Source organism: Misgurnus anguillicaudatus, chromosome 22 (assembly GCF_027580225.2).
Source record: "Misgurnus anguillicaudatus chromosome 22, ASM2758022v2, whole genome shotgun sequence".
Classification (NCBI taxonomy): domain Eukaryota; kingdom Metazoa; phylum Chordata; class Actinopteri; order Cypriniformes; family Cobitidae; genus Misgurnus; species Misgurnus anguillicaudatus.
The window spans coordinates 13,990,279-14,134,457 of NC_073358.2; the positions used below are offsets into that span (position 1 = coordinate 13,990,279).

General features: G+C 41.4%; 1 long non-coding RNA gene across 1 annotated transcript; it reads right to left on the reverse strand.

Annotated features, from left to right (window-relative positions):
• Positions 1-24,925: 24,925 nt before the first annotated feature.
• Positions 24,926-87,059, reverse strand: LOC141358961 (uncharacterized). Its single transcript, XR_012365533.1, has 3 exons — positions 86,932-87,059; positions 40,713-40,773; positions 24,926-25,419 (listed from the first exon to the last, which is right to left on the reverse strand). It is a non-coding gene; the product is annotated as an uncharacterized lncRNA (long non-coding RNA).
• Between the last annotated feature and the right edge of the window lie 57,120 nt (positions 87,060-144,179).

Here is a 144,179-nt window from a genome sequence, read left to right on the forward strand (position 1 = left end):
TGAATAAAAATAAAAATGTGTTTGGTCTGATTTAAATATATATATATTAAACGAATTTGATTGGTTTGTCAGTAGTGAGCACGGAAATGTTTGGTTGTTTGCTAAGCGCGCCACCGCTTAATGTTAAGATACGATTGAGTGCTGCCTGCAGTGAGACTGACACGTTATGGTTCTGCTGTTATCTTTCACTATTTTCGCTGCTGAAACAACAAAAACAGTCAACATTGCGTCTAAAATGTAAGTGGCTTAATATTAATTACTTGTTTAGTGAACTGTCATTAAATCTGTCACATTTTCAACCGTGATATGATGCTGCTTAACTGTATCATGTTATTAAAAAATCCACATTTTTACCGCAGTACATTTAACCCACTTTGTTAACACACTTTGTGTTTGCTGTGCTTATTTGTTTAACTTTTTTAACGTTTTTACATTATGCACTTTCGGTCGCCATTGATTAAAGGATGCAGAATCATTATCATGTTTTGGTGATTGTTATTGGCGTTTCTAATCAGACTAACGTTAGGCTACTTGTTCGGTCGAGCAAGTAAAAGTATCTTTCACGTGGCCTTTTAAAAAATCCACTTGTCTCTGATATTAACCGGACAAGCGTTGATGTCGAGCTCTGCGACGTGTTTTATTTGCGTTTAGATTGCTTCAGTAAGCTAGGTCCAATCTTTACGACTTCTCCGTTGTATTGCGTTAATGGAGAGGTATGTTAGTTCTTCCTCGCTTTTTTGTCCACTTAATTCATACTTAATGATATTATGCATTGCAGTGACGTTGCTCTCATTTGTGCCCCCCCTGAAAAATGAAATGCCCGTCCGTGAATTTGTGTCTGGCGCCGGGTCTGTAGATACCCCTTGATAAAACTGAGTCAAAAACACAAAATTTTGGTGATAAAGCTGCAATAAAATAATTGCACTCTTTGCTCTGTGACTACGAGATTGTATCTGATTCGTAGATTTTTCGTTGATTGTCTGTTTCAAAACGTATCATTTCTCTTCAAGCAAAATCAAACAATCCAGGAGATCTGCTTACAGAAAAAGATATGTTTTTTTTGTATATAACAACACACTTGACAGATAATCTTAAAAATCTCTATTACTGTAATCACACAAGTTTAGTTCAGTGAATGTAGTGAATACTTCCTGTACAGTAAGTACTGCAAGTAATAATCAGTTTTCAATATTGCTGTAAGCAGGACTTTGTAAAAAGTCAGCAATTCAATGGCAAATTTTGCCAATAGCTTGTTTTAGGATTCTACGGAGCCCTTCTGGTCACCCCCTGGAAAAAAAGAAAACAATCCGTGATCACGGTTTTGTAATTCGTCCCCTCAGTTTATAAACCGTACTCACGGATTGTTGAACTGTTCCCTCAGTTTTACAAACCGTGCGCTCGGATTGGTGAACCGTGCGCACGAGTTGACGGTCCGTGCTCTTGGATTTGTGGACCGTGCCCTCGGTTTTTGCAATCCGTGCCCACGAGTTTGTGGACCGTGCGCACGCTTTTGCAATCTGTTCTCACAGTTTTGCTAACTGGATTTGTAGCCCCTCCATCATTTTAGAAATCGCTATTCATTCTTATTCATTCTATCCAAGTTTCCTATTAATGTTTGATATTTTCGGAAATTAATAAAGTTTAAACCGTGTTGAGCTGTTTTGTACGTTCCTAGCTGGAAACGTGCTTTGATATTTACGAGATATTTTGGTCGGATGCTGCAGTGAACAGATATCTTTGTGTAAGATTGACATGTTATTTGGATTTATTCATCAAATAAAATGGGTATTTAACTAGCAAATGATTTCTACATATCCTATATATTTTAATCAATAGGCTTGCTATATATTTTCGTTTTTAATTGCTCATTTCAGGTTCATATTTTATGTGTTTGGCATCAACTTGTTGGGTAAGATTAAAAGATTATTAAGAGCTGCACAATTATAAACATATAAGTTTTATATACCTATAATTCTTAATTATTGTAAATCAATATTATTTGCATTTAACATCAACTTCATGCCAAACTTTTATTATGATTTACTTAATTTTTTGGTGAAACATTTTTACATTATGTTTATTATCTGAGCTAATGTAAGCAAAAAAGTAGTTAGAAATTAAGTAGATCACATGTTAATTTAAGGATCAATGAGAAAATAATCATCAAAGGAAACTTCTGGGATGACAAACATGAGAGAAACTCTTTAAAAAATCCAGATAAGTTTGGAGTTTATTAATATTTAAACTTAAAATTTGTACTTTTAATTAAATATTGTCTTTGTCCTTGCGTAAAGTTTTTTTTATCTGAATACTTGAAGTTATACTGTTATATTAACTGGGTAACAGCTTTCTGTGCAAATACTGCTAGAATAATCGTGACTATTTGTATTGTACGTATTTATTTAGGTCACCAAAGTGTTAAAATAGCTGTGCTCTTTGAAATGTGTGTAAAAGAATCAATTTCTGGTCATATTTTTAATGCACAATGAGCGGGTATATGAGCCACACTCTGTAAAACATTTACTATGATTTATTCAATTTTTGGTAAAACATTTTATACTTAAGAATACTGAGTAAATTTGAAAGCTTTAAATCTGGTATTAACAATAATTAAATCGATTTCCTATTAAAAATAAAATTGAGTAAAAATAAGTAATTGCAAATGTTAAGTAGATGTAGCTGTTTTTTATGAATTTTATATAAATAAAAAATGAGTTGAATTTACTTAATGTAAAGTGAATTTATTTCATACCATCCTTTATGAACGATGAACAAAGCAATTGTACACAATTATTTTATTGAACATTTATTTACACATGACATAACTCTACAGTCATCATGAAACTCCAAAAATGCCAAACAATACATGTTACAAATACAATGAGCTGAATAAACTCTGAGAGGTTGCAGAATCACTTCTTAATTCCAGACAGGTGGATCAGCAGAATCCTGCACCTATATTGTAAATGAAATTACTCATACTCCACACTTACCAGGATTTTTGAGGAGATTCGGAGATGTTTATTGTCTGCAAAAGACACAATTTCATCTGCTGCTGAATAAAACCCGTTTGCTTTGTTGATTTTTAAATTAACACGTGATCTACTTTGTTTGCCTATATTTACTCAAATAATAGGCTACAGTGTAAAAATGTTTGATTGTCGATGTTATGTTGATGTTAAATACATAAAATATTAATTTTAAATGAGCAATTATTATTATAAGTTTTAAAACGTGTAATTATTTAAGTGTGAAATTCTCAAATATATTGATAATCAGATATAATAATATTGATTTACAATAATTAAGAATTATATGTATATAAAACTTATATGTATATAATTGTGCAGCTCTTAATAATCGTTTAATCTTACCTAATAAGCTGATGTTAAATACATAAAATATGAATTTGAAATGAGCAATTAAAAACGAAAATATATAGCAAGCCTAAGTGTGGCATTCTCAAATATATTGATTAAAATATTAAGGATATGTAGAAATCATTTGTTAGTTAAATATTTATTTTATTTGATGAAGAAATCGCGATTTCTAAAATGAGGGAGGGGCTACAAATCCAGTTAGCAAAACTGTGAGAACAGATTGCAAAAGCCTGCGCACGGTTTATAAATTCGTGGGTACGGATTGCAAAAACTAAGGGTACGGTTTACAAATCTAAGAGCACGGATTGTTAACTCGTGCGTACGGTTTATTAATCCGAGCGCACGGTTTGTAAAGCTGAGGGAACAGTTTAATAATCCGTGAGTACAGTTTATAAACTGAGGGGACGAATTACAAAACCGTGATCACGGATTGTTTTCTTTTTTCCAGGGGGTGACCAGAAGGGCTCCGTAGGATTCATAAGTGTGGATTACTAAACTAAACTAAACTAAACTAAACTAAACTAAACTAAACTAAACTAAACTAAACTAAACTAAACTAAACTAATAAATAACATGTTCTAGAAGTGTTTGTTGTGTCAACTCTCACTCTTTTCTGCTATTAATTGGGTTTAGTGCTTTTATGGAATTTGGAGTTGCTATCGCTACATATTTAAAGGCGTGCAAAGATGGGTGGTATTTGTAATTATACACTGCAAAAAATTATTTTCAAGAAAAAAAATCTTAGTATTTTTGTCTTGTTTTCAATAAAAAATATCTAAAAATTCTTAAAATAAGATGGTTTTTCTTAATGAGCAAAATGACCCAAGAAAATAAGTCTAGTTTTTACACCAAAAAAATTCAATTTAAGTGATTTTGTGCATAAAACAAGCAAAAAAATCTGCCAATGGGGTAAGCTTTGCATTTAGTGTTTAAGAAAATGTTCAAGATTTTTTGCTTTGCTGCATTGGCAGATTTTTTTGCTTGTTTTATGCACAAAATCACTTAAATTTGATATTTTTGGTCTTAAAACTAGACTTATTTTCTTGGGTAATTTTCATCAAGAAAAAGCATCTTAATTTAAGAATTTTTAGATATTTTTACTGAAAACAAGACAAAAATACTAAGATTTTTTTTCTTGAAAATAATTATTTGCAGTGTAGTGTGGGCCGGTTTGGGCCAAAATGCCAGGGCCGAATTTTTGTCCCAGTCCAGCCCTGGTATCATGTAAGTGTAAACTGTCGATGTCCTCAGCCATCTTAGGAGATTCTAACTTTATACACACAAAATACAGGCAAAATTTCTCTGTTTGCTGTGTAGTCAAGAAATGTCTAAACATTAAAAGGTGAACATGATACAGTACAGAATCTGTCACATAAACTTTTACCTGTTTTAACATAGACAATATTTCAACTCAATTGGACAACACATTTGTATTTTAATACTCCTATCTAATGTGGGCATATTGAGACCATTGAGTGTTAAAGTGATGAGCTGTGTCCTAATGCATTAATGGTTCACACATGAAAAGCATTAAATGGTGTAGGATCAGTTTGATTCACTTATGTGCATTTGGGTACAACACACATAAATCAGCATTAAATGCTGTTGTTCTTTGTTGGTAAAGCATGTATGTGTTAAAACATAAACAAATGTAAATAAAATGTGACATTCTGTACTTCTGACATACTGACATACATTCCTCTTATCAATTTCTGGTCTCCACAGCAAACAGAAAAATCTTGTCTTTACGGTTCTGATACTTATGGAGGTCACTGTAAATACTGTGTGTGTGTGTGTGTGTTTTCAAGAGTAACAAGTAACTCGATACTTCAGTTTTTTTTATTGCATACTTTTTTACTTTCACGCAAGTAAATTTTAAAATCTTTGTAATTATTTATTTAGTTACTTGTACTTTTACTAGTTTTTGATTAATCTTTCCACCTCTGTTAAAATCTTCATGAATCCAGGCTGAGTTTGCCATGTTTATTATATTAAACTCATGATTTACTCACACCTAAGCCGTCCGAGATGCATATGTCCATCATTTTTCAGATGAACACATTTTCAGTTATTAAATTTGGAGAAACCTATCAGTGACTTGGATTTTTTTTTTGGGGGGTGCCCTTTTTTTTAGGTCAGAGCAACTGCCCCTCAAAATTCCTGTGTACGTCCCTGATGCTTAGCTGCTGTTGAACGGGAACACGATCGATTGCATTATGCTGTCCATCACTGAGTGAAATATTTTCTTTTATCGTCAATTTCAGAGAAACAGTTGTTTCAATTCTGTATAAATTTCTCTCTCTGTGTGTGTGTCTCAAGAATGCTTTCACGTATTGAAACCAAACTTTGTACATGAACTTGGGACTCCAATGTGAGGATGCACAAGATAAAAAAAACATTCTAAAATTTTACATTTCACAAATCACATTAGTGACCGCACCAGAGCAAGCACACTTTTGTAGTTCCTCCAGAAATGCATTTTCTAGTTATATTCATGATTGAAAACTACACCCTCCATTTCTCACAGCAAAATCAAAGCACAACACCTGGTGATACCAATATATACACCAGCAGTGTACATTTAACACTGGTGATTTTACTATGCTCTCTCCCTAAAATGCAAATCTGCGCAATTGAAACACATTTTTAACACCCATTTTCTTTCTAGGCATGGTGGTTTGCTAAAAATCCTCTTGGCCCCTGTGAGTCTGGTATAATAAGCTTGTTAATAAATTAACTATCATTTCTCATTCCTTTATCAGCGTTTAAATTAATAAGGACAGTTAGAGTGACAGGTTAATCTAAATCAGATTGCTCAAGACTGTGTGTGTGTGTGTGCGTGTGTGTGTGCGTGCGTGCGTGTGCGTCTGCGCGTGTGTGTGCGTGTGTGCGTGCATGCGTGCGTGTGTGAGAGTATAGATATTGCCACCTAAAATAGCCCCAGCAGTCAGATGTCAAAAAACAAAGCCAAAATGAGAAGATGAGGGTACCCTTATGTTAAGTATCCCACTTGCTTCAAGCTTAGTATTGGCCATTTATTTATTCGAAACCTTTTATAGTTAAACACTCTTTCTTACACACCTGGTTGAAGTGGTCATTTAAAAGTGCCTCTTACCATGTATAGATGCTACTAAAAATATAGCTGTAGACAGCGATACGGGGCCAAGCAACAATGGTCCTGCAACACGCAACGAAGCTGAAAGGACATGCAATTGAAGAATGCAATGTATAATATTTATTTGCATGCTGAAAGAAGGACGGATTAGTCCAATGCTGACCTAGAAAACAATTGAACCACTAAAACATCATACTTGTTACACATGAGACTTAAACCAAAAGAGCACAAACGAAATAAAATAATAAAGTAAAACACAAATAATGAATTGAAGCTTTTGACTCTAAAGTAAGAGACTTCAATTGCTGCCCTAGCCAGGATTCGAACCTGTGATCTCCAGGTTTCATGCATGTCACTCATCTGGTTGAGCTACAGGGAAGACATACTTACACACAGCTGCTTAAGTCACGATGTGTATGTTCAAGTTAGGAGAGATTTTTCTCAAGAACAGAATATTTTTTTTAAATCCCCTGTAAGTAAGTCAAACCTGTTTGAACATTTGACTCTACATGACACAAATTTGTCAACCATGCTGCCCTACGCTGGATTTGAACCCGCAACCTCTGGATTTCATGCCCATCACGCATTTGGTTGAGCTACTGGGAAGGCATAGATTATCCCATCAAATATTCTCCATAGAAGTTTAGTTGATTAAATGGTTTAAAAGTTATTCCTGTTGACAAATGTATTACTTTTGAACAAAGATAAATATCAAAATTCTGTTTGGTCATTTCTATGTGGCTCAGTCCAAAGATAATCTGAGACAAATTGTGTAACAATTCAACAAACACTGCAAAAGTAGTAGCAAAAAAACTGAATACTGTAGTTTTCAAAATGGCCGCTACTGCATTTTTGAACTGGTGATGATGCTTGGCCACCAAATTGCAAGCCGTGCAGAACATGGAAAACAGACTGGTTGAGAATAATAGGTGAGAATAAACTCAAAACAAATATTAATAGAAAAACATAACACATGCGTCAGACGGGATTCGAACCCTTAACCTCTGAGTTTTGATGCATGCGATTTAGTAGACTGAGCTACACAGGCAGTGTAGCTAGCCGAGCTTTTTTCAGAGCTGCAAGCATTCAAATGGAGGAAGGAAGGTGCAGACATGACATTGCAGAGCAGAAATAACAAAATTACAATTTATATGAGAATCAGATAGTTTAAGTGAGAAGAGTTAAAGTTTAAGTCAAGAAAAACATGTAGTATAGGAATGCACAACATGTTATAATATTATAGTCATAATAATTTAATATGACAAAGAGACAATGTCACAGGGACAGTCAACTTTGGACAGGTATTTCTCGGGAATGGCAGAGAATATCAAAAATGTGTTTGGTCATTTCTGTGCGGATTGCTCAAAAGTTATGTGAGCACAGCCTGGCATAAAATAGACTTAATTTGCAAAAGTAGTAGCGAAAAAACTACTTCACATATGCTATGAAATAAGATATGAACAGAATGTTGAAAACTGACAAATGAGATATCGTTGCAATCGACATAAACCAGTGAATAAAAATTCACAAAGAAAATGAATATCAGACAAAGTTTTCAGAAGTTATGGGCTGTTTTATATAGTTTATGAACCCTAGGTGGCGCTGTCTTCAGATTTGCCAGGTACCTTCAGGACATCATACCGATGCTTCCTACCGATTTTTGTGCCGATACATTATATAGAATAGTAGTTATCCCAATTTAAAACAAAATTCAAAATAGTGGACAGGCGGTTTGGTCATTTCCGGCATAATATATATCGACAGATTGGTCATGAGCCAAGGAATCCATAGACACCAAGATCATAATTTTCTATCAAACATTTCAATAGTTATGGGCAAAAATAGCCATTTTTCATATCTCATGACCCATAGGTGGCGCTGTCCTCAAATTTGGCATGGTACCCCTGTTCATGGTCCTTATGAAGGGTACCAAGTTTCATTTCAATTGATCAAAGAATGACCGAGATAATGACTCAGAACGAATTTTGGGTCGACATCGATAAATGTACGCATTTATTACTTTTGAACAAAGATAAAAATCAAAATTCTGTTCGGTCATTTCTCTGCGGCTCGGTTCAAAGATTATATGTGCCAAATTGCGTAACAATGCAATGAACGCTGCAAAAGTAGTAGCGAAAAAACAAAATACTGTACTTTTCAAAATGGCCGCTACTGTAATGGGTGGAGTCTTAATGTAAGGTGGTCATTGTGATGAGCGTGAGGAGAGGAATCAGATGTACTAGGTAGAGTTTTTGTTGATCAAATTATTCTACAGTTATAACCATTTGAATATTGAATTTTTGAAGTGTTGGTGGCGCTATAGAGTTAATGCTAGAGACCCCATAGTTGGTCACATGACTATTTAGGACCACCACTACAAGTGTGCCAAATTTGTTTCATTTTCCTATGTACGGTTCATAGGGCTGCCATAGACTCCCATTGGGGTAGAAGAAATATAATAATAAATATAGCTGCAAGCAGCAACTCGGGGCCAAGCACCTTCAGCGCAATAATGAGCACCCAAAGCAAGCACAGCAAGCACACAAAACACAGCAAGCTCACAAATCACAGCAAGCTCACAAACACAGCAAGCATACAAAGCACAGCAAGCTCACCAAGCACACAAAGCACAGCCAGCACACAAAGCACAGCAGGCACACAAAGCACAGCAAGCACACAAAGCACAGCAAGCTCACCAAGCACAGCAAGCACACCAAGCACAGCAAGCACACCAAGCATAGCAAGCACACCAAGCACAGCAAGCTGACAAAGCACAGCAAGCTCAAAATGCACAGTAAGCTCAGAAAGCACAGCAAGCTCAAAAAGCACAGCAAGCACACAAAGCACATTAAGCTCACAAAGCACAGCAAGCACACAAAGCACAGCAAGCACACAAAGCATAGCAAGCTCACAAAGCACAGCAAGCACACAAAGCACAGGAAGTACACAAAGCACAGCAAGTACACAAAGCACAGCAAGCACACAAAGCACAGCAAGCACAGCAAGCTCACAAAGCACAGCAAGCACACAAAGCACACCAAGCTCACAAAGCACAGCAAGCACACAAACACAACAAGCACACAAAGCACAGCAAGCTCACAAAGCACAGCAAGCACACAAAGCACAGCAAGCTCACAAAGCACAGCAAGCACCATAAAGCGCATCAAAAACGCAAGGCTCAGGAATCATAGAGCAGAACCACCACAATGCAGAGCAACAACAGCAAACATGGAAAAATATAACATATGTGAATTACAGACAGGTTGAGAAGAATTGATGAGGAAGAACAAAACATTAATAGAAAAACCTAATACATGACTCAGGTGGGATTCGAACCCAAGAACTCAGAAACTCAATGCATGTGATTAACTGGATGCGCCACTCAGTTGACACAGTTCATCGGGCAGCAGAAAAAGATTAGATATCTGCAAGGATTGACATATGTCAATCACCAAAGATGCAGAATTGCCACAGCATAAGTAGAAATAACAGAAATACAATGTACATGAGTTTAAGTGAAATTGAAGACAAGCAGATCATTATGTGTAGTAATGTTAAACAACGTAATATACAGTCATATTAATTTACTATGACAAATAGACAACGTCACAGGCACGGTCAACTTTGGAGTGGTATTTTCTAAGAAAGATAACAAACATTATACGAGCAGAACCTGGCAAAAAATAAAAAAAATTGTAAAAGAAGTAGCGGAAAAATCATCTAGCAAATGCTTTACAATAATATATGAACAGAATGTTGGAAAATGACAAATGAGGTATCGTTGCAACCAGCATTAACCAGTGAATACAATTTCAGAAAGAAATTCATATCAGACAAAGTATTCCGAAGTTATAAGCAGTTCCATAAGAACTGTTATAGTTTATTACCCCTAGGTGGCGATGTACCTCCCAGGTACCTTCAGGACATCATGTCGAAGCTCCTTACTAATTTTTGCGCGGATATGTCCAATAGTTCAAAAAATATAACAAATTATGTGAAATTTCAAAATGTCGGACAGGCAGTTCGATCAAACCCGGCATAATACACATCGACAGATGCGGCATGAGGTAAGCAATCCATAGACATCAAGATCATAATTTTCTGACAAACAGTTCAGAAGTTATGGGCAAAAATAGCCTATTTTGTTATCTCATGACCCATAGGTGGCGCTGTCACCAAATTTGGCATGGACCCCAAGTTCATGGTCCACATGAAGTGTATCAAATTTCATTTCAATTGATCAAAGAACGACTGAGCTACAGCTTCAGAACCATTTTTGCGTCAACCTCGTTAAGTTTGCGCATTTATTACTTTTGGACAAAGATAAATATCAAAATTCTGTTTGGTCATTTCTGTGCGGCTCACTCCAAAGATCACCTGTGCCAAATCTCATAAGAATTGAACCACATTTGAAGGAGGAGTAGCGAAAAAACGAAATACTGTATATTTTAAAATGGCCGCTACTGTAATGGGTGGAGTCTTACTGTAAAGTATCAAATTCAATAAGCACGATGAGAGCAACCACGTGTACTAAGTAGAATTTTCATAGATCAAATGGTTCACCAATTATAACAGTTTGAACATTGATTTTTTGGACTACTGGTGGCGCTATAGAGTTACTGCTAAAGACCCCATTTTTGGTCACATGACTATATATGACGACCTCTACATCTGTGCCAAATTTCATCATTTTCCTATGTACGGTTCATAGGGCTGCCATAGACTCCCATTGGGGAAAAATAATAATTATAAATATAGCTGCAAGCAGCGATACGGGGCCAAGCACAATCAGCGCAATGAGCTCCCAAAGCACAGCAAGAAAGATACAACTTATCAATCACTCAGGGCGCATTGAGCACCCAAGGTGCATCAAGAACACAAGGCTCAGCAAAGAACCCAAAGCGTAGCAATGACAGAGCAGAACCACCGCAGTGCAGAGCAGCAACAGAAAACATGGCAAAAACAGAACATATGTGAACTACAGACAGGTCAAGAAGAATAGGTGGGAAAGAACAAAACTTTAATAGAAGAAATTTACATCTGCCTCAGGCGGGATTCGAACCCAAGAACTCAGGATCTCTATGCATACGACTTGACAGATGCGCCACTCAGTAGACACAGCTCAAGGGGCAGCAGAAAAGAGCATACATGCCATACAAAGAATTCAGAAGTTATAATCAGTTCTATAAGAACTGTTATAGTTTATAAACCCTAGGTGGCGCTGTTCTCTGATTTCCTCAGGACTTCATGCCGAAGCTCCCTACCGATTTTTGCGCCGATATATCCGATACTTCAAAAGTTATAGCAATTTATCACAGATTTCAAAATGGCGGACAGGCGGTTCGGTCAATCCCGGCATAATACATATCGGCAGATGCGGCATGAGCCAAGGAATCCGTAGACACCAAGATCATAATTGTCTGACAAACGATTCAGAAGTTATGCGCAAAAATAGCCTTTTTTCCTATCTCATGACCCATAGGTGGCGCTGTCACCAAATTTGGCATGGACCCCCATTTCATGGTCGACATGAAGCGTACCAAATTTCATCTCGATTGATCAAAGAATGACCGAGATACAGCCTCAGAACCAATTTTGCGTCAATCTCATTAAGTTCGCGCATTAATTACTTCTGAATAAAGAAAAATATCAAAATTCTGTTCAGTCATTTCTATGCGGCTCACTCCAAAGATCACATGTGCCAAATCTCATAAGAATTGAACCAAATTTGAAGGAGGAGTAGCGAAAAAACGAAATACTGTACATTTCAAAATGGCCGATACTGTAATGGGTGGAGTCTTACTGTAAGGTATTAAAAACAATAAGCATGAGGAGAGCAATCACGTGTACTAAGTAGAATTTTCATAGAGCAAATGGATCACGAGTTATAACCATTTGAACATTGAATTTTTGAGATGATGGTGGCGCTATAGAGTTACTGCTAGAGACCCCATTTTTGGACAAATGACTATTTATGACCACCACTACAACTGTGCCAAATTTCATCATTTTCCTATATACGGTTCATAGGGCTGCCATAGACTCCCATTGGGGAAGATTAAGATTAAGAAGATTAAGAAGAATAATAATAATACTAACAGAAACAATAGGTGCCACAGCACCATAGGTGCTTGGCCCCTAAATATAGCTGCAAGCAGCGATACGGGGCCAAGCACAATCAGCGCAATGAGCTCCCAAAGCACAGCAAGAAAGATACAACTTATCAATCACTCAGGGCGCATTGAGCACCCAAGGTGCATCAAGAACACAAGGCTCAGCAAAGAACCCAAAGTGTGACAGAGCAGAACCACCGCAGTGCAGAGCAGCAACAGAAAACATGGCAAAAATAGAACATATGTGAACTACAGACAGGTCAAAAAGAATAGGTGAGAAAGAACAAAACTATAATAGAAGAAATAAACACCTGGCTCAGGTGGGATTCAAACCCATGAACTCAGGATCTCTATGCAAACGACTTACCAGATGCGCCACTCAGTAGACACAGCTCAAGGGGCAGCAGAAAAGAGCTTACATCCCATACAAAGAATTCAGAAGTTATAAGCAGTTCTATAAGAACTATTATAGTTTATACCCCTAGGTGGCGCTGTTCTCTGATTTCCTCAGGACGTCATGCCGAAGCTCCCTACCGATTTTTGCGCCGATATATCCGATACTTCAAAAGTTATAGCAATTTATCACAGATTTCAAAATGGCGGACAGGCGGTTCGGTCAATCCCGGCATAATACATATCGGCAGATGCGGCATGAGCCAAGGAATCCGTAGACACCAAGATCATAATTTTCTGACAAACGATTCAGAAGTTATGCGCAAAAATTGCCTTTTTTCCTATCTCATGACCCATAGGTGGCGCTGTCACCAAATTCGGCATGGACCCCCACTTCATGGTCGACATGAAGCGTACCAAATTTCATCTCGATTGATCAAAGAATGACCGAGATACAGCCTCAGAACCAATTTTGCGTCAATCTCGTTAAGTTCGCGCATTAATTACTTTTGAATAAAGAAAAATATCAAAATTCTGTTCAGTCATTTTTATGCGGCTCACTCCAAAGATCACATGTGCCAAATCTCATAAGAATTTAACCAAATTTGAAGGAGGAGTAGCGAAAAAACGAAATACTGTACATTTCAAAATGGCCGCTACTGTAATGGGTGGAGTCTTACTGTAAGGTATTAAAAACAATAAGCATGAGGAGAGCAATCACGTGTACTAAGTAGAATTTTCATAGAGCAAATGGATCACCAGTTATAACCATTTGAACATTGAATTTTTGAGATGATGGTGGCGCTATAGAGTTACTGCTAGAGACCCCATTTTTGGCCAAATTACTATTTATGACCACCACTACAACTGTGCCAAATTTCATCATTTTCCTATATACGGTTCATAGGGCTGCCATAGACTCCCATTGGGGAAGATTAAGATTAAGATTAAGATTAAGATTAAGATTAAGATTAAGATTAAGAAGAATAATAATACTAACAGAAACAATAGGTGCCACAGCACCATATGTGCTTGGCCCCTAAATATAGCTGCAAGCAGCAATTGCGGGGCCAAGCACCTTCAGCGCAATGAGCACCCAAAGCACAGCAAAAACCACACGACGCAGCAACTGTGCAAAGCGCAGAAAGCGCGCAATACAGAGGCCGAAGCAAAGCAAATGCAGAGCAGAACCACTGCAGTGCGGAGCAACAACAGTAAAGATGGCAAAAATATAACACCTGTGGAAAACCAGACAGGTCGAGAAGAACGTGTTAAAGGAAACGCAAAAGGAAATCTCAATAAGTGAAAGTAAGAGCTGGTATTCGAACCCATGAACTCAGGTTCCCAAAGCACAGCACTTACCGCATGCGCCACTGAGTAAACGATTAGACCACTGAGTTGGTGTGTCCAAGCTATAGAATAGAGATTTAGATCTGTAAACATTGATATCCAGCAATTACCAAAAGTGCAGAAATGACAACAGAGAGCACAAATAACTGAAATACAATGTATTGTATGAAAATCACAAACCAAAATACCACTGCACATGGGATTCGAACCCATGACCTCAGAATCTCATGGCATGTGGTTAACCAGATGCGCAACTCAGTTAACACAGCTGAAAGGGCAGCAAAAAACAGCTTAGGTGCTGCAAGGATTGACATATGCCAATCAACACAGATGCAGAACTGACAGTGCAAAGCAGAACTAACAGAAATACAATGTATATGAGAATCAAAAAGCTCAAGTGAGATTGAAGACAAGAAGATCATTCTGTATAGTAATGCTATACAATGTAATATACAGTCACATTAATTTACTATGACAAATAGACAATGTCACAGGCACGGTCAACTTTGGAGTGGTATTTCTAAGAAAGAGAACAGAATATCAAAAATCTGTTCGGTCATTTCTGTGCGGATTGCTCCAAACATTATACGAGCAGTACCTGGCATAAAATAAACAAAATTTGTAAAAGGAGTAGCGAAAAAATCATCTACCATATGCTTTACAATAACACATGAACAGAATGTTGGAAAATGACAAACGAGGTATCGTTGCAATCGGCATAAACCAGTGAATACAATTTCACAAAGAAATTAATATCAGACAAAGTATTCAGAAGTTATAAGCAGTTCCATAAGAACTGTTATAGTTTATAATCCCTAGGTGGCGCTGTACTCTGACTTCCCAGGTACCTTCAGGACATCATGTCAAAGCTCCTTACCACTTTTTGCGCGGATATGTCCAATAGTTAAAAAAATTATAACAATTTATATGAAATTTCAAAACGGCGGACAGGCGGTTTGGTCAAACCCGGCATAATACACATCGACAGATGCGGAGTGATGTAAGCAATCCATAGACATCAAGATCATAATTTTCTGACAAACAGTTCAGAAGTTATGGGCAAAAATAGCATATTTTCATATCTCATGACCCATAGGTGGCGCTGTCACCAAATTTGGCATGAACCCCAAGTTCATGGTCCACATGAAGTGTACCAAATTTCATTTCAATTGATCAAAGAATGACCGAGCTACAGCTTCAGAACCATTTTTGCGTCATCCTTGTTAAGTTTGCGCATTTATTACTTTTGAACAAAGATAAATATCAAAATTCTGTTCGGTCATTTCTGTGCGGCTCACTCGGAAGTTCACCTGTGCCAAATTTCATAACAATTGAACCAAATTTGACGGAGGAGTAGCGAATAAACGGAATACTGTACATTTCAAAATGGCCGCTACTGTAATGGGTGGAGTTTTACTGTAAGGTATTAAAAACAACAAGCATGAGGAGAGCAATCACGTGTACTAAGTATAATTTTCATAGATCAAGCGGATCAGCAGTTATAACCATTTGAACATTGAATTTTTGCACTGCTGGTGGCGCTATAGAGTTAGGACTAAAGACCCCATTTTTGGTCACATGACTTTTTAAGACCACCACTACAACTGTGCTACATTTCATCATTTTCCTACGTACGGTTCATAGGGCTGCCATAGACTCCCATTGGGGAAGAAGATGAAGAATAATAATACTGACAGTTCCAATAGGTGCTTCAGCACCTTCGGTGCTTGGCCCCTAATAAATATAGCTGCAAGCAGCAATTGCGGGGTCAAGCACCTTCAGCGCAATGAGGACCCAAAGCACAGCAAAATTCACACGACGCAGCAAATGCGCAAAGCACAGAAAGCGCGCAATACAGAGCCCGAACCCGAAGCAACGCAAATGCAGAGCAGAACCACTGCAGTGCGGAGCAACAACAGAAAAGATGGCAAAAATATAACACGTGTGGAAAACCAGACAGGTCGAGAAGAACGTGTTAAAGGGAACACAAAAGGAAATCTCAATAAGTGAAAGTAAGAGCTGGGATTCGAACCCATGACCTCAAGTTCCCAAAGCACAGCACTAACTGCATGCGCCACTGGGTAAATCATTAAACCACTGAGTTGGTGTGTCCAAGGTACACTCTAAAAATGGCTGGGTTATTTTTTAACCCAAAATGCTGGGTTGAGTCTGTTGGGTTGTTTTGCTGGTTTTTTTTTTTACATTTTAAACACTTTTTGGGTAGTTTCAGTTTTCTAGGTGTTGGGTTAAAACTGCTGGGTTATTATGTTGGGTTGTTTGAAGAGGCTCACGTGCTTCGCGCCCTTGATGTTTGAATGTGCTCAGCAACGGTTGTCGCCAAGGACAGAGCCACTGGAAGCAGTTGTTTCAAGGTAAGTTTATATGTTTTTGTGAACATTTCATATGAATATAAACAAGATTATAACATTTTGCGAGACAGCAACGTGTTAAGTTATACAGACTAGGACGACGGGTGTAATTTGGAGGAATGACGACTGTTACCTCAGATCGCCATTTACACAAATTGACTCGAATATCATTCTAAGATGTTTGATATGGCATATTAATAAAATTAATAAAAACGGTGTTACAAAATCCCCATCACACGGTTGATTACATTAACTCATGACAATTTCTGTAAGCCTTTAACAAAGCTAGTCAAAACCGGTACCGAGTCGACCTCCGCAACCCCCAGGCTTCTTGTGTCACACACGCGCACAGTTTTCCCTTTCCCAGCTTAACAAGCGAAAGCGACGCTGTTAAATTAAATTTAGCGACAAACGAGTTGCTTTCTTGTCATTCGATATGTAAAGACAGACCGCGAGGCGCGAGCACATGTTAACCGGCGGCGGCGGAGGATCACGGAGGCTCGGCTCGAGCCGGCGTCTACTCTGTGAGGCAGGGACGATAAGCACATTCATTTCACAGTCGGTACGGCAGGTAACGCGTCGATAAATGAAAACGAAACAGCGTTTCCAAGAACCGGTGTCTTGTATGTATATTGCTGGTTCCTCTCTTTTAAAATGAAACAATAATTTAAGTGTTTGGACATGAACTTGAAAATATAAACGTATTTGTCACCAAGACGGAGGCTGCGTGAAAGTGACTATCGGTTAACAAACATGTATATGTGTTATATGCATTTAGATGTGTTATTGAGTCGTATTTAGTTACTATTTTATATTCATTTCATAATATTTTTGGGTTGTCTTCTGTGATTTCAAATTTATATTGACCAACCCTCTGATCTGTGGCTGATACTGTATCAGAGATGTTATGTTTTTAGCAGAGATCAGATGTGATGTTGTTTTCCAATTCTTTTTTTAGAGTGTGCAGAGTTTTAACGTCCATCCATTGATGAGGCTAGCAAGACCTTCATACAACTTCAGCAAGTAAGTATAACATTTAATAATTCCTATTTAAAATGTATTGGGAATGTCTTAATTATCTGCTACATTTTACTTCTGCAGCACTTTATTCTTTATATTCAGATCATCCTATTTGTCAGTCTGTGTGGTTTGCAGCCTTTGTTGTTGGCACAACAGTTAAAGGAGTGTCAAGTCTTATGCATACTGACAACAGGCCATTGCATTTTTGGAAAAAAAATCTCACACGTGGCGGTAATGCAGCCAGTGATGCAAAAGAAAGCCTTATAATTTTTACAAAATGTATAATTCACTTGGCCCACATGGTTTTCTGAATACTTAAATCTGATAATTCAGTTCAGACCACTAAAAGTTTTTTCCTCTTTTGTAGATTGCAACAAATGTGGTGGAATTTCTTCTCTGGACAGAATCCTCGAAACCCTTTCCTTTCGTCCTGGCCATGGGAAACATGCAGCAGATCTCTCAATCTTTTTTCTCAATCAGTCTCTCTGAATACGGAAGTGACTTAAACTGCAATTCGGCCAAGATGGCGATGGCACGCACCGCCTACTTTAAGCTTCAAAAATGCTCTTCACAAACCAGTGGGTGACGTCACAGACACTACTTGCATATTTTTTACAGTCTCTGGTTTAAAGGCATTTTAAGTGCTTGAAAATAAATACCCCAGGCAATGTGCTTCTATGGGAATTCCTGTAGTCTGTCATTTTTCAAATGGATGAATCCTCTCCTGTTCGAATCCTTTGTACATCTTTGTTCGTGACAAGAAACTTTAATAAATGAAGTATTTTAGTCAAATACATTCCATTCTGTGAAACTTAAAACATTTGTTCTGTTAAAAACTTTACAAATCTATGAAGGATTTTACTTTTAATTTAACAATTAGAAGATGAAGAATAATAATACTGACAGTTCCAATAGGTTCTTCAGCACCTTCGGTGCTTGGCCCCTAATAAATATAGCTGCAAGCAGCAATTGCGGGGTCAAGCACCTTCAGCGCACTGAGGACCCAAAGCACAGCAAAATTCACACGACGCAGCAAATGCGCAAAGCGCAGAAAGCGCGCAATACAGAGCCCGAACCCGAATCAAAGCAAATGCAGAGCAGAACCACTGCAGGGCGGAGCAACAACAGAAAAGATGGCAAAAATATAACACGTGTGGAAAACCAGACAGGTCGAGAAGAACGTGTTAAAGGGAACACAAAAGGAAATCTCAATAGCTGAAAGTAAGAGCTGGGATTCGAACCCATGACCTCAGGTTCCCAACGCACGGCACTAACCACATGCGCCACTGAGTAAACGATTAAACCCCTGAGTTGGTGTGTCCAAGTTATAGAAACGAGCTTTAGAGCTATAAACATTGATATCCAGCAATTACCAAAAGTGCAGAAATGACAACAGAGAGCACAAATAACTGAAATACAATGTATAGTATGAAAATCATAAAACTGAAGTGAGAAAAAAAGTTAAGACAAAAAAAAGCCACTGCACATGGGATTCGAACCCATGAACTCAGGTTCCCAATGCACGGCACTAACCGCATGCACCACTGAGTAAACGATTAAACTACTGAGTTGTACTCTGACTTCCCAGGTACCTTCAGGACATCATGTCAAAGCTCCTTACCACTTTTTGCGCGGATATGTCCAATTTATGTCAAATTTCAAAATGGCGGACAGGTGATTCGGTCAAACCCGGCATAATACACATCGACAGATGTGGCATGAGGTAAGCAATCCATAGACATCAAGATCATAATTTTCTGACAAACAGTTTGGAAGTTATGTTAAAAAATAGCCTAATTTCATATCTCATGACCCATAGGTGGCGCTGTCACCAAATTTGGCATGAACCCCAAGTTCATGGTCCACATGAAGTGTACCAAATTTCATTTCAATTGATCAAATAATGACAGAGCTACAGCTTCAGAAGCATTTTTGTTTTAGGTTTTAACCTCAGATGCCCCTGAATGTAGGCTGCAATTCTGGTGGATGAAGGGCCCCAGGGGCCCCCTACAGTGTTAATGCAGCCCTGCCTGTTCGGACCTTTCAGCCATGGCCAGAAGTTCAGGAGACTCAGGTTCAGACTTTGCGTCTGTGAGAGGAAGTTCAGGAGATTCGGGTTCATGGACTTGAGAAACCTCTTGTGGAACCAAGAAGCAAAAAGCAGACCATACACACCACAGCGCTATGGCAAATACAAGAAACACAGAAGTCAATGGACATACCTCTGTGCATCATCTGTTCCACAGAACTGTAGACCATAGGCAGGGATGGGCAGTATTTCAAATACATGTATTTAAAATACGTATTTAAAATACAAAGTATTTTGTATTTTGTATTTTAAAGCCTTTGAAAAAAATGAAATGTAATTTGTATTTAAATACATTTAAGATGAGTATTTTTGTATTTTTAAAATACTCAAAATACCTTGAGCCAGTCAACCAGTCAGGGTGCTGTTTTCATGCATCAACTAGTTCAGACCAGACATCAGAGTTCAGGTAAGCAAATAGCTTTATCTGTGCAGCTTTTAGTGGGCAATAATTGAAATGTTGGAGTGGGAAAAAAGCACGGGCAATTGAATTATTGGGTGTGGTGTGATTTGTCTTATTATAACTGTCGCGGAAGGAAATTCAAATTCACACTTGCACGTTGGCAGGCAGTTGCACGTTGCACTTGCACGTTGCACGACTGAGACAGAGTGTGGAACGCTGACAAATAGGCCTACACTTTTGACTTAAAGGAAAACCACAATTTTTTAATATTTTACTATGTTCTTACCTCAACTTATACAAATTAATACATAAAACCATCTATTTTCAATGCATAAGGGAAGAGCACTTAGTTTGCAGCATTTCGACCTCAGCGCGCAGTAACATCTTCACAGGAGTGATGATGTTACTGCACCAGAGGTTGAAGTGCTGCAAACTAAGTGCTCTTCCACCATACAATATAGTTCTCATTTTTTATTCACTTAAAAATCACGTTTTATTTTGTGTCACTATACCTACTCGTGTAACTACTCATGTAACAGTCTTTGAATGGGGAAAACATGGAAGTGTTTGGTGCCTTCTAAATTCTTCCCTGTTTAGATCCTAAGGAAAAAATGGGACTAGGCTAAATGCTAACACATTCATGACACGCTGTGCAAAGATGAAGTGCACATATTGAACAAAGATAGGCATGTATTCATTCATCTAAGTTGAGGTAAGAACATAGTAAAATATTGAAAAATGGTGGTGTTTTTCTTTAAAGGCGCTTTCACATGTGACGCGGCAAGTGGTGGAATTAGCACACAGTTGCTGATTTCTTTTTAGCTTTGTGCAGTTGAAACCTTGTTTACACTTTTGTTCAATTATGTCATTTTTATTGCAAAGATGACATTGTTTGAGATGTCTTTGTTATGACAACTTGACATTAACCCATACATCATAACTTGTCATGACAACTTGACATAAGACAACATAACTGACCACTTTTTACCAGTGATATAAATTGAATTTGTAATTAAAATGTCATTAAGTGTTAATACTCTGTAAAATAGTTTTATAACAGCATCATGAATATTTTTCAGTTCATAATGTTTATTTGACCGAGTATTAATAATATTTACATAGTATTAACACTTAATGACATTTAAATCACAGTTTAATGTAATGTTAACCCACAAAACTAGGTAGTTTCTTAAGTTTGATAATTATTGTTTACTGTATGATTTATAACAAGTTGTGTTGTATTGGTTTATGTGTCAAGTGGTCATAACAAAGATATCTCAAACAATGTCATATTCGCATTAAAAATTACATAATTGGACTTCCGGTGGTGCTATGAGCGAGTAAGCAGCACAAAACGGAGCTCCGTCAAAATACATAAAAAAGTAAAGTGACAACGATCATTTTCAGTTCATAAAAGAAAAGTAATCGTTCATCGGTAAAATGAGTTCAACTTCGAGACAAAAAACGGGAAGCAAACAAGAAAATTAGAGAAAAAGAGAAGATAAACGGAGAACACCGAGTCCAGCTGGCACAGAAAACGCTAGCAACGAAGGTCAGCCGGATCAAGAAATACTAGAAGAGTTAAAGAAACTCCGTAAAGAAAACCAAGAAGGACACAACCATACAAAGATATCCCTTGAAAGAGTGGAGCAAACAGTAAAAGATATAAAAGACCAACTAAATGAACACGAGGTGAGAATCGAAAAAGCGGAAGAGAGAATAAGTACTGTGGAAGATACAACCATGCAACATCAGAGGGCGCTACGGTACCTGCTTCATCGTGATATGGAGCTCACCGCAAAGTGCGATGATCTTGAAAACAGAATGAGGCGTAACAACAGGAATGGACATCATGATCGAGAGGGCACACCGCTCACTAACGTCAAGACCGGCTGATCCAACGCCCCCCCCCCCCCCTAGGTCGATCAATGAGTACGTTTACATGCACAGAATAAGCGGATTACTATCAAAAATCTGCTTATTACAGAAAACTGTTTTCATGCGTTTACATGCAAATCAATAAGCCGGCTATGCAGACAATTGCGTTTACAAGGGAATTGAAGAATGATCAGTTTTCTCGCAGGCAGTGACGTCACCACCTTTAGTACACAATAGTCATTCAAAAAGTCAACGGCATATCTGTCTTAAGCTGTACTGTTGTATCTCTTCTCGTGTCTGCAGAACCTGTAAATGTAACATGAGCTGCTATTTTAACAGTTTCTCTGCCAACTGCTTTAGTCAAGCGGAGACTTTTATGCGTTACTTTGCGCTTACTTCCGCGTGTGACATTTATCTTTCATACGCGGAGACATGCGCACATGGACAAAACCGTGAGAAAGCCGGTTAAGGTGTTTACATGCCACGCGAAATTGGCGTAATGAGCAAAAAACTACCTGTGCCGATCGGTTTTTGCTTACTTATGGGCTTCCCCGATTAAAGAAAACCGATTTACGCGTTTACATGACCCCACGTGTTATCAGTTTATTAAGCATAATTGGTGTAAGACTGTGCATGTAAACACACTCATTGTAAGATTCCTGGATGCAGCAGTAAAGGAAGCGATCATAAGGCAAGCATGGAACCAGGGTCGGATTCATTTCCAAGAAAGGCGAATATTCTTCGATCAGGATTACTCTCCTGACCTCCAGAGGAAAAGAGCAAAAATCTACGAAGTCATTAAACAGTTACGAAAGAAGGGAATACCGGCAAAATGTATATACCCGGCGCAACTAAGACTGAAACTTAACACTGGAGAGAAAACATTTGCAACGCTGACGGATGCAACAGCAAAGCTGAAGGAGCTGGACATTGAGGTACGCTGCGGGGAGAGAGATACGATAGAAGAGGAGCTGAAAGAAAGGCCAGGTAGCAAGAGAAGACGAAACACAGTACTGTCAATACGTGACATTAAGGCTCTGATTCAAGAAGAAGTGTAAAGTATTTCAAAATAAGACAATAGTAAATTCGAATTGTTTCCCAGACTGAAGTAAATTCGGGAAGGTTAGTTCTATTTCTACAAATAGAACACAGAAATATAAGCATTGTTATACCACTAAGAGTACAGTTAATAGGGATGCTCCGATCAGGATTTTTGCAGGCCGATACCGATCACCGATTTGTTGTCTTCGTGATCGGCCGATACCAATGCAGATACCGATTTTTCAAGCTGATATGCAAGCTCTTTGATGACTGTAACTTTTAACATTTTTTCTAGACAAAGTTATACCATAGATGTTGCCTTTGTTATATTACTTGCAGTAATTAGGTATATTATTGTTTTAATAGAGAATCAAATAAATTAGCACAACAAATATTTCTTCTGCAAAGAGAAATTTAAAATGCCTTTAAAAAGGCTTATGTCTGTAAAAACTAATGAAAATAAAACACTTCGCAGTCTTTACTGTATGAATTAAATATACACGCATTCGTATGAAGTACAACAGTTCTTTAGTGAAGAGCAGAGAGTGATTTTATTGAGAGATGAATTAGGTTACTGCAGCTTTAAGACTTGACAGAGATCGCTCTGTTCACGTGCACTGATGACAGGCTGCTGCTCTCACTGCGTTAAAATGGTCTCTAACTGCAGCCGCATTGAGGAGCCATATGATGACAAAAGTAAACAGAAAGATCGGTTCACGAGATCGGCAAATTTAACGAGGACCGATCGAGTCATTTAATGCCGTTATCGGCCGATACCGATCTGCGGCCGATCGATCGGAGCATCCCTAATAGTTAAATGTTATGTTGCTATACTTTATGTTAAAAAGTTAGACGGATGCTAGATCAGTACGGTACATGAGTGAATCACACTCAATTAGACCTCTTTTATGCATGTGCAAAATGTTTAAAGGGGTCTTAACAGCACTGTGTGCAATGTTTTCCCCAGAGAGGACAGGCCACACCTCTCTGCCACAGTACCACCTAGGATTAGACTCAGAAAATGTTTGAAAGCTGTGTCTAATGGGACATATGGAAGCTCTTGTTCAATGTAATGTTAATGAGGGAGCCTTTTTCTTTTTTTTCTTTTTTTCTTTCTTTTTTTCATCTTTTCTTATCTGTCACTATGTACATACAAGACAGATACAAACAAGGAGGATAGTATATATAATATACAAAGGGTATGGCTTCTGTGAATTTTGTTAGTTACAATATAAATTGAATTAATAACCCAATAAAAAGGAAAAAGATCTTTGGACAATAAAAAAAATGGCAAAGTGCGGTAATATTACTCCAGGAAACACATTTATCTGAGATGGAACACCTGAAACTAAAAAGAGAATGGGTAGATCAAGTGTATAGGTTATCATTCGGAAATAAGAAAAAAAGAGGAGTGGCTATCCTGTTTAGTAAAGTGATGTGTTATAACAATGAAAAAACCTTCCAAGACAAGGAGGGTCGATATGTTATGGTGGTTGGAACACTTAGAGGCATACAAATAACAATCGTAAACATTTACGCCCCCAAATGAAGACTGCCCTCTTTTCTTCAAAAAATTGCAGCATTAGTTGTGGATAAAAGTGAAGGGATCTTACTTATTGGAGGGGACTTTAACTGCATATTGAAAACTAAACTAGACAGATCACCTGTAATAGCAAAGCCTCCATCTAAAATGTCCAAGGAAATGATAAACCTAATGAAAGAAATGGGGTTAGTGGATGTCTGGCGACATGCACACCCTAAGGAAAGAGACTTTACATTTTTCAATTCAATTCAATTTTATTTATATAGCGCTTTTCACAATTTGGTAATTGTATCAAAGCAGCTTTACATAATAGATGCAGTGAAAAGCACAGAAAATCGACAGATAGCACAACATAATAAACGATAGCACAAGCAGTTAAATTTGCTATGGCTATAAATCAACATTATAAGCAAACGTATTACTAATGTAACGTATAGAAGTTAAGCCCAAAAAGGCTGCCTCCCCGGGTTGAAAAACCCCCTAGGAGAAAAAAACCCCGGAATTTTAGCCGGGGAAGTAAAAAAAGTCATAGGAGGAAAAAACCCTTGGGAGTTATATATATATATATATATATATACACATTGAAACGGAAGGAGATTAAGCGGAGATTAAGCGGAGATTAAGCGGGTTCTGCCGGTGGTCTTTGGTCAGGCATCAGGTGGACATCACGTTGAAGAACAGCTAGTAGATCAGTTGTGTGCCGACTTTCACATGTACCGGAACTGGATCTGTTTGTCAGGGAGAGAGAAACAAAATCTTATTAGCGTAGGGGCCGTTCACATAGAAAACAAGTGTCACACAGTAATGTGGTTTTAGTCAGCTCGGTTCCGGACAGGCTAACTATTGCTGGTTAAGTGTATTACATATAGTTGATGATTTTAGAAACGGAAACAGAACTCGTTTGACTAAGGCCAGAGGCCCCACTGCCGTCGTTAATACTAACGTACAGTGGCAAACGGTTCTGTATGACATACTATTTTAAGGTCATGGGAAAAGGCCAAAATTGCAAGCCGGCCATATTTGGCAGTTAAGACTCAATCGAAAACCAATTCAAAGTTTCAGCATATTACTAAAGAGTATTAATGAGATTTACCATGCTTTGAAGTGTTGACGAAAAAAAAGGTTTTAATTTATTCATTAATTTATTTATTTATTTCTATCTCAAGTGCATGGGAGCTATTCGAGGATAGACTACTTTTGTATATCAAAAGCAGACCTATATAAAGTAAGAGAGTAAGAGAATGCAAAATTGAGCCAGTCACCATTTCGGATCACAACCCAGTTATCATGAAAATGAATCTAGGGTTAGACAAACAGTTTAGATATTGGAGACTAAACGTTTCAATGTTAACAATTCCACAAACTAAACAAGAAATACAAGAAGCATTGAAGGAATACTTTTCCATTAATGATGATGGTAATGTCTCCCCTTCAATACTGTGGGAGGCAGGAAAAGCCACAATAAGGGGTACAATTATATCTATTGGGTCTAGAATAAAGAAACAAAGAAACTCAGAACAACAAAAATATGAAAATGAAATTAAGAGGTTAGAGAGGGAACATAAAATAAATAAAAAAGAAGATACACTTAGGGAGTTAAAAGAGAATAGGAAAAAATTGGATGAAATACTAACATACAAAGCAGAAGGAGCCTTTAGATACATAAAAAAAAACATACTATGAAATGGGAAATAAAGCTAGCAGACTTATGGCTTTTCAACCTAGGAAGGACCAAGCTAGTCGTATAGTCCCTAAAATTAAACATCCTGTAACGAAAAACATTGAGACCCAACCCAAAGCAATATCAGATGCTTTTGCTGAATATTATCAAGAGTTATATAGAGGTCAAAACCACGAATCTAAAAAAGAAAAAATTATAAAATTTTTGAAACCTCTTAATTTGACAAAAATATTGAGGGTAGAAGCATGTAAATTAACAGATCCTATAACAGAAGAAGAAATTAAAGAAACAATTAGGAATTTAAAAAACAATAACGCACCAGGAACAGATGGATTTTCTGGAGAGTATTATAAAGTTTTTATGAATGATCTTTCTCCAATACTATGTAAAGTATATAATTATGCACTACGATCAGGAAACCCACCAAAATCGTGGTCCGAAGCCATAATTTCAGTATTGCATAAAGAAGGTAAAGACCCCATACAATGTACTAGCTATCGCCCAAAAAGTCTTCTATGAGTGGATTATAAAATACTAACATCTATTGTGAGAAGGGCGTTAAATTTATAATCAATAGCTATAAAAAAATAAAAGGAATGCAATGCTTCTCAGCCTTGATGCTGAGAATAATTCAGAACAGAGTTATTAATATGCGTATTTGGCGTGCTGTCCGAGGAGAGGGCTCCGAGCTCGTTAATGGACTGAGCCCGGAGCGCTTCCTAGCGGGGAGAGGGTTCCGGGCTCAGCCTTAGGCCCGAACCCAGAACAATCCCCCCTGTTCTGGTTAGTAAGGTGACTATGCAATCGTGCGGAGAAGGGGAGGTGGAGGGATGCTGAAACTATCGATGAATGAGGGTGAGTTGGTTTCCAGTCTATATAGGTTTCTGTTGATGCCGATCAGGTGGATAGCTGATTGCTGATTGTCAACAGCTGGTCATAGTTGAGGTGATTAGGTTGATTATTTGAACGTGTTCCTCCCGAACTTTGTTAATTAAACATCATTTCACGAGTTCACACTTACAAATAATTCAGAACAGAGTTATTAATATGCGTATTTGGCGTGCTGTCCGAGGAGAGGGCTCCGAGCTCATTAATGGACTGAGCCCGGAGCGCTTCCTGGCGGGGAGAGGGTTCCGGGCTCAGCCTTAGGCCCGAACCCAGAACAATCCCCCAAAAGATCGCAAACTAGCATCGGACAGCAGCCGGGAACTGTGTGTGTCCCCCCAAAAAATTGCTGAATGTAAAGTGGGAGGTAACGGGGCTCCTGCGGGATAGTAGAAAACATCACTGCTGTGACAGTTGGAAATTGTGAAAAGCAGGGCTCCTGCGGGAGCAGAGAAAACAGCACCGCTGTGGCGGTGGAGAAACAGGGCTCCTGCGGGAGCAGGGGAGACATCACTGCTGCGGCAGTGGGGAAATTGTAAGAGCAGGGCTCCTGCGGGAGCAAAGGAGACAGCACCGCTGTGGTGTTGGAGAAATAGGGCTCTTGCGGGAGCAGAGATTGTGAAAAGCAGGGCTCCTGCGGGAGCAGGGAAAGTGACACTGCTGTGGCAGTGGAGAATGTGAGAAGGCATGGCTCCTGCGGGAGCAGAGGGAATAGGACCGCTGCAGCGGTTGGGAAAATAGGGCTCTTGCGGGAGCAGAGATTGTGAAAAGCAGGGCTCCTGCGGGAGCAGGGAAAGTGACACTGCTGTGGCAGTGGAGATTGTGAGAAGGCATGGCTCCTGCGGGAGCAGAGGGAATAGTACCACTGCAGCGGTTGGGAAAACAGGGCTCCTGCGGGAGCAGAGATTGTGAAAAGCAGGGCTCCTGCGGGAGCAGGGAAAGTGACACTGCTGTGGCAGTGGAGATTGTGAGAAGGCATGGCTCCTGCGGGAGCAGAGGGAATAGTACCACTGCAGCGGTTGGGAAAAACAGGGCTCCTGCGGGAGCAGAGATTGTGAAAAGCAGGGCTCCTGCGGGAGTAGGGAAAGTGACACTGCTGTGGCAGTGGAGATTGTGAAAGGTGGGGCTCCTGCGGGAGCAGTACAGACATCACTGCTGCGGCAGTTGAGAAATTGTGAAAATTAGGGCTCCTGGGGGAGCAGAGGAAACATCACTGCTGTGGCAGTGGAGAATTTGTGAAATGTAGGGCTCCTGCGGGAGCAGAGGAGACAGTACTGCGATGGTAGTAGAGATTAGTGGAAGGCAGGGCTCCTGCGGGAGCAGAGGAAAGGCACCGCTGTGAAAAAAGGGTTCCTGCGAGGGCAGGGGAAACATCACTGCTGCGACAGTGTAGGAAAATTGTGGAAACGGGCTCCTGCGGGAGCAGAGGGAAACATCACTGCGATAGCAGTGGAGGTTAGTGAAAGCAGGGCTCCTGCGGGAGCAGAGGAAACAACACCGCTGCGGCGGTGGAAAACAGGGCTCCTGCGGGAGCAGAGGAAATGTCACTGCTGCGGCAGTGGAGAGTAGAGCTTCTGTGGAAGCAGGGGAAACATCACTGCTATTGCAATGGGGATTAGTAAAAGCAGGGCTCCTGCGGGAGCAGAGAAAATGACACCGCTGCAGCAATGGAGAACAGGTCTCCTGCGGGAGATGGTAAAAACACCACTACTGCGGCAGTGGATTTTAGTAAAAATCTGGCTCCTGCGGGAGCAGAGGGAAAAATCAATGCAGTGGAGAGAGTCTTATAGTTTGTGTTGTCCTGGAGCTGGTGGGATCAGCTGATGAGGGTTCGTTGGGTTTCTCTGATGTGGGAGCGGTTTGATGTGAGAGTAGAGGAAACATCACTGCTGTAGTGGTGGAGAAATTGTGGAAGGGAGGGCTCCTGCGGGAGCAGAGGGAAACCACTTCCATAGTAGTGGGGGTTAGTAGAGTTCATGGAAAAAAGGGGGGGCTCCTGCGGGAGCAGAGAAATGTCACTGCTGCGGCGGTGGATAAAGTCTAATAGTTTATACAGTCTTGGAGCTGGTGGGATCCGCTGATGAAGGTTTGTTGGGTTTCTCTGATGTGGGAGCGGTTTGATGTTAGAGCTGAGGAAAACATCACTGCTGTGGCGGTGGAGAAATTGTGGAAGGGAGGGCTCCTGCGGGAGCAGAGGGAAACCACTTCCATAGCAGTGGAGGTTAGTAGAGTGCAGGGGAAAAAAAGGGGGGTGCTCCTGCGGGAGCAGAGGAAACATCACTGCTGCGGCAGTGGATAAAGTCTGATAGTTTATGTGGTCTTGGAGCTGGTGGGATCCGCTGATGAAAGTTCGTTGAGCTTCTCTGATGTTGGAGCGATTCGATCGAATGTAGGTTTTGGAGAAGAGGTCTGCTGGGAAGCCAGATAGGAGTAGGACAGATTTAAGGTGTTTTGGAACCGGAAGCGTGTAACCCGGTGATTTGAGTCACCTGTGAAGAGTGGGTTTGATGTGGATCTAGCCTGGGAGTCTCTGGAATGTAGATATGCTAGGAGAGTCTGGTATGGTTGAATTGGTGTTTGGAAGTTGAAGATGTAAATGGAATGGCCTTTGCTTTGTTTGATGGAATAAGAAATGGTATCGTTGTCCAGAAGTGATAGATCTGAAACTGTTGGGTGATTATTTGGATTGAAGTTGCAAGTGATGGCCAGAATGAACATTGCGTAGAGTATGAGGGTAGTGTTAGTGGAGTGGAAATCTTGACAAAGGGTGGAGATGCATATGGTGAGTATTTCTAAGGTTACTGGCTGTCTTGCATCAGGACGGGTGGGTTCTTTGGATTCCTAACGGGCGTGGATGTCTGGGTGCTGGCTATTACTGGCGAGGGTGAGCCGAAAAAGAAGTTTGTGGAAAATTTTGCATTCCACTTAGGCATCCTTTAATGGAGCTGGCTTTGAGGTTCTTGTGGTGATTGAGGTAGGATATGAATGAGATGGTGAGTAGGGACAAAATCAGGAAAAACAGGTTGTAAGAAGAGTAGAAGGTCTTGAAGCTCTTTCAAGGGGTTGGGTAGGTTTGTAGGATTCTGGGGGATACAGCTTGGAGGATGGTATCTAAAGAGGCATTTGAGGTGGGGGTTTCAAGTGAAGATGCACTGGTTCCAATTTCCTTTGCTAATTCAGAATTTCAGTTTTACTTTAATTGTGACATGCTGATACATGCTTTGGCCGATTCTAATTTTATTTTTTAAGAACTATGATGGATGGCAATAGGGTACAAACAAAATCCGTTTCTTTAATAGAACATTATTTATCAATTAATAATTTATTTAAAATTGCACTTTTATCCATGTTGAATTAAATGACATGATCTTTTATTTGAAAAGATCTCAAATAAAGTGCTCTTAAGTTTAGTCAGGCTCAGTGACGTTATTTATCAGCCGCATTAACTGTCCAAATATCAGTTGGACGGCTGTGGTTAGAAGTATAGTTCCTAGTTAGTATAACATGTAGACTTGGGTAGATCATGCTTTTAAACAAATAAGAAAGCAACATGCAGTGATTTCTATAACCGTAATCTAAATATAGACAAAGTCTGTATCATGTCTTTTAGGTTGTAAACAGAATTGAAGCGCTGTTTTTGGAAAACTGCGCAGAACTACGAGCTTTAAGACCCTGGGGAATCCCTGGAATGAGTGACGTAGAAGGAAACTTGTGAATGAAAGACGAATCTTGGATTTAAACAACAGAGAACTAAAACGTGACAACAAAAGCTATGATGTGATGTTTACAGCAATAAGAGGAAATTAAATCGATCTGAACAGATTAATTTGTCTTGACATCATTTACTTTATTGTTGAGCCAACATAGTTCAGCGACGGATGTGCGACAAAGTTGCTATGTTTTCGGGAAATAGTCATGACAAGCCAGCTGGCCTCTCCAACTATGCACAGTATGTGGTTTAGCAGCGCGTTATGCCGTTGCTCAGGAAAAGCAACCCCTGAGCAGGGTACGCACACGAGCCAGCGGAACAACATCAATGTGTCACCTGCAGATGCGGGGCAGGAATCAATATGGGCTCGGGTTGTGTTTCTTATGTAAAACGATCGCGTTTCCCAGTATGGAATTAAATTAATGTAGCTGTTGGAGAACGGGAGCTGCTTCCACTGCCAGTGTGCATGTGGCTTTGAAGTTATTTCTTGCGCAACTGGCAACATGATGCAAATTACGAATTAATGTGTGCTGTGTATCTATGTCATACCGGTTTGATTTATAACTATAAGAAAACAAGGGGGAAAATGTAGGGGCGTCCGGGCATATGCTGCTAGCGGAGGCAGCCTCGTGCTCGAGCCCGATGGTGGAGCCGCAGGCCACAGACAGGGGAAAGGGTTAGAAATTAGACGGAAAGGTTTGTGAAAGCAGGGCTATAACACCGCTGGCGGAAACATGCTTGAGCTGGATGGAAAACCTGTATCGCTGGGATGTGTTGCATCATGCAGTGCATGGCAGGCTGCTTTGCGGCGATCTTCGGAGCGAAAAAATTATCTTGATCACAACCTGGACAGGCTGAAGGCCTGCTGGCGCGGTCTGACGAAACCGCTCTTGCGAGGATGGAAAACCTTTTGGTGAGTAGAGATGTAGCTTTGTGATCTTTCCTTGTTTAGTTTGTGGCTTTGCGGCGGGGTGTGGATTTTGTAGATGGAAGAGTTGGTTGAAGAGAGATGTGAAGATTATGGAACTTCTTAGAGAAGATGTTGGCGTTGATTGATGTTTGTCTTAAGTTTTAAGCAATGTTCAATTCATGCTGAAACTATCGAGGAATGAGGGTGAGTTGGTTTCCAGTCTGTATAGGTTTCTGTTGATGCCGATCAGGTGGATAGCTGATTGCTGATTGTCAACAGCTGGTCATAGTTGAGGTGATTATGTTGATTATTTGAACGTGTTCCTCCCGAACTTTGTTAATAAAACATCATAAAAAGAAACCCAGGATAAAATTCAAAACTTTACTCTTATCAAAGGATAAAGGAGGCCTAGGTTTACCGAACCTAAAATATTATTACTGGGCAGCCCAACTAACTGCAGTAGAGGCCTGTATTAAAAATGACAAAGAATCAGGATGGGTGGAAATAGAACAAAGTTCAGTTAAGGAGACACCCTTATCCATTCTACCTTATATAAACATAAAATCAGGCACTAAAATTAAAACTGAAAATGAATGGATAAAACATACTGTGACGGATTTCAGCGCTAACGCTCCCGGTACTTCCCATTCACCCGCATATTGAACTTCATTCCCCATAATGCACTGTGACCCGCTGATCACACACCAGCTGTAGCGTATCAGCGGGTCTATTTAACCTGGGACTCTGCCACTCTATCTTTGCGAAGTCTTGTTTGCCCCTAGCAGCATTACTGAGCGTTTCCTTGTGTTTACCCGTGTTTGCTTTCTGGTGTTTATATTGGACTGTTTTTGGATTACTGTTGATTGCCGCCTGCCCTGACCCTGGACTGTTTATCGATTACGACTGCTTTCTGCCTGCCCCGATCTCGGACTGAGTAACGTATATGAACGATATCTGCCTGCCCCGATTTTGGATTGTGTACACGTTTTGATTATCTGGATTTGCCCATTTTTTACTTACTGTTTGCTGAGTGTTAACATGAATAAAGAGTTGCAAATGGAACCTAACCTGTCTGCTTCGTCACAGAAGACTTCGTCACCACAGGATCCAGCAACCTTGGCACAGCCTACTGGCGAGGTGTCCTCACAAGCAAACATCCTGGCGGCTCATCAGCAACAGTTAGTTCGGCTAACATCCCTCACAGAGGAACTGGTTCGCTCTGTTCAGAGCTTAGCAACATCGGCTAACATCGCTGCTACTCCAACACCCACTCCTCCTCCACCTTGACCCGTAGCCACGCCCCAAGTCTCAACTACACCCCGTTTGGCTTTCCCCGAAAAGTTTGATGGTACCCCCGACAAATGTAAAGGTTTCCTCATGCAGTGTGAGCTTTTCATCGCCCAGCAACCCAATATATACAACTCGGAGGTCGGTAAGATTTCTTTAATCTGTTCTTTGCTTATCGGAAGAGCATTGGCGTGGGCCACGGCATTATGGGCAGCAGGAAATTTTAACCACTGTACTTTTGATGAGTTTAAGAGCACCATGCGAGCTGTGTTTGAACACCCAGCTGGAAGCCGAGACCCTGGAGAACAGCTATTAAATCTTCGTCAGGGACGCCACACAGCCGCTGAATATGCACTTACGTTCCGCACTCTCGCTGCGCAAACCAACTGGATAGAGGATACGTTAAAGACTCTGTGTCGTCAAGGATTAAATCATGAATTACAGTCTGAGCTGGCTTGTCGCGATGAGGGGAGGAGTTTTGATGAATTCGTCACCATGTCCATCCGAGTTGATAATTTAGTACGCAGTCGTAGATCTGTACGAGGAGTTGATATTCCCGCAGCATCTTCATTTGATGTGAGTGAACCCATGCAAGTAGGACGAGCACGTCTCATGGTGGATAAGAGAGAACGCCGATTCCGTGTAAGATTGTGCCTGTATTGTGGTGAAGCTGGTCCTGTTCTCGCTGTCTGTCCCACACGACCATCACAAACACGTCTTGGACGGGTGAGTGCATCAATACCTTCTACTGTCTTTGAATGTATGGAAGTATCTGTTACGTTGTCATGGCAGCAGTCGAAGATAACATCTAAAGCACTACTCGATTCGGGGGCTGCAGGAAACTATATTGATTCAAGACTAGTGAAATCTCACAGTATTTCAGTAACCCCTTGTGTACCTCCTCTCTCTATCGCAGCGCTAGATGAACGACCGCTGGGCACCGGTTGAATCACTCATATCACACACAGTATTACGCTTGTCACTGGAACTCATCATACTGAAGAAATTGCATTCTATGTCATTTCATCACCTCACAACCCAATCATCTTGGGCTTTCCTTGGCTCCATCTTCACAACCCGCTCGTTTCTTGGAAGGAGAAGCACATTCTGAATTGGAGCGATGAATGTTTGAAATCCTGTTTGAGTAAGTCTGCTGAACTCTCTGTATGTACATCGCAAATTAATCCAGTAACCAGTTTACCTGACAATGTTCCCCACGAGTATTCAGATCTGCCCATCACATTCAGCAAAACCAAAGCTACGCAATTACCACCTCATCGACCCAGTGACTGTGCCATTGAACTGCTACCCAACACTGTACCACCTAGGGGGCGCATCTTTCCTTTATCTGAACCTGAACGACAAGCTATGAAGAAATACATTGAGGAAGAGCTGGAGAAGGGTTTCATACGTCATTCTACTTCACCAGCATCGGCAGGGTTTTTCTTCGTGGGCAAGAAGGATCGTGGTCTACGCCCCTGTATCGATTATCGTGGACTGAACGACATCACTGTGAAATTCCGCTACCCTTTACCTTTAGTACCAGCTGCTTTGGAACAGTTACGCAGCGCCAAGATCTACAGTAAGTTGGACCTACGTAATGCCTACAACCTGATTCGTATTCGTGAGGGAGATGAGTGGAAGACAGCATTTTCAACCAGCGATGGTCACTATGAATATTTGGTAATGCCCTTCGGGCTATCTAACAGTCCATCTGTGTTCCAGTCATTTATTAATGATGTGCTCCGAGATATGCTCAATCGCTTCGTAATTGTCTACATCGATGACATTCTGATTTATTCGGATTCCATGGAACAACACATTATACATGTCAGAACGGTCCTACAACGCCTCATTGAACACCAGCTCTACGCTAAGGCAGAAAAATTTGAGTTTCACCAGACTTCAACATCCTTTCTGGGGTATGTCATCAGTCCAGATGGAGTTGCCATGGACGAAAAAAAAGTGGATTCGGTACTGCAATGGCCCAGACCCACCACTGTGAAGGAACTTCAACGTTTTCTGGGTTTTGCCAATTTCTACCGATGCTTTATTAAGAACTTTAGTATCATTGCAGCTCCCTTAACCTCCCTAGTGCAGAAGTCTAACCACAAGCTCTCCTGGAACCCTGACGCCGAATCCGCTTTTAAAGACCTAAAGACTCGCTTTACCTCAGCTACCATCCTGCATCATCCAGACCCTGAGAAGCCTTTCATAGTTGAAGTGGATGCCTCCAACTCAGGTGTGGGTGCTGTACTTTTGCAGAAACAAGGTAACACTAGCAAAGTGTATCCCTGTGCCTTTTACTCTCGAAAACTGAACCCAGCCGAACGAAACTATGATGTAGGCAACCGAGAACTTCTGGCGATGAACCTCTGGAAGAATGGCGGCACTGGCTAGAGGGCGCCAAACACCCATTTTTGATCCTCACAGACCATCGCAATATGGAGTATTTAAGATCTGCCAAGCGTCTCAACACTCGTCAAGCTAGGTGGGCATTGTTCCTTACAAGATTTCAGTTCACCATTACATACGGTCCTGGATCCAAGAACACCAAAGCAGATGCTCTGTCTCGGATGTATGATTCTTCACCCCAAAGTATCAGATCTGAGCCCATCATCCCACCCTCCCTCATTGTAGTGACTGTTCAGTGGAACGTCATGCAAGAGATTAACCAATTTAACAATCACAATCCACCACCAGTTGAATGCCCTGCAGGCCGTATTTACGTTCCCCCATGCCACAGGAAGCAAGTCATTCAATGGGTACACACATCTCTCTCCTCCGGACACCCGGGCGTTAGCTCTACTCGTTTTATGGTAAAGAATAAATTTTGGTGGCAGTCTATGTTGCCTGATGTCAGCTCTGTGGTAAACGCATGTACCACCTGCGCAGCCAGCAAAACCCTGCATCAGAATCCGGCTGGTCACCTCCAACCCCTTGTGATTCCACAAAGGCCATGGTCCCACATTGCCGTGGACTTTGTGACAGATCTACTCAGGTTTGAAGGTAACACAGTAGTGTTCTCCGTCATTGATCGTTTTTCTAAAGCCTGTCATTTTATCCCTCTGCCCAAGCTGTCATCTGCCATGGAAACCGCGGAACAACTGCTTCATTGTGTGTTCCGGTACTACGGACTTCCCGAAGACACTGTATCCGACCGGGGTCCACAATTCACGTCCAAGGTATGGAAAGCATTCTTCAAAGCTCTAAACATCAACATCAGTCTCACTTCCGGATACCACCCTCAATCTAATGGTCAAGTAGAACGTCTCAATCAGGAACTAATCAAATTTCTTAGAGTTTACTGCCATAAGAATCAGCATGACTGGTGTCGCTTCCTACCTTGGGCGGAATATGCACAGAATTCTTTGAAGAAAACCTCCACGGGTCTCTCTCCCTTTCAATGTGTCCTTGGGTATCAACCCCCCATGTTCCCTGGGATGAAGAACTCGCAGACATTCCGGCCATTGATGCATGGTTCACTCGCAGTCAGGAAACTTGGCAACAAGCTCACGTTCATCTGTCTCGAGCCATCAAAAGAGTCAAGGATAAAGCAGACCGCCACAGAAGCCTAGAACCCAACTATGAACCCGGTCAGCTGGTATGGCTCTTGACCAGAGACTTGAAACTTCGTCTCCCCTGCAAGAAACTGAGTCCCAGGTATGTTGGTCCTTTCAAGATCATTAAACAAATCAATCCTGTGTCCTACCGTTTAGATCTCCCTCCTAATTACCGCATCTCTCCTACTTTCCATGTCTCCCTGCTCAAACCCGTTGAGGATCCGGGAGCGGCTGTAGATTCTGGAGTATCAGGGCCCCCTCCCTTTATGGTGGACGGTGAAGAGGCCTATCTGGTCAGCGAGCTGCTGGACTCCAGACGACAGGGCTCCAACCTCCAATACCTCATCAACTAGGAGGGGTATGGTCCTGAGGAGAGGTCGTGGGAGAACGCAAGCAACATCTTGGATCCCAGCCCTTATCCATGAATTCCACAGACTACACCCGGATAAACCAGCCCCTTGGCCCCGAGGTCATCCTCGAAAGAACACTTCCCGCGTCTGGAGCCGCTCGCGGGGGGGGGGGTGTTTCTGTGAAAGATGTCAGTGCTAATGCTCCCGGTACTTCCCATTCAGCCGCATATTGAACTTCATTCCCCATAATGCAACCTGGGACTCTGCCACTCTATCTTCGCAAAGTCTTGTTTGCCCCTAGCAGCATTACTGAGCGTTTTTCTTGTGTTTACCCGTGTTTGCTTTCCTGTAACTAGAGAGAAAGCACAGACACGTCCGACAAGACAAGGCAAGGCAGCAAGACTGTGACCAAAACAATGAGCGCGTAACGAGAGACAGGATGGCGTGCAATATAAAGGAAAAAGTAAACAAGACACCACCGGTGAACAATTACCAAAATGAGCGGGCGGGGTTAGTGAACGCATGAGGAACCGTCATCACAGGTAAATAAACAAACACATACCCCACACACAACCATCGATCACCCAGAAGTCATGACAGTAGCCTCCCCCCCAAGGCCGGCACCAGACGGACCGGGAGACTCACCCTGTCGCCGACAGAGGTCCTCGATCAGCTCAGGATCCAGTATATCCCGAGCCGGAACCCAGCTCCTCTCATCCAGACCGTATCCTTACCAATCCACTAGATACTGAAAACCTCTGCCCCTGCGGCGAGAATCTAGTAACCTCTTAACTGTATAGACAGGGGCACCATCCACTAGACGAGGGGCGGGGGGTTTAGGGGCAGAGACGGGAGGATTATTGCGAGGAAATATCACAGGTTTAACCTTGGTTACATGAAAAACAGGGTGAACCCGACCAAGAGAAAGGGGTAACTTAAGCTTTACCATCACGGATTAATGACCTTGGAAATGCTGTATGGCCCAATGAATCGCGGAGCCAGCTTACGAGAAGGCTCAAGGAGAGACAGATCCTTGGTAGAAAGCCATACCCTTTGACCACAAACGTAACGGGGTGGAGGTCGCCGATGACGGTCAGCCGCAGCTTTGGTTCGTCTGGAATTAGATAGTAAAAGAGTTTTAGCTCTCCTCCAAGTGCGTCTGCACTTGCGCACAAAAGCTAACGCAGACGGAACCGCTGCCTCGGGCTCCTGTGATGGAAAAAGGGGAGGTTGATAACCGATGGAAAGTTCAAACGGGGACAAATTAGTAGACGTAATGGAAAGAAAATTATGAGAATACTCAACCCACGGAAGCTGATCGCACCAGGAATTTGGATATTGTGACCACTGACAGCGAAGCATTCTACCAAGATCCTGATTAGCCCTTTCGCATTGCCCATTGGTCTGCGGGTGATAACCAGAAGACAAGCTGGCCATAGCACCAATCTGTCTACAAAACTCCTGCCAAAAATGAGAGATGAACTGAGGACCCCTATCTGACACTACGTCAGTCAGAATACCGGGTAAGCGAAAGACTTGATTGATCAAAACCTGAGCCATCTCTTTGGCAGAAGGAAGCTTGGGTAAGGGAATAAAATGAACCGCCTTAGAAAAGCGATCCACCACAGTTAGAATAACAGTGTTACCATAAGATGCCGGTAAGCCGGTGACAAAATCAAGGGCTATATGAGACCAGGGGCGGGAGGGCATGGGCAAAGATTTAAGCAGACCAGCGGGAGGTAAATTAGATGCTTTATTACGAGGACACAAACCGAACAGGCTAATACAAACTGCCAACGTTCTCCGAATTCCTGGATGGCCGACAAATTTGGACTCGTGACCCCACCGGATGACATCGGAACGTAAACGCTCAGGAACCCATAGGCGACCCGCTGGACACCCCTCCGGAACTTCCCCCTCCCGACCAGCCTCTCTCACCCGCTGTTCGATTCCCCACACGAGGGCACCGACCACTCTCCCCTCCGGGAGAATGGTCTCAGTCCGCTCCGAATCAGACTTCTCGAACAGAAGGGAGAGAGCGTCAGGTTTCGTATTCTTCGAGCCACGCCGGTACAAGAGGGTGAAGTTAAAACAATCAAAGAAAAGTGCCCAACGAGCCTGCCTAGATGTTAGTCTTCTGGCCGAACGGATATATTCAAGATTCTTGTAATCCGTCCAGACCAGAAAGGGCTCCGAGGTTCCCTCCAACCAGTGACGCCACTCACCCAAAGCGAGTCTAACCGCCAACAGCTCCCGATTTCCTATGTCGTAATTTCGTTTCTCATCAATAGACGATCTCTGAGATAAAATGGCGCCTACCCCGACATCAGATGCATCCACTTCAACTATAAACTGTTTAGCCGGATCGGGAAGAGAGAGGACAGGCGCAGAGATGAACCGGAACTTTAAATCATCATAGGCCTCCTGAGCCTCCCTATTCCAACGGAAACACACGTTAGGTGAAGTGAGAGCGGTAAGAGGTTTAGCGATCTGACCAAAATTTCTGATGAAACGCAGATAAAAATTGGCGAATCCCAGAAATCGCTGAAGCTCTTTCCGGGTGTCGGGTACTGGCCAATCGGCAACCGTCTTTAGCGGGATCGGGACAAATCTCTCCCTCTGCAATAACAAAACCCAGAAACGAAACCGACTCCTTGTGGAACTCGCACTTCTCCGCCTTAACGAAAAGTTGATTCTCTAATAGCCATTGCAAAACCATGCGAACATGCTGAGTGTGTATCTGCATGGAGGGAGAAAAGATGAGAATGTCATCGAGATACACACAGACAAATCTGTTGATCATGTCACCCAGCACTTCATTGACCATGGTCTGAAAGACAGCCGGAGCGTTACAAAGCCCGAACGGCAGAACGGAATATTCCCAGTGTCCCGAAGGTGTATTAAAGGCTGTCTTCCACTCATCGCCCTCTTACGCAGATCTAACTTGGTAAATACGGGCGCTCCCTGTAACAACTCGAATGCTGATGACATTAATGGCAAGGGGTACTTATTCATAACAGTAATGTTATTCAGCCCTCGATAATCAATGCACGGACGAAGAGACCCGTCTTTCTTTTTAACAAAGAAAAATCCAGCACCGGCTGGAGACGAGGAGCGGCGAATGAGACCGGCTTTTAAAGCTTCACTAATGTACTTATCCATTGGCTCTCTTTCTGGTTTAGATACGACCCTTAGGCGAAGAAGTGTTAGGAAGGAGTTTGATCTCACAATCATACGACCAGTGAGGAGGCAGAGAAGTGGCCCGGGCTTTACTGAATACCTGATGCAGATCAGAGTAATTCGTCGGGACCCCTGAGAGATTGACAGCCGGAACATGCGAAACAAAACAAGAGACAGGAGAAGAAGCAGGACCAAGACATGAAACATAACACGAAGACTTCCATGACAACACAACATTGTTCTGCCAATCAACGTGAGGATTATGTTTGGATAGCCAGTCATGACCTAAAATGACTGGCGATTATGAATCCTTTAATAGATAAAATTCAATCTCCTCACGATGATTGCCAGAAACAAACAAACTCACAGGGAGTGTGTGATGCGTGATCACAGCCATATGCTGACCCTTCAATGTCCAGGTAGACAGAGGAGAAGAAAGAGGAAAAAATGGAATACCCCAGGACTTGGCCAACCCAGCATCCAAGAGACAGGCCTCCGCACCGGAATCCAACAACGCCTGTGAATGAAAAGAATGGTTATAATTAATTATAACAGGTAGTGTGGTACCCAGAAGTCATGACAAATTGAAGAATACTTTATTAATATTACAGAAAAACATTTTCCAATTAAAAGACATGTGTCTCATTTATATAAAAGGCTGATAACTAATATTATACAAAACACAGGAGATGTTGAAGGAAAATGGGAATTGGAACTAAATACTATAATTGAAGATGACATCTGGGAAGAATTATGGAAGGGATGCCATAAGGGCATTAATATTCAATTATGGAAAGAATTTTACTGGAAATTAAAAATTAGATATTTCAACACACCTCATATGATCTCTGCATTTGTGAAAGAAACATCAGGGGCATTGTGTTGGAGAAAATGTGGTAAAATAGGAGATCATACACACATTTTTTGGGATTGCCCAAAAATTCAAGAATTTTGGAAATGTGTTAAAAAGAAATCAACAAGATACTAGAGGTAAAGATACCTTTAGATCCAGTGGTATATTTGTTGGGATCATTGTCCAAAAAAAATTATAATGATGAAGAGAGATATGTACTGCGAATATTGTTACTGATAGCAAAAAAATGATAACAGTGCATTGGAAAGAAGAACAGCCTCCAAGTCTGGCTCAATGGACTCAGAGACTGAAACAAGTCTATAATGGAAAAAATGACTGCATGTCTACAAATGAAGATGGATATATTTTTGCAAAGATGGAAAAGTATTTCACTGTATTTAGACATGTAAATAAGATGGGCCGTAAAAATGTGTATGGAAAATTATTGCAACATAAATGCAATTACCTACTGTTATCTTTTGTATAAAAATGTCCTCTGGAAAGAAACTGTACTGATGACGGTTTTTATTTTATTTTTATGTCTTTTATTTATTAAGTGTGCTTGCAAAAGCACACTTATTGTTCTTCTTAAGCTTTATTCTTCTTCTTCTTATTATTATTATTCCCGGGTAGATTTTTTGTGTCAGCTCTAGCGGCCAGACCATTTGACGCAGAGACACCGTTCAAACTTTAAAATGTTCGGGCAGTACTGGCAGTGACGGCCCGAGCCCCTTAGGGGCCCTAAGCAGAATTTGTTTGGGGGCCCCCCTCCCACCATTTTTTTATTAAAAAATAAAGAAATTACAAACATTTATAAAAAGAACAAATTTGCACATTAAGTAAGGCCTAAAATTAGCATTAGGTTCAGAAATCAAATCAAATGAATCATAACACTGTCTTTATTGTATGAATTAAATATAATTTTTATTTTTTAGAGCTACAGAAGTGATTTTCTCTTTGTCTTGGATTGCTTGATTAACATTAAAGACACAAATTTAAACGGGTCATAGTGTGAAAATCTGACTTTTTTCATGTTTAAGTGCTATAGTTGGGTCCCCAGTGCTTCTATCAACCTAGAAAATGTAATAAAGATCAACCCAGTAACTTTGTTTGGGTAAGCCATTTTCTGCAAGCGTGTGAAAAATTAGGTCGTTCAGATTTCGCCTGTTTTGTGAGGTAGGTAGCGAAGCGAATTACAATAATACCACCCCCTTTATCTGCAATATCCAACCACAGCACTGCCATAGCACAGAGAGAAAGAAAAAAGTACTTGACAGCACAATTGAGTTTCAATTACAACAAACCACCATCATAGTGATCAGTGTTTGCATTTCATCAGCTCATTTGTATTTTAAACGACACACCCAAAAACAGCACATTTTTGCTCAAGACTACAAATTAGCAATTTTAACATGCTATAATAAATTATCTGTGGAGTATTTGGAGCTAAAACTTCACATAAGCACTCTGGGGACACCAAAGATTTATTTTACATCTTTAAAAAAATCTCATAATATGACCCCTTTAAGTAGGTTAATTGAGGTTACTGTCTCTTTAAGAGAAGCACGGACCTGTGCTTTCTGCCTAATCTATACATATAAACCTAATACATAAACAAATGTTTTATTGGAAAAAGAGCACTTTGGAGATCATTTTGTTTGTATGTGCCCTGTCAAGAAGAGAAAGATGTTATGTTCGCTTGCTTTTTTTGCTTTGCTGAAACGCGTCTTCACATGTGTGCACTACCGAGTGCACTTAAGCGCGCACGCACACAGATGGAGGACCAATTACAAACGGCGCAGCATAAAAACCTTACATTGTTTTTAAGTGCTCTATCCCTCAAATTTATGCTAATGGGCTTCAGTATGACACACAGTAGCGTAACTCTCTCTAAAGTTTAAAAATTAAGTGTTCTGATCTCTGGTGGGCGTAGTGAAGATCACCTCTCTGACTAGAGCTGGACCGGACACATTTAACATAAACCTGCTCACTTTAGCGTCTTTTTGCGGGTTAAATTGTTTAAAATCACTTGAAATGTTAACATTTGCAAGCCTTTCAAACACGTGCAAATGATAAACTTTCCCTATTAATCCGCAAATCGCATGAGAGACGAACTGTGGGTCAATCACGCATCAACTGCGATCTGTCACACCACTGCTGCTGCACAAATTAAACATACTGTTAATAATCATGCAAACATACCTTTATCTTGCTCTTTTTTCTCCTCCTCTGTCCTTTTCTACTTTCTCTTTTCGGCACCAGAGGGATACATCCTTTTTTTGTGGCATGGCTTACTATTTATTACAGTGACTAGCACCTCCGCAAATTGTCAATTCACGCGAGGTGTCTATATTGCGCTTGACTCAACTGCTAGCACTACAGACACACAGCAGTTGTCTGCAAATCAGAATTTTCTTGTCTTGAATTATTCATTTATTCTTCGTGTTCATTCATTCATTTATATTACTTGTATAAGTTACTTAAATGTACAAAAAAAAAATTAAATGTACAAAAAAACGATTGGGGGCCCCCTGGTGGCCGCGAGGCCCTACGCAGCCGCTTAGTTCGCTTATGCCTCGGGCCGGCCCTGAGTACCGGTGTAAGTTGCTTGAGAAGATGAAGTCACAGATCCATGTCGTTCTTCCACCATATTGGATAGAACACAAAACCTTAAAAAAGTTTCACAGGTCACAAATTTTGTCGAAACTTCATGAAATTCCATGTACACGATCCTTGGACCAAGCCTCACAAAAGTTACTAGAAGGATTTTTGATTTTCGGAAGCATTTGCCCATCACAGCCCAAAATATACCTGTGGCGTAGTCGCCAAACAGGAAGTAGTTCATATCTCAGGATCTTTTTAACATTTCTAAACCAATTTTTTTAATATGAACTCTGGACTCCAATGTGAAGATACCCAAGATAAAAAAACATTGCAGTAACATGTCTATATTATGTTATTTTCACTTTAAAATATCCAATTAAACTTTATGTAAATAAGAAAAAATGCAATGCCTCCACCACTAGAGGGCAGCCTTTACGTGTTTTCACACAGAATGTAAAGATAGTGTGTCAGCCATCTTTAGAAGCTAAGCTAACAGGCTATTGCTTCGTGGAAAAGTTTGAATAACAATGGCGGAATGTAGTTTTAAGGTTAAAATGGCAGAAGGGGATTTCGAAGAGCAGTTGAGAGAATCGGGTGTTCCTTTAAGAGCCACAATACAGCGAAGAGCTGAGGGAGATGGAGGAACAAAGCAGAGAAGCCCGGAGAAGAGGCGGCAGCCTCAGACTCTGCTGTGTAGTAGAGCCCGTGGAGGACGCAGCAGCCTCGGCTGCCACCCAAGCTTCGTATCGTATATGGATAGCGGAGTCCTGGATGCATATTTTTAGAATCCTAAACTTCATCTTATTCAGTACCTACTATACAGTATGCGGTTTCGGACGCAGCCTGACTGTGTGAATACGGTATTGAAAAACTATATATATTGAACATTATTTGATACTAAATCCGATGGAATATTAATACGTTTATGCACAAAACTGCAAATGGATTTTATATTTTGAACGCTTATGAATCAATGCAAGCTCCTGGAGAACGTGCAGTTTCACATACAGGTAGGAATGATATGATTCAGACATCTTTTAATCCCTTTGTTTTATTTCAGTGATATATGGAATAACAAGTTTAATTCCCTTTTTCATCAATGTAATACATTGTAAAAGTATTAGTTTGTAACGCGTAGAATCCGCGCGCGTCAGTGTCGCGTCCTTGTGTAAGGGAATTTAGGGGGTTTGTGGGATTTTCGCCCATTCAAATAAATTGCCATTGTCTACTTAGTGGGTCCGTTGGCTTGCTCCCCTTTCGTGGTCACCCGTTTGCCCTTTAACTCGATGGCTACATGTCATTTTGCCCTTACTCGCCAGGAAGGACACCAAGACCCCCACTATTGGGGAAATGGACACCACCAGGGGCACCCTTGAGCCGTGGGCTACGTAGTGGCAGACCACCAAGCCCTTTTTTTTGTCCATGGGGGCTTTATTTGCATTGGGGGTCTTGTCTGCCTGCCCACCAAAGCATTATTTTACCCACTTACCTATTATTGTTGTTGATTGAGGCCGTAAAAGCCCTATTATGCCCAGATGCCAATAAAATCTTCTTCATAGTCTTCCTCATCGCCCACAGAGCCACTATAATGCCCCCTTACCCATTAGTGTCCCTCAGACAGACCACCAAGCCCTTATTTGTCCACGGGGGCTTTTTTGCATTGGGGGTCTTCTCTCCCTGCCCGCCAAAGCATTATTTTACCCACTTACCTGTTATTGTTGTTCATTGAGGCCGTAAAAGCCCTATTATGCCCAGATGCCAATTAAACCTTCATCATAGTCTTCCTCATCGCCCACAGAGCCACTATAATGCCCAATGACCCATTAGTAGTCTTCATCATTCCCACAGAGCAAGTGTTCCACCCTGCTGCCATTTAACCTTACTCGGCGGCCTGTGCAACGGCGCGGTGCGCCCGTTTCGGCGACGACCGTGGGCCCTGTACAAAAATAACATTGATTTAATGGGAACTGTTCGATCTCCCGTACGCCCTGGGAATGTGCCCCGTGTTCGGGACTTTGCTTTTCGTGAAGTGCGGAAAATCGTCTCTCGTCGCCCCGGGGCACGGGCCTCTGGGTCTTTCTGGGGCCAAGTTTGGCAGGACGCGGCCCTGGATCTGAACGCCTCCGGACGGTTGTTCGAGGGCCCGAACGTTACCTCTGCGTCCGTTTTCGGTGCCCGGGAAGGCTCCCGGGGCAGCTCGACAAATGAAAATTTGTGAAAATGGCAAACAAGTGTAAATGGCGATCGGGCACAATAGCGACTTAACGGACACGGCAAGGAAAAGTCAGACGGTCTCGATCTTTTCGTACGTCACGCGGGGAGCGAGGAAGGGTCGGTGCGTGACGTTCCGCACTCCCACGTGATTCGAAAGCGCGCGACCCTCCGATTCGGAGGCTCGTCGAAAGGGTCTAGGGGCATAAGAGCACAAGACAGCTTTGAAGAGGTTTTTTGCCTCAAATGTCGCAACATCCCCTTTTCGGCACCTGGCGTCAATATGTCGCCCGGTGACCTGGGACGTGCCGAGTCGTGCGATTTGGGGCCTGCGGAACCTTCCCGGAAAAAGGTCGCGTTCAATTTACGGCCATTCTTTTCCGTAGCGGTTACGCTGACGCGCTCCGATCGTTACGATTTTTTTGTATGTTTATCGTCAATGGTCCCTGATGCGCCCCATGCGACGGCGTTATCCTGCGACCTTGTTTAGGCGCCGCTATGGCCGAAAAGATTGGCAAAGACCGCGAAGGCATACTGCGATAAATCGGAGTCGGGCGATCCTTGCGCGTGGGGCGAGAAAGGACGCTCGACTCCAAAACTCCCGCCTCCCGTAACGTGGCACGCCCCTGTCCACGTGTCAAAATTGCATCGGTGCGGGGTTTACCCGGGCCGAGTTGCCAACCCTAGCCCTAACCCTAGTTTTAAGCCCACGTCCAACTCAGAAAACACCAACTCGGCCAAGGAACGTCATAGAGACGTGCGGTTGGTGTCATTTGAGAGCACTCTCGGCCCCCTTTAAAACGCCCCCACCTCCAGGTCTCTAAGACCTCTCCTTCCGGAGAAATAACAAATGAGCTTATATATTCAAATGCCCGTAGCTACGCCCTCGAGAGGGCCACGCCCTCGACCTTGGGCTTGTTGGAAAGGTCTGGTTCGGGGCTTTCTAATGAACCCAAGTGTAAGTCTCTCCGATCTTGATGGGCCAAGATATAAAGCCCTGAATAGTTTACCTTTTCACTATTTTCAATGCCCGTAGCTCCGCCCCCGAGAGGCCCACGTCCTAGACCTTAGAGTTGTTTGGAAAAATCTGGTTCGGGCCTTTCCAACAAATCCAAACGTAAGTCTCTCCGACCTTCCTCGGCCGAGAAAATGTGCTCTGAATACAAGCGTTTTTCACAAATTTCCTAAAGTGGCAAACGTCAACTCGGCCAAGGAACTTCGTAGAGACGTAACCCTAACCTTCACATTTAAGAGTCTCAGATGTTGAAGCATGTGTTTGCAGTCTCACTCTTGTCTTTTACACCATCTGTTGTAGGCCTTGCATCCATGTGAGCTGACTTTGACCTTTGGCCTTTGCATTGTATCTATGTGCTTGTGTGTTTTGCAGGTTTCATTCACATTTAACAATCTCAGATGTTGAAGCATGTGTGTTTGCAGTCTCACTCTTGTCTTTTACACCATCTGTTGTAGGCCTTGCATCCATGTGAGCTGACTTTGACCTTTGGCCTTTGCATTGTATCTATGTGCTTGTGTGTTTTGCAGGTTTCATTCACATTTAACACTCAGATGTTGAAGCATGTGTGTTTGCAGTCTCACTCTTGTCTTTTACACCATCTGTTGTAGGCCTTGCATCCATGTGAGCTGACTTTGACCTTTGGCCTTTGCATTGTAACTATGTGCTTGTGTGTTTTGCAGGTTTCATTCACATTTAACACTCTCAGATGTTGAAGCATGTGTGTGTTTGCAGTCTCACTCTTGTCTTTTACATCATCGGTTGTAGGCGTTGCATCCATGTGAGCTGATTTTGACCTTTGGCCTTTGCATTGTAACTATGTGCTTGTGTGTTTTGCAGGTGTCATTCACATTTAACACTCTCAGATGTTGAAGCATGTGTGTTTGCAGTCCCACTTTTGTCTTTTACACCATCTGTTGTAGGCCTTGCATCCATGTGAGCTGACTTTGACCTTTGGCCTTTGCATTGTATCTATGTGCTTGTGTGTTTTGCAGGTTTCATTCAAATGTAACACTCTCAGATGTTGAAGCATGTGTGTTTGCAGTCTCACTTTTGTCTTTTACACCATCTGTTGTAGGCATTGCATCCATGTGAGCTGACTTTGACCTTTGGCCTTTGCATTGTATCTATGTGCTTGTGTGTTTTGCAGGTTTCATTCAAATGTAACACTCTCAGATGTTGAAGCATGTGTGTTTGCAGTCTCACATTTGTCTTTTACACCATCTGTTGTAGGCCTTGCATCCATGTGAGCTGACTTTGACCTTTGGCCTTTGCATTGTATCTATGTGCTTGTGTGTTTTGCAGGTTTCATTCAAATGTAACACTCTCAGATGTTGAAGCATGTGTGTTTGCAGTCTCACTTTTGTCTTTTACACCATCTGTTGTTGGCCTTGCATCCATGTGAGCTGACTTTGACCTTTGGCCTTTGCATTGTAACTATGTGCTCGTGTGTTTTGCAGGTTTCATTCAAATGTAACACTCTCAGATGTTGAAGCATGTGTGTTTGCAGTCTCACTTTTGTCTTTTACACCATCTGTTGTAGGCATTGCATCCATGTGAGCTGACTTTGACCTTTGGCCTTTGCATTGTATCTATGTGCTTGTGTGTTTTGCAGGTTTCATTCAAATGTAACACTCTCAGATGTTGAAGCATGTGTGTTTGCAGTCTCACTTTTGTCTTTTACACCATCTGTTGTAGGCCTTGCATCCATGTGAGCTGACTTTGACCTTTGGCCTTTGCATTGTAACTATGTGCTTGTGTGTTTTGCAGGTTTCATTCACATTTAACACTCTCAGATGTTGAAGCATGTGTGTTTGCAGTCCCACTTTTGTCGTTTACACCATCTGTTGTAGGCCTTGCATCCATGTGAGCTGACTTTGACCTTTGGCCTTTGCATTGTATCTATGTGCTTGTGTGTTTTGCAGGTTTCATTCAAATGTAACACTCTCAGATGTTGAAGCATGTGTGTTTGCAGTCTCACTTTTGTCTTTTACACCATCTGTTGTAGGCATTGCATCCATGTGAGCTGACTTTGACCTTTGGCCTTTGCATTGTATCTATGTGCTTGTGTGTTTTGCAGGTTTTATTCAAATGTAACACTCTCAGATGTTGAAGCATGTGTGTTTGCAGTCTCACTTTTGTAGGCCTTGCATCCATGTGAGCTGACTTTGACCTTTGGCCTTTGCATTGGATCTATGTGCTTGTGTGTTTTGCAGGTTTCATTCAAATGTAACACTCTCAGATGTTGAAGCATGTGTGTTTGCAGTCTCACTTTTGTCTTTTACACCATCTGTTGTGGGCCTTGCATCCATGTGAGCTGACTTTGACCTTTGGCCTTTGCATTGTAACTATGTGCTCGTGTGTTTTGCAGGTTTCATTCAAATGTAACACTCTCAGATGTTGAAGCATGTGTGTTTGCAGTCTCACTTTTGTCTTTTACACCATCTGTTGTAGGCATTGCATCCATGTGAGCTGACTTTGACCTTTGGCCTTTGCATTGTATCTATGTGCTTGTGTGTTTTGCAGGTTTCATTCAAATGTAACACTCTCAGATGTTGAAGCATGTGTGTTTGCAGTCTCACTTTTGTCTTTTACACCATCTGTTGTAGGCCTTGCATCCATGTGAGCTGACTTTGACCTTTGGCCTTTGCATTGTATCTATGTGCTTGTGTGTTTTGCAGGTTTCATTCAAATGTAACACTCTCAGATGTTGAAGCATGTGTGTTTGCAGTCTCACTTTTGTCTTTTACACCATCTGTTGTAGGCCTTGCATCCATGTAAGCTGACTTTGACCTTTGGCCTTTGCATTGTAACTATGTGCTTGTGTGTTTTGCAGGTTTCATTCACATTTAACACTCTCAGATGTTGAAGCATGTGTGTTTGCAGTCCCACTTTTGTCGTTTACACCATCTGTTGTAGGCCTTGCATCCATGTGAGCTGACTTTGACCTTTGGCCTTTGCATTGTATCTATGTGCTTGTGTGTTTTGCAGGTTTCATTCAAATGTAACACTCTCAGATGTTGAAGCATGTGTGTTTGCAGTCTCACTTTTGTCTTTTACACCATCTGTTGTAGGCATTGCATCCATGTGAGCTGACTTTGACCTTTGGCCTTTGCATTGTATCTATGTGCTTGTGTGTTTTGCAGGTTTCATTCAAATGTAACACTCTCAGATGTTGAAGCATGTGTGTTTGCAGTCTCACTTTTGTCTTTTACACCATCTGTTGTAGGCCTTGCATCCATGTGAGCTGACTTTGACCTTTGGCCTTTGCATTGTATCTATGTGCTTGTGTGTTTTGCAGGTTTCATTCAAATGTAACACTCTCAGATGTTGAAGCATGTGTGTTTGCAGTCTCACTCTTGTCTTTTACACCATCTGTTGTAGGCCTTGCATCCATGTGAGCTGACTTTGACCTTTGGCCTTTGCATTGTATCTATGTGCTTGTGTGTTTTGCAGGTTTCATTCACATTTAACACTCTCAGATGTTGAAGCATGTGTGTTTGCAGTCTCACTCTTGTCTTTTACACCATCTGTTGTAGGCCTTGCATCCATGTGAGCTGACTTTGACCTTTGGCCTTTGCATTGTAACTATGTGCTTGTGTGTTTTGCAGGTTTCATTCACATTTAACACTCTCAGATGTTGAAGCATGTGTGTGTTTGCAGTCTCACTCTTGTCTTTTACATCATCGGTTGTAGGCGTTGCATCCATGTGAGCTGATTTTGACCTTTGGCCTTTGCATTGTAACTATGTGCTTGTGTGTTTTGCAGGTGTCATTCACATTTAACACTCTCAGATGTTGAAGCATGTGTGTTTGCAGTCCCACTTTTGTCTTTTACACCATCTGTTGTAGGCCTTGCATCCATGTGAGCTGACTTTGACCTTTGGCCTTTGCATTGTATCTATGTGCTTGTGTGTTTTGCAGGTTTCATTCAAATGTAACACTCTCAGATGTTGAAGCATGTGTGTTTGCAGTCTCACTTTTGTCTTTTACACCATCTGTTGTAGGCATTGCATCCATGTGAGCTGACTTTGACCTTTGGCCTTTGCATTGTATCTATGTGCTTGTGTGTTTTGCAGGTTTCATTCAAATGTAACACTCTCAGATGTTGAAGCATGTGTGTTTGCAGTCTCACATTTGTCTTTTACACCATCTGTTGTAGGCCTTGCATCCATGTGAGCTGACTTTGACCTTTGGCCTTTGCATTGTATCTATGTGCTTGTGTGTTTTGCAGGTTTCATTCAAATGTAACACTCTCAGATGTTGGAGCATGTGTGTTTGCAGTCTCACTTTTGTCTTTTACACCATCTGTTGTTGGCCTTGCATCCATGTGAGCTGACTTTGACCTTTGGCCTTTGCATTGTAACTATGTGCTCGTGTGTTTTGGAGGTTTCATTCAAATGTAACACTCTCAGATGTTGAAGCATGTGTGTTTGCAGTCTCACTTTTGTCTTTTACACCATCTGTTGTAGGCATTGCATCCATGTGAGCTGACTTTGACCTTTGCATTGTATCTATGTGCTTGTGTGTTTTGCAGGTTTCATTCAAATGTAACACTCTCAGATGTTGAAGCATGTGTGTTTGCAGTCTCACTTTTGTCTTTTACACCATCTGTTGTAGGCCTTGCATCCATGTGAGCTGACTTTGACCTTTGGCCTTTGCATTGTAACTATGTGCTTGTGTGTTTTGCAGGTTTCATTCACATTTAACACTCTCAGATGTTGAAGCATGTGTGTTTGCAGTCCCACTTTTGTCGTTTACACCATCTGTTGTAGGCCTTGCATCCATGTGAGCTGACTTTGACCTTTGGCCTTTGCATTGTATCTATGTGCTTGTGTGTTTTGCAGGTTTCATTCAAATGTAACACTCTCAGATGTTGAAGCATGTGTGTTTGCAGTCTCACTTTTGTCTTTTACACCATCTGTTGTAGGCATTGCATCCATGTGAGCTGACTTTGACCTTTGGCCTTTGCATTGTATCTATGTGCTTGTGTGTTTTGCAGGTTTTATTCAAATGTAACACTCTCAGATGTTGAAGCATGTGTGTTTGCAGTCTCACTTTTGTAGGCCTTGCATCCATGTGAGCTGACTTTGACCTTTGGCCTTTGCATTGGATCTATGTGCTTGTGTGTTTTGCAGGTTTCATTCAAATGTAACACTCTCAGATGTTGAAGCATGTGTGTTTGCAGTCTCACTTTTGTCTTTTACACCATCTGTTGTGGGCCTTGCATCCATGTGAGCTGACTTTGACCTTTGGCCTTTGCATTGTAACTATGTGCTCGTGTGTTTTGCAGGTTTCATTCAAATGTAACACTCTCAGATGTTGAAGCATGTGTGTTTGCAGTCTCACTTTTGTCTTTTACACCATCTGTTGTAGGCATTGCATCCATGTGAGCTGACTTTGACCTTTGGCCTTTGCATTGTATCTATGTGCTTGTGTGTTTTGCAGGTTTCATTCAAATGTAACACTCTCAGATGTTGAAGCATGTGTGTTTGCAGTCTCACTTTTGTCTTTTACACCATCTGTTGTAGGCCTTGCATCCATGTGAGCTGACTTTGACCTTTGGCCTTTGCATTGTATCTATGTGCTTGTGTGTTTTGCAGGTTTCATTCAAATGTTACACTCTCAGATGTTGAAGCATGTGTGTTTGCAGTCTCACTTTTGTCTTTTACACCATCTGTTGTAGGCCTTGCATCCATGTAAGCTGACTTTGACCTTTGGCCTTTGCATTGTAACTATGTGCTTGTGTGTTTTGCAGGTTTCATTCACATTTAACACTCTCAGATGTTGAAGCATGTGTGTTTGCAGTCCCACTTTTGTCGTTTACACCATCTGTTGTAGGCCTTGCATCCATGTGAGCTGACTTTGACCTTTGGCCTTTGCATTGTATCTATGTGCTTGTGTGTTTTGCAGGTTTCATTCAAATGTAACACTCTCAGATGTTGAAGCATGTGTGTTTGCAGTCTCACTTTTGTCTTTTACACCATCTGTTGTAGGCATTGCATCCATGTGAGCTGACTTTGACCTTTGGCCTTTGCATTGTATCTATGTGCTTGTGTGTTTTGCAGGTTTCATTCAAATGTAACACTCTCAGATGTTGAAGCATGTGTGTTTGCAGTCTCACTTTTGTCTTTTACACCATCTGTTGTAGGCCTAGCATCCATGTGAGCTGACTTTGACGTTTGGCCTTTGCATTGTATCTATGTGCTTGTGTGTTTTGCAGGTTTCATTCAAATGTAACACTCTCAGATGTTGAAGCATGTGTGTTTGCAGTCTCACTCTTGTCTTTTACACCATCTGTTGTAGGCCTTGCATCCATGTGAGCTGACTTTGACCTTTGGCCTTTGCATTGTATCTATGTGCTTGTGTGTTTTGCAGGTTTCATTCACATTTAACACTCTCAGATGTTGAAGCATGTGTGTTTGCAGTCTCACTCTTGTCTTTTACACCATCTGTTGTAGGCCTTGCATCCATGTGAGCTGACTTTGACCTTTGGCCTTTGCATTGTAACTATGTGCTTGTGTGTTTTGCAGGTTTCATTCACATTTAACACTCTCAGATGTTGAAGCATGTGTGTGTTTGCAGTCTCACTCTTGTCTTTTACATCATCGGTTGTAGGCGTTGCATCCATGTGAGCTGATTTTGACCTTTGGCCTTTGCATTGTAACTATGTGCTTGTGTGTTTTGCAGGTGTCATTCACATTTAACACTCTCAGATGTTGAAGCATGTGTGTTTGCAGTCCCACTTTTGTCTTTTACACCATCTGTTGTAGGCCTTGCATCCATGTGAGCTGACTTTGACCTTTGGCCTTTGCATTGTATCTATGTGCTTGTGTGTTTTGCAGGTTTCATTCAAATGTAACACTCTCAGATGTTGAAGCATGTGTGTTTGCAGTCTCACTTTTGTCTTTTACACCATCTGTTGTAGGCATTGCATCCATGTGAGCTGACTTTGACCTTTGGCCTTTGCATTGTATCTATGTGCTTGTGTGTTTTGCAGGTTTCATTCAAATGTAACACTCTCAGATGTTGAAGCATGTGTGTTTGCAGTCCCACTTTTGTCGTTTACACCATCTGTTGTAGGCCTTGCATCCATGTGAGCTGACTTTGACCTTTGGCCTTTGCATTGTATCTATGTGCTTGTGTGTTTTGCAGGTTTCATTCAAATGTAACACTCTCAGATGTTGAAGCATGTGTGTTTGCAGTCTCACTTTTGTCTTTTACACCATCTGTTGTAGGCATTGCATCCATGTGAGCTGACTTTGACCTTTGGCCTTTGCATTGTATCTATGTGCTTGTGTGTTTTGCAGGTTTTATTCAAATGTAACACTCTCAGATGTTGAAGCATGTGTGTTTGCAGTCTCACTTTTGTAGGCCTTGCATCCATGTGAGCTGACTTTGACCTTTGGCCTTTGCATTGGATCTATGTGCTTGTGTGTTTTGCAGGTTTCATTCAAATGTAACACTCTCAGATGTTGAAGCATGTGTGTTTGCAGTCTCACTTTTGTCTTTTACACCATCTGTTGTGGGCCTTGCATCCATGTGAGCTGACTTTGACCTTTGGCCTTTGCATTGTAACTATGTGCTCGTGTGTTTTGCAGGTTTCATTCAAATGTAACACTCTCAGATGTTGAAGCATGTGTGTTTGCAGTCTCACTTTTGTCTTTTACACCATCTGTTGTAGGCATTGCATCCATGTGAGCTGACTTTGACCTTTGGCCTTTGCATTGTATCTATGTGCTTGTGTGTTTTGCAGGTTTCATTCAAATGTAACACTCTCAGATGTTGAAGCATGTGTGTTTGCAGTCTCACTTTTGTCTTTTACACCATCTGTTGTAGGCCTTGCATCCATGTGAGCTGACTTTGACCTTTGGCCTTTGCATTGTATCTATGTGCTTGTGTGTTTTGCAGGTTTCATTCAAATGTAACACTCTCAGATGTTGAAGCATGTGTGTTTGCAGTCTCACTTTTGTCTTTTACACCATCTGTTGTAGGCCTTGCATCCATGTAAGCTGACTTTGACCTTTGGCCTTTGCATTGTAACTATGTGCTTGTGTGTTTTGCAGGTTTCATTCACATTTAACACTCTCAGATGTTGAAGCATGTGTGTTTGCAGTCCCACTTTTGTCGTTTACACCATCTGTTGTAGGCCTTGCATCCATGTGAGCTGACTTTGACCTTTGGCCTTTGCATTGTATCTATGTGCTTGTGTGTTTTGCAGGTTTCATTCACATTTAACACTCTCAGATGTTGAAGCATGTGTGTTTGCAGTCTCACTCTTGTCTTTTACACCATCTGTTGTAGGCCTTGCATCCATGTGAGCTGACTTTGACCTTTGGCCTTTGCATTGTAACTATGTGCTTGTGTGTTTTGCAGGTTTCATTCACATTTAACACTCTCAGATGTTGAAGCATGTGTGTGTTTGCAGTCTCACTCTTGTCTTTTACATCATCGGTTGTAGGCGTTGCATCCATGTGAGCTGATTTTGACCTTTGGCCTTTGCATTGTAACTATGTGCTTGTGTGTTTTGCAGGTGTCATTCACATTTAACACTCTCAGATGTTGAAGCATGTGTGTTTGCAGTCCCACTTTTGTCTTTTACACCATCTGTTGTAGGCCTTGCATCCATGTGAGCTGACTTTGACCTTTGGCCTTTGCATTGTATCTATGTGCTTGTGTGTTTTGCAGGTTTCATTCAAATGTAACACTCTCAGATGTTGAAGCATGTGTGTTTGCAGTCTCACTTTTGTCTTTTACACCATCTGTTGTAGGCATTGCATCCATGTGAGCTGACTTTGACCTTTGGCCTTTGCATTGTATCTATGTGCTTGTGTGTTTTGCAGGTTTCATTCAAATGTAACACTCTCAGATGTTGAAGCATGTGTGTTTGCAGTCTCACATTTGTCTTTTACACCATCTGTTGTAGGCCTTGCATCCATGTGAGCTGACTTTGACCTTTGGCCTTTGCATTGTATCTATGTGCTTGTGTGTTTTGCAGGTTTCATTCAAATGTAACACTCTCAGATGTTGAAGCATGTGTGTTTGCAGTCTCACTTTTGTCTTTTACACCATCTGTTGTTGGCCTTGCATCCATGTGAGCTGACTTTGACCTTTGGCCTTTGCATTGTAACTATGTGCTCGTGTGTTTTGCAGGTTTCATTCAAATGTAACACTCTCAGATGTTGAAGCATGTGTGTTTGCAGTCTCACTTTTGTCTTTTACACCATCTGTTGTAGGCATTGCATCCATGTGAGCTGACTTTGACCTTTGGCCTTTGCATTGTATCTATGTGCTTGTGTGTTTTGCAGGTTTCATTCAAATGTAACACTCTCAGATGTTGAAGCATGTGTGTTTGCAGTCTCACTTTTGTCTTTTACACCATCTGTTGTAGGCCTTGCATCCATGTGAGCTGACTTTGACCTTTGGCCTTTGCATTGTAACTATGTGCTTGTGTGTTTTGCAGGTTTCATTCACATTTAACACTCTCAGATGTTGAAGCATGTGTGTTTGCAGTCTCACTTTTGTCTTTTACACCATCTGTTGTAGGCATTGCATCCATGTGAGCTGACTTTGACCTTTGGCCTTTGCATTGTATCTATGTGCTTGTGTGTTTTGCAGGTTTCATTCAAATGTAACACTCTCAGATGTTGAAGCATGTGTGTTTGCAGTCTCACATTTGTCTTTTACACCATCTGTTGTAGGCCTTGCATCCATGTGAGCTGACTTTGACCTTTGGCCTTTGCATTGTATCTATGTGCTTGTGTGTTTTGCAGGTTTCATTCAAATGTAACACTCTCAGATGTTGAAGCATGTGTGTTTGCAGTCTCACTTTTGTCTTTTACACCATCTGTTGTTGGCCTTGCATCCATGTGAGCTGACTTTGACCTTTGGCCTTTGCATTGTAACTATGTGCTCGTGTGTTTTGCAGGTTTCATTCAAATGTAACACTCTCAGATGTTGAAGCATGTGTGTTTGCAGTCTCACTTTTGTCTTTTACACCATCTGTTGTAGGCATTGCATCCATGTGAGCTGACTTTGACCTTTGGCCTTTGCATTGTATCTATGTGCTTGTGTGTTTCGCAGGTTTCATTCAAATGTAACACTCTCAGATGTTGAAGCATGTGTGTTTGCAGTCTCACTTTTGTCTTTTACACCATCTGTTGTAGGCCTTGCATCCATGTGAGCTGACTTTGACCTTTGGCCTTTGCATTGTAACTATGTGCTTGTGTGTTTTGCAGGTTTCATTCACATTTAACACTCTCAGATGTTGAAGCATGTGTGTTTGCAGTCCCACTTTTGTCGTTTACACCATCTGTTGTAGGCCTTGCATCCATGTGAGCTGACTTTGACCTTTGGCCTTTGCATTGTATCTATGTGCTTGTGTGTTTTGCAGGTTTCATTCAAATGTAACACTCTCAGATGTTGAAGCATGTGTGTTTGCAGTCTCACTTTTGTCTTTTACACCATCTGTTGTAGGCATTGCATCCATGTGAGCTGACTTTGACCTTTGGCCTTTGCATTGTATCTATGTGCTTGTGTGTTTTGCAGGTTTTATTCAAATGTAACACTCTCAGATGTTGAAGCATGTGTGTTTGCAGTCTCACTTTTGTAGGCCTTGCATCCATGTGAGCTGACTTTGACCTTTGGCCTTTGCATTGGATCTATGTGCTTGTGTGTTTTGCAGGTTTCATTCAAATGTAACACTCTCAGATGTTGAAGCATGTGTGTTTGCAGTCTCACTTTTGTCTTTTACACCATCTGTTGTGGGCCTTGCATCCATGTGAGCTGACTTTGACCTTTGGCCTTTGCATTGTAACTATGTGCTCGTGTGTTTTGCAGGTTTCATTCAAATGTAACACTCTCAGATGTTGAAGCATGTGTGTTTGCAGTCTCACTTTTGTCTTTTACACCATCTGTTGTAGGCATTGCATCCATGTGAGCTGACTTTGACCTTTGGCCTTTGCATTGTATCTATGTGCTTGTGTGTTTTGCAGGTTTCATTCAAATGTAACACTCTCAGATGTTGAAGCATGTGTGTTTGCAGTCTCACTTTTGTCTTTTACACCATCTGTTGTAGGCCTTGCATCCATGTGAGCTGACTTTGACCTTTGGCCTTTGCATTGTATCTATGTGCTTGTGTGTTTTGCAGGTTTCATTCAAATGTTACACTCTCAGATGTTGAAGCATGTGTGTTTGCAGTCTCACTTTTGTCTTTTACACCATCTGTTGTAGGCCTTGCATCCATGTAAGCTGACTTTGACCTTTGGCCTTTGCATTGTAACTATGTGCTTGTGTGTTTTGCAGGTTTCATTCACATTTAACACTCTCAGATGTTGAAGCATGTGTGTTTGCAGTCCCACTTTTGTCGTTTACACCATCTGTTGTAGGCCTTGCATCCATGTGAGCTGACTTTGACCTTTGGCCTTTGCATTGTATCTATGTGCTTGTGTGTTTTGCAGGTTTCATTCAAATGTAACACTCTCAGATGTTGAAGCATGTGTGTTTGCAGTCTCACTTTTGTCTTTTACACCATCTGTTGTAGGCATTGCATCCATGTGAGCTGACTTTGACCTTTGGCCTTTGCATTGTATCTATGTGCTTGTGTGTTTTGCAGGTTTCATTCAAATGTAACACTCTCAGATGTTGAAGCATGTGTGTTTGCAGTCTCACTTTTGTCTTTTACACCATCTGTTGTAGGCCTAGCATCCATGTGAGCTGACTTTGACGTTTGGCCTTTGCATTGTATCTATGTGCTTGTGTGTTTTGCAGGTTTCATTCAAATGTAACACTCTCAGATGTTGAAGCATGTGTGTTTGCAGTCTCACTCTTGTCTTTTACACCATCTGTTGTAGGCCTTGCATCCATGTGAGCTGACTTTGACCTTTGGCCTTTGCATTGTATCTATGTGCTTGTGTGTTTTGCAGGTTTCATTCACATTTAACACTCTCAGATGTTGAAGCATGTGTGTTTGCAGTCTCACTCTTGTCTTTTACACCATCTGTTGTAGGCCTTGCATCCATGTGAGCTGACTTTGACCTTTGGCCTTTGCATTGTAACTATGTGCTTGTGTGTTTTGCAGGTTTCATTCACATTTAACACTCTCAGATGTTGAAGCATGTGTGTGTTTGCAGTCTCACTCTTGTCTTTTACATCATCGGTTGTAGGCGTTGCATCCATGTGAGCTGATTTTGACCTTTGGCCTTTGCATTGTAACTATGTGCTTGTGTGTTTTGCAGGTGTCATTCACATTTAACACTCTCAGATGTTGAAGCATGTGTGTTTGCAGTCCCACTTTTGTCTTTTACACCATCTGTTGTAGGCCTTGCATCCATGTGAGCTGACTTTGACCTTTGGCCTTTGCATTGTATCTATGTGCTTGTGTGTTTTGCAGGTTTCATTCAAATGTAAAACTCTCAGATGTTGAAGCATGTGTGTTTGCAGTCTCACTTTTGTCTTTTACACCATCTGTTGTAGGCATTGCATCCATGTGAGCTGACTTTGACCTTTGGCCTTTGCATTGTATCTATGTGCTTGTGTGTTTTGCAGGTTTCATTCAAATGTAACACTCTCAGATGTTGAAGCATGTGTGTTTGCAGTCCCACTTTTGTCGTTTACACCATCTGTTGTAGGCCTTGCATCCATGTGAGCTGACTTTGACCTTTGGCCTTTGCATTGTATCTATGTGCTTGTGTGTTTTGCAGGTTTCATTCAAATGTAACACTCTCAGATGTTGAAGCATGTGTGTTTGCAGTCTCACTTTTGTCTTTTACACCATCTGTTGTAGGCATTGCATCCATGTGAGCTGACTTTGACCTTTGGCCTTTGCATTGTATCTATGTGCTTGTGTGTTTTGCAGGTTTTATTCAAATGTAACACTCTCAGATGTTGAAGCATGTGTGTTTGCAGTCTCACTTTTGTAGGCCTTGCATCCATGTGAGCTGACTTTGACCTTTGGCCTTTGCATTGGATCTATGTGCTTGTGTGTTTTGCAGGTTTCATTCAAATGTAACACTCTCAGATGTTGAAGCATGTGTGTTTGCAGTCTCACTTTTGTCTTTTACACCATCTGTTGTGGGCCTTGCATCCATGTGAGCTGACTTTGACCTTTGGCCTTTGCATTGTAACTATGTGCTCGTGTGTTTTGCAGGTTTCATTCAAATGTAACACTCTCAGATGTTGAAGCATGTGTGTTTGCAGTCTCACTTTTGTCTTTTACACCATCTGTTGTAGGCATTGCATCCATGTGAGCTGACTTTGACCTTTGGCCTTTGCATTGTATCTATGTGCTTGTGTGTTTTGCAGGTTTCATTCAAATGTAACACTCTCAGATGTTGAAGCATGTGTGTTTGCAGTCTCACTTTTGTCTTTTACACCATCTGTTGTAGGCCTTGCATCCATGTGAGCTGACTTTGACCTTTGGCCTTTGCATTGTATCTATGTGCTTGTGTGTTTTGCAGGTTTCATTCAAATGTAACACTCTCAGATGTTGAAGCATGTGTGTTTGCAGTCTCACTTTTGTCTTTTACACCATCTGTTGTAGGCCTTGCATCCATGTAAGCTGACTTTGACCTTTGGCCTTTGCATTGTAACTATGTGCTTGTGTGTTTTGCAGGTTTCATTCACATTTAACACTCTCAGATGTTGAAGCATGTGTGTTTGCAGTCCCACTTTTGTCGTTTACACCATCTGTTGTAGGCCTTGCATCCATGTGAGCTGACTTTGACCTTTGGCCTTTGCATTGTATCTATGTGCTTGTGTGTTTTGCAGGTTTCATTCACATTTAACACTCTCAGATGTTGAAGCATGTGTGTTTGCAGTCTCACTCTTGTCTTTTACACCATCTGTTGTAGGCCTTGCATCCATGTGAGCTGACTTTGACCTTTGGCCTTTGCATTGTAACTATGTGCTTGTGTGTTTTGCAGGTTTCATTCACATTTAACACTCTCAGATGTTGAAGCATGTGTGTGTTTGCAGTCTCACTCTTGTCTTTTACATCATCGGTTGTAGGCGTTGCATCCATGTGAGCTGATTTTGACCTTTGGCCTTTGCATTGTAACTATGTGCTTGTGTGTTTTGCAGGTGTCATTCACATTTAACACTCTCAGATGTTGAAGCATGTGTGTTTGCAGTCCCACTTTTGTCTTTTACACCATCTGTTGTAGGCCTTGCATCCATGTGAGCTGACTTTGACCTTTGGCCTTTGCATTGTATCTATGTGCTTGTGTGTTTTGCAGGTTTCATTCAAATGTAACACTCTCAGATGTTGAAGCATGTGTGTTTGCAGTCTCACTTTTGTCTTTTACACCATCTGTTGTAGGCATTGCATCCATGTGAGCTGACTTTGACCTTTGGCCTTTGCATTGTATCTATGTGCTTGTGTGTTTTGCAGGTTTCATTCAAATGTAACACTCTCAGATGTTGAAGCATGTGTGTTTGCAGTCTCACATTTGTCTTTTACACCATCTGTTGTAGGCCTTGCATCCATGTGAGCTGACTTTGACCTTTGGCCTTTGCATTGTATCTATGTGCTTGTGTGTTTTGCAGGTTTCATTCAAATGTAACACTCTCAGATGTTGAAGCATGTGTGTTTGCAGTCTCACTTTTGTCTTTTACACCATCTGTTGTTGGCCTTGCATCCATGTGAGCTGACTTTGACCTTTGGCCTTTGCATTGTAACTATGTGCTCGTGTGTTTTGCAGGTTTCATTCAAATGTAACACTCTCAGATGTTGAAGCATGTGTGTTTGCAGTCTCACTTTTGTCTTTTACACCATCTGTTGTAGGCATTGCATCCATGTGAGCTGACTTTGACCTTTGGCCTTTGCATTGTATCTATGTGCTTGTGTGTTTTGCAGGTTTCATTCAAATGTAACACTCTCAGATGTTGAAGCATGTGTGTTTGCAGTCTCACTTTTGTCTTTTACACCATCTGTTGTAGGCCTTGCATCCATGTGAGCTGACTTTGACCTTTGGCCTTTGCATTGTATCTATGTGCTTGTGTGTTTTGCAGGTTTCATTCAAATGTAACACTCTCAGATGTTGAAGCATGTGTGTTTGCAGTCTCACTTTTGTCTTTTACACCATCTGTTGTTGGCCTTGCATCCATGTGAGCTGACTTTGACCTTTGGCCTTTGCATTGTAACTATGTGCTCGTGTGTTTTGCAGGTTTCATTCAAATGTAACACTCTCAGATGTTGAAGCATGTGTGTTTGCAGTCTCACTTTTGTCTTTTACACCATCTGTTGTAGGCATTGCATCCATGTGAGCTGACTTTGACCTTTGGCCTTTGCATTGTATCTATGTGCTTGTGTGTTTTGCAGGTTTCATTCAAATGTAACACTCTCAGATGTTGAAGCATGTGTGTTTGCAGTCTCACTTTTGTCTTTTACACCATCTGTTGTAGGCCTTGCATCCATGTGAGCTGACTTTGACCTTTGGCCTTTGCATTGTAACTATGTGCTTGTGTGTTTTGCAGGTTTCATTCACATTTAACACTCTCAGATGTTGAAGCATGTGTGTTTGCAGTCTCACTTTTGTCTTTTACACCATCTGTTGTAGGCATTGCATCCATGTGAGCTGACTTTGACCTTTGGCCTTTGCATTGTATCTATGTGCTTGTGTGTTTTGCAGGTTTCATTCAAATGTAACACTCTCAGATGTTGAAGCATGTGTGTTTGCAGTCTCACATTTGTCTTTTACACCATCTGTTGTAGGCCTTGCATCCATGTGAGCTGACTTTGACCTTTGGCCTTTGCATTGTATCTATGTGCTTGTGTGTTTTGCAGGTTTCATTCAAATGTAACACTCTCAGATGTTGAAGCATGTGTGTTTGCAGTCTCACTTTTGTCTTTTACACCATCTGTTGTTGGCCTTGCATCCATGTGAGCTGACTTTGACCTTTGGCCTTTGCATTGTAACTATGTGCTCGTGTGTTTTGCAGGTTTCATTCAAATGTAACACTCTCAGATGTTGAAGCATGTGTGTTTGCAGTCTCACTTTTGTCTTTTACACCATCTGTTGTAGGCATTGCATCCATGTGAGCTGACTTTGACCTTTGGCCTTTGCATTGTATCTATGTGCTTGTGTGTTTCGCAGGTTTCATTCAAATGTAACACTCTCAGATGTTGAAGCATGTGTGTTTGCAGTCTCACTTTTGTCTTTTACACCATCTGTTGTAGGCCTTGCATCCATGTGAGCTGACTTTGACCTTTGGCCTTTGCATTGTAACTATGTGCTTGTGTGTTTTGCAGGTTTCATTCACATTTAACACTCTCAGATGTTGAAGCATGTGTGTTTGCAGTCCCACTTTTGTCGTTTACACCATCTGTTGTAGGCCTTGCATCCATGTGAGCTGACTTTGACCTTTGGCCTTTGCATTGTATCTATGTGCTTGTGTGTTTTGCAGGTTTCATTCAAATGTAACACTCTCAGATGTTGAAGAATGTGTGTTTGCAGTCTCACTTTTGTCTTTTACACCATCTGTTGTAGGCATTGCATCCATGTGAGCTGACTTTGACCTTTGGCCTTTGCATTGTATCTATGTGCTTGTGTGTTTTGCAGGTTTTATTCAAATGTAACACTCTCAGATGTTGAAGCATGTGTGTTTGCAGTCTCAATTTTGTCTTTTACACCATCTGTTGTAGGCCTTGCATCCATGTGAGCTGACTTTGACCTTTGGCCTTTGCATTTTATCTATGTGCTTGTGTGTTTTGCAGGTTTCATTCAAATGTAACACTCTCAGATGTTGAAGCATGTGTGTTTGCAGTCTCACTTTTGTCGTTTACACCATCTGTTGTGGGCCTTGCATCCATGTGAGCTGACTTTGACCTTTGGCCTTTGCATTGTAACTATGTGCTCGTGTGTTTTGCAGGTTTCATTCAAATGTAACACTCTCAGATGTTGAAGCATGTGTGTTTGCAGTCTCACTTTTGTCTTTTACACCATCTGTTGTAGGCATTGCATCCATGTGAGCTGACTTTGACCTTTGGCCTTTGCATTGTATCTATGTGCTTGTGTGTTTTGCAGGTTTCATTCAAATGTAACACTCTCAGATGTTGAAGCATGTGTGTTTGCAGTCTCACTTTTGTCTTTTACACCATCTGTTGTAGGCCTTGCATCCATGTGAGCTGACTTTGACCTTTGGCCTTTGCATTGTATCTATGTGCTTGTGTGTTTTGCAGGTTTCATAAAATGTAACACTCTCAGATGTTGAAGCATGTGTGTTTGCAGTCCCACTTTTGTCGTTTACACCATCTGTTGTAGGCCTTGCATCCATGTGAGCTGACTTTGACCTTTGGCCTTTGCATTGTATCTATGTGCTTGTGTGTTTTGCAGGTTTCATTCAAATGTAACACTCTCAGATGTTGAAGCATGTGTGTTTGCAGTCTCACTTTTGTCTTTTACACCATCTGTTGTAGGCATTGCATCCATGTGAGCTGACTTTGACCTTTGGCCTTTGCATTGTATCTATGTGCTTGTGTGTTTTGCAGGTTTCATTCAAATGTAACACTCTCAGATGTTGAAGCATGTGTCTTTGCAATCTCACTTTTGTCTTTTACACCATCTGTTGTGGGCCTTGCATCCATGTGAGCTGACTTTGACCTTTGCATTGTAACTATGTGCTCGTGTGTTTTGCAGGTTTCATTCAAATGTAACACTCTCAGATGTTGAAGCATGTGTGTTTGCAGTCTCACTTTTGTCTTTTACACCATCTGTTGTAGGCATTGCATCCATGTGAGCTGACTTTGACCTTTGCATTGTATCTATGTGCTTGTGTGTTTTGCAGGTTTCATTCAAATGTAACACTCTCAGATGTTGAAGCATGTGTGTTTGCAGTCTCACTTTTGTCTTTTACACCATCTGTTGTAGGCCTTGCATCCATGTGAGCTGACTTTGACCTTTGGCCTTTGCATTGTAACTATGTGCTTGTGTGTTTTGCAGGTTTCATTCACATTTAACACTCTCAGATGTTGAAGCATGTGTGTTTGCAGTCTTACTCTTGTCTTTTACACCATCTGTTGTAGGCCTTGCATCCATGTGAGCTGACTTTGACCTTTGGCCTTTGCATTGTAACTATGTGCTTGTGTGTTTTGCAGGTTTCATTCACATTTAACACTCTCAGATGTTGAAGCATGTGTCTTTGCAGTCTCACTTTTGTCTTTTAGACCATCTGTTGTAGGCCTTGCATCCATGTGAGCTGACTTTGACCTTTGGCCTTTGCATTGTATCTATGTGCTTGTGTGTTTTGCAGGTTTCATTCAAATGTAACACTCTCAGATGTTGAAGCATGTGTGTTTGCAGTCTCACTTTTGTCTTTTACACCATCTGTTGTAGGCCTTGCATCCATGTGAGCTGACTTTGACCTTTGGCCTTTGCATTGTATCTATGTGCTTGTGTGTTTTGCAGGTTTCATTCAAATGTAACACTCTCAGATGTTGAAGCATGTGTCTTTGCAGTCTCACTTTTGTCTTTTACACCATCTGTTGTGGGCCTTGCATCCATGTGAGCTGACTTTGACCTTTGGCCTTTGCATTGTAACTATGTGCTCGTGTGTTTTGCAGGTTTCATTCAAATGTAACACTCTCAGATGTTGAAGCATGTGTGTTTGCAGTCTCACTTTTGTCTTTTACACCATCTGTTGTAGGCATTGCATCCATGTGAGCTGACTTTGACCTTTGGCCTTTGCATTGTATCTATGTGCTTGTGTGTTTTGCAGGTTTCATTCAAATGTAACACTCTCAGATGTTGAAGCATGTGTGTTTGCAGTCTCACTTTTGTCTTTTACACCATCTGTTGTAGGCCTTGCATCCATGTGAGCTGACTTTGACCTTTGGCCTTTGCATTGTAACTATGTGCTTGCGTGTTTTGCAGGTGCCATCCACATTTAACACTCTCAGATGTGGATTTGCAGTCTCACACTTGTCTTTTACATTGTCTGTGGTAGGCCTCGCATCCACGTGAGCTGACATTGACCTTTGGCAGTTGCATTGTACCCATGTGCTTGTGTCTTTTGCATGTGTCATCCACATTTAACACTCTCAGATGTGGGTTTGTAGTCTCACATTTATCTTTTACATCGTCTGTGGTAGGCCTCGCATCCACGTGAGCTGAATTTGACCTCTGGCCTTTGCATTGTACCTATGTGCTTGTGTGTTTTACATGTGCCATCCACATTTAACACTCTCAGATGTTAAAGCATGTGGATTTGCAGTCTCACACTTGTCTTTTACATCGTCTGTGGTAGGCCTGGCATCCACGTGAGCTGACTTTGACCTTTGGCCTTTCATTGTACCTATGTGCTTGTGTCTTTTGCATGTGCCATCCACATTTAACACTCTCAGATGTGGGTTTGCAGTCTCACACTTGTCTTTTACATCGTCTGTGGTAGGCCTGGCATCCACGTGAGCTGACTTTGACCTTTGGCCTTAGCATTGTACCTATGTGCCTGTGTCTTTTGCATGTACCATCCACATTTAACACTCTCAGATGTTAAAGCATGTGTATTTCCACACTCACTTGTGTATATTACAGCATCAGTGACTGGTCTGCATCCATGTGAGCTGACTTTGACCTTTGGCCTTTGCATTGTACTTATGTGCTTGTGTGTTTTGCAGGTTTTATTCACATTTAACACTCTCAGATGTTAAAGCATGCAGGTTTGCAGTCTCACATTTGTCTTTAACGCCATCTGTGGTAGGCCTTGCATCCAGGTGAGCTGACTTTGACCTCTGACCTTTGCATTGTAAGTATATGCTTGTGTCTTTTGCATGTGCCATCCACATTTAACACTCTCAGATGTTAAAGCATGTGTGTTTGTAGTCTCACACTCGTCTTATACATCGTCTGTGGTAGGCCTCGCATCCAGGTGAGCTGACTTTGACCTCTGACCTTTGCATTGTAAGTATATAATTGTGTCTTTTGCATGTGCCATTCACATTTAACACCCTCAGATGTTAAAGCCTGTGGGTTTGTAGTCTCACGCTTGTCTTTTACATCGTCTGTGGTAGGCCTGCATCCAGGTGAGCTTACTTTGACCTCTGGCCTTTGCATTGTACCTATGTGCTTGTGTCTTTTGCATGTGCCATCCACATTTAACACTTTCAGATGTTAAAGCATGTGGGTTTGCAGTCTCACTTTTGTCTTTTACACCATCTGTTGTAGGCCTTGCATCCATGTGAGCTGACTTTGACCTTTGGCCTTTGCATTGTACCTATGTGCTTGTGTGTTTTGCAGGTTTTATTCACATTTAACACTTTCAGATGTTAATGCATGTGGGTTTGCAGTCTCACCTTTGTATTTTACAGCATCAGTGGCAGGCCTGCATCCATATGATCTGACTTTGACCTCTGGCCTTTGCATTGTAACTATGTGCTTGTGAGCTGAATTTGACCTTTTAACTGTGCATTTTTAAGGCAGACGCATCTACACTGTCCTTGTACTGCTTTTACATGCTTAATTGACAATGTCAAGTAATTTCCTTTTTCTTTTGTTTTCTTTACCAGACACCTAAATCTGAGTGCCCTTTGTGCCACAAGCACATAGTCAATTTCAAACAGCACCTGCGGGTCACACACAACATTAAAAACCTGGAGGAGCGCCAGTTGTGGCAAAAGTTGGCAAGGGGCAGGGTTGTCCTTGGTGGACAAACCTGCCTCTTGTGCAACAAGTTTTATAAATGCTTCGAGAAACATATACACAAATACCATGAAGATGTGTCTGTAAGTAATTTGTGTTAGACATTTAATCAATTCTTTGTGCTCAATGAAACTGTTACTCAACAAGGTTATTTTTTTCTTTTTCAGAGCGATGAGAAGAATAAAATTATTAAACAGAAGAAGTGGGAGGTCACCATGAGGGCCTTGGCGGAGCTGGCGTCCAGCAAACCTGCCATCCCCATGGTGACCTTGGTGGAGCTGCAGGAAAGTGCAAGTAGGTCCTAGTTTTTTACTGATGTCTTAATGCTGCTCCACAACTCTCCTATCACAAGCAATTATACTGATCTGTTTCTCTCTTGCTTTTCCAGTTGAGCGAAATGATGCCTCCGCTGCCTCAACTGCCTCCACCACTCCATCTCCCCCTCCATGTGCCATCCCTGCCACACGTAATGTCAGCCCCACAGTCACCTCCCCACCTGTCACCTTTTCCCTCAGCCCCACAGTCACCTCCCCACCTGCCACCTTTTCCCTCAGCCCCACAATCACCATCCCACCTGCCAACTTTTCCCGCAACCCCACAGTCACCTCCCCACCTGCCACCTTTTCCCTCAGCCCCACTGTCACCTCCCCCCCTGCCACCTCAACTAGCCCTGATTTCTCCCCCTTCCCTGAATTCCTTCCCACCTTCTCGCCTCCTCCTCCAACCCCCCCTTTAACCCAGACTCTATCAATTTGTCACCATGTGACTAATATATGGAAAGGACCCCCTCCCCTAAAACAAGGGAGGAGGCAGAACTAATCGAGGAGCTGTTGGGTAAGTCTTACGTGACAAGTGTAAACTTAGTGAGGGTACAATGTTCCAAAAATTAAACCATTGCTTTGTTTTATTGAAGGAATCACTTGTGATGTGGGGAAGCCGAATGGCGAGATCGAGAAGCAACCACGTAGGTGTTCAATTGTGGACTCTGTGTTTATGCTGCATGAAGAACTCAGTTGCATAACTAAATTTTCTACTTCCTTTCAGAACAAGACATGGCGACAGAGATCGAGAAAACTTTAGGTTTTAGTTTTTTAAAGGATCTAGACTTTTAAATTAATTAATTCAATAAAATGTATTTTAATCTGTGTTTTTTGATTGTAAATAGTTTTTAATATTATTATGTTCTTATTTTTTATGTTCTTGTTTTATTAATTATTCATTCATGTTAAAGTTTTAGTGTTAATTTTAATTACATTTTGTAAATAGTTTTTATACTGTAATAATTTTATAATCAAATTAAATTAAATGAAATTTGATCAAATTGAAAAAAAATTAAAACAAATAAATAAATAAAAGAGTTCTTTTTGAAAGCCTTGTCTCATTCATAGAACTATCATTTAAGTGATAAGTAATCTGCATATATATATATATATATATATATATATAAAACACATAACCATGTAATAATTATGAAACAACTATTAATAAATTGCCATTTGCCAGAATAGTGGTCATAAATTGCCAGTGGGTAAAATAAACTGTCAGTGGACAACATAACTTGGGGCACCAAGGGGGCCAAGACCAGGGGCCAAAAGTTATTTTCCTCAATGGCAGACAAAGTAAATGGGCACATAGTGGGCCTGGAATCATATGGCGCTTGGGGCCCTCTGGGTCATTTGGCCCCCAGGGGCCCTCAGAGCCATAAATGGCAGATGGGCAGTTTAATGGGCTAATGGGCAGAATAGTGGGCAAATGGTCAATGCATAAGATGGCAGTGGGCAAAATAAACTGTCAGTGGGCAACATAACTTGGGGCCCCAAGGGGGCCAAGCCCAGGGGCCAAAAGATGTTTTCCTCAATTGCAGACAAAGTAATTGGGGCACCCAGTGGGCCTGGAGTAATTTGGCACTTGGGGCCCCTAGAGCCTGGGGCCCTTCGTTTCATTTGGCCCCCAGGGGCCCTCAGAGCCATAAATGGCAGATGGGCAGTTTAATGTGCTAATGGGCAGAATAGTGGGCAAATGGTCAATGCATAATTTGGCAGTGGGCAAAATAAACTGTCAGTGGGCAACATAACTTGGGGCCCCAAGGGGGCCAAGTCCAGGGGCCAACAGATGTTTTCCTCAATTGCAGACAAAGTAATTGGGGCACCCAGTGGGCCTGGAGTACTTTGGCACTTGGGGCCCCAAGAGCCTGGGGCCCTCCGTGTCATTTGGCCCCCAGGGGCCCTCAGAGCCATAAATGGCAGATGGGCAGTTTAATGGGCTAATGGGCAAAATAGTGGGAAAATGGTCAATGCATAAGTTGGCAGTGGGCAAAATAAACTGTCAGTGGGCAACATAACTTGGGGCCCCAAGGGGGCCAAGCCCAGGGGCCAAAAGATGTTTTCCTCAATGACAGACAAAGTAATTGGGGCACCCAGTTGGCCTGGAGTACTTTGGCACTTGGGGCCCCCAGAGCCTGGTGCCCTCTGTGTCATTTGGCCCCCAGGGGCCCTCAGAGGCATAAATGGCAGATGGGCAGTTTAATGGGCTAATGGGCAGAATAGTGGGCAAATGGTCAATGCATAAGTTGGCAGTGGGCAAAATAAACTGTCAGTGGGCAACATAACCTGGGCCCCCAAGGGGGCCAAGCCCAGGGGCCAAAAGATGTTTTCCTCAATTGCAGACAAAGTAATTGGGGCACCCAGTGGGACTGGAGTACTTTGGCACTTGGGGCCCCCAGAGCCTGGGGCCCTCCGTGTCATTTGGCCCCCAGGGGCCCTCAGAGCCATAAATGGCAGATGGGCAGTTTAATGGGCTAATGGGCAGAATAGTGGGCAAATGGTCAATGCATAAATTGGCCGTGGGCAAAATAAACTGACAGTGGGCAACATAACTTGGGGCCCAAGGGGGCCAAGCCCAGGGGCCAAAAGTTGTTTTCCTCAATGACAGACAAAGCAATTGGGCACCTGGTGGGCCTGCAACACTTTGGCACTTGGGGCCCCCAGAGCTTGGGGCCCTCTGGGTCATTTGGCCCCCAGGGGCCCTTAGAGCCATAAATGGCAGATGGGCAGTTTAATGGGCTAATGGACAGAATAATGGACAAATGGGCAATGCATAAATTGGCAGTGGGCAAAATAAACTGACAGTGGGCAACATAACTTGGGGCCCCAAGGGGGCCAAGCCCAGGGGCCAAAAGTTGTTTTCCTCAATGACAAAGCAATTGGGCACCTGGTGGGCCTGCAACACTTTGGCACTTGGGGCCCCCAGAGCTTGGGGCCCTCTGGGTCATTTGGCCCCCAGGGGCCCTTAGAGCCATAAATGGCAGATGGGCAGTTTAATGGGCTAATGGGCAGAATAATGGACAAATGGGCAATGCATAAATTGGCAGTGGGCAAAATAAACTGACAGTGGGCAACATAACTTGGGGCCCCAAGGGGGCCAAAAGTTGTTTTCCTCAATGACAAAGCAATTGGGCACCTGGTGGGCCTGCAACACTTTGGCACTTGGGGCCCCCAGAGCTTGGGGCCCTCTAGGTCATTTGGCCCCCAGGAGCCCTTAGAGCCATAAATGGCAGAGGGGCAGTTTAATGGGCTAATGGGCAGAAACGTGGGCAAATGGTCAATGCATAAGTTGGCAGTGGGCAAAATAAACTGTCAGTGGGCAACATCCCAGGGGCCAAAAGATGTTTTCCTCAATTGCAGACAAAGTAATTGGGGCACCCAGTGGGCCTGGAGTACTTTGGCACTTGGGGCCCCCAGAGCCTGGGGCCCTCCGTGTCATTTGGCCCCCAGGGGCCCTCAGAGCCATAAATGGCAGATGGGCAGTTTAATGGGCTAATGGGCAGAATAGTGGGCAAATGGTCAATGCATAAATTGGCAGTGGGCAAAATAAACTGACAGTGGGCAACATAACTTGGGGCCCCATTGGGGCGAAGCCCAGGGGCCAAAAGTTGTTTTTCTCAATGACAGACAAAGCAATTGGGCACCTGGTGGGCCTGCAACACTTTGGCACTTGGGGCCCCCAGAGCTTGGGGCCCTCTGGGTCATTTGGACCCCATGGGCCCTCAGAGCCATAAATGGCAGATGGGCAGTTTAATTGGCTAATGGGCAGAATAGTGGGCAAATGGTCAATGCATAAATTGGCAGTGGGCAAAATAAACTGACAGTGGGCAACATAACTTGGGGCCCCAAGGGGGCCAAGCCCAGGGGCCAAAATATGTTTTCCTCAATGACAGACAAAGTAATTGGGGCACCCAGTGGGCCTGGAGTACTTTGGCACTTGGGGCCCCCAGAGCCTGGGGCCCTCCATGTCATTTGGCCCCCAGGGGCGCTCAGAGTCATAAATGGCAGATGAGCAGTTTAATGTGCTAATGGGCAGAAAAGTGGGCAAATGGTCAATGCATAATTTGGCAGTGGGCAACATAACTTGGGGCCCCAAGGGGGCCAAGCCCAGGGGCCAACAGATGTTTTCCTCAATTGCAGACAAAGTAATTGGGGCACCCAGTGGGCCTGGAGTACTTTGGCACTTGGGGCCCCCAGAGCCTGGGGCCCTCCGTGTCATTTGGCCCCCAGGGGCCCTCAGAGCCATAAATGGCAGATGGGCAGTTTAATGGGCTAATGGGCAGAATAGTGGGCAAATGGTCAATGCATAAGTTGGCAGTGGGCGAAATAAACTGACAGTGGGCAACATAACTTGGGGCCCCAAGGGGGCCAAGCCCAGGGGCCAAAAGTTGTTTTTTTCAATGACAGTTAAAGTAATTGGGCACCCGGTGGGCCTGCAACACTTTGGCACTTGGGGCCCTAAGCGCTTGGGGCCCTCTGGGTCATTTGGCCCCCAGGGGCCCTCAGAGCCATAAATGGCAGATGGGCAGTTTAATGTGCTAATGGGCAGAGACGTGGGCAAAAAGTTGGGAATGTGACCGTTGAACTCCCAGCGGAATGCAGATCAGTGTAAAATGCATCTCAAGTCGGTGGGATTCTGTTTAGGAAGTGGGCAAAATAACAGTTTTATGGTCATAGACAAATAAAGTGGCAAATGGGCAGAAAGGTGGTTTAGGGAACATTTTCAGCAAAAGCTCTATCCCGATAAAACATATTTTACTACACTAAGGGAAATGCCCTGATCGCATGCGTCTTCGTTCAGGCCATGTTGTGACAAAATAATGAGTTAGGGGGAAGAATAATTGTTTGGTGGGCAGAGGGGGTGGGGTCTTTTGTTCCCTGGGGGCCCGGGGCCCTCAGGCCATGTTGAGACAAAATAATAAGTTGGGGGGAGAACAATTGTTTCGTGGGCAGAAGGGGGTGGGGATTTTTGTCCCCTGGGAGCCCGGGGCCCTCAGGCCATGTTCTGACAAAATAATGAGTTAGGGGGAAGAATAATTGTTTCGTGGGCAGAGGGGGGTGGGGTCTTTTGGCCCCTGGGAGCCCGGGGCCCTCAGGCCATGTTGTGACAAAATAATGAGTTAGGGGGATGAAAAGAGGGTCTGTGGGCGGGGGTCATGGGGCCCCCAGGGTTTTTGGTGCATCAATTGACAAAATAGCAAGTTAGGGAGCAGAATAGTTGCTCTGTGGCCAGGGAGGGTGTGGCCATTCACCCCTGAGGGCATGGACAATTTTTTAAATTAGTGGGTCAGGGGTCAAAATAGTGGGTCTATGGGCTGTGGGGTTTCGTGACCCAGGGTGACGCCCAACCTTTACATGATGTAAATGGGGAGTGGGAAATTTCATCGTGCTCGTGCAATTTACTTGAATGGGTTTTGGCCACTTTCAAATAAATTGGGACTGGACAATGGCTGCGCCACCCGGTGGATCTCCCCTGAACTGCAAGCTCCGGCATGAAATCGGGCGCAACTAAAATGCTGTTCCATGTAGCCCCCTGGGGCCCGAAAGGCTCGGCGAGACTTTTCCCCGTCTCGGGGGGGGGGGGGCGACCGACGCGCGTACATCACCGTTTGACCTCAAAAAAAGTTTGGGGGGTCGGCGCGCAACGGCCACGAACCAGCGTCCAAACAGCCCACCTCCTGCATGTGAAAGACTTCCCGTGGCGCGCCTCGGTCCTCCTGAGGGCAGAATAAAACACAAATAAGTTCTCCGTTGGACGGTCCTCTCTACGCCTTCTCCCTGGATGCCTAGGTCCACGCCAGGTAAGTATCGTCTTTGCTTTGCGGTCTCTCTAGTGCTGCGAGGCGTTACTGGGTAGGTTAGCTTCAACTAAGGTAAAGGTAAGTACTTTCTTCGTTCTGCAGGTTCTCTAGCACTGCGAGGCGTTACTGGGTAAGTTAGCTTCAGTTAATGTAAAGGTACGTATCTTCTTCGTTCTGCAGGCTCTCTAGGGCTGCGAGGCGTGACTGGGTAAGTTAGCTTTAGCTAATGTAAAGGTAAGTATCTTCTTCGTTTCGCATGTTCTCTAGGGTGTGAGTCGTTATTGGGTAAGTTAGCTTTAGCTAATGTACAGGTAGCATCAGAATTTAGATCCAATTCCTCACCATACCTCACTCTGGGTTTCTACGTGACTCCTGCTGGACACCGCTACAGAGCGTATCTGGGTAGGTTGGGCACACACCGTCGCGGCGGCCCCTGATGGCATCCACAGAGGTCCAAGACCCTCCTAAGGTGAGTACGGACGACAAGGACACAGCACAACACTTCAAGAAAGCTTTGTGTACTCACGTCAGATTCAATCACTCACTGGTTGCACAGCACACACTCCAGTGGATAAGTTAGGGTCCGTACTCCTCTCCAGGTGGACCTGGGCTTGGGTGGTACAAGCCACGTAGCACAGCGCCTCAACCTGATGGCAAACTCTCACAGTCCAGAGTTAGTTAATGCACACCCCTCGGCTCGCCCACCTACTACACACGTCTAGTGGGGCCGCTTAGAACTGGGTTACACTCTTCTTTAACATACAAGCATTCAATACTAGTTGCTGACTTTCCGTTACTCACAGTTAGCGGTCTCCAGTTGATCTCTTTCTCAATACACACACCCCTCGGCTCGCCCACCTGCTGCACACATCTAGTGGGGCCGCTTAGAAATGGGTTACACTCTCCTTTAACATACAAGCAGTCAATACTAGTTGTTGACTTTCCATTACTCACAGCTGGCGGTCTTCAGTCGATCTCTCTCTCAATACACACACCTCTCGGCTCGCCCACCTGCTGTACACATCTAGTGGGGCCGCTTAGAAATGGATTACACTCTCCTTTAACATACAAGCATTCAATATTAGTCGTTAATTCACTGTTACTCACAGTTGGCGGTCTCCAGTCGATCTCTCTCTCAATACACACACCTCTCGGCTCGCCCACCTGTTGCACACATCTAGTGGGGCCGCTTAGAAGTGAATTACACTCCCCTTTAACATACAAGCATTCAATATGGGGGATCCCCAGGAAACCCGGAAGTGTCGGTGTTCATGCAAACCGGTCCGGGCGGAACTCCCTCACTCTACTTTTGGTTCCGCCCGATCTAGTCACTCCGTGACACTCGCTCGCGTGATCGTTTGGCATCAGCTCTATGACAGCTGCATGGTTTAAATTATTGTGAATTGACGCAAAAAAGTGTCACTTTACCTTAAATCATGCATGTGATGCCAAGTGTATTTAAACAGTCATGACTTTCAGAAATTTATGACACATTTAAAAACAGCTTTTGCCAGAAGACTGCGTATATGCCATTTACATAATCTTCAGGTAAGAAGACACATATATCTAAATCGTATGCTTAGCTACTGTTGAACGGGAACACGATCGATTGTATTATGCTGTCAATCACTGAGTGAAATATTATCTATTATCATTAATTTCACAGTCTGGGTCGACAGAGGTGCGGGGGCTGCAAACTCTTTATTTTTCAATCACTCCGCAAAGAGACTTAGATAACTCTGCTGATTTTGGACTTACAGATATAATTTATACATCATTAAAACGTTAAAGTGTCTAGTGTTTTTTCTGTCCACTCCCATTAAAAACAGAATGTTGTGCTTTTCGCAAAATTAAGAAAATGAACATAATGCGCGTTTGTTCTCTCTCTTAGTGACGTCCTTTCAGAAACGCGTCAGAAAAATTAGCTGTAACTTAACGAATACTTGTGATAGAAACAAAAGATAAATGTCTACATAATGCTTGGAATGTCTGCTTTTAAATGATTTAAGTGAAATCAAAAACAAATATTGTAATTCGTTGTTAACTGTATTAGAAGAGGGAGATGTACCGTCTCTCATGTTACTGCATTATTTATAATGAGCCACGCCCCACTCAATTGAAGAGAAGAACAGAGATCATCCATATTCATTAGTCAACGCCACAGTCAATGGAGACTCCGTCTCTGCAGCCATTCAGTGTTAAGTTTTAATCCGAGTGCTGAAAACATCACATCTACTTGTTTACTCGGGACTGTAACTAAAGTTATCTCCAGACGCGAATGTTTTCTCTGTGCTTGCTCATACAGCAAAGGCTCAAATATTATGCGAGTCATTGTTCTCAGACAAGAATGCAATTTAAACGAGTAACAGTTAATCGGCCATCGCTCACAGCCCAGCACCTGCACCACTGTATGTGTAACGCGCTGAAACATACACCTGATTTTACTGCCCTGACGAAATATAAAAGTATAATTTCTCTTATTAGAAGCTAGCCTTATGTTTGCCAGTTATTCAAATGGCGGTTGTAGTTTAAATAGAGGTAGTGAAATAATTAGCTTTGACAAAAAAACTGCATAAAAAATTTTATGTTCCATATTATAAACTTTTGGTTATGTTTACTTAAGTGAGTAAATAAGTTAAATTCTCAATGAGTGTGATGGCTTTTATTTACCCCTTTAAATGTAGAATAAAGCTTACTCGGGTATCTTACAATGCACTTATTTTGTTATGCAGTTTTAAAATACAAAATACGAACATGTCTGGATGTAGAAAAAGCCTACTTGGTCATATTACAATACACAAGTTTTGTTGTATGGAGTTTGAAAATACATGTTTGTAGAAAAAGTATATTGTACAATGCACTGATTTTGTTGTTATGCAGTTTCAAAATACAACATGAGTATGTTTAAATGTATATGTAGTCATCATCACTGATATATCTCTGGCCCCTATGACAAACTAATTGAATAGCCCTGTCGTAGACGCTCAACACACAATCATATTCATAAATAGTAAAGAAATGCAATGATATTAGGCTATCAGTGCTGCTGTCGCTCCCTCCTATCGCTTATTATCGCTATAAACTCTTCGGTCCCCCACTCAACTGAAAATGAATGAGAGATGCGAGTAGAAGGCAAATAAATATGCGGAATCTCCCCACAGACCACAGTAAACGCATTTTTCAAAGTGTTTATGATTACAGTGCCTCCGTTATTACTGTAAGTGTATATTTATAGTTATGTGATTTAAATATTGTTAAATAGCGTCAACTGATATATTATCTTCATGACGTCTAACTTACTGTTGCGCTCTGATCTAGTCTGCTTCCTCTGCTGCACACTGTCCTTGGTAACGTTGTATTTAAAGTACATTTGCTCATTGTTGCATATCCCTTTTTATAAATGGATATACTTTTTTTAAAGACGTCCTAAATAATAAGGTGAGAGAGTATATAGTTACTTACTTAGGCAGCTTATGTTTTGTTTAAATGCATTTCACTAAAATTTGCAGTGATTTTACCTCATAAATACATTGATAGACAGTTATAAAATGTAAATCCTCAATAAATCCTCAAAAACGCTTCCATAAGCAGGTGAGAAATTGTTCTCTCAATGACCACGTTTACATGCAACCTAATAATGCGACTATAATGGGATTTTGACAATACTGCGATTATACCTTATCTCATGTAAACGCAATAATTCGATAAAAATAATGCGATTAAGTTCATAATCGCAGTAAGTATAATCGCATTAAAAGAGGTGGCGTACGCCATTTATAATCGCAGTATGCGTCCATGTAAACGCTTTAATCGCATTTATACCGCACTAACTGAAGTGCGCGTATGTTTTAGTCATGCACCTTGAGCACAAATTCATTTTAAACTTGACATTAGGAAGTTTTACATGAACTCTGCCAACACGACTTGCTGTCAGCATTCTGCCTTCATCCAGAAACAGCTCAAATAACACGACAGCAGTGTATAAAACCTTTAAGGGACATTATAACGATAAATATAGTGACCACATCATAATGATAACTTCATGCTAATTCGCTCAACGAGCGCGGCATTACCTAATATTGGATATTTCTTGTAATAAAAACTTTTTTGCAGTTGTTTACATGTCACTGAATATGTAAATATGCTGTTCTTGCATTTACACAGCGGGAAACCAGCAGATGTCCTCAACTGGCTGCGTTTCACGTAACTAAACAATGAATGTAGTAGTTTGTGTAATAATATCTTACCTTTTGGCGTAGTCAGTGTGGTAGAAAAAGCATTATGAATTTCACAGCAACTGCATCAGCACTGGATACCTGAGGTAATTTTATGTTATAGACCTCAGCAATGAATGAGCTTTTCTGCTGCATTTAAGTGCACGTGCACTTCAAGTTAAAATAGATTTGATTGGCTGTCAATGGTTTATCGTTTATCATGTGCCAAAATCGCTATCGTTATAGTTGTTGTGTGAACTCTGCTATTATCTTTAATATAAAACGATTTTAACAACTATATTTTTATATTGTTTTAATGTGAATGCCCTTTACAGGCACTGTCATAAAATTTCTATCTTCATCGCGGCACCGGATAATGAAATACATCCATAACAACGTGTTTGTCATTTAACGTAAGTAAATTAAAACAGTGGACCATATATGTGAGTTTATAATTTGTGCTCTGCATTGGGCTATGTGTGAATAATCCGCGATTATTTCCAATAATGCGAGTAAGGACTTAATCGCAGTAAGATGTTTACATGACTGGAGCTAACCTCTTCACTCCTGTTTACATGCAGTTTTTATTTTCGCATTATAGGTGTGCATGTAACGAGCACATTGAAGTCAAAATGTTATTCTTTCTTATGTAGCTTTATAGTTACTGGATTAGCCTACAGCAAACATATTTTGCCTATTTTTGGATAAGAGAAGTTAAACTGTCATTGTCAAAATTTGTTATGTTACAGTTTTAAAATGACAATACAGAGAACACTTGGATTAAAAAATAGTTTATAAAGCTGCCGTAAATGGAGAAAAAATATCAGCAGGGGACCAAGCTTTGAAACCCCTAGATTTGAGCTAAGCCCCCAATGTCTACAAACTCTGGCTCCGCCCTTGCTGGTTACAAGCCTGTATACATTTCTGTGTGTGTGTGTGTGTGTGTGTGTCAGGAATGCTTTCACGTATTGAAACCAAACTTTGTACATGAACTTGGGACTCCAATGCGAGGATGCACAAGATAAAAAACATTCTAAAATTTTACATTTCACAAATCACGTTAGTGAGCGCACCAGAGCAAGCACACTTTTGCGGTTCCTCTGGAAGTGCATTTTCTAGTTTTTTATTATTAATATTAATATTATTTGTGTTAATTATTTACTTTGCTTCTTACTTCATTTTTACTCTCCCTCTGTTGTAAGGGGTTTGAATGTTGGGATAGGGGATGTTCCTTAAAAAGTTCAATAAAAAATAAAGCAAAAAAAAATTACATAATTGAGTAAATGACAGTTAATGGCAGTTGTCATAAATGTGCATAAAATCTTGTTCATGTTCATGACACGTGTCATGTTATGATTATGAAGGTGTCATGTCAGTCTTATGCACACCCCTTCAAGTAAAGTGTTACCAAGTTTTTCTCTAGTTTTTTATTTCTTACAGGGCAGGGGAAAGCAAGAGGTACGTAAAATGAAATGAACGTTTCTAAGCAGTTGCACACATCTAAATGCTTTTTGGCATTCAGAAATAGACCCAGATAGATTTCAGCCTAATAGGAATACTTGCACTTAATCACCAATTTCACATGTATTTTGTGTATTTTCAAAATACAAAATACTGTATTTGTATTTTAATACATTTTTCCTCACAGTATTTTGTATTTGTATATAAATACTTTTTTCAACACAGAATTTTGTATTTGTATTTGAAATACATTTCCATGTATTTATGCCCATCTCTGACCATAGGAGAAGGAAGACCAGCCTTCCGTATAGACACTAATAGAGCATCTGCCAGACTAGACATCAATCGCTGGGTCCTAGCATAAACCAACTCACAACCAACTCCTAGCTCACAAACACAGCGAGTCTGCTGTGGTGCGGCGGTGGCCCTGCAACTCTCGGCAGGAGCAACCGAGTAAAGTGAGTTTCCCCAGGTGTAGTTTAAACACACATTTAACTTAAAATAAAATTTGTAATGAATGTACGTAGGATAATGTATGCTAAAGGGCAGAACATAAACACTTTACTCTGTTGCTCTAGCCGAGAGTTGCAGGGCCACCGCTGCACCACAGCAGACTCGTTGTGTGTGTGAGCTAGACTCGTTGCGAACACCGCTCGCATGTTTGAATCAGGGGTGTGGCTAAGTACAGTATTTAAAGGGAGGGGGCCTAAGAATACGTTTTAAAATTTAAAATTAAATTGTTCACTTTTGGTAAATGTATTGTTTAGTTCAATGTTTTGAGAAGCTTCTGGACATAGTGGACTTTTTACAAGTACAGTTTTTGGACCACCCAAGTTAGCGGGGCAGGTGGGGCAAGGTTCTAGAGTAGGGGGCACCTGTAGATCCGCCCCTGACTAGAACCAGTCTGTTATTTGCTAACAAAATAATGAACACAAAAATGGAATGGTACATTTTTCAGCTTTGACAACAGAGATGCAATAATCATAATATTATTTGTATTTATGTTGTGATTAAGGGTGTCACGATTTCGATTTTAAATCGAAATCGATCGAAATTAAGTCACAGCTTCGAACTTCGAATTAAAAAATGGGATCGTCGATGCTGCCACGCCCCCATTTCACGTCCGGTCGGCTTGCCATGCGAGGAAAAAAACTCTCAGAGATGCCTTTAAAAACATCTGTCCAGCGGAACGCGATCATATTTTAAACACGAGGGATGCTACAACTCTTTGAAATGCATATCATAGAAAGGATTACCAGTGAACTGACTTTGGACAGAGTGCAGCTCTCTGCACGTGCGCGATAGTGAGGGAGGCGCAAATGCAGCGGGTTATATTTTAAACAAAGGGATAGTTTGCCTTATCTTGCATGAAACGCATAAAACTGAACAAATACATAAGGATTACTACTTTAGTTTATGTTCAGACGTCGGACAGATGCGAGCACGTGCACGTGAGACAGAGAGAAGCGCAGCTGCTTATTATGCTGGATTTATTTCAGATGCTATGAGTCAAGACATGCGCATTAAGTCCATGTGCATTAAGTCCATGTTAGATATGCGCGGATGGACTTTTATTTCATCCGCAACCGCATAACAAAACTCATCATCCGTCCACCATCCATGCGCACCAACGTTTCTGACCAGTTTTCAAAACACCGCCCGCCATCCGCTGACTGGGCGATGCAAGGCGCTGCTGATGACAGCCGCGAGACTAGAAACCTCTTGAATATCAGCAGTGAACTCCGTCTTCGATCGGCGCACAGGGACAAAAATAAATAAATAAATAGCCTAAATTAAACGCACGAATTACATAGCCTGCGCTGGTGTCATCCTGATTTACCACGTTGTAAAACTTATTCCAGGCAACCCTTTCTGACATTCTATTTCCTTTGTTTTTAATTCTCATTTTTTGAGTTTGCCACGTTCCTCCTTCGCCAGCGTTGATAAGAGATGTGTCAAAATGCGTCCTCATTTCTCCGCGCTGTTAATGATAGAACGAATGGATCATTAACAGCCGAGGATATCCCAAACAATTAAAAGCTTTATTAAATAAAACTGTGTATTTATTAGAAAACATTTTCTTGTCACTGTTTTAGCATTATAAGTTATGTTTGTGTTAATATTATTCATATGTTCTAAAATAAATTAATATTTTTCTGATTACATATTTATATTAATAAGTCAGAAATGTCTCCGCTGTTTTCTGCAGACAGGCGCGGTGGGCGCTACTGGGGGCGTGTGCAGCAGGTGACGCAAATTTTGGGTCCTCAGAAGGCTAGACCGTCTCATTTCAGTTCTCTTCTTGAACTTCTGAGGCTGCCACTATGAAAGACAGAGATGTCGCATGCTTAGAAGGACAGAGCTAATAACAAGCAGTCGATTAGGCACCCGCCCGAATTTAACTAAAATATTATTTTTCGTCACGTCATCCGCCCGATCAATGTAACTGCCAACCGCGCATAGTCCATGTGCGTGCAAGAAGGAATCCTCTCTCTACAAGCTCTCGCGTTAAGTGAAGCCCACAAACCCCCATGCGAGTTGTGCAATGTGCATGTTAATGTTAAAGTATTATAATAATAATAATAAATAATGCCATATCATTTTTGTCTAAATTATATGCCATATAAAAAATATGTAAAAATCGAGAATCGGATCGAATCGTGACCTTAGAATCGAAAATGTAATCGAATCGAGGATTTGGAGAATCGTGACACCCCTAGTTGTGATTAACCAGACATGATGCTTGAAGAGGTAGCATGTTTAACAATGTCTACACAAAAAAGCTTGATGCACAGAAAAAGCGTGTGCACACACACACACACACAACATAAACTCTAAACAGACATTTTAGTATATCAATGTCATATGGACAACAAAACGCACACACTGATGTGTGATTGGTCGTCCTGCTTACTAAAAAAATGGAAAAAATTCCGTCATCCGAGCATGACATGTCGGAGACAATTCTGACTTAATGAGCGTTTTGGCAGCTTCTGTCGAATGCAGACAGTGATTAACCAAACACTTCTGAGTACAAGGCACAGTGGTGCTCAAAGAAAACAGTGATGATCTCCATTTAATCGCTGCCAAGCCCAGAGCATCTGCCTGGCCAGCGCTGCAAGCCCGCTCCGATAGGCTGTCATGTCTCCCCAGAGTCTGACGGCCATATGTTCGGGCTCTGACGCTCACACCCGAGGAAGTTTGCTTTCTGACAAAGCGTTGCAGTAAATATGACATTCAAACAAGTGTGCCTATTCAGCCAGAACCGAGCAAGCCTCTTAGAGGCGGAAGGGAAGCAGAAAGAGTGTGTGTGCATGTTTGTGTGTGAGATTGAATGTGTTTATATATGTGTGTTTTCTTGCATTTTGGTAAAATTTTTACTTTTCTATTTTCTGACATTTTTACGACGGGAGACAGGAACGACTGGAAGATGAGCCAGACTCAAACTCATGTCACCCGCATAAGCGTTGCTGTGCACTACTCATCAAGATGTGTTTATGACATTATTTTTTATTTTGTAGGAAAGTAAGAAGGTGTTTTCCTGCCTCTTTTTCCAACAATATAAACATGCGCAACCACACAAAATGCACACACATATGCATATGTATTTAAATAGTTCCCTGTATGTACTTCCTTTTATACCCACCTTCTCATGCCCTTCTCCACCTCCACGATGGCCCTAACAAAGTTTTTTCTATATAAATGTCCCTATCAAATACCTTCAAATGCCCAAATGTGAGAAGTAGCTGCTTGTCAGACACTTTCCTGTATGGCCCCACATCAGACAGGAGGGAATTAATCTAGAGAGCCATTGTTCCGAAATCAGATTAACTTTCACAACCTTTCACAAACCAATGTAGCTCTTGAGCATGACATCAAAATAATGTTGATCAATCTATACCTTAACACAGAGGTCCCCAACCACTGGGTCACAACCCAGTACCGGGTCGCGGACAAGTTGCCACCGGGTCGCAAGAACGTCCTGAATTTTTTTTTATAATAGCTACGTAATAGCTTAATCGGATATTTTGTACTTTAAGAGCCGGCTTGAAATAACATAAATCATTTCCACTTTTGTACAGAGCCGCACTTTCTCTTTTTCGTGGTATCTCTACCAGCGCAGCAGCGATCACATTGCTGTCAGAGTTTGAGCATACAGTACTTCTAAAACACAAGAATTGCAGAGGTATGAATTAATGAATCATTTGCAAATGTACGTCGCAAATCATGTAAATACGCGGAGACGTTCAACTGTGTGACATTGCAAATGACTGAAAAGTAATTATTTTATTCTTCTGTAAAACAACTTCAGAATTATCCAGCGATCGTGGCACCATGATCAAAATAAACTATTTTACTGCAGTAATAATATTTTAACGGCTACACTTTTAACGTAGGTTTAAAAGGAAACTGTGTCAATCATCATTAAAAGCATATGGTAAACGGGAGTCTCAGTGCCTCCGCGCCCAACCGCAATTCTTCTGGCATCTCTCCTCCTTCACTGCATTTTTCTTCCGTTCTGTTACTTGAACTTGGGGCTCGAGCCCGACCAAGATTCGAGCTGCCTTTGAGAACAGCAAGCCAAGTTCGTTTACCGTTAATTATTAAGACTAAATGGGCAAGCAAACTAAAACAATGAAAGTAAAAAAAACTATCCGCCAAAATATGGTTTTACATGTCTATATAAAATATACTATAAATAAAGCAATTATTAGTTTGCCCAATGCATGGTTGTTTGATATTTCTTCCGTTTAAAACGTTATACATTTTTTGAAAAGGAGGATTTTCAGCACTTTGTTTGAACAGCAACTCAGCACCCCCCAAACCTCAACCCCCGGTGCGCTAATTTTTTTTAAAGCTGAAACCGGTCCGCGGTGTAAAAAAGGTTGGGCACCCCTGCCTTAACAGTAAGATTTATAATGGGCTACTGTAACAACTGAAACACTAGTGGCAATAGCAAATAATGGCCAAACAGGTGTGAGTGAAAACCGAAACGCAGAGTTACACCTTATTAGGCAATAGATAAATTGATACAGTTACAGTGGCTAGAATTAATAAAGTCTCACTGACTGCTTACTGTAGTACAGAAAGCCGGTCCTCTGTCATGATCCTGTCAGCACTGTATGTATTTTCCCTTGTTTCATGTGACAGGATCATGGCAGGCCTTATTACTGTTGTCTTGTTTTGTGTGGAGAGTCACGTGGCTTGTGTTTGTGTACCTCTGGCTTTCCTGTCTTAAGTCTTAACCCTGCCCCCTTGTTCCCTTGTTAATTATTCATTATTAGTTAACTCCCTTCACCTGTGTGTCCTTGTTCCCTTGATTAGTTCTCCCCTATTTAATGCCCTTGTGTCTACTGTCTCGTGCTGGATCATTGTTCATCTTATGATGATGTCGTGTGTTCATGTTTTGTTACATCCTGCCCTGTTTAGTGTCATGTTATGTTATTCATTTGGATTATTGTCTTTGTTTTACCCCCTCAAGGGTGTTTTTGTTATATAATAAAAGTCTTTTGGTTGAGAGCTGTCTGCACTTGGGTTCTGTCTTCCCCACACCTGACATCCTCAGAATTAACAAGCATTTTCACAACAAGCAAATATAAAAAAATCAAAAAGGGTCATAAAACAGAGCTTGATGCTTGTCAAAGGCAGGTCAGGAGTATGAGTAGAGGCCTTAGGTAATGCTAGATTGACAGAAGAGGGGTGAGATTGGATCAACCAGACACCCAAACCCACCCAAACTCAGTTATAGTAACACACACATATCTGGGCAAAGAGCCAGATGCTTGAAAGTGTGATGGACATAGGAGGAGGAGATGAGACATGCACACACACACACACACACACACACACACACACACACACACAGTGAGTTACACAGGGAAACTTGTCAATGTCAGGAAAGATGAAAGAAGTTACATATTACACTTACATGCTTCCCAGGCTGAAGTTTTGGATGTTTTAGAATAAAGTGGCTTGCCAGGCGGTCATAACAAGTAATAGAGAGATAGGTAAAGAATGAAAGACGAGAAGTATTCCAATAACAATGCTAAAAATATTAGCATCAATATGGATAATTTTATTTTTTAATAATAAAAAATAATTGAATTTGGTCAACTAATGAGTATTGTAGGATGTTTTTCAGAAAAGATAGCTTCATCTGTTATCCTACAGTAGCTCAGAGTAATTTAGTGCAGTGGTAAAAAATAAATAAATACTGAGCTAAAAAAAGAGATTAGTATTCAAAAAAGATAAGTATTCACACTATGTATGCATCACATGGGAATTCACATAAATATAGTTTTAGTGCAACACTCATATACTGGAGGGGAGCATAATACAACCAATTTCCATTTTCATAACCCTCTTATAATAGTCCTAATATGAAGTCCAGACATCTAGAAAAAGTATACTCATGTTTTCTATTTAAGATAAGGAAAACAAGCATGTGATATAGATGTGACAAAAAGGAAACACGTTTTTGGCAGTGGCGGATCTAGAGATTTTTTCGAGTGGTGGCAAAGGGGTGGCATGAGGTTTCAGGAGGGGGGGCCATGGACATTATTTATAATTTAAAATGCTACAATTTTCATTGAATGTGTTTTGTTCTCTACAGTGGCGGTTCTAGACAAATTTCACTAGGGGGGCCAAGGAGGGGCCAGTGTTTTACCAGAGGGGCACATTAAAAAATGGCAAAAAATTATATTTAAAGATTATAGGGGTGGTTACCGGAATTAGTTTAAGACAGGACCAGGCCTTAGCTTAATTAGGAAATATAACTAGTTTTAACAAACATGACTTAAAAACATTACTTGTGTGCATTTTGAAGCAAAACAAAGGGCACTGATGTATTTTAAGATATGGCATTGCTAGTTGTTTTTAGTTTGGACAGCTCTTACATTTGTTTTAGTCTAGGACTAGTCTAATCCCTTTCCGGGAAACCACCCCTTTAAACTTTATTATACTTTACAATGATATAAATATTTATTTAATACAAAAGTGAGTGCAGGTGCAAAAGAGGAGCTGGGCTCTCATCAGCTCCCTTGTTCAGTAGTCAGGGCACTGTGATTAGGGAGTTTGCCATTACGCCAAACGTTACTTGCCTAGAAATTCCATGCAACGCAAAAACCCGTGAGCATCGATGGTACCTATGTTCTCTTACCGGAAATCACGTGACCTTTTCTAAAGCCCTCCAACCGAAAATCACGGGAGCCTACTCAATAAACTTTATTAAATGCAAACTTTATAAAGACAAACATTTGTTTTAGCTTAAATATAAACACATATTGCTAGACAGTTAGGGGCCACAATCTACTCAATATTTAAAATAATATTTATTTTAAATAGTAAACATTTTTATATGTAACATTTAATTATATTCCTCCAATTTTATGCACGTATATGTAAGAGCATAATTACATCGCTTTTTACAATGTACTAGACTAGATGTTGGTTTTGCCGGTCGTTGATGAGTAACAGCTGTGAATGATCACAACGAGCTTAAACAGCCACGTCACAGGAGAATAAGTGAACAGTGTCCCAATGTCAAGTGAGCTAGAGTACTTACCATTGCCCAAACCTGCATACACATTCACAACATCGGGAGATTGGGAACGAATTGAGACACTCGCCGAGCAGCACCCGCAGGTGTAGTACCCCTGCAAAGGAGTATGGAAAATGTTATTAAAATCCTAAGTAAACACAAACACTAAAATGATGGCTTCCTTCTCTCGTGATCTTTACTTAGCATGAATCAAAATAAAAGTATATTCATATTACAACTATTCAGGACACTACATGGTCAACACTCATATGAATTTTGCATAGTAATGTCTAAGTGTAACATTTACAGTAGGTATGTTGCTAACTCCGCTGTCGCGGCTGACGTTTTGGTTCCACTCAGCGAAACTCAAGATTTTCTCAGGCGGCGCGCGGTGCTGTTGAAAATAATGCTTCTGTTGGTTTGTTGATGGCGAAATTTCTGAGTTTTTATTGTTAACACCACCGGAAGAACCATAGGTACCTTCTCGTTTTCAGTCACAACCTTTCATGTTTAACCACTGGCCGTGCGAGCTCGCCAAAGTCGGTTGTTTGAAAAATAGTCGTTGTTTTTGCTGAAGTTGAGTAAAGACATTCTTGAAATTGTAAAGACATTTAGTTTAATTGCTAAACTACAAGTGAACGAAACTTTAAGAAATTTGACCGACTACCAAAGGTGGTTTTACCTCTACCAAAATCTGCTTGAATGGTAAAGAATGGGACGCAGCCGTATAGCCATGTAGATGATATCTGTATATATAGACTGAATAAAGAGTGTTATTTGGTGTAATTAGTGGTTTGTTTTTTTATATATCTGACTTTTCAGAAGTGGAATATGTAGAGGATATATCAAACAGCTTATCCTGAAAGATTCAGGTCAATATCTTAACGATTTAAAAAGTTATAGCTAAAAACTTCATAATTTTCATGATTCGGTCACATATTTTCTTGAATTTTAATGGAAAACATGGGACCAAATAAAGTGATGATTTTCGAGTTTCAAATGGCCAGTATTTTGTTATTCTTTAACCCATATACATGATATTGGTCTAATTTAAAAGCTTTTTTCAAGCTCTTTCTATCTGAACAACTCGTTTTAGCATTTAACCATTTTGAAAATTTTAGCAACATACCTATTTACAGCCTTAAACCTTTGCATATCCAGCATTTACAACACTAACATTGTCAGAACACATACAAATTTTGCATAGTAATGTCTGACTGTAAACATTAACAACACTAAACATTTTACCCTTTATCTAAATGATAGCATGAGAATGATTATGTAAAATACATTTAGAATTCAATCCATATTCTCAGTTGATAACATGTTACTCAGTTCGTTAGATGATATATAACATTGAATAAGGCATGAAATTTGCTTTTAAACTACACTCACTCATATGTAATGCATAACACACAGATTACAGACATCATCGCATATTAAACCACCACATATGTAAATTAGAGATCATGTATGACACTCAATATTATCTTATAGACTCGAAAAGTATTTATACTTTAGTTTAATCAGTTATGTGTCTGACTTTCGCGCTAATCACGAAGCACTTGTGTTAACCATGTGCTCAATATGACAAACTCATCACGCACTATTTATATAGTTAAACAACTGCGTTAAACACACACAACTCAGTCTCGCATTAAACTGTTTGTACCAGAAGGTAAATGTGTTTTGTGCACTGTGTGTTGCATTTACCTGCAAAGGAGTATCGAAAATGTTATTAAAATCTTATCTAATGAAAACAAGCGCTGAAACGATGGCTTCCTTCTCTCGTGATCTTTACTTAGAATGAAGCACATCACGGTAGCGCGCCCCCTACTAAGACGTGCAGTGACGTCATATTGCAGGTGCAGGTTTCCCACGCTAATTTACTAACACTCTTTTTTTTTATTTTGACAAAACACAAATAAGAAAGTTAACAGCATTTAAAGGTATTAGAAAATTAACATTTAAAAGTATTATAAAGAAAATTAACATTTTAAAAGTGTTATCAAGAAAATGCACAACATAAACGATTTGTACTCACTATTACACAGGCATCTACAGTGGTTGGGTGAGCCGCTCTAATTTGCCCGTGTAGAATGTTGCATCGCATTAGTTCCACTTTTGGCGCTCGCGTGTAAAATCTAAATAAATGTATACTTTTTTATCAGGCCTCCGTGTAGAACCGCCACTGGTACTCTACACTACATTATACTGAGTGGGAGTCAAATCAGAGATGTAGCTGGGTTTTTGCATGGTGTGGGTCTTAATTTGTGAATTGTGGACCCTTTCTCTAGGTTATCTGGATTGAAACAAGATTATAATGCAGGATTGTTGCAATGATAACCATGGCCATGTCAAAACGTTTCCCTCTGTTTCAATAAAGAATCAGTGAAGTACCTTTTAGTCAATTTATTACAATATAACATACAACTATTTAAAATGTACATAAGAATGTCATTCATAATCTGTCACACACACTCTCTTGTAAAAAGAGACATTTTATGCAGAAATTGACTATATATAGAGGAGTTTGGTGCGGGTCTCCTTGGCCTTCAATGTGTAGGCTATGAACATAAAATATCTCTAGGTCGTCCTCAGATGAGCCTTCCATCGTTGCCTCCAGTCATCCCGATTCTCCATGCATGGATGCATGCAGGCCCGGGGTGGGTAATCGGGAGAACCGGGAGAATTCCCGGTGGGCCGCTTCACTTTTGGGCCGGTCGAGTTTTTTTTTTTTTTACATTTGTCACATTAGTGAGTCTACCTTCTCTCAAATGACACTTCACACGTTTAGCATTGACACTGCAGCGCGCAGCCTCTGCATGGGTTGTACCATGTGAGGGAGTTTTCCCCTCCCCTCCCATAGAGTTGGTTCGGTCCATAGCGCGTCCAAGAAAACTTTTCTCCGTTAGGCTGGGCCGGCCCTACCGTAACAATACGCGTCTGAGAGGAGGAGGGCGTAAAAACAGGTTGAAGAAAAAATCCATTGGAGGATGATGCTGCCAAATGTGCCAAACTTACAGATTTATTTTACAAGAGGACAACAACAGGTAACTTAAAGAGAAATAAGCCTAGTAATGATTAGCATTAGCAACATAATTATTCGGCTAATACCGTTGTCAAACTATTTACAAGCCAACATTTTTGTTTTTATTAAAATATTAGCCTTTTGTGTATACATGGCGATTCATAGACTTTGCAAATAGCCTATTATGCAAGCAGCTTCTGAGCAGCAGATAAGCCAGTTCCTCGCTAAAAATGAGGAGGCCATGAGAAAACAATATGAATTAAAGTTATTTAACCCTCAGGTTGTGTTCAGAACCATATAACACCTTTTGTGTTCCCAGTCAAAAATGACCAGCCGAAAAAAAGCTTATAAATCACTTGTTATGCTATATATTTACCCAATATTGGATTCAATTTTTTTGTCAAATTGTTTTCTTTTTTAATTAGGACTGGGTTTTATATTTCTATTTGCATCTGATTAATCATAGCCCTCATCGCATTAGCAATGCTAATAATTTATCAACCTTTTCTTGTGGAATAGACTCCTAAAAGGGCTGGATTATTTTTGACCCATAATGGGTAAATATTGGACAGAACACGCTGCTGGGTTAAAATTTACCCAATGCTGGGTTGTTTTAACCCAACTGTTGGGTTATTATTAATCCATGGTTGCATAACAACAATCCAACATTGGGTTATTTTTAACCCAGCATGTATTCTGTCCAACATTCACCCATCATGGGTAAAAAAATAACACAGCCCTGTTTAGGGTGTAGAGGAATATTTTTGTTAACTTCTCATCTTAAGTGAAATATTAATTAACTTTTACCTTATTTGTTTAACAATGATATTAATAGAAACTATAGTAAGAGCTGAACTGTTGCTTTATTTATCCAATTTGAAAAAAGTGCTAATTTGGAATAACACTATGGAAAAAGTGGGCCGGTCTTGGGCCTGAAACTCCCGGGCTGAAAAGTGGCCCCACTCCGGCCCTGGATGCATGGACATAAAATATACTTAAAAAATATTATCTGATTTATAAATACGGTGGCAACAGGGGTCTGTATCTCAGGGGTGGCAGCTGCCACCCTTTCCCACCCTGTAGATCTGCCCCTGGTTTTTGGGAGACAACATATTTTGTATATATAATATATATTAGTGTATGCACATTTATGGGGAAGAAAAAGTGTTATGGGTATGGCAATTCTGAAGTTTGGACTCACTTAACTATAGAAAATAATTTTGAAAAATGCTTTAAACCTGAATAGATACTTTGCATGGTTATCTAAACCTGTGGGCTAAGGAATGCAAATGATATTTGATGACAGAGGGGTTGTGACAGAGAAAAAAGGTCCTGTTTTACTCAGCAGTACAGTATGAAAACTGCATTTATCAGAGGTCCTGATTAATATTATAAGGTCTGTGTGCATGTATTCCCATGGGCGTAGATTTAGGGTGGGACGCTAGGGACATGTCCATACCAATATTCAGGGAAGACTGAATTGTCCCTAGCAATAATTTCGACCAAACAATTATTCTGTATTTATATATAACCACTGATGTCCGTCTTATTCTTGTTATTTAAATTTTTTACTTATTATATATTTTTTTCAGGAATCATTTAAATGAGTTTAGAAATCTTTTGCAATCCCGTTCTGTAAAAATAACGCTCTATGTGGTACACATGGATTAAAGTTCTCCGTCGTAGCAACGGTTCCCTTTCAGTCGGTCACTACGACGTCACGTCGTGACCGACGAATTGGGAACCGCTTCGCGGGTGACCTATCTGCTTCGAGAAACCTTTAAAACGCCAATGAACTTGGCATGCAGATAATTGCATCTGCCGGCGCCGCCCCGCCGCATAGGTATTTAATGAGCGGCAGGTGCAGTTATCAAATCAGCTTTTTAGCTTCGAAAGCTGGCAGACTAAACTGCTCACGAGAAGCTGCTTATCTCTCTTACCCGCCATAGATCTCTGCGTGCTAGTTGGTTGGGCGAAGGCACCACAGCGGGGCTCGCATAGTGTTTCCACCACCTTTGATCTTCGTGATCGCTTTCACTCTTTTTAGTTGAGTGTGTGCGTTTTCCTCCCTGTGTGCTTCATCAACTACACATCTGAAAGAGTGATTTCCCTAAAAGAGCTGCAGTTGAACTTGCGTCTTTTTAAAGACAGCCGTTCACTGCTCACGGGCGTTAAGCGTCTTTTTAAAGATGTCTTTCCGTCCGTGTTCGACTCCTGGATGCGGCAAATATATGGGTCCTCGTGATGGACACGATCGTTGTCTCTCGTGTCTGGGTCTCCAGCACGCTGAGGCGGCTTTCGTGGGAGGGACATGCTCCGCTTGCGAGAGTTTGACTCTTGCGGATCTGCGGGGTCGTGTGGCGTTTCTCCGGGAACGCCGCCCTCCGTTGCTGATCACCCCTAAGAAGGCGGCTGTGAAGCTACGGAGAGACGACCTCCGCCTTACGGTGCTGAATCGGCAAGCTGGTTCGTCCAGCGGCTCTCAGCCACCGGATCCGCAACCATCCGAGGTTCCGATGGAGACGGAGAGCGCGCGTTCTGCGTCGCTTTCTACCTCTGTCGGACCTCCCGAGGATTCGATATCTGTCGTAACATCGGAGGGGGGGCCGTCATTTTCGGACGTTGATCCGGATCCTCTCCCTCCTTCGGGAAGGGTTGCGGTTCCTGATCTCGACCCGGAGATGACAGCTATGCTCGCTCGGGCTGCGGAGACGGTCGGGTTGGAGTGGAGAGCTCCTCCCCCTCCCGTACCGTCCCGCCTAGATGATTGGTACTTTGGGGCTGCACGGGCTTCACAGTCTTCCCCACCGGTGCCTTTCTTTCCCGAGGTGCATGATGAGCTGACTCGGACGTGGAAAATCCCGTTTTCCTCCCGGAACCGTCCGTATCAGCCATCACCCCTCACCTCCCTCGATGGCGGGGCTGCTAAAGGGTATGCCGGTATCCCGACAGTGGAGCGTTCGGTAGCGATGCAGTTGTGTCCTGCCGGCGTTTCCTACTGGAAGGACCGTCCTACCCTTCCCTCACAAGCCTGCAGACATTCGTCAGCCCTGACGGAGTCTGCGTACCGGGCTTGTGGGGAGGCAGCTTCAGCCATACATGCCATGGCTTTGTTGCAGGTTCATCAGGCTAAGGCTCTGAAGGACCTGCACGAGGGTGGTCACGATTCGGCGGTCTTTAAAGATCTGCGTGCGGCTACGGATCTGGCGCTACGTGCGACCAAGACCACCGCGCAAGCCGTCGGTCGTGCTATGTCCACTTTGGTGGTCCAGGAGCGCCACCTCTGGCTGTGCCTGGCGGACATGAGAGATGCCGATAAAACCCGGCTCTTGAATGCTCCGGTCTCCCAGGCCGGCCTGTTCGGCGAGGCAGTAGAAGACTTTGCACAGCAGGTCTCAGCCACCCAGAAGCAGACTGAGGCTCTTGCCAACATCATGCCGCGTCGGAAGAAACCAACACCTGCCCCGTCGACGTCGGCACCTCAGTCTGCCCCTCGCCGAGGGCGTCCTGCAGCGGCGGCCGCCTCCGTTCCTCATCGGGCCGTCCTAGGAAGTGAGGAACCGGCCGTCAGCAGCCCGCCCCGCCCGCTCAGCCCGCTAAGCCTGGTGGAAAGCATAAATCTAAGCGGCCCTGAGATGGGCGACCTGGAGGTGGAGGGGATCGCTCTTCGGGAGATGGTGAACGCACCACTCCCCCCCCGGAGGAGGACCAGGTGGGGAATCTTTGGTTTTCGTTAATTTCCGTTCCGCCGGCTTTTCAGCCGGCACCCACAAAACCACAAAAAGAGCGAATTCCTCTTCCTCCTCCAGGTCATCAGAGGCAGTCGGGTGTGACGGATGGGCTCATAACCCTACTTTCTCCCCCTCCTCTCTCGCCAACGGATGTGTTAAGCGCACCGAGATATCTTCATCAGAGTCTTCCCCGCGCAGCCATCCATCAGCGAAGTCAGGTGAGTGCTCATTCTCACAATACACATGTCAACGCAGCCCAAGAGAGCGCGTCATCGAGCACCGCCGTTCCGCTCGCCGCGGGTACTACGATTGTGCCGTTAATTCCCCTCGCCCGGTATCTGGAAGCTTGGCAGCAACTTCCCAGTCCGTCGCGCTGGCTTTTACGCACGATCCGTCTTGGCTATGCGATACAATTCGCCCGGCGACCTCCCAAATTTACAGGCATCCGTTTCACTATAGTGAAACCCGCCGATGCGCACGTACTACGTGCAGAGATTGCTGTCTTATTGGCGAAAGACGCGATTCAGCCGGTTCCTCCAGCCGTGATGAGGTCAGGGTTTTACAGCCCTTACTTTATTGTACCCAAGAAAAGCGGCGGGTTGCGACCGATCCTGGATCTGCGCGTTCTGAATCGAGCACTTCACAAGATGCCGTTCAAAATGCTTACGCAGAAAACCATATTTCAATGCATTCGCCCACAGGATTGGTTTGCAGCCATCGACCTGAAGGACGCGTACTTTCATGTCTCAATCCTTCCCCGGCACAGGCCGTTTCTCCGCTTTGCGTTCGAGGGAAAAGCATATCAGTACAAAGTCTTACCGTTCGGGCTCTCTCTCTCTCCCCGCGTCTTCACAAAAGTGGCAGAGGGCGCTTTAAAACCTCTCAGAGAGAGCGGTGTTCGCATCTTGGCATATCTCGACGATTGGCTCATTATAGCACAGTCGCGTCAAATGCTTTGCAATCATCTAGATCTGGTGCTCAAACACCTCGCCCGTCTCGGTCTTCAGGTCAACCGAGAGAAGAGCAAACTGTGCCCGACACAGAAGATCTCTTTTCTAGGCATGGAATTGGATTCGGTCAATCTTACAGCACGCCTCACGGAGGCGCGAGTTCAGTCGATTCTGGCTTGCTTGAATACGTTTTCGGGAAAGAATGCGGTCCCTCTGAAACAATTTCAGAAATTACAGGGGCATATGGCTGCAGCCGCGGCTGTAACACCGCTCGGTTTGCTTCATATGTGACCGCTTCAGCATTGGCTTCACGGCCGAGTCCCGAGGAGAGCGTGGCTAACCGGCTTTCACCGTGTCACGATCACACCGAAATGCCGTCTCACTTTCACCCCGTGGTCAGACCCAGCGTTTCTCAGGGCGGGGGTGCCACTGAGACAGGTCTCCAGACATGCAATAGTATGCACAGATGCCTCCAACACGGGGTGGGGAGCCACGTATGGCGAGCTTGCAGCTTCAGGAGTATGGACATCACCCCAGCTGCATTGGCACATAAATTGCCGAGAACTGTGGGCTGTATATCTTGCGCTCGTCCGCTTCAGCAGCGAGTTGAGAGGCAAAGATGTATTAGTTCGCACAGACAACATTGCGACTGTTGCGTATATCAATCGCCAAGGCGGAGTGCGCTCTCGTCACATGTCGCATCTCGCCCGCCATCTCCTCTTTTGGAGTCAGAAGAATCTGAGGTCTCTTCGTGCCATTCACATCCCGGGGTCGCTCAACGCAGCGGCAGACGCGCTTTCCCGAGCAGCGCGCCCCGGCGAATGGCGACTCCACCCTCAATCGGTCCAGCTGATTTGGAGACGTTTCGACAGAGCGCAGATAGATCTGTTTGCATCTCCAGAAACAACCCACTGTCGCCTATTTTATTCACTGAACGAGGGATCACTCGGCGTGGATGCATTGGCGCACAGCTGGCCGAGAGGTCTTCGCAAATACGCATTTCCCCCAGTGCGCCTCATTGCACAGACATTGTGCAAAGTCAGGGAGGACGAGGAGAAAATTCTTTTAGTTGCTCCATATTGGGCCACCAGGAGTTGGTTTCCAGAGCTCACTCTCCTCGCGACAGCCCCTCCCTGGAGGATTCCCCTGAGGAGGGACCTTCTGTCTCAAGAAGGGGGCACATTATGGCACCCCCGTCCCGATCTGTGGAACCTCCATGTGTGGTCTCTGGACGGGGCGCGGAGGTTGTAGGTGATTTACCCCCGGCGGTATCTAACACCATTGCTGCAGCGCGAGCGCCATCTACGAGACAGGCGTATACGCTGAAATGGAACCTGTTTGTTGTTTGGTGTACTTCTCAACGAGAGGACCCCCGAGAATGCCCGATCAGTATTGTGCTTTCATATCTCCAGCACCGCTTGGAGAAGAGGCTGTCACCATCTACTATTAAAGTAGATATCGCGGCAATATCCGCGCATCACGCACCCATAGACGGTAGATCTGTGGGTCAGCGCGATCTGGTCATTAGGTTTTTAAGAGGTGCACGGAGGCTCAATCCTTCGCGTCCTCCCTCTATTCCTCCTTGGGACCTGTCCATGGTGCTGAACGCTCTCAGGGACTGCCCGTTCGAGCCTCTGCAGACGGTGAGTGTCAAGTTTCTCACTATGAAAACTTTGATGCTCCTCGCACTGGCTTCTATTAAGAGGATAGGGGATCTTCATGCATTTTTGGTCAACGATTCGTGCCTTCAGTTCGGGCCGGCTGAATCCAGCGTTACACTGAGACCCCGGCCGGGCTACGTGCCTAAAGTTCCCACCACTCCCTTTAGGGATCAAGTGGTGAACTTACAAGCTCTGCCTTTGGAAGAGGCAGACCCAGCTATGGCTTTGTTATGTCCTGTACGTGCACTACGTGTGTATGTGAATCGCACTTAAAGCTTTCGGACCTCAGAGCAGCTCTTTGTCTGTTACGGTGGTCAGCAGAAAGGGAGAGCTGTCACTAAACAGAGGATGTCTCACTGGATTGTAGACACAATCGCCCTGGCTTATGAGAAACAGGGCATTCCCTGCCCTTTTGGTTTGAGAGCCCATTCAACCAGAAGCGTGGCTTCATCTTGGGCTTTGGCTCGTGGTTCCTCGCTTTCAGATATTTGTAGAGCTGCTGGCTGGGCGACACCTAATACGTTCACTAGATTCTACAGTGTTCGTGTTGAGCCGGTATCCTCTCGAGTTCTCTCGTCAGATCAGTGAGAACATCGAGGAACGGCTCCTGTCTCGGCTTGGAGCCTTTCTTTTTGGCTGCGCAGAAACCGCACCAGTATGGAAGGCCATTAAGGCAAAACGTTACAAAAAATGTTTTTTGTCTTTTTCCACCGCTTGGCGGCCGATGTTGCGGAGCATCGGCTGCCAGCCTCTCACTGGATGTATTCTTGACTATCTGGGTGAGGCTAGCGCCCACATTGCGCCCCCTAGTGGTTTCTTTGTGAGTATTTCCGTGGAAAGTTTATGATTTACCACGTTTCCCTTAGCGGAGTTCCTCTAGTGTTGCTAAGAGAGTCTAGTTTTTAGAGACTTCGTGTCTTTTTCTCTATCACCTTAGTGGTAGACCCCTAGAGGGTTTTTCTTCCGCAGCGATCTTAGTCCCGCCTGACGAGGGTTCGCCTAGTCACTATCGTGGGTTAAGGAACAAGTAGTGACCGGCCTCTGCTTCAACCCCATTTCCGTTCCCTTAAAGGGGAGAGTCGGAGGGTTTACGCAGGCACTGGAAGGGTCAGCTTCAGTGGCGCTTTGGTAGGGATTCCCAATTCGTCGGTCACGACGTGACGTCGTAGTGACCGACTGAAAGGGAACGTCTCGGTTACATATGTAACCCTCGTTCCCTGAAGGAAGGGAACGGAGACGTCACGTCCCGTCGCCACAGTTTGCTGTTCCACTGCTGATATCGGCCGGACCCTTTCCTTCTGTCCAGCTTTCTCAGCAAAAAATAGCTGATTTGATAACGGCACCTGCCGCTCATCAAATACCCACGCGGCGGGGCGGCGCCGGCAGATGCAATTATCTGCATGCCAAGTTCATTGGCGTTTTAAAGGTTTCTCGAAGCAGATAGGTCACCCGCGAAGCGGTTCCCAATTCGTCGGTCACGACGTGACGTCTCCGTTCCCTTCCTTCAGGGAACGAGGGTTACATATGTAACCGAGACGATTTCCGTCGATTGCAGCGAGTCTACGACGAATTTCAGTCAGTTGCAAAATTATTAAAATGTCTTCATAAAGACGCCGTGTATTCACCTTGTTAAGTGGAATGTGATCAAAGCCTGGAGTGGAGCCAAATCACGTTCCTCTCTCCACTGTAAGCGTTCTAATCACTACACACCAGATCCACTCCGGGTTATCTGGCTGTATCTCACGTTAAACTGAGGTAACTTTATTTCTGCTAGCATGGACATACTTGTAATGCAGAAAGGACCCGATGTTTTGGACATCGATAAAGATGTATAAGACCAATGGAGATTAACTTGGCTTAGCGAAATGAGGAAGATTGGCAAGCTTTCAGTTCGTGGGCTAAGAAATTCAAACAGAGGTAATTTACGTGTCTTTGCACAGTCAGTAAGCCTAGGGTCCTGTATTTTTGGGGTAATTGATTTGTCTCGTACGTGATTGTTTTTTACTGCTACGCTGATCTAACCACTTGCTGATACAACGAGTTTGTTAAACTCATGATGAAGACTTAAAATTTAGTCTTTATTATTACATTTATTCTTTTATTAAAATGTATTATCTTAATATGATTTTATTATTATATATTATGTATCTGTATTATTATTCTTTATATTCATAATCAGTTGTGTTATCTTATGGAGTGTTAAATGCATGGGTTTGAATGCACGAGATTATAGATAGTATGGATCACATGTCAGGGGATTGAAAGAGGGTAATACGCTTCATTGATAATGACATGTCAGATGTGTACAGTTTGCAAAGCACCATAGAAGTATACACTAAGAATAGTATCTTAATATAGGAGTGGACTGTGCCATGTGTTAGCATGACATATATGTTCTATATTTGAGATGCTTAAGCAACATGTTTTTCTACCTTACATGGAAGTCTTTCTGTGATGTATAAAAGCTCAAACCTTACTGTACCACCCCAGAGAAACTGAGGGATGACGGGGTGAAAGGAAGGAGAATTAAAGAAATGTATAGGCTGTCATAAATAGAACATCTTTACTGGTTTCTCTCCTGACATATATATATTAAAGATTTTTTCTTGGCAAGACAATTGGTGTCCGGATCCGTGAATCAAATAATAAAGGGGAAAAGGCTTAATTCCAAGTCTACAATTTGGCGTCACGAACAGGATTGCATCTTCAGGCATTTGTCTCAATCATTTCAGGTAAGACTTTATTTTATTTCAAAATAATTATAAGTCTGCCTGATGATTGGACTTTGACTGAAACTGCTTAAAAGAACTGTGTCATTTAAACATCAGTTGTGTTGCCAATGAATATATGTGTCAGTAATAGGAAAATAATTTAAATAATATAAATTTGATGTGGCTTATTTGAGTTGCTCTGATCAGTAAACCTCTAAAAATATTGAATGAAGCTGGGGTAGTCTTTTCTATGTTTGAAAAGACTTATAAAAAAGTGGATCTTTTTTAGAAAGAAGACCATTTAGTCAATATATTGGGATAGCTGTAAGGCGATTTAGCAATCAGCTGTCATGACTGAGAGGTGGTTGGAATATGGCGAGACTGTAAAAACGATGGCAGAGTAATCTCTAAAATATTTCCAACTCACCGAAGAATCGTTTCAGAAGGAAACGAGGATAGTGTGTCAGTGGTGATTTATTGCGATTTAAAGTTGCGGGTCTGTGCTCCGAGTTAGTGCAGTGCAGTATAGAAGATACGAAGAAACCCTAAAACGTTTTAATACGCTGGGAATTGAACCCTTAGAAGAAGGGAATCAATTAAAAGGAGCTAGAATCGCGTGCATTTCAAATTTGACAATGAAGCTGTTCAGTGTTTAAGGAGGAGACTGATCTGAGAGCAACTTGGAAAAATTTTAATAAAATAAAATAAGGAAAAAATAGAAGAAAAAGGAAATATAAAATTGATTTAGTTACTTATAAACAATTAGTTGATTTTATTTTGTTTTGTTTATTTATTCCCCCTTCTTTGTTCCTCGAGTAAACTAGAGCAGGTTAGAGAGAAGAGAAACTGAGAGGCTCCCCTGAAATTCACACACACGCACACACACATATAAATAGCCTTGCTGCTGTTGGGGCCACCCTTGGAATTCACACACACACACACACACACACACACACACACACACACACACACACACACACACACACACACACACACACACACACACACACACACACACACACAAATAGTCCTGCTGTTTTGAACATACAAGAGACTGAGGGACAAATAATTTTGCAAGATGGCAAGTGCCTGTAACAGCAAAATGATATCTGTTTGGTATTTGGATAAAAAGAAGAAGAAGCAAACTAAGTTTTTAAAAAAAGGACTGGATATCAACGCATCTATGGATGTGCAGCTAAGCTGGTTCGAGTCCCAAAAAGACTCTATCAAGACAAAAGTATTCCCAATACTGGCTGCTAGTTGGATTGTGAAACAAGGAGGAATTTGTTGTGGCATTAATGGGTGTCCAGTTTCACTTGTTGAAGCAATGAAGCCTCAAGTTGAAGCATATAACAAGTTGAATAAAATCATGTCTATTAAATGTTCAGTTAAAGAAGATGATGATGATTCATTTGATCCAGATTGGACAAATATAATAACTGAAGCTGAAAGGAAATATTCACAAACACCAGAAAAATCCACAATAACTGTAACACCTCCTCCTTACAACCCAACTTATCCAACATTGCCTGAACAATATAGAAGTTCTTCTAAACCTCTGATGCAGCCTCAGGCTTCAAGATCAAATGAAGGTCCAGTTGACAAAATGTATATTGCATCTGCACAAGCAGCTCCAATAATAATGAGATCTAAATCAGCCCAGCCAAATAGAGACATGCTACGATGTACACCAGCTCGTGATAATGGATCTGACTGGGGTGATGAGACAAGAGATGATGACATGATCACAATTGATAAAATCGGTCCTGAAAGTTCTTCACCTGCAATTAAAAGAGAGGAATCTGAAATGATGACAGAAGAGAGACCATTCACACCAGGAGAACGTCAAGCCATTCTCACAGCCCTGCCTCCTTTAAAGAGACAAGATCCAAACACAGAGTTTTGGAGAGAATTAGACTCTCTGGTTGAAGCACATCAAATGACATTAAGAGATATACACACTATTGTTAAAGCTAAGATTCCAAGAGACAGATGGGAACGCTTGCCAGCTTCGATAACAACAGCCCAATGGATGGATTTGTGGGTTGATGGCCAGGGACGACCCCTGGGTCTTTGGCAAGCATTAGATGGGTTCCGAAAAGAAATCCAAGAAATCTTAGGCAGCGGTAAAATTCCTTTCACGTCAGTGACATTGATTAAGCAAAAGGATGATGAATCTCCAGATGAATATGCTCTGCGTAAGTGGAATGCTTATGAGAGATGGGCACTTTGTGCTAAGAAACAACCTGACAGAGATGATGTACAGTTTACCGACACACTTGTGGATGGACTGAGTGCAAAATACCAACAAGCCTTGTCACTTGGAGTCAACCCAGGTGAGACATTTGACCAAATAATGCAATGGGCTGGCCGCCTAGAGATGGCTATGAGATCAAACAAGGAAGAAGGAAACAAGTCATATCGAAGAGGAGTGGCGACAGCTCAATACAACATGGACACAAAGAAGAAGCTGATTGTTTGTCTCAATTGTGGAAAGCCTGGCCACGTTAGAAAAGATTGCTGGGCTAAAGGAGGTGGATCAGAAGGTCAAGGTCCATCATTTAACAGGTCAGTGCGAAAAATGATGATGAAAACTCTCAAGGGAAGACATGGACTGAAGCACAAGTTCGTCAGCTCATTGAGGGAATTATGCGTCTGTAATAGGAATCAGCGGCCCCCTGTATTAATAAGAAAGGAGACAATCGCCTTTTCATCAATGCATTAATAGGGGGCCACCCATGTGACATTTTGGTCGACACAGGAGCAGCAATTTCAATAACAGATCTGAACCTACCTACAACAGATGAAACTATGGAAGTTGAAGGAGTTGGAGGTGGTATCACAAAATTTCGCAAAAGTATACAAGTTCCTCTGCAAATACATGAAGATGAAGTCTTATGGACATCTTTCTGGGTGGGACCGAATTCACAAGGAAGCCTTATTGGCATGGACATCCTTCCATTGTTAAACATGATCATATTCACTGACAGCCGTCAAATCACTACAACAGCTGGGATAATACCACATGAAGATCGCACTTGTAATCTATGGTCTGTTGGTACAGCAAAGCCAATTATTAGAGACTGGGGAAAAGACGGTGTGTGGGGTCTTCTGTGCAGTTTATATCCAGATGTTTGGGCTAAACACAAATTGGATTGTGGCAAAGCCAACATTGACCCCATTGTTATTAAAGGACCAATACATGCCCCTCATAAACAGTACCCCATCCGACCTGAAGCAAGACAAGCCGTGGAAGAGATAGTAGCAGACTTGGAAGCTGAAGGAATTATCAGGCAGGCTTCATCAACCACTAATAGTCCTGTATGGCCTGTCAAGAAATCAGACAACTCATGGCGATTAACCATCGATTACACGAGACTTAACAGTGTAACACCAAAACCGCATCCTATTGTAGCCAATCCTGCCACCATTCTGAATGATATTCCAGGAAATGCAAGAATTTTTACGGTACTAGATGTACTGTCAGCTTTCTGGTCTATACCTATTGATGAAAGATCTCAAGAGAAATTGGCCTTCACAGTGGGCACAAAACAATATGTCTGGAATAGACTCCCACAAGGCCTTAATTTGTCTCCTGTTGTATTTCATAGAGCTTTGGACCAGTTCTTAACAGAGCAAAAAGCTGAAATTGAGAGTTCAGGAAGTGTTTGCCTCCAGTATGTTGACGACTTGTTGATTGCAAGCCCAGATGAAAACAGCCATCTATTTGCTCTGAATGTTGTCCTACAAGCCCTTAGGAAAGGAGGATTCAAGGTCAACCCCGACAAAGCACAGCTGGCCAAAACCAAGGTGATCTACTTGGGCCAAGAAATATCTGTCAAGGGGAGGAGAATGACAACCGAGCGTGTAAAAGCATTACGACAACTTCCAAAACCTCTAACAGTTACAGGAATGCGGAAGGTGATGGGACTTTTCAACTACTGTCGTCAGTATATACCCTTATCGACCTGTACAAGGGAGGAAAGCCTGGAGTGGAAAAGATAAACTGGACACCAGAAGCTGAGGAAGCGTTTACTTCTATGAAAGAAAAACTGACTTCAGCCCCAGCTTTGGGACTTCCTGATGGACGGTTGCCATTTCATTTGTGGACCAGGGTGGGAGATGAGACGTATTCAGCAGTACTGTGTCAAAAACCAGGTGATCGATACAAACCGGTTGGATACTTTTCCACAAAAATACCTGTCACTATGATTGGTCAACCACGATGTATACAAGCCCTCGATGGTGCCACATGGGCAATGGATGCAGTTGAAAATCTGATAGGAGCACAAACTATCATATTGCACACCCCACACAGCATAGTGACACTGTTGAACAACACAAACATCAAGACCATAACTGACGCAAGAAGAGCAAAATGGGAAGCAACTTTGTTAAACAAGGATTTGAGAGTGGAAATCATCAGGGACACTTCTCTTAACCCTGCAACAATGATGCTGGAACCACATGAGGGAATACCACATGAGTGTGAAAAACAAGTAGAAGAAGATAGTCTTGGTCCAGTTAATCCAATCCCTCTTGAAAACCCAGACAAAGAGTTATGGGTCGATGGATCTAGTTACTATGTACTATGTATACTGGATGGGCTGTAGTGGAAGCTGATGGAACTGTTGTAAAGAAAGGATCTCTTTCTGGACAGTTTTCAGCACAAGTAGCTGAGCTTGTAGCACTTACGGAAGCCTTTGAACTATCAGAAGGAGGTCGAGTCAATATCTACACGGATAGCCGCTATGCCTTAGGCGTGGTCCACGACTATCTAGCCCTGTGGAAAAGACGTGGACTTATCACTAGCAGTGGAAGCAAAATACAACATGCTTCCATAATTCGTCGCTTGATTGCAGCTTGTCACTTACCCAGAGAAGCAGCCGTGATCAAAGTAAAATCACATCAATCTGACAAGTCCAAAGAAAGTCAGGGTAACACGGCAGCAGATGCAGCAGCTAGAGAAGCAGCTCTACTTCCTCTTACTCCTGTTACCTTGGTAAAGAAAAACAGCAAAGATAATCTTGAGCTCCACCTTCTGTCATATCAAATGGAGACAGATGAAGAGAAAGAACACTGGATAAAAGCAGGAGCAAAAGAAGATGATCAAGGTATTTGGAGAATTCCAACAGGACAAGTGGTAATGCCTATCGGAACAAGAAGAGAACTAATGCAGCTGTATCATGGAAAAGTGCACGCTGGAGCAAAAGCAATGAAAGCTCAAATCAGTGAGACTTGGTGGTGGCCACGAATGATGAGAGACATTGATGATTACTGTAGAAGATGCTTGATCTGCATAAAAGCAAATGTGGGAAAATCTGTAAAGGTGCGAATGTCACATGCACCTAGACCTACAGGTCCATGGACACATCTGCAAATCGATTTCACAGGACCTTTATCACCCAGTGGAGGGTACCAATATATTCTAGTCATTTTGGACAGGTTTACTAGGTGGGTTGAAGCATTCCCTACGAAAACTTGCACGGCTGAAGCAGCAGCACGAGTAATGGTGGAGGAAGTCTTTCCCCGCTGGGGTCTTCCATATGAACTTGATTCTGACAATGGAACTCACTTCACTGGAAAACTGATGAAGGAAGCAATGAAGTTGATGGGGATTAAACAGAAATTCCACATTCCATATCATCCACAAAGTTCAGGAATGGTAGAACGAATGAACCGATCACTGAAAACATCTCTAACCAAGGCTATTCTGCAAACTGGCCAAGGTTGGCATAAACTATTACCTGCTATTTTGTGGAATTTGAGAGCAACTCCAAACAGAGTTACAGGACTAACACCTTTTGAATTAATGACTGGAAGAGCAATGGTTCTACCTCCTGATGCTCCACCACCTGCGGGAACAGGAGGAGATTCTACTTTGTTCCAAGAAAAGTTACGACGCTATCTCGCAATGCTGGACAAAGCTATTAAAGACAATAATAAGAAAGTGCGAGAAGCTCAACAGCAATGGGACGCAAAACACACCACTACTGATAGTTCACATATTCCCGAGTTAGGCAGTTTTGTTATGGTCAAACGCATTGCTAGGAAAGGTTTAGAGCCTAGATGGGAGGGACCATATGAGATACTCTTAACAACTGATACAAGTGTTTGCCTCAAAGGGAAGGGTGTAGGGACAGATAGATGGTATCATTGGTCACAAGTTAAACCTTGCTTAGTGAATGAACAAAATGATGATAATGTCTTATGGCCTGAGATTGAGCAATGTTCGTCCATTAGCTTTAAAGAATGGGAACAAAGAATTGATGTTTAATTATTTCTCTGTTTCCATTTCAGGAATCAATTCCATTGACATTGATTAGAGATGGTTGGAAATAGGAGATTTTACACATAATACACAACCACATAACAATGCACACTTGCTTACTGATTTTCAACCCTAAGGAATAGGATGATTGGGGTTCATTTTAAATGCTTACACATAGTCGTTAATTGACACATAGTATGGGGACATACCATGGGTTGGGGTTCTTTGTTTTTGTTTTCCTTTCCATTCTTTTCCTATTCTTCTGTCCTTTCTGACTATCTCTTGGTCTGCAATTTCTTCTCCTCACTATAACTTCAATAGGTTGGCCACCTGGGAGTAATGGTGTGGAACTGACGGCCGTAGTTCCAGTGGAGGGAGATGAAGACTTAAAATTTAGTCTTTATTATTACATTTATTCTTTTATTAAAATGTATTATCTTAATATGATTTTATTATTATATATTATGTATCTGTATTATTATTCTTTATATTCATAATCAGTTGTGTTATCTTATGGAGTGTTAAATGCATGGGTTTGAATGCACGAGATTATAGATAGTATGGATCACATGTCAGGGGATTGAAAGAGGGTAATACGCTTCATTGATATGACATGTCAGATGTGTACAGTTTGCAAAGCACCATAGAAGTATACACTAAGAATAGTATCTTAATATAGGAGTGGACTGTGCCATGTGTTAGCATGACATATATGTTCTATATTTGAGATGCTTAAGCAACATGTTTTTCTACCTTACATGGAAGTCTTTCTGTGATGTATAAAAGCTCAAACCTTACTGTACCACCCCAGAGAAACTGAGGGATGACGGGGTGAAAGGAAGGAGAATTAAAGAAATGTATAGGCTGTCATAAATAGAACATCTTTACTGGTTTCTCTCCTGACATATATATATTAAAGATTTTTTCTTGGCAAGACAATTGGTGTCCGGATCCGTGAATCAAATAATAAAGGGGAAAAGGCTTAATTCCAAGTCTACACATGGGTAAACTTCACGTGGCGCAAAGATGACTTCAAAATCCCGTGAGAGCGAACCGAGAACTCATTAGACGAGACTGCTTCCGAAATGCTCTCGCAGTACTTTGATGTCACCCACCTGTCAGTTCTTGCAGTTGCATGTGCGCGTGGTCAGGAAATCTTGACGTTTGTACATGTATCCGCATTTAAAAGCAAGTGATTTTAAATTGAAACAATAACAACAGTCTTAAATGTGCGCGCTGTTTCTGTATGAGGGGAATAAGCAAGTCGCGCATTCGCTTCTCTTTGAGCTTGTGAGTATTTTTGCCGCTTTATTGGCCTTAAATACACATAAGGTTATGCATCAAAAATCCCCTCTTTGCAAGTATCCTCAAACACGACCATTTAGGATTTAGGAGAAAGTAAACAGCAGAAAAAAGGGTAAGTTACCTTTTTTGCTTATATCTGTCACTAATGTTAATCAAACAATTAATCTTTCACTGACTAAATCAATTTATACCTTTACTAAGATACATTAGTGTTTATTATCCTTATTTCATCACTGACTGTTTATCCTTAGTGAGCTTGAATTTTGTTCTTGTGTAATATACGCACGTTGTGCACAATGCGTTGTTTTAAGTGCATAACATTGCGAAAATAGCACCTTAGCTCTGCCTCTATTGTAAAATAATAATTTGTTGATAAAGGGTACAGTCATTTAATGTACAACTGTCACTATGATTACAGGCGTTCTGTGTGAATTGTACACGAGTTTTATTCGAGTTGCTCTTTCAGGGTTTATATTCATACATACTGTATTAGAGCTGTGACTGTAAGCTGTTGTGTGAGCAGAACAGACCCTGGATTATTCGTTTATGTGTACTGAATAATATGATATAAACATTTCTGTACCACTTTTAAAAAAGTTGTATTTGTTCACATTATTAAATGCATTATATAACATGAACAAACTATGAAAAATATAGAGTATATAAGCATTTATTAATTCATGTTTATGTCATTAAAGTAATTGATGTTAGTTCATGGTGCATAAAACTAATGTTAACAGTTCCAACCTTGATTTAAAAAAAATGTATAAGTAAATGCCAAAATTAATAAGATTTACAATTAATAAATAATTAAGATTCATTAAAGGTTGTGATATTCATATTTATTTTTATATAGTGAGTTATTAAGCGGTTTCACCTTAATCTAAAATGCCCTGCAAACTACATCTTACAGAATCAATTTTTTTAGTTTGTCATAAGTAGATTAACATGACGGGATAACGTTTTTAACTGTTAGTGCAGCCAGGAGTCACAAGTGTTTTGTTTTAGACAGATATTAAAGGTAAAGGTTCAATTAAAGGACTGTGTTAAAAGTAAAGCTGTAAATTAACAAACTATTAATAAACCTATCATATGTTGTAATTAAGTGTTAACACTGTTTATTCACAAAAAAACATACTCGTACCGCTGCTGCATTTCATAGTGACAGTTGGCAACCCTATAAATGCCACAGTAGACTTCAATATGGCATTAATGGCAAAAAAACATCTCCCCTTAGAATGCTATTGGTGTCGCCTATTTACAAGGAATATGACGTGGCCTGAAAAAAATTTAAGTCAGAAGAATTTTTTTCACTTTAATCCATGGGTACACAAACGGTTAACAGCTTTCGTTCTCTACAATGCCCGCCCCCGTAACTCACATCGCTAATATGATTGGCTTTGCATTTCTTTAGTCCCGCCTCTCTAACTCACATTGCTAATATGATTGGATTAGCATTTCTTTAGTCCCGCCTCTCTAACGCACTTTATGAAGGCTTGTCTTTACTCGCTACGCGTGATAGGATGGTTTCACTTTGTACAACGCGCCAAAGTTCACTCAACAAGACGCGCGTGATTATTCGGGCTACAGGTAAGTGAGGAAGAAAGTATTATTATACCCAATGTAACTGTTTCATGCACAAAAAAAGTTGTGTCACATAATGATTCAAGGACAGTGTTTTCACCAATACACGCCAATCCCATGTTAACCTGAGGAGTTGCAATTTGTGTCAACCTTTTATGGGGTGGCAAGGTTATTTAGGGGGTCCCTAATCCATGAAAGAAAATAACCCCAACATGGTAAAAACATGAATTCATGTCATGATTGCTGAATACTTAAATTACTGCACTGTGGTCATTACTTGCACAGATGTAGACATAATGTAAGGTTGCATTTTAAACTTTTTCACACTGATTAACTGTCTGTTAATGAAAAGAAGATATAATATGAACTACAGAAACGTTAATAAACGTTGTTCAGGAAACAGCATGATATACATACCTCCTTCAAGACTAGGATTTTTTTGGCAAAATTAAATTAAGAATTAAATATGAATTGCATATTCTTCAATGTTATAAAGTAAATATTGATTCATATATGTTACAATGTGATTTTTTTTTTTTTACAAAGACTTAAACAGTTACTGTTTATTAGGCTCTAGAACATAACGAATTGTTTATTATAGTACATTCAATTTGGGATGGCACCGGGTGTGGCGAGTCAGATGTCACTGAGTAAAGTGCATACTGAGTTGTCTGTTGTTTATGTCAAGTAAATGGTGATAAACAGTTTTTGCAATGCAACCATTTTATTTATGTCCCCACCAATGCCAGGATCAAACCTACGCCCTTGTGTATTCCGTAAAATACATGCACACAGTTTGAAAGGACAGAATAGTCAACAGGCCCTTACACACAGCCCTGCTGAAAAAAACAGCTTACCAGCAAGACCAGCATATGTTGTGTTTTGGTGCTGGTTTGCTAGTGAACACCAGCTAAACCAGCACCAAACCAGCACCAGCTAAACCAGCATTAGCACCAGCATCCCATGCTGGTCATAACAGCAAGACCAGCATATGGTGTGTTTTGGTGCTGGTATGCTTGTGACCACCAGCTAAACCAGCATCAAACCAGCATAGACCAGCATAATTCCCATGCTGGTTCATGCTGTTTTTTCAACAGGGAGTGGAGTCATTAGGGTCACAGTCACTATTCCGTTTGATGGTTTTCTTCTTCTTCTTCTTATCAGGGGTCAAGCACCGAAGGTGCTGAGACACCTATTGCAATTGTTAGTATTATTATTAGGGGCCAAGCACCTATGGTGCTTTGGCACCTATTGGTATTGTTAGTATTATTATTAGGGGTCAAGCACCGAAGGTGCTGAGACACCTATTGCAATTGTTAGTATTATTAGGGGTCAAGCACCAAAGGTGCTGAGACACCTATTGCAATTGTTAGTATTATTAGGGGCCAAGCACCTATGGTGCTGTGGCACCTATTGTTTCTGTTAGTATTATTATTAGGGGCCAAGCACCTATGGTGCTGTGGCACCTATTGTTTCTGTTAGTATTATTATTATTAGGGGCCAAGCACCTATGGTGCTGTGGCACCTATTGTTTCTGTTAGTATTATTAGGGGCCAAGCACCTATGGTGCTGTGGCACCTATTGTTTCTGTTAGTATTTTTCTTCTTAATCTTCTTCCCCAATGGGAGTCTATGGCAGCCATATGAACCGTATGTAGGAAAATGATGAAATTTGGCACAGTTGTAGTGGTGGTCATAAATAGTCATTTGGCCAAAAATGGGGTCTCTAGTCGTAACTCTATAGCGCCACCATCATCTCAAAAATTCAATGTTCAAATGGTTATAACTCGTGATCCATTAGATCTATGAGAATTCTACTTAGTACACGTGATTGCGCTCATCCCGCTTATTGCATTTGATACTTTACAGTAAGACTCCTATTACAGTATCGGCCATTTTGAAATGTACAGTATTTAGTTTTTTCGCTACTCCTCCTTCAAATTTGGTTCAATTCTTATGAGATTTGGCACATGTGATCTTTGGAGTGAGCCGCATAGAAATGACTGAACAGAATTTTGATATTTTTCTTTATTCAAAAGTAATTAATGCGTGAACTTAACGAGATTGACGCAAAATTGGTTCTGAAGCTGTATCTCGGTCATTCTTTGATCAATCGAGATGAAATTTGGTACGCTTCATGTCGATCATGAAATGGGGGTCCATGCCAAATCTGGTGACAGCGCCACCTATGGGTCATGAGATATGAAAAAAGGCTACTTTTGCCCATAACTACTGAATTGTTTGTCAGAAAATTATGATTGTTGTGTCTACGGATTCCTTGGCTCATGCCGCATCTGTGGATGTGTATAATGCCGGGATTGACCGGACCGCTTGTCTGCCATTTTGAAATGAGTCACAATTGCTATAACTTTTGAAGTATTGGCTATATCGGCGAAAAAATAGGTAGAGAGCTTCGGCATGATGTCCTGAAGGTACCTGGGAAGTCAGAGTACGGCGCCACCTAGGGGTTATAAACAATAACAGTTCTTATAGAACTGCCTATAACTTCTGAATACTTTGTCTAATATTAATTTTCTTTGTGAAATTAAATTCACTGGTTTATGCCGATTGCAACGATACCTCATTTGTTATTTTCCAACATTCTATTAATGTGTTATTGTAAGGCATATGGTAAATTATCTTTTCGCTACTCCTTTTACAAATTTTGTTTATTTTATGCCAGGTTCTGCTCGTAGGTTCTTTGGAGCAATCCTCACAGAAATGACTGAACAGATTTTTCTGGCACCTAGGCATTTTTTTGAGAAATACCTCTGTAAAGTTGATCGTGCCTGTGATGTTGTCTATTTGTCATAGTTAATTACTGTATATTACATTTTATAGCGTAGCTCTACAGAATGTTTTTCTTGTCTTCAATCTCACTTGAGCTTTTTGATTCTCACATTATATTTCTGTTATTTCTGCTCTGCAGTGTCATTTCTACATCTTTGGTAATTGGCATATGTCAATCCTTGCATCTCTGTAATTTCTTTTCTGCTGTTCCTTGAACTGTGTCAACTGAGTGGCGTGGCGAGTAAGGCACACGCAATGAGATTCTGAGTTCTTGGGTTCGAATCCCGCCTGAGGCAAGTGTTCATCGCTTCTATTACATTTTGTTCTTTCTCACCTATTCTTCTCGACCTGTCTGTAGTTCACATATGTTCAGTTTTTGCCATGTTTTCGGTTGCTTCTTGGCACTGCGGTGGTTCTGCTCTGTGATTGCTACGCTTTGGGTTCTTTGCAGCGCCTTGTGTTCTTGATGCACCTTGGGTGCTCAATGCGCCCTGGGTGATTGATACATTGTATGTTTCTTGCTGTGCTTTGGGTGCTTAATGTTCTTTGTGTGCTTGCTGTGCTTTGAGTACTTGCTGTGCTTTGTGTGCTTGCTGTGCTTTGTGTGCTTTCTGTGCTTTGTGAGTTTGCTGTGCATTGTGACCTTGCTGTGCTTTCTGTGCTTGCTGTGCTGTGTTTGCATTGCGCTGATAGTGCTTGGCCCCGTATCGCTGCTTGCAGCTATATTTAGGGGTCAAGCACCGAAGGTGCTGAGACACCTATTGTAATTGTTAGTATTATTATTAGGGCCCGAGCACCGAGGAGCAGGCCAGAATGGCCTGCACCGTGGGTGCAAAGCCCTATTGTTTTTGCTTCGTTTATTAGGGCCCGAGCACACCAGGGTGTGAGGACCCTATTGTTTTTGCTCCGTTTATTATTATTATTATTTTTCTTCTTCTTCTTCTTCTTCTTCTTCTTCTTCTTCTTCTCCGAAATGGATCGCATTTTTGAGGGCCTAAACATACTTGAAAACTCATGAAAATTTGCACACGCGTCAGAAGTGGCGAAAATTTACATGTAGTATAGGCGTCAGAAGTGGGCGTGTAGAAATGGCTCGATAGCGCCACCTGCAAAATTTCAAGAGAACAGCCCCCCCGCTACGAAAAACGTACAGATACGAAATTTGGTAGGATCATCTAGCACCCCAAGACCTACAAAAAAGTCTCTTGGAGCTAAGCTCTAAACCCCACAGGAAGTCGGCCATTTTGAATTTTCTCTGTAATTTTTTGACATTTCCAAGCGTCGTACTTTAACGAACTCCTCCTAGCGATTTAATCCGATCATTATCATATTTGGTCAGTCTCATCTAAAGGCCTTTGCGATGCTAAATTGCGGAGATCTTGACTTTTCATTGGAGGGTGTGTCCGTGGCGGCCTGACAAAATTCTGCATTTTCGCCATGAAACAGGAAGTTGTTATAACTAAGGCATACAATGTCCAATCTGCCACACACTTCACATGTTTGATAAGGGTCTTGACCTGAACACATTTTAATGCCAATATTCAGCTTCAGTCATAGCGCCACCTAGAGGTAGCAGGAAATGCCATGTTTTACGCTGTGATTTACTGCTCTTAGAGATTTAATCAAATCATCATCATATTTGGTCAGACTGATGTTAAGCCCTTTGCCGTGATAAATTACGAAGATCTTGACTTTTCGTTGAAGGGCGTGTCGTGGCAGCCTGGCAAAGTGTGATATTTCGCCATGAAACAGGAAGCTGTTGTAATTCAGGCATACATTATCCGATCTGCCCCCGACTTCACAAGTTTGTTAAGGGTCCCGGCCTGAACACGTCAATATAACAATAATCAGGTACAGTCATAGCGCCACCTGCTGCACACAGGCGGTGTGGCACATTTTTTGTCCTTTGAATATCCACCTATATTTACCCACTTTAATTCATATCCCCCTGGTTCACTGCTTAACTAATGCCATAGGGTGGCGGTGCACATGCGTGCGAGGGCCCTTCCATCGCTGCTTGCAGCTTTAATTAGGGCCCGAGCACACCAGGGTGTGAGGACCCTATTGTTTTTGCTCCGTTTATTATTATTATTATTATTATTATTATTATTATTATTCTCCGAAATGGATCGCATTTTTGAGGGGCGAAACATACTCGAAAACTCATGAAAATTTGCACACGCTTCAGAAGTGGCGAAAATTTACATGTAGTATAGGCGTCAGAAGTGGGCGTCTAAAAATGGCTCGATAGCGCCACCTGCAAAATTTCAAGAGAACAGCCCCCCCACTACGAAAAACATACAGATACGAAATTTGGTAGGATCATCTATCACCCCAAAACGTACAAAAAAGTCTCTTGAAGCTAAACTCTAAACCCCACAGGAAGTCGGCCATTTTGAATTTTTGCTGTGATTTCTGTGCAAATTTTGTCATTTTCAGGCTTCGTACTTTAACGAACTCCTCCTACAGATTTTATCAGATCGTCATCATATTTGGTCAATCTCATCTAAAGGCCTTTGTTATGTTAAATTGCGGAGCTTTTGACTTTTCGTTGGAGGGTGTGTCCGTGGCGGCCTGACAAAGTTCAGCATTTTCGCCATGAAACAGGAAGTTGTTATAACTAAGGCATACAATGTCCAATCTGCCCCACACTTCACATGTTTGATAAGAGTCTTGGCCTGAACACATTTCAATGCCAATATTCAGCTTCAGTCCTAGCGCCACCTAGAGGTAGCAGGAAATGCCTTGTTTTACGCTGTGATTTACTGCTCTTAGAGATTTAATAAAATCATCATCATATCTGGTCAGACTGATCTTAAGCCCTTTGCGATGATAATTAGTGAAGATCTTGACTTTTCGTTGAAGGGCGTGTCCGTGGCAGCCTGGCAAATTGTGATGTTTCACCATGAAACAGGAAGCTGTTGTAATTCAGGCATACATGGTCCGATCTGCCCCTGACTTCACACGTTTCATAAGGGTCCCGGCCTGAACATGTCAATATAACAATAATCAGGTACAGTCACAGCGCCACCTACTGCACACAGGCGTTGTGGCACATCAAATTTCCTTTGAATATCCACCTATATTTACCCACTTTAATTCTTATCCCCCTGGTTCACTGCTTTACTAATGCCATAGGGTAGCGGTACACATGCGTGCGAGGGCCCTTCCATCGCTGCTTGCAGCTTTAATTATTATTATTATTTTCCGAAATGAATCGCATTTTTGAAGGCCTAAACATGCACGAAAACTCATGAAATTTGGCACACGCGTCAGAAGTGGTGAAAATTTACATGTGGTATAGTCATCAGAAGTGGGCGTGTAGAAATGGCTCGATAGCGCCACCTGCAAAATTTCAAGAGAACAGCCCCCCCGCTACGAAAAACATATAGATACGAAATTTAGTAAGATCATCTATCACCCCAAGACCTACAAAAAAGTCTCTTGGAACTAAGCTCTAAACCCCACAGGAAGTCAGCCATTTAGAATTTTCTCTGTCATTTTTTGACATTTCCAAGCGTCGTACTTTAACAAACTCCTCCCAGAGATTTAATTCGATGCTCATCATATTTGGTCAGTATCATCTAAAGGCCTTTGCGATGTTAAATTGCGGAGCTTTTGACTTTTCATTGGAGGGTGTGTCTGTGGCAGCCTGACAAATTTCAGCGTTTTCGCCATGAAACAGGAAGTTGTTCTAACTCACGCATTAAATGTCCAATCAGCCCCACGCTTCACATGTTTGATAAGGGTCTTGGCCTGAACACATTTCAATGCCAATATTCAGCTTCAGTCATAGCGCCACCTAGAGGTAGTAGAAAATACCATGTTTTACACTGGGATTTACTGCTCTTAGAGATTTAATCAAATCATCATCATATCTGGTCAGACTGTTCTTAAGCCCTTTGTGATGATAAATTGGGAAGATCTTGACTTTTCGTTGAAGGGCGTGTCCGTGGCCGCCTGTCAAAGTGTGATGTTTCACCATGAAACAGGAAGCTGTTGTAATTCAGGCATACATTGTCCGATCTGCCCCCGACTTAACACGTTTGATTAGGGTCCCAGCCTGAACACATAAACATGGCTTAATTTAGTAACAGTCATAGCGCCACCTAGAGGCAGCAGGAAATGCCATGTTTAATACTGTGACTTACTGCTATTAGAGATTTAACCATATCAACATCATATTTCATCAGTCTAATCTCAAGACCTTGTGTGATGATAAAAAGCAACGACCTTGACTTTTCATTAAAGGGCGTGTCCGTTGCGGCCTCGCAAAGTATCGTTAAATTAATCACATTTTTGACAGCCTAAATAAGCTCAAAAAGTCATGAAACGTTGCACACATGTCAAAGGTGGCAAATATTTTCATGAGATATAGGCTTCAGAACTTGGGGTGTTAAAATGGCTCTATAGCGCCACCTACAAAAATTCAATAGAGCAGCCCCCCCACTACGTTAATCGTACAGATACGAAATGCGGTAGGATCATGTATCACCCCAAGACCTACAAAAAAGTCTCTTGGAGCAAAGCTCTAAACCCCACAGGAAGTCAGCCATTTTCAATTTTCTCTGTAATATGAGTGCAAATTTTGCCATTTCTTGCCTTCGTATTTTAACGAACTCCTCCTACAAATTTAATCAGATAATCATCATATTTTGTGTGTGTCATTTAAAGGGCTTTGCAATGCTAAATTGCGGAGATCTTGACATTTCAATGGAGGGTGTGTCCGTGGCAGCTTGCCAAATTTCTGTGTTTCTCAAAGAAACAGGAAGTTGTTCTAACTCGGATTTAAAATGTCCAATCTGACCCATGCTTCACAAGTTTGATAAGTATCCTGTCCTGAACACATCAACATGACAATATTCAGTAAAAGTTATAGGGCCACCTGCTGGAAGCAGAAAGTGACATGTTTAACACTGTGATTTACGGCTCATCTAAATATATTCAGATCATCATCATATTTGGTCAGTCTGAACGTAGGGACTTCACAATGATAAATTGTGAGGATCTTGACATTTCGTTAAAGGGGCGTGTCCGTGGTGGCCTGTCAAAGTTTGATGTTTCGCCATGAGAAAGCTGTTGTAACTCAGGCATGCAATGGCCGACCTGTCACAGACATCATACGTTTGACAAGGGTCCTGGCCTCAACACATCAATGTTACAACGATCAATTACAATCATAGCGCCACCTGCTGCACAAAAAGAGCTGTGGCACTTCAAAGTTCCTTTGAATATCCACCTATATTTACCCACTGAAATTTCAATCCCCCTGGTTTATTGCTTTACTAAGGCCATAGAGTGGCGGTGCACATGCGTGCGAGGGCCCTTCCATCACTGCTTGCAGTTTTAATTAGGGGTCAAGCACCGAAGGTGCTGTGACACCTATTGGAATTGTTAGTATTATTATTATTAGGGGTCAAGCACCGAAGGTGCTGAGACACCTATTGGAATTGTCAGTATTATTATTATTCTGCTGTTTCTTCTTCTTCTTAGCCATAGGCGTCTATGGCAGCCCTATGAACCGTACATAGGAAAATGATGAAATTTGGCACAGTTGTAGTGGTGGTCTTAAAAAGTCACGTGACCAAAAATGGGGTCTCTAGTACTAACTCTATAGCGCCACCAGCAGTGCAAAAATTCAATGTTCAAATGGTTATAACTGCTGATCCGCTTGATCTATGAAAATTCTACTTAGTACACATGATTGCTCTCCTCATGCTTATTGTTTTTAATAACTTACATGAAAACTCCACCCATTACAGTAGCGGCCATTTTGAAATGTACAGTATTCCGTTTATTCGCTACTCCTCCTTCAAATTTGGTTAAATTGTTATGAAATTTGGCACAGGTGAACTTTGGAGTGAGCCGCACAGAAATGACCGAACAGAATTTTGATATTTATCTTTGTTCAAAAGTAATAAATGCGCAAACTTAACGAGGTTGACGCAAAAATGGTTCTGAAGCTGTATCTCGGTCATTCTTTGATCAATTGAAATGAAATTTGGTACACTTCATGTGGACCATGAACTTGGGGTTCATGCAAAATTTGGTGACAGCGCCACCTTTGGGTCATGAGATATGAAAAATTGCTTTTTTTGCCCATAACTACTAAATTGTTTGTCAGAAAATTATGATGTTGGTGTTTACGGATTCCTTGGCTCATGCCGAATCTGTCGATATGTATTATGTCGGGTTTGACCACACCACCTGTCTGCCATTTTGAAATTGATCATAAATTGTTATATCTTTTGAACTATTGGACATATTCGTGCAAAAATAGTCAGGGAGCTTCGGCATGATGTCCTGAAGGTACCTGGGAAGTCAGAGTACAGCCCCACCTAGGGGTTATAAACTATAACATTTCTTATAGAACTGCTTATATCTTCAGAATACTTTGTCTGATATGCATTTTCTTTGTGAAATTTTATTTACTGGTATTTGCCGATCGCAACAATACCTTCTTTGTCATTTTCCATCATTCTGTTCATGTGTTATTGTAAGGCATATGGTAAATGATTTTTTCGCTACTCCTTTTACAAATTTTGTTTATTTTATGCCAGGTTCTGCTTGTATAATGTTTGGAGCAATCCGCACAGACGTGACTGAACAGATTTTTCTGCTGAGTGTCAAATTTTTGAGAAATACCTCTGTAAAGCGGACCGTGCCTGTCATGCTGTCCCTTTGTCATATTAAAAAGAATCTGACAAAATTTGCCCATGTTGTTCATTATTGTACAAAATGTTCTTCACAAATTCAGTGCCATTTAAGTTATCTGATTGCCCTACACTTTGTATTTCTGTTTATTTTTGCTTTGTTGTGTTATTTCTGCCCTTTCAGTGATTGGCATGTCAATGTTTGCAGTTTTGAAGTCTCTTTTCCCCAGCCTTTCAACCCATAATTCCTCAGTGGCGCATGCGGTTAGTGCTGTGCTTTGAGAACCTGAGTTCATGGGTTCAAATCCCATGTGCATTGGTTTTTTGTCTTAACTTTTTTTCTCACTTAAGTTTTGTGATTTTCATACTATACATTGTATTTCAGTTATTTGTGCTCTCTGTTATCATTTCTACACTTTTGGTAATTGCTGGATATCAATGTTTATAGCTGTAAAGCTGTATTCTATAGCTTGGACACACCAACTCAGTGGTTTAATTGTTTACTCAGTGGCGCATGCGGTTAGTGCCGTGCTTTGGGAGCTTGAGGTCATGGGTTTGAATCCCAGCTCTTACTTTCACTTATTGAGATTTCCTTTTGTGTTCCCTTTAACACGTTCTTCTCGACCTGTCTGGTTTTCCACACGTGTTATATTTTTGCCATCTTTTCTGTTGTTGCTCCGCACTGCAGTGATTCTGCTCTGCATTTGCTTTGCTTCGGGTTCGGGCTCTCTATTGCACGCTTTCTGCGCTTTGCACATTTGCTGCGTCGTGTGGTTTTTGCTGTGCTTTGGGTCCTCATTACGCTGAAGGTGCTTGACCCCGCAATTGCTGCTTGCAGCTATATTTAGGGGCCAAGCACCTATGGTGCTGTGGCACCTATTGTTTCTGTTAGTATTATTATTAGGGGCCAAGCACCTATGGTGCTGTGGCACCTATTGTTTCTGTTAGTATTATTAGGGGCCAAGCACCTATGGTGCTGTTGCACCTATTGTTTCTGTTAGTATTATTATTATTCTTCTTAATCTTAATCTTAATCTTAATCTTAATCTTAATCTTAATCTTAATCTTAATCTTAATCTTAATCTTCCCCAATGGGAGTCTATGGCAGCCCTATGAACCGTATATAGGAAAATGATGAAATTTGGCACAGTTGTAGTGGTGGTCATAAATAGTCATTCGGCCAAAAATGGGGTCTCTAGCAGTAACTCTATAGCGCCACCATCATCTCAAAAATTCAATGTTCAAATGGTTATAACTGGTGATCCATTAGATCTATGAGAATTCTACTTAGTACACGTGATTGCTCTCATCCCGCTTATTGAATTTGATACTTTACAGTAAGACTCCTCCCATTATAGTATCGGCCATTTTGAAATGTACAGTATTTCGTTTTTTCGCTACTCCTCCTTCAAATTTGGTTCAATTCTTATGAGATTTGGCACATGTGATCTTTGGAGTGAGCCGCATAGAGATGACTGAACAGAATTTTGATATTTTTCTGTATTCAAAAGTAATTAATGCGTGAACTTAACGAGATTGACGCAAAATTGGTTCTGAAGCTGTATCTAGGTCATTCTTTGATCAATCGAGATGAAATTTGGTACGCTTCATGTCGACCATGAAATGGGGGTCCATGCCAAATTTGGTGACAGCGCCACCTATGGGTCATGAGATAGGAAAAAAGGCTATTTTTGTGCATAACTTCTGAATCGTTTGTCAGAAAATTATGATCTTGGTGTCTACGGATTCCTTGGCTCATGCCGCATCTGTCGATATGTATTATGCCGGGATTGACCGAACCGCCTGTCCGCCATTTTGAAATCTGTGATAAATTGCTATAACTTTTGAAGTATCGGATATATCGGCGCAAAAATCGGTAAGGAGCTTCGGCATGACGTCCTGAGGAAATCAGAGAACAGCGCCACCTAGGGGTTATAAACTATAACAGTTCTTATAGAACTGCTTAAAACTTCTGAATTCTTTGTATGGCATGTAAGCTCTTTTCTGCTGCCCCTTGAGCTGTGTCTACTGAGTGGCGCATCTGTTAAGTCGTATGCATTGAGATCATGAGTTCATGTGTTCGAATCCTGCCTGAGGCAGGTGTTAATTTCTTCTATTAAAGTTTTGTTCTTTCCCACATATTCTTCTTGACCTGTCTGTATTTCACATATGTTCTATTTTTGCCATGTTTTCTGTTGCTGCTCTGCACTGCGGTGGTTCTGCTCTGTCATTGCTACGCTTTGGGTTCTTTGCGGCGCCTTGTGTTCTTGATGCACCTTGGGTGCTCAATGCGCCCTGGGTGATTGATACGTTGTATGTTTCTTGCTGTGCTTCGGGTGCTCATTGCGCTGATGGTGCTTGGCCCCGTATCGCTGCTTGCAGCTATATTTAGGGGCCAAGCACCTATGGTGCTGTGGCACCTATTGTTTCTGTTAGTATTATTAGGGGCCAAGCACCTATGGTGCTGTGGCACCTATTGTTTCTGTTAGTATTATTATTAGGGGTCAAGCACCGAAGGTGCTGTGACACCTATTGGAATTGTTAGTATTATTAGGGGTCAAGCACCGAAGGTGCTGTGACACCTATTGGAATTAGGGGTCAAGCACCGAAGGTGCTGAGACACCTATTGGAATTGTACTTTTTTCTTCTTCTTAGCCATTGGTGTCTATGGCAGCCCTATGAACTGTATGTAGGAAAATGATGAAATTTGGCACAGTTGTAGTGGTGGTCATAAATAGTCAGGTGGCCAAAAATGGGGTCTCTAGCAGTAACTCTATAGCGCCACCAGCAGTGCAAAAATTCAATGTTCAAATGGTTATAACTGCAGATCTGTTTGATCTATGAAAATTCTACTTAGCACACGTGATTGCTCTCCTCATGCTTGTTGTTTTTAATACCTTACAGTAAGACTCCACCCATTATAGTAGCAGCCATTTTGAAATGTACAGTATTTTGTTTTTTCGCTACTCCTCCTTCAAATTTGGTACAATTGTTATGAAATTTGGCACAGGTGATCTTTGGAGTGAGACGCATAGAAATGACCGAACAGAATTTTGATATTTATCTTTGTTCAAAAGTAATAAATGCACAAACTTAACAAGGTTGACGCAAAAATGGTTTTGAAGCTGTATCTCGGTCATTATTTTATCAATCGAAATGAAATTTGGTACACGTCATGTCAAGCATAAACTGGGGGACCATGCCGAATCTGGTGACAGCGCCACCTATGGGTCATGAGATATGAAAAAAGGCTATTTTTGCCCATAACTACTGAATTGTTTGTCAGAAAACTATGATTGTGGTGTCTACGGATTCCTTGGCTCATGCCGCGTCTGTGGATGTGTATTATGCCGGGATTGACCGGACCGCTTGTCTGCCATTTTTAAATGAGTCATAAATTGCTATAACTTTTGAAGTTATGGCTATATCGGCGAAAAAATAGGTAGGGAGCTTCGGCATGATGTCCTGAAGGTACCTGGGAAGTCAGAGTATGGCGCCACCTAGGGGTTATAAACAATAACAGTTCTTATGGAACTGCCTATAACTTCTGAATACTTTGTCTGATATAAATTTTCTTTGTGAAATTAAATTCACTGGTTTATGCCGATTGCAACGATACCTCATTTGTCATTTTCCAACATTCTATTAATGTGTTATTGTAAGGCATATGGTAAATTATCTTTTCGCTACTCCTTTTACAAATTTTGTTTATTTTATGCCAGGTTCTGCTCGTAGGTTCTTTGGAGCAATCCGCACAGAAATGACTGAACAGATTTTTCTGGCACCTAGGCATTTTTTTGAGAAATACCTCTGTAAAGTTGATTGTGCCTGTGATGTTGTCTATTTGTCATAGTTAATTACTGTATATTACATTTTATAGCGTTGCTCTACAGAATGTTTTTCTTGTCTTCAATCTCCCTTGAGCTTTTTGATTCTCATACATTGTATTTCTGTTATTTCTGCTCTGCAGTTTCATTTCTACATCTTTGGTAATTGGCATATGACAATCCTTGCATCTCTGTAATTTCTTTTCTGCTGTTCCTTGAGCTGTGTCAACTGAGTGGCGTGGCGGGTAAGGCACACGCAATGAGATTCTGAGTTCTTGGGTTCGAATCCCGCCTGAGGCAAGTGTTTATCGTTTCTATTACATTTTGTTCTTTCTCACCTATTCTTCTCGACCTGTCTGTAGTTCACATATGTTCAGTTTTTGCCATGTTTTCGGTTGCTTCTTGGCACTGCGGTGGTTCTGCTTTGTTATTGCTACGCTTTGGGTTCTTTGCAGCGCCTTGTGTTCTTGATGCACCTTGGGTGCTCAATGCGCCCTGGGTAATTGATACGTTGTATGTTTCTTGCTGTGCTTTGGGTGCTTGATGTTCTTTGTGTGCTTGCTGTGCTTTGAGTACTTGCTGTGCTTTGTGTGCTTGCCGTGCTTTGTGTGCTTTCTGTGCTTTGTGAGCTTGCTGTGCTTTGTGTGCTTGCTGTGCATTGTGAGCTTGCTGTGCTTTGTGTGCTTGCTGTGCTGTGTTTGCATTGCGCCGAAGGTGCTTGACCCCGTGTTGCTGCTTGCAGCTATATTTAGGGGTCAAGCACCGAAGGTGCTGAGACACCTATTGGAATTGTCAGTATTATTATTATTCTGCTGTTTCTTCTTCTTCTTAGCCATAGGCGTCTATGGCAGCCCTATGAACCGTACATAGGAAAATGATGAAATTTGGCACAGTTGTAGTGGTGGTCTTAAAAAGTCACGTGACCAAAAATGGGGTCTCTAGTACTAACTCTATAGCGCCACCAGCAGTGAAAAAATTCAATGTTCAAATGGTTATAACCGCTGATCCGCTTGATCCATGAAAATTCTACTTAGTACACGTGATTGCTCTCCTCATGCTTGTTGTTTTTAATACCTTACATGAAAACTCCACCCATTACAGTAGCGGCCATTTTGAAATGTACAGTATTCCGTTTATTCGCTACTCCTCCTTCAAATTTGGTTAAATTCTTATGAAATTTGGCACAGGTGAACTTTGGAGTGAGCCGCACAGAAATTACCAAACAGAATTTTGATATTTATCTTTGTTCAAAAGTAATAAATGCGCAAACTTAACGAGGTTGACGCAAAAATGGTTCTGAAGCTGTAGCTCGGCCATTCTTTGATCAATTGAAATGAAATTTGGTACACTTCATGTGGACCATGAACTTGGGGTCCATGCCAAATTTGGTGACAGCGCCACCTATGGGTCATGAGATAGGAAAATAGGCTATTTTTGCACATACCTTCAGAACTGTTTGTCAGAAAATTATGATCTTGATGTCTATGGATTGCTTACCTCATGCCGCATCTGTCGATGTGTATTATGCTGGGTTTGACCGAACCGCCTGTCCGCCATTTTGAAATTTTAGATAATTTGTTATATTTTTTGAACTATTGGACATATCCGCGCAAAAATTAGTAAGGAGCTTCGACATGATGTCCTGAAGGTACCTGGGAAGTCAGAGTACAGCGCCACCTAGGAGTTATAAACTATAACAGTTCTTATGGAACTGCTTATAACTTCTGAATACTTTGTCTGATATTAATTTCTTTGTGAAATTGTATTCACTGGTTTATGCCGATTGCAACGATACCTCGTTTGTCATTTCCAACATTCTGTTCATGTGTTATTGTAAAGCATATGGTAGATGATTTTTTCGCTACTCTTTTTACAAATTTTGTTTATTTTATGCCAAGTACTGCTCGTATAATGTTTGGAGCAATCCGCACAGAAATGACCGAACAGATTTTTGATATTCTGTTCTCTTTCTTAGAAATACCACTCCAAAGTTGGCCGTGCCTGTAACGTTGTCTATTTGTCATAGTAAATTAATGTGACTGTATATTACATTGTATAGCATTACTTTACAGAATGATCTTCTTGTCTTCAATCTCACTTGAGCTTTTTGATTCTCATATACATTGTATTTCTGTTAGTTCTGCTCTGCACTGTAAGTTCTGCATCTGTGATGATTGGCATATGTCAATCCTTGCAGCACCTAAGCTGTTTTTTGCTTCCCCTTGAGCTGTGTTAACTGAGTTGCGCATCTGGTTAACCACTTGCCATGAGATTCTGAGGTCATGGGTTCGAATCCTATGTGCAGTGATTTTTTGTCTTAACTTTTTTCTCACTTAAGTTTTGTGATTTTCATACTATACATTGTATTTCAGTTATTTGTGCTCTCTGTTGTCATTTCTGCACTTTTGGTAATTGCTGGATATCAATGTTTACAGCTCTAAATCTCTATTCTATAGCTTGGACACACCAACTCAGTGGTTTAATCGTTTGCTCAGTGGCGCATGCGTTAACTGCTGTGCTTTGGGAACCTGAGTTCATGGGTTCGAATCCCATGTACGGTGGTTTTTGTCTTCACTTTTTTTCTCACTTAAGGTTTGTGATTTTCATACAGTACATTGTATTTCAGTTATTTGTGCTCTCTGTTGATATTTATTTACGTTTGGTAATTGCTGGATATCAACGTTTACAGCTCTATATCTCTATTCTATAGCTTGGACACACCAACTCAGTAGTTTAATTGTTTACTCAGTGGCGCATGCGGTAAGTGCTGTGCTTTGGAAACCTGAGGTCATGGGTTCAAATCCCAGCTCTTACTTTCACTTATTGAGATTTCCTTTTGCGTTTCCTTTAACACGTTCTTCTCGACCTGTCTGGTTTTCCACACGTGTTATATTTTTGCCATCTTTACTGTTGTTGCTCCGCACTGCAGTGATCCTGCTCTGAATTTGCTTTGCTTCGGGTTCGGGCTCTGTATTGCGCGCTTTCTGCGCTTTGCACATTTGGTGCGTTGTGTGGTTTTTGCTGTGCTTTGGGTGCTCATTGCGCTGAAGGTGCTTGACCCCGCAATTGCTGCTTGCAGCTATATTTATTATTATTCTGCTTCCTCTTCTTAGCCATAGGCGTCTATGGCAGCCCTATGAACCGTACATAGGAAAATGATGAAATTTGGCACAGTTGTAGTGGTGGTCTTAAAAAGTCATGTGACCAAAAATGGGGTCTCTAGTACTAACTCTATAGCGCCACCAGCAGTGCAAAAATTCAATGTTCAAATGGTTATAACTGCTGATCCGCTTGATTTATGAAAATTCTAATTAGTACACGTGATTGCTCTCCTCATGCTTGTTGTTTTTAATACCTTACAGTAAAACTCCACCCATTACATTAGCGGCCATTTTGAAATGTACAGTATTCCGTTTATTCGCTACTCCTCCTTCAAATTTGGTTCAATTGTTATGAAATTTGGCACAGGTGAACTTTGGAGTGAGCCGCACAGAAATGACCAAACAGAATTTTGATATTTATCTTTTTTCAAAAGTAATAAATGCGCAAACTTAACGAGGTTGACACAAAAATAGTTCTGAGGCTGTATCTCTGTCATTCTTTCATCAATTTAAATGAAATTTCGTACACGTCATGTTGACCATAAACTGGGGGTCCATGCCAAATTTGGTGACAGCGCCACCTATGGGTCATGAGATATGGAAAATGGCTTTTTTTGCCCATAACTACTGAAATGTTTGTCAGAAAATTATGATCTTGGTGTTTACGGATTCCTTGGCTCATGCCGAATCTGTCGATATGTATTATGTCGGGTTTGACCACACCACCTGTCCGCCATTTTGAAATTGGTCATAAATTGTTATATCTTTTGAACTATTGGACATATTCGTGCAAAAATAGTTAGGGAGCTTCGGCATGATGTCCTGAAGTTACCTGGGAAGTCAGAGTACAGCGCCACCTAGGGGTTATAAACTATAACAGTTCTTATAGAACTGCTTATATCTTCAGAATACTTTGACTGATATACATTTTCTTTGTGACATTTTATTCACTGGTTTTGCCGATCGCAACAATACCTTGTTTGGCATTTTCCATCATTCTGTTCATGTGTTATTGAAAGCATATGATAAATGATTTTTTCGCTACTCCTTTTACAAATTTTGTTTATTTTATGCCAGGTTCTGCTTGTATAATGTTTGGAGCAATCCGCACAGACGTGACTGAACAGATTTTTCTGCTGAGTGTCAAATTTTTGAGAAATACCTCTGTAAAGCGGACCGTGCCTGTCATGCTGTCCCTTTGTCATATTAAAAAGAATCTGACAAAATTTGCCCATGTTGTTCATTATTGTACAAAATGTTCTTCACGAATTCAGTGCCATTTATCTGATTGCCCTACACTTTGTTTTTCTGTTTATTTTTGCTTTGTTGTGTTATTTCTGCCCTTTCAGTGATTGGCATGTCAATGTTTGCAGCTTTGAAGCCTCTTTTCCAAAGCCTTTCAACCCATGATTCCTCAGTGGCGCATGCGGTTAGTGCTGTGCTTTGAGAACCTGAGTTCATGGGTTCAAATCTCATGTGCAGTGCTTTTTTGTCTTAACTTTTTTTCACTTAAGTTTTGTCATTTTCACACTATACATTGTATTTCAGTTATTTCTGCTCTCTGTTGTCATTTCTACACTTTTGGTAATTGCTGGATATCAATGTTTATAGCTGTAAAGCTGTATTCTATAGCTTGGACACACCAACTCAGTGATTTAATCATTTACTCAGTGGCGCATACGGTTAGTGCTGTGCTTTGGGAACATGAGGTCATGGGTTCGAATCCCAGCTCTTACTTTCACTTATTGACATTTCCTTTTGTGTTCCCTTTAACACGTTCTTCTCGACCTGTCTGGTTTTCCACACGTGTTATATTTTTGAAATCCTTTCTGTTGTTGCTCCGCACTGCAGTGGTTCTGCTCAGCATTTGTTTTGCTTCGGGTTCGGGCTCTGTATTGCGCGCTTTCTGCGCTTTGCGCATTTGCTGCGTTGTGTGGTTTTTGCTGTGCTTTGGGTGCTCATTGCGCTGAAGGTGCTTGACCCCGCAATTGCTGCTTGCAGCTATATTTAGGGGTCAAGCACCGAAGGTGCTGTGACACCTATTGGAATTGTTAGTATTATTAGGGGCCAAGCACCTATGGTGCTGTGGCACCTATTGTTTCTGTTAGTATTATTATTCTTCTTAATCTTAATCTTAATCTTCCCCAATGGGAGTCTATGGCAGCCCTATGAACCGTATATAGGAAAATGATGAAATTTGGCACAGTTGTAGTGGTGGTCATAAATAGTCATTTGGCCAAAAATGGGGTCTCTAGCAGTAACTCTGTAGCGCCACCATCATCTCAAAAATTTAATGTTCAAATGGTTATAACTAGTGATCCATTTGCTCTATGAAAATTCTACTTAGTACACGTGATTGCTCTCCTCATGCTTATTGTTTTTAATACCTTACAGTAAGACTCCACCCATTACAGTAGCGGCCATTTTGAAATGTACAGTATTTCGTTTTTTCGCTACTCCTCCTTCAAATTTGGTTAAATTCTTATGAGATTTGGCACATGTGATCTTTGGAGTGAGCCGCATAAAAATGACTGAACAGAATTTTGATATTTTTCTTTATTCAAAAGTAATTAATGCGCGAACTTAACGAGATTGACGCAAAATTGGTTCTGAAGCTGTATCTCGGTCATTCTTTGATCAATCGAGATGAAATTTGGTACGCTTCATGTCGACCGTGAAATGGGGGTCCATGCCAAATTTGGTGACAGCGCCACCTATGGGTCATGAGATAGGAAAAAAGGCTATTTTTGCGCATAACTTCTGAATCGTTTGTCAGAAAATTATGATCTTGTTGTCTACGGATTCCTTGGCTCATGCCGCATCTGTCGATATGTATTATGCCGGGATTGACCGAACTGCCTGTCCGCCATTTTGAAATCTGTGATAAATTGCTATAATTTTTGAAGTATCGGATATATCGGCGCAAAAATCGGTAGGGAGCTTCGGCATGACGTCCTGAAGAAATCAGAGAACAGCGCCACCTAGGGGTATAAACTATAACAGTTCTTATAGAACTGCTTATAACTTCTGAATTCTTTGTATGGCATGTAATCTCTTTTCTGCTGCCCCTTGAGCTGTGTCTACTGAGTGGCGCATCTGTTAAGTCGTATGCATTGAGATCCTGAGTTCATGGGTTCGAATCCCGCCTGAGGCAGGTGTTAATTTGTTCTATTAAAGTTTTGTTCTTTCCCACCTATTTGTCTCGACCTGTCTGTAGTTCACATATGTTCTATTTTTGCCATGTTTTCTGTTGCTGCTCTGCACTGCGGTGGTTCTGCTCTGTCATTGCTATGCTTTGGGTTCTTTGCGGCGCCTTGTGTTCTTGATGCACCTTGGGTGCTCAATGCGCCCTGGGTGATTGATACGTTGTATCTTTCTTCATGTGCTTCGGGTGCTCATTGCGCTGATGGTGCTTGGCCCCGTATCGCTGCTTGCAGCTATATTTATTATTATTATTCTGCTTCTTCTTCTTCTTCTTAGCCATAGGCGTCTATGGCAGCCCTATGAACCGTACATAGGAAAATGATGAAATTTGGCACAGTTGTAGTGGTGATCTTAAAAAGTCATGTGACCAAAAATGGGGTCTCTAGTACTAACTCTATAGCGCCACCAGTAGTGCAAAAATTCAATGTTCAAATTGTTATATCTGCTGATCCGCTTGATCTATGAAAATTCTTCTTAGTACACGTGATTGCTCTCCTCATGCTTGTTGTTTTTAAGACCTTACAGTAAAACTCCACCCATTACAGTAGTGGCCATTTTGAAATGTACAGTATTCCATTTATTCGCTACTCCTCCTTCAAATTTTGTTAAATTGTTATGAAATTTGGCACAGGTGAACTTTGGAGTGAGCCGCACAGAAATGACCGAACAGAATTTTGATATTTATCTTTGTTCAAAAGTAATAAATGCGCAAACTTAACGAGGTTGACGCAAAAATGGTTCTGAAGCTGTAGCTCGGTCATTCTTTGATCAATTGAAATGAAATTTGGTACACTTCATGTGGACCATGAACTTGGGGTTCATGCCAAATCTGGTGACAGCGCCACCTATGGGTCATGAGATATGAAAATAGGCTATTTTTGCCCATAACTTCTGAACTGTTTGTCAGAAAATTATGATCTTGATGTCTATGGATTGCTTATCTCATGCCGCATCTGTCGATGTGTATTATGCCGGGTTTGACCGAACCACCTGTTCGCCATTTTGAAATTTCACATAATTTGTTATATTTTTTGAACTATTGGACATATCCGCGCAAAAATAAGCAAGGAGCTTCGACATGATGTCCTGAAGATACCTGGGAAGTCAGAGTACAGCGCCACCTAGGGGTTATGAACTATAACAGTTCTTATGGAACTGCTTATAACTTCTGAATACTTTGTCTGATATTAATTTCTTTGTGAAATTGTATTCACTGGTTTATGCCGATTGCAACGATGCCTCGTTTGTCATTTTCCAACATTCTGTTCATGTGTTAATGTAAAGCATATGGTAGATGATTTTTTTGCTACTCATTTTACAAATGTTGTTTATTTTATGCCAGGTACTGCTCGTATAATGTTTGGAGCAATCCGCACAGAAATGACTGAACAGATTTTTGATATTCTGTTCTCTTTCTTAGAAATACCACTCCAAAATTGACCGTGCCTGTGATGTTGTCTATTTGTCATAGTAAATGAATGTGACTGTATATTACATTGTATAGCATTACTATACAGAATGATGTTCTTGTCTTCAATCTCATTTGAGCTTTTTGATTCTCATATACATTGTATTTTTGATAGTTCTGCTCTGCACTGTCAGTTCTGCATCTGTGTTGATTGGCACATGTCAATCCTTGAAGCACCTCAGCTGTTTTTTTTGCTGCCACTTGAGCTGTGTTAACTGAGTTGCGCATCAGGTTAATCACATGCCATGAGTTTCTGAGGTCATGGGGTCGAATCCCATGTGCAGTGGTATTTTGGTTTGTGATTCTCATACTATACATTGTATTTCAGTTTTTGTGCTCTCTGTTGTCATTTCTACACTTTTGGTAATTGCTGGATATCAATGTTTATAGCTGTAAAGCTGTATTCTATAGCTTGGACACACCAAGTCAATGGTTTAATCGTTTACTCATTGGCGCATGCGGTTAGTGCTGTGCTTTGGGAACATGAGGTCATGGGTTCGAATCCCAGCTCTTACTTTCACTTATTGAGATTTCCTTTTGTGTTCCCTTTAACACGTTCTTCTCGACCTGTCTGGTTTTCCACACGTCCTCTTAAACCCTGAGGACCCAGTCCCGGGTACAAAATTTCGTATTTTGACTCAAATAAAATATTCTTTTAATCTTTAATGGTCCATCATGGACCCCAGTAACACATATGAGATACTGTTTGAAAGCTTAGACTCTCTACTTTCTCCAGATATGCATCACTTTGAGAAATCTTTTACTGTAAGAGAGTTATTTACACTTAATTTACACTATCACCCCCCCCATAATTTTTTATATGATTTAATATTCACATATTTCATATTTTTCAAGTATGACAAACATGGGCAAGTCTTATATCAACTGAAAGCTCTCATTCTCAGGAATAAGGCTACAGCGTTATTTTTGTTCTATCCAACAATAGTTGAATGAATAATAAGGTAAAAAAATCGTCTTTTGTAAACATATGGGAAAATTGAGTGTGGACTGCCTCAGATAGCACATATAGCCACAAATGATACACCATCTTTTCTCTTAGGTCCTACTCTAAAAAATGAGTCCATTCACAGCATTTTCTTAGGTTGTGTGCATGAATAATCCCTTGTTATTTATTATTTGTCCAAAACAAAAAATTAATATTTATATGAAAAATTTATTTTCGGACACTTCAGTCAAATGAAAATAACTTTTGAATGCGACATGCTAAAGAGATCATTCTTTTTTTTGGGTGTTTACTGTCTGCTGCTGGTAACAACCAGAACTGTCTGCACTCTGCTAGAGCACACAGAACCAGAGTTATACACTATCAGAGGCAGTATTTACAACATATAAAAAGAAAATTTGGTGTTTCATCATATGGAAAACAACATAAATAACACTATTTGTCACAAACAGCAGCTTTTTATGTAACTTCAAAGGGTTTTCTTTAAAATGATATAAAGCAATTGCATTTATTCCACTGAATGTGGTTATGGTAGCACTTCAAATGTTTTTTGGCAGAAATTTAACTCCATAAGCGTATTATTCCTCCCATCAGTTGGAGTAAAATAACTTTTGCATAGATTATGATAGAGAAAAAAATCTTTTTTCCTCTGTAAGCTGGCAATTGCTGGAATCAAACAAAACTGTCTGCAGGGAGCTGAGGCACTCAGGGCCAGAGTTATACACTTTTAAATAAAAACTTTAGAAAAAAAACATCAAAAAGCGCCTATTTATTTTTGTGTTTATTAGAGGACTGACATCACATACAACCATGTTTAGCACTTTCAACAGTGTTTTATGTCATTTCAAAGGGTTTCCTGTAAAATGATACCAAACATTTGTATGTAAACCTCTGCATGTGGGTATGGGAAGCTTTTGAAATTGGGTAGGCCAAATCCAGGCGAAAATCCCCAAAATAGCTTCAGGGTGGAAGAAGTTATAGCTGTAAAGCTGTATTCTATAGCTTGGACACACCAAGTCAATGGTTTAATCGTTTACTCATTGGCGCATGCGGTTAGTGCTGTGCTTTGGGAACATGAGGTCATGGGTTCGAATCCCAGCTCTTACTTTCACTTATTGAGATTTCCTTTTGTGTTCCCTTTAACACGTTCTTCTCGACCTGTCTGGTTTTCCACACGTGTTATATTTTTGCCATCTTTTCTGTCGTTGCTCCGCACTGCAGTGGTTCTGCTCTGCATTTGCTTTGCTTCGGGTTCGGGCTCTGTATTGCGTGCTTTCTGCGCTTTGCGCATTTGCTGCGTCCTGTGGTTTTTGCTGTGCTTTGGGTGCTCATTGCGCTGAAGGTGCTTGACCCCGCAATTGCTGCTTGCAGCTATATTTAGGGGTCAAGCACCGAAGGTGCTGAGACACCTATTGGAATTGTTAGTATTATTAGGGGCCAAGCACCTATGGTGCTGTGGCACCTATTGTTTCTGTTAGTATTATTATTATTCTTCTTAATCTTCTTAATCTTAATCTTCCCCAATGGGAGTCTATGGCAGCCCTATGAACAGTATATAGGAAAATGATGAAATTTGGCACAGTTGTAGTGGTGGTCATAAATAGTCATTTGGCCAAAAATGGGGTCTCTAGCAGTAACTCTATAGCGCCACCATCATCTCAAAAATTCAATGTTCAAATGGTTATAACTCGTGATCCATTTGCTCTATGAAAATTCTACTTAGTACACGTGATTGCTCTCCTCATGCTTATTGTTTTTAATACCTTACAGTAAGACTCCACCCATTACAGTATCGGCCATTTTGAAATGTCCAGTATTTTGTTTTTTCGCTACTCCTCCTTGGTTCAATTCTAATGAGATTTGGCACATGTGATCTTTGGAGTTAGCCGCATGGAAATGACTGAACAGAATTTTGATATTTTTCTTTATTCAAAAGTAATTAATGCGCGAACTTAACGAGATTGACGCAAAATTGGTTCTGAGGCTGTATCTCGGTCATTCTTTGATCAATCGAGATGAAATTTGGTACGCTTCATGTCGACCATGAAATGGGGGTCCATGCCAAATTTGGTGACAGCGCCACCTATGGGTCATGAGATAGGAAAAACGGCTATTTTTGTGCATACCTTCTGAATCGTTTGTCAGAAAATTATGATCTTGGTGTCTACGGATTCCTTGGCTCATGCCGCATCTGTCGATATGTATTATGCCGGGATTGACCGAACCGCCTGTCCGCCATTTTGAAATCTGTGATAAATTGCTATAACTTTTGAAGTATCGGATATATCGGCGCAAAAATCGGTAGGGAGCTTCGGCTTGACGTCCTGAGGAAATCAGAGAACAGCGCCACCTATGGGTATAAACTATAACAGTTCTTATAGAACTGCTTATAACTTCTGAATTCTTTGTATGGCATGTAAGCTCTTTTCTGCTGCCCCTTGAGCTGTGTCTACTGAGTGGCGCATCTGTTAAGTCGTTTGCATAGAGATTCTGAGTTCATGGGTTCGAATCCCACCTGAGCCTGGTGTTAATTTCTTCTATTATAGTTTTGTTCTTTCTCACCTATTCTTTTTGACCTGTCTGTAGTTCACATATGTTCTATTTTTGCCATGTTTTCTGTTGCTGCTCTGCACTGCGGTGGTTCTGCTCTGTCATTGCTACGCTTTGGGTTCTTTGCTGAGACTTGTGTTCTTGATGCACCTTGGGTGCTCAATGCGCCCTGAGTGATTGATAAGTTGTCTCTTTCTTGCTGGGCTTTGGGAGCTCATTGCGCTGATTGTGCTTGGCCCCGTATCGCTGCTTGCAGCTATATTTAGGGGTCAAGCACCGAAGGTGCTGAGACACCTATTGTTTTTGTTAGTATTATTATTAGGGGTCAAGCACCGAAGGTGCTGAGACACCTATTGTAATTGTTAGTATTATTATTATTAGGGGCCAAGCACCTATGGTGCTGTGGCACCTATTGTTTCTGTTAGTATTATTATTAGGGGCCAAGCACCTATGGTGCTGTGGCACCTATTGTTTCTGTTAGTATTATTATTATTATTATTATTATTTTTCTTAATCTTCTTCCCCAATGGGAGTCTATGGCAGCCCTATGAACCGTATATAGGAAAATGATGAAATTTGGCACAGTTGTAGTGGTGGTCATAAATAGTCATTTGGCCAAAAATGGGGTCTCTAGCAGTAACTCTATAGCGCCACCATCATCTCAAAAATTCAATGTTCAAATGGTTATAACTGGTGATTCATTTGCTCTATGAAAATTCTACTTAGTACACGTGATTGCTCTCCTCATGCTTATTGTTTTTAATACCTTACAGTAAGACTCCACCCATTACAGTAGCGGCCATTTTGAAATGTACAGTATTTCGTTTTTTCGCTACTCCTCCTTCAAATTTGGTTCAATTCTTATGAGATTTGGCACATGTGATCTTTGGAGTGAGCCGCATAGAAATGACTGAACAGAATTTTAATATTTTTCTTTATTCAAAAGAAATTAATGCGTGAACTTAACGAGATTGACGCAAAATTGGTTCTGAGGCTGTATCTCGGTCATTCTTTGATCAATCGAGATGAAATTTGGTACGCTTCATGTCGACCATGAAATGGGGGTCCATGCCAAATTTGGTGACAGCGCCACCTATGGGTCATGAGATAGGAAAAAAGGCTATTTTTGCGCAGAACTTCTGAATCGTTTGTCAGAAAATTATGATCTTGGTGTCTACGGATTCCTTGGCTCATGCCGCATCTGCCGATATGTATTATGCCGGGATTGACCGAACCGCCTGTCCGCCATTTTGAAATCTGTGATAAATTGCTATAACTTTTGAAGTATCGGATATATCGGCGCAAAAATCGGTAGGGAGCTTCGGCATGACGTTCTGAGGAAATCAGAGAACAGCGCCACCTAGGCGTATAAACTATAACAGTTCTTATAGAACTGCTTATAACTTCTGAATTCTTTGTATGGCATGTAAGCTCTTTTCTGCTGCCCCTTGAGCTGTGTCTACTGAGTGGCGCATCTGTTAAGTCATTTGCATAGAGATCCTGAGTTGATGGGTTCGTATCCCACCTGAGGCAGGTGTTATTTTCTTCTATTAAAGTTTTGTTCTTTCCCACCTATTCTTCTCGACCTGTCTGTAGTTCACATATGTTCTATTTTTGCCATGTTTTCTGTTGCTGCTCTGCACTGCGGTGGTTCTGCTCTGTCATTGCTACGCTTTGGGTTCTTTGCTGAGCCTTGTGTTCTTGATGCACCTTGGGTGCTTAATGCGCCCTGGGTCATTGATCCGTTGTATGTTTCTTGCTGTGCTTTGGGTGCTCATTGCGCTGATTGTGCTTGGCCCCGTATCGCTGCTTGCAGCTATATTTAGGGGCCAAGCACCTATGGTGCTATGGCACCTATTGGTATTTAGGGGTCAAGCACCGAAGGTGCTGTGACACCTATTGGAATTGTTAGTATTATTATTATTATTATTCTGCTTCCTCTTCTTAGCCATAGGCGTCTATGGCAGCCCTATGAACCGTACATAGGAAAATGATGAAATTTGGCACAGTTGTAGTGGTGGTCTTAAAAAGTCATGTGACCAAAAATGGGGTCTCTAGTACTAACTCTATAGCGCCACCAGCAGTGCAAAAATTCAATGTTCAAATGGTTATAACTGCTGATCCGCTTGATCTATGAAAATTCTACTTAGTACACGTGATTGCTCTCCTCATGCTTGTTGTTTTTAATACCTTACAGTAAAACTCCACCCATTACAGTAGTGGCCATTTTGAAATGTACAGTATTCCGTTTATTCGCTACTCCTCCTTCAAATTTGGTTCAATTGTTATGAAATTTGGCACAGGTGAACTTTGGAGTGAGCCGCACAGAAATGACCAAACAGAATTTTGATATTTATCTTTGTTCAAAAGTAATAAATGTGCAAACTTAACGAGGTTGACACAAAAATAGTTCTGAGGCTGTATCTCTGTCATTCTTTCATCAATTGAAATGAAATTTGGTACACGTCATGTCGACCATAAACTGGGGGTCCATGCCAAATTTGGTGACAGCGCCACCTATGGGTCATGAGATATGGAAAATGGCTTTTTTTGCCCATAACTACTGAAATGTTTGTCAGAAAATTATGATCTTGGTGTTTACGGATTCCTTGGCTCATGCCGAATCTGTCGATATGTATTATGTCGGGTTTGACCACACCACCTGTCCGCCATTTTGAAATTGGTCATAAATTGTTATATCTTTTGAACTATTGGACATATTCGTGCAAAAATAGTTAGGGAGCTTCGGCATGATGTCCTAAAAGTTTCCTGGGAAGTCAGAGTACAGCGCCACCTAGGGGTTATAAACTATAACAGTTCTTATAGAACTGCTTATATCTTCAGAATACTTTGACTGATATACATTTTCTTTGTGACATTTTATTCACTGGTTTTTGCCGATCGCAACAATACCTTGTTTGGCATTTTCCATCATTCTGTTCATGTGTTATTGTAAAGCATATGGTAAATGATTTTTTCGCTACTCCTTTTACAAATTTTGTTTATTTTATGCCAGGTTCTGCTTGTATGTTTGGAGCAATCCGCACAGACGTGACTGAACAGATTTTTCTGCTGAGTGTCAAATTTTTGAGAAATACCTCTGTAAAGCGGACCATGCCTGTCATGCTGTCCCTTTGTCATATTAAAAAGAATCTGACAAAATTTGCCCATGTTGTTCATTATTGTACAAAACGTTCTTCACGAATTCAGTGCCATTTAAGTTATTTGATTGCCCTACACTTTGTATTTCTGTTTATTTTTGCTTTGTTGTGTTATTTCTGCCCTTTCAGTGATTGGCATGTCAATGTTTGCAGCCTTGAAGCATCTTTTCCACAGCCTTTCAACCCATGATTCCTCAGTGGCGCATGCGGTTAGTCCTGTGCTTTGGGAACTTGAGTTCATGGGTTCAAATCCCATGTGCAGTGGTCTTTGTCAAAACTTTTTTTCTCACTTAAGTTTTGTGATTTTCATACTATACATTGTATTTCAGTTATTTGTGCTCTCTGTTGTCATTTCTACACTTTTGGTAATTGCTGGATATCAATGTTTATAGCTGTAAAGCTGTATTCTATAACTTGGGCACACCAACTCAGTGGTTTAATCGTTTACTCAGTGGCGCATGCAGTTAGTGCTGTGCTTTGGGAACATGAGGTCATGGGTTTGAATCCCAGCTCTTACTTTCACTTATTGAGATTTCCTTTTGTGTTCCCTTTAACACGTTCTTCTCGACCTGTCTGGTTTTCCACACGTGTTATATTTTTGCCATCTTTTCTGTTGTTGCTCCGCACTGCAGTGGTTCTGCTCTGCATTTGCTTTGCTTCGGGTTCGGGCTCTGTATTGCGCGCTTTCTGCGCTTTGCGCATTTGCTGCGTCGTGTGGTTTTTGCTGTGCTTTGGGTGCTCAATGCGCCCTGGGTGATTGATACGTTGTATCTTTCTTGCTGTGGTGCTCATTGCGCTGATGGTGCTTGGCCCCGTATCGCTGCTTGCAGCTATATTTAGGGGTCAAGCACCGAAGGTGCTGTGACACCTATTGGAATTGTTAGTATTATTATTATTATTATTCTGCTTCCTCTTCTTAGCCATTGGTGTCTATGGCAGCCCTATGAACCGTACATAGGAAAATGATGAAATTTGGCACAGTTGTAGAGGTGGTCCTGAAAAGTCAAGTGACCAAAAATGGGGTCTCTAGAAGTAACTCTATAGCGCCACCATCAGCTCAAAAATTCAATGTTCAAATGGTTATAACTGCTGATCCGCTTGATCTATGAAAATTCTACTTAGTACACGTGATTGCTCTCCTCATGCTTGTTGTTTTTAATACCTTACAGTAAAACTCCACCCATTACAGTAGCTGCCATTTTGAAATGTACAGTATTCCGTTTTTTCGCTACTCCTCCTTCAAATGTGGTTCAATTCTTATGAGATTTGGCACAGATGATCTTTGGAGTAAGCTGCATAGAAATGACCGAACAGAATTTTGATTTTTATCTTTGTTCAAAAATAATAAATGCGCAAACTTAACGAGGTTGACACAAAAATGGTTCTGAAGCTGTAGCTCAGTCATTCTTTGATCAATTGACATGAAATTTTGTACACTTCATGTGGACCATGAACATGGGGTCCATGCCAAATTTGGTGACAGCGCCACCTATGGGTCATGAGATAATAAAATAGGCTATTTTTGCCCATAACTTCTAAACTGTTTGTCAGAAAATTATGATCTTGATGTCTATGGATTGCTTACCTCATGCCGCATCTGTTGATGTGTATTATGCCGGGTTTGACCGAACCGCATGTCCGCCATTTTGAAATTTCACATAATATGTTATATTTTTTTAACTATTGGACATATCCGCACAAAAAATAGAAAGGAGCTTCGACATGATGTCCTGAAGGTACCTGGGAAGTCAGAGTACAGCGCCACCTAGGGGTTATAAACTATAACAGTTCTTATAGAACTGCTTATATCTTCAAAATACTTTGTCTGATATACATTTTCTTTGTGAAATTTTATTTACTGGTTTTTGACGATCGCAACAATACCTTGTTTGTCATTTTCCATCATTTTGTTCATGTGTTATTGTAAGGCATATGGTAAATGATTTTTTCGCTACTCCTTTTACAAATTTTGTTTATTTTATGCCAGGTTCTGCTTGTATAATGTTTGGAGCAATCCGCACAGACGTGACTGAACAGATTTTTCTGCTGAGTGTCAAATATTTGAGAAATACCTCTGTAAAGCGGACCGTGCCTGTCATGCTGTCCCTTTGTCATATTAAAAAGAATCTGACAAAATTTGCCCATGTTGTTCATTATTGTACAAAATGTTCTTCACGAATTCAGTGCCATTTAAGTTATCTGATTGCCCTACACTTTGTATTTCTGTTTATTTTTGCTTTGTTGTGTTATTTCTGCCCTTTCAGTGATTGGCATGTCAATGTTTGCAGTTTTGAAGCCTCTTTTCCACAGCCTTTTAACCTATGATTCCTCAGTGGCGCATGCGGTCAGTGCTGTGCTTTGAGAACCTGAGTTCATCGGTTCAAATCCCATGTGCAGTGGTTTTTTGTCTTAACTTTTTTTCTCACTTAAGTTTTGTGATTTTCATACTATACATTGTATTTCAGTTATATGTGCTCTCTGTTGTCATTTCTACACTTTTGGTAATTGCTGGATATCAATGTTTATAGCTGTAAAGCTGTATTCTATACATTAGACACACCAACTCAGTGGTTTAATCGTTTACTCAGTGGCGCATGCGGTTAATGCTGTGCTTTGGGAACCTGAGGTCATGGGTTCAAATCCCAGCTCTTACTTTCACTTATTGAGATTTCCTTTTGTGTTCCCTTTAACACGTTCTTCTCGACCTGTCTGGTTTTCCACACGTGTTATATTTTTGCCATCTTTTCTGTTGTTGCTCCGCACTGCAGTGGTTCTGCTCTGCATTTGCGTTGCTTCGGGTTCGGGCTCTGTATTGCGCGCTTTCTGCGTTTTGCGCATTTGCTGCGTCGTGTGGTTTTTGCTGCGCTTTGGGTCCTCATTGCGCTGAAGGTGCTTGACCCCGCAATTGCTGCTTGCAGCTATATTGTTAGTATTATTAGGGGTCAAGCACCGAAGGTGCTGAGACACCTATTGGAATTGTACTTTTTTCTTCTTCTTAGCCATTGGTGTCTATGGCAGCCCTATGAACCGTATGTAGGAAAATGATGAAATTTGGCACAGTTGTAGTGGAGGTCATAAATAGTCAGGTGGTCAAAAATGGGGTCTGTAGCGGTAACTCTATAGCGCCACCAGCAGTGCAAAAATTCAATGTTCAAATGGTAATAACTGCAGATCCGTTTGATCTATGAAAATTCTACTTAGTACACGTGATTGCTCTCCTCATGCTTATTGTTTTTAATACCTTACAGTAAGACTCCACCCATTACAGTAGCAGCCATTTTGAAATGTACAGTATTTAGTTTTTTCGCTACTCCTCCTTCAAGTTTGGTGCAATTGTAATGAAATTTGTCACAGGTGATCTTTGTAGTGAGCCGCACAGAAATGACCGAACAGAATTTTGATATTTATCTTTTTTCAAAAGTAATAAATGCGCAAACTTAACAAGGTTGATGCAAAAATGGTTCTGAAGCTGTACCTCGGTCATTCTTTGATCAATTGAAATGAAATTTGGTACACTTAATGTGGACCATGAACTTGGGGTTCATGCCAAATTTGGTGACAGCGCCACCTATGGGTCATGAGATATGAAAATAGGCTATTTTTGCCCATAACTTCTTAACTGTTTGTCAGAAAATTATGGTCTTGATGTCTATGGATTGCTTACATCATGCCGCATCTGTCGATGTGTATTATGCCGGGTTTGACCGAACCGCCTGTCCACCATTTTGAAATTTCACATAATTTGTTATATTTTTTTAACTATTGGACATATCCGCGCAAAAATTAGTAAGGAGCTTCGACATGATGTCCTGAAGGTACCTGGGAAGTCAGAGTACAGCGCCACCTAGGGGTTATAAACTATAACAGTTCTTATGGAACTGCTTATAACTTCTGAATACTTTGTCTGATATTAATTTCTTTGTGAAATTGTATTCACTGGTTTATGCCGATTGCAACGATACCTCATTTGTCATTTTCCAACATTCTATTCATGTGTTATTGTAAGGCATATGGTAAATGATCTTTTCGCTACTCCTTTTACAAATTTTGTTTATTTTATGCCAGGTTCTGCTGGTATAATGTTTGGAGCAATCCGCACAGGAATGACTGAACAGATTTTTCTGGCACCTAGGCAGTTTTTTGAGAAATACCTCTGTAAAGTTGATCGTGCCTGTGATGTTGTCTATTTGTCATAGTTAATTACTGTATATTACATTTTATAACGTTGCTCTACAGAATGTTTTTCTTATCTTCAATCTCACTTGAGCTTTTTGATTCTCATATACATTGTATTTCTGTTATTTCTGCTCTGTGGTGTCATTTCTACATCTTTGGTAATTGGCATATATCAATCCTGCATCTCTGTAATCTCTTTTCTGCTGTCCCTTGAACTGTGTCAACTGAGTGGCGTGGCGAGTAAGGCAACCGCATAGAGTTTCTGAGTTCTTGGGTTCGAATCCCACCTGAGTCATGATGTTTTGTTCTTCCTCATCAATTCTTCTCAACCTGTCTGTAGTTCACATGTGTTCTATTTTTCCATGTTTGCTGTTGTTGCTCTGCATTGTGGTGCTTCTGCTGTGTCTTTCCTGCATCTTTGGTGATTGACATATGTTAATCCTTTCAGCTCTCTAATCTCTTGTCTGCTGCCTCATGAACTGTGTCAACTGAGTGGTGCATCTAGTTAACCAGATCCATTGAGATTCTGAGTTCCTGGGTTCGAATCCCACCTGAGTCATGACGTTTTGTTCTTCCTCATCAATTCTTCTCAAACTGTCTGTAGTTCACATGTGTTCTGTTTTTCCATGTCTGCTGTTGTTGCTCTGCATTGTGGTGGTTCTTGCTGTGCTTTGTGTGCTTGCTGTGCATTGTGAGCTTGCTGTGCTTTGTGTGCTTGCTGTGCTTTGTGTGCATTGCGCCGAAGGTGCTTGACCCCGTGTTGCTGCTTGCAGCTATATTTAGGGGTCAAGCACCGAAGGTGCTGAGACACCTATTGGAATTGTTAGTATTATTATTATTATTATTATTATCGTCCCATGGGAGTCTATGGCAGCCCTATGAACCGTACATAGGAAAATGATAAAATTTGGCACAGTTGTAGAGGTGGTCATAAATAGTCATGTGACCAAAAATGGGGTCTCTAGCAATAACTCTATAGCGCCAGCAGCAGTGCAAAAATTCAATGTTCAAACAGTTATAATTGGTGAACCATTTGATCTATGAAAATTCTACTTAGTACACGTGATTGCTCTCATCCCGCTTATTGAATTTGATACTTTACAGTAAGACTCCACCCATTACAGTAGCGGCCATTTTGAAATGTACAGTATTTTGTTTTTTCGCTACTCCTCCTTCAAATGTGGTTCAATTCTTATGAGATTTGGCACATGTGATCTTTGGAGTGAGCCGCATAGAAATGACTGAACAGAATTTTGATATTTATCTTTGTTCAAAAGTAATAAATGCGCAAACTTAACGAGGTTGACGCAAAAATGGTTCTGAAGCTGTAGCTCGGTCATTCTTTGATCAATTGAAATGAAATTTGGTACACTTCATGTGGACCATGAACTTGGGGTCCATGCCAAATTTGGTGACAGCGCCACCTATGGGTAATGAGATAGGAAAATAGGCTATTTTTGCCCATAACTTCTGAACTGTCTGTCAGAAAATTATGATCTTGATGTCTATGGATTGCTTACCTCATGCCGCATCTGTCGATATGTATTATGCCGGGTTTGACCAAACCGCCTGTCCGCCATTTTGAAATTTCACATAAATTGTTATATTTTTTGAACTATTCGAGATATCCGCGCAAAAATTGGTAAGAAACTTTGACATGATGTCCTGAAGTTACCTGGGAAGTCAGAGTACAGCGCCACCTAAGGGTTATAAACTATAACAATTCTTATTGATATTATACTGTTATCTCTTTTCTGCTGCCCAATGAACTGTGTCAACTGAGTGGCGCATCTAGTTAATCATATGCATTGAGATTCTGAGTTCCTGGGTTCAAATCTCACCTGAGTCATGACATTTTGTTCTTCCTCATCAATTCTTCTCAACCTGTCTGTAGTTCACATGTGTTCTATTTTTCCATGTTTGCTGTTGTTGCTCTGCATTATGGTGGTTCTTGCTGTGCTTTGTGAGCTTGCTGTGCTTTGTGAGCTTGCTGTGGCATGTGTGCCTGCTGTTGATTTGTGTAATTGCTGTGCTTTGTGTGCTTGCTGTGCTTTGTGTGCTTGCTGTGCTTTGTGAGCTTGCTGTGCTTTGTGTGCCTGCTGTGATTTGTGAAATTGCTGTGCTTTGTGTTCTTGCTGTGCTTTGTGTGCTTGCTGTGCTTTGTGTGCTTGCTGTGCTTTGTGTGCTTGCTGTGCTTTGTGAGCTTGCTGTGCTTTGTGAGCTTGCTGTGCTTTGTGTGCTTACTGTGCTTTGTGAGCTTGCTATGCTTTGTGTGTTTGCTGTGCTTTGTGTGCTTGCTGTGCTTTGTGAGCTTGCTGTGCTTTGTGTGCCTGCTGTGATTTGTGTAATTGCTGTTCTTTGTGTGCTTGCTGTGCATTGTGAGCTTGCTGTGCTTTGTGTGCTTGCTGTGCTGTGTGTGCATTGCGCCGAAGGTGCTTGACCCCGTGTTGCTGCTTGCAGCTATATTTAGGGGTCAAGCACCGAAGGTGCTGAGACACCTATTGTTTTTGTTAGTATTATTATTATTATTATTATTATTATTATTTTTCCCCAATGGGAGTCTATGGCAGCCCTATGAACCGTACATAGGAAAATGATGAAATTTGGCACAGATGTAGAGGTGGTCATAAATAGTCATGTGACCAAAAATGGGGTCTTTAGCAGTAACTCTATAGCGCCACCAGTAGTCCAAAAAATCAATGTTCAAACTGTTATAATTGGTGAACCATTTGATCTATGAAAATTCTACTTAGTACACGTGATTGCTCTCATCGTGCTTATTGAATTTGATACTTTACAGTAAGACTCCACCCATTACAGTAGCGGCCATTTTGAAATGTACAGTATTTCGTTTTTTCGCTACTCCTCCTTCAAATGCGGTTCAATTCTTATGAGATTTGGCACAGATGATCTTTGGAGTGAGCCGCATAGAAATGACCGAACAGAATTTTGATATTGATCTTTGTTCAAAAGTAATAAATGCGCAAACTTAACAAGGTTGACGCAAAAATGGTTCTGAAGCTGTAGCTCAGTCATTCTTTGATCAATTGAAATGAAATTTGGTACACTTCATGTGGACCATGAACATGGGGTCCATGCCAAATTTGGTGACAGCGCCACCTATGGGTCATGAGATAGAAAAATAGGCTATTATTGCTCATAACTTCTGAACTGTTTGTCAGAAAATTATGATCTTGATGTCTATGGATTGCTTACCTCATGCCGCATCTGTCGATGTGAATTATGCCGGGTTTGACCAAACCGCCTGTCCGCCATTTTGAAATTTCAAATAAATTGTTATATTTTTTGAACTATTGGACATATCCGCGCAAAAAATGGTAAGGACCTTCGACATGATATCCTGAAGGTACCTGGGAAGTCAGAGTACAGCGCCACCTAGGGGTTATAAACTATAACAGTTCTTATTGAACTGCTTATAACTTCTGAATACATTGTCTGATATACATTTTCTTTGTGAAATTGTATTCACTGTTTTATGCTGATCGCAACGATACCTTGTTTGTCATTTTCCAACATTATGTTCAGGTGTTATTGTAAGGCATTTGGTAAATGATTTTTTCGCTACTTCTTTTACAAATTTTGTGTATTTTATGTCAGGTTCTGCTCGTATAATGTTTGGAGCAATCCGCACAGATGTGACCGAACAGATTTTTGATATTCTGTTCTCCTTCTTAGAAATACCACTCTAAAGTTTACCGTGCCTGTGACGTTGTCTATTTGTCATAGTAATAAATTAATGTGACTGTATATTACATTGTATAGCATCACTATACATAATGATCTGCTTGTCTTCAATTTCACTTGAACTAATGTACATTGTATTTCTGTTATTTCTACTTCTGCTGTGTCAATTCTGCATCTTTGGTGATTGACATGTTAATCCTTTCAGCTCTCTAATCTCTTGTCTGCTGCCTCATGAACTGTGTAAACTGAGTGGCGCATCTAGTTAACCAATTGCCTTTAGATTCTAAGTTCCTGGGTTCGAATCCCACCTGAGTCATGATGTTTTGTTCTTCCTCATCAATTCTTCTCAACCTGTCTGTAGTTCACATGTGTTCTATTTTTCCATGTTTGCTGTTGTTGCTCTGCATTGTGGTGCTTCTGCTGTGTCTTT